This window comes from Harpia harpyja, unplaced genomic scaffold, assembly GCF_026419915.1.
Source record: "Harpia harpyja isolate bHarHar1 unplaced genomic scaffold, bHarHar1 primary haplotype scaffold_224, whole genome shotgun sequence".
Classification (NCBI taxonomy): Eukaryota; Metazoa; Chordata; class Aves; order Accipitriformes; family Accipitridae; genus Harpia; species Harpia harpyja.
The window spans coordinates 21,196-146,196 of NW_026293223.1; the positions used below are offsets into that span (position 1 = coordinate 21,196).

Consider the following 125,001-nt stretch of genomic DNA (forward strand, 5'->3'; position numbering starts at 1 on the left):
TTTGGACACACCGGGGCCAACCGTCAACCATCTGGCACGTGGTTCCCTTCTGGCATTGGATGTCACCGCAGGAGGTCGGGCTGTGGACACACCGTGGTTGGCCGTCGATCAACTTGCATGTGGTCTCCTGGGGACAGTGGACGTCATTGCAAGAAGGTTTCCTGAGGGATATCTTTGTTTGGACGCACCGCAGCCCACCATCAACCATCTGGCACGTGGTTCCCTTCTGGCATTGGATGTCACCGCAGGAGGGCAGGCTGTGGACACACCGTGGTTGGTCATCCATCATCTTGCACGTGGTCCCTTTGGGACACTGGATGTCACTACAAGAAGGTGGTCTTGAGGACGTCTTGGTTTGGACGCACCGGGGCCAACCATCGACCATCTGGCACGTGGTTCCCTTCTGGCATTGGACATCCTTACAGGAGGGTTGGTTGTGGACACACCGTGGTTGGCCGTCAATCAAGTTGCACGTGGTCACTTGGGGACAGTGGACGTCACGGCAGGATGGTTGGTTTTGGACACACTGTGGTTGGCCATTGATCATCTGGCACGTGGTCCGTTTGGGACACTGAACGTCCCTGCAAGACGGTCTCCTTGGGGACATCTTGATTTGGACACACCGGGGCCAACCGTCAACCATCTGGCACGTGGTTCCCTTCTGGCATTGGATGTCCTGGCAGGAGGGCGGGCTGTGGACACACCGTGGTTGGCCGTCGATCAACTTGCACGTGGTCTCCTGGGGACAGTGGACGTCATTGCAAGAAGGTTTCCTGACAGTTATCTTGGTTTGGACGCACCGGGGCCAACCGTCAACCATCTGGCACGTGGTTCCCTTCTGGCATTGGATGTCACTGCAGGACGGTTGGTTGTGGACACACCGTGGTTGGTCGTCCATCATCTTGCACGTGGTCCCTTTTGGACACTGGATGTCACTACAAGAAGGTGGTCTTGAGGACGTCTTGGTTTGGACACATCGTGGCCAACCGTCAACCATCTGGCACGTCGTCCCCTTCTGGCACTGGATGTCACGGCAGGACGGTTGGTTGTGGACACACCGTGGTTGGCCGTCCATCATCTTGCACGTGGTCCCTTGGGGACACCGTACGTTGGTGCAGAACGGTTGGCCGCTGGGCGTTTTTTTGGGGCTGGGACCGGAGTCAGAATATTTCCCGTTTCCCACCCAAATGGGAGGAGCGGATTGGTGGTGGGACGGCCCTCTCTGCACGCAACGGGGCCAACCACGCGCCATGAGGCATGCGGTTCCCTTCGGACACCGAAAATTGCCGCAGGAGGGCGGGTTGTGGATGCATTTGGGCCAACCGCCGATCATCTTGCACACGGTGCCGTGGGGACACCGGATGTCCCCGCAGGACGGCAGGGGACCGACGCATTTGGGCCACCCGTCCAACGTTTTGCACATCGTCCCCTTTCGGCAACGGATTTCTTCGCACGTCGGGGTTTTGTGGACGGGTTGCGAGCGGCTGGTCTTCGTTGGGCCGCACCAAGGCCACCCGTCGACCACGTGACACGCGGTTCCCTTCTGGCATTGGACGTCATCGCAGGAGGGCGGGTGGTGGACGCAACGCGGTTGGTCATCGATCGTCTCGCACGAGGTTCCTTTGGGACATCGGACATCCCGGCAAGGTTGTCTCGGGGACGTCTTAGTTTGGACGCACCGTGGCCAACCGTCGACCATGTGACACGTGGTTCCCTTCTGGCATTGGATGCTTTGACAGGAAGCTCGATTTTGGACACAGTGGGGCCACCCGTCCGTCACCTCGCACGTGGTCCCTTTGGGACAGTGGATGTCACCGCAAGAAGGTCGTCGCGAGGACGTCTTGGGTGGGACGCACCGGGGCCAACCGTCGGCCATCTTGCACGTGGACTCTTTGGGACAGGGATGATGGCGGCACGAGGGTGGCACGTGGAGAGCCGGAGGCGGTGGCGCTTCCCTCTGGAAGAGCTGCTTGCGCACGCATTTGGGCCAACCGTCCACCATCTTGCACCGGGTCCCCTTCGGGCAGCGAATAGCTCGGCAGGAGGGCGGGAGGTGGACGCATTTTGGCCAACCCCCCACCATCTCGCACCGCGTGCCCTCGCCGCAGCGCAAGCGGCGGCACGAGGGTGTGGGGACGCACTTGGGTCTGCCGGCCACCATCTCGCATCGCGTCGCTCCCTTGCAGGGGAAGCTCCGACACGAGGGCACGGGGACGCACTTGGGCCACCCGTCCACCATCTTGCATTGCGTCCCTGCGTCGCAACGGAAGTTGTTGCACGAAGGCAACGGGACGCATTTGGGCCGCCCGTCCACCATCTTGCACTGGGTTCCAGCTCCACAGCGGACGTTCTTGCATGAAGGCAGTGGGACGCATTTGGGCCGCTCGTCCACCATCTTGCATTGGGTTCCTTCTTCACAGTTGAAGTTCTTGCATGAAGGCAGTGGGACACATTTTGGCCAACCATCCATCATCTTGCATTGGGTTCCTTCTTCGCAACGGAAGTTCTTGCATGAAGGCAATGGGACGCATTTGGGCCACCCGTCGACCATCTTGCATTGTGTTCCTTCTTCGCAACGGACGTTCTCGCATGACGGCAGTGGGACGCACTTGGGCCACCCGTCCACCATCTTGCACCGGGTTCCTTCTTCACAGCGGACGTTCTTGCATGAAGGCAGTGGGACACACTTGGGCCACCCGTCCACCATCTTGCATTGTGTTCCTTCTTCACAACGGACGTTCTTGCATGACGGCAGTGGGACGCATTTTGGCCAACCATCCGCCATATTGCACCGGGTTCCTTCTTCACAGTGGACGTTCTTGCATGAAGGCAATGGAACACACTTGGGCCACCCGTCCACCATCTTGCACTGGGTTCCTTCTTCGCAACGGACGTTCTTGCATGACGGCAGTGGGACACATTTTGGCCAACCATCCACCATATTGCACCGGGTTCCTTCTTCACAGCGGACGTTCTTGCATGACGGCAATGGGACGCATTTGGGCCACCCGTCGACCATCTTGCATTGGGTTCCTTCTTCACAACGGACGTTCTCGCATGACGGCAGTGGGACGCACTTGGGCAACCCATCCACCATCTTGCACCGGGTTCCTTCTTCGCAACGGACATTCTTGCATGACGGCAGTGGGACACATTTCGGCCAACCATCCACCATCTTGCATTGGGTTCCTTCTTCACAACGGAAGTTCTTGCATGAAGGCAACGGGACACATTTTGGCCAACCATTCATCATCTTGCACCGGGTTCCTTCTTCGCAACGGACATTCTTGCATGACGGCAGTGGGACACACTTGGGCCACCCGTCCATCATCTTGCATTGGGTTCCTTCTTCGCAACGGACGTTCTTGCATGAAGGCAATGGGACACATTTTGGCCAACCATCCACCATCTTGCACTGGGTTCCTTCTTCACAACGGAAGTTCTTGCATGATGGCAACGGGACGCACTTGGGCAACCCATCCACCATCTTGCACTGGGTTCCAGCTTCACAGTGGAAGTTCTTGCATGAAGGCAGTGGGACACATTTCGGCCACCCGTCCACCATCTTGCATTGGGTTCCTTCTTCACAACGGAAGTTCTTGCATGAAGGCAACGGGACACATTTTGGCCAACCATTCATCATCTTGCACCGGGTTCCTTCTTCACAACGGAAGTTCTTGCATGATGGCAACGGGACGCACTTGGGCAACCCGTCCACCATCTTGCACTGGGTTCCTTCTTCGCAACGGACGTTCTTGCATGACGGCAATGGGACACATTTTGGCCAACCATCCACCATCTTGCACTGGGTTCCAGCTTCACAGCGGACGTTCTTGCATGACGGCAACGGGACGCATTTCGGCCACCCGTCCACCATCTTGCACTGGGTTCCTGCCTTGCAGTGGAAGTTCTTACATGAAGGCAGTGGGACACACTTGGGCCACCCGTCCACCATCTTGCATTGGGTTCCTTCTTCACAACGGACGTTCTTGCATGACGGCAACGGGACGCATTTTGGCCAACCATCCACCATCTTGCACCGGGTTCCTTCTTCACAGCGGTGATTTTTACATGAGGGCAAGGGAACGCATTTGGGGCCGGTGTCCGACATTTTGCACGTGCTCCCTGGTCCGCATCGCACCCCAAGGCAGAGCTTGGCTCTGCTGCGGGCTGGTGGATCGGCACCTGGGGAATAAAGCCCGGAGCTCGGTCAGCAACAGCCCAACCCCTTATCAGACAGCAGAGAATCCGCTGCTGGGTGGCACAGCTTCTTTTGTTGTCCAATAAAGCAGATTTCCCCCTTATTTTTGCTCTCCTCCCACTCAAACTAGCTCTTGCCTCCCTTGGGTCCATGCTCACGGAAGGATTTAAGGGTGGGGATTCTCCAGGGGCTCGTATAGGGGTTGAGCCCTCACTGCTGCCCATTCTAAAGGGAATTTGGGGCTGGAAATGCTCAGTTTGGGGTTGGAGATGGAAAGGGAGAAGTGGAATAAAAGGGTGCGTGGGTTTGGGGCTGGAAATGCCCAGTTTGGGGTTGGAGATGGAAAGGGAGAAGTGGAATAAAAGGGTGCGTGGGTTTGGGGCTGGAAATGCCCAGTTTGGGGTTGGAGATGGAAAGGGAGAAGTGGAATAAAAGGGTGCGTGGGTTTGGGGCTGGAAATGCCCAGTTTGGGGTTGGAGAAGGAAAGGGAGAAGTGGAATAAAAGGGTGCGTGGGTTTGGGGCTGGAAATGCCCAGTTTGGGGTTGGAGAAGGAAAGGGAGAAGTGGAATAAAAGGGTGCGTGGGTTTGGGGCTGGAAATGCCCACTTTGGGGTTGGAGATGGAAAGGAAGAGGTGGAAAAAAAGGGTGTGTGGATTTGGGGCTGGAAATGCCAAATTTGGGGTTGAAGATGGAAAGGGAGAAGTGGAATAAAAAGGTGCGTGGGTTTGGGGCTGGAAATGCCGGGTTTGGGGCTGGAAGTGCCAGATTTGGGGTTGGAGATGAGGTGAAACAGGGTGGGGAAGGAGGAGCTGGGTGGAAAGAGGGGCGGGGGGGGGTGGAATTTGGGTGGAGAAATGGGGATTTTGGCCAAATGGGACTCACCGCACTGGAGCACGAAGCAAACCCAGAGGAGGAGGAAGGTCCGAGGAGGCCCCATCTGCCCCACACGTTGGAGAGAGGACCGTGAGAAAGGGGGGTGGGGGGACCCAGGTGCCCAGGACCCATCCTGCCCCATAGACCCCACAGCAGGAGAGGGGACCCAGGTGTCTGGGACCCATCCTGCCCCATAGATCCCATAACCTCCCCCAGAATGGAAAGGGGACCCAGATGTCTGGGACCCACACTGACCCATAGACGCCAGAGCAGGAGAGGGGACCCAGGTGCCCAGGACCCATCCTGCCCCATAGACCCCGCAGCAGGAGAGGGGACCCAGGTGCCCAGGACCCATCCTGCCCCATAGACCCCATAGACCCCACAGCAGGAGAGGTGACCCAGGTGTCTGGGACCAATCCTGCCCCATAGACTCCACAGCAGGAGAGGGGACCCAGGTGCCCAGGACCCATCCTGCCCCATAGACCCCACAGCAGGAGAGGGGACCCAGGTGCCCAGGACCCATCCTGCCCCATAGACCCCACAGCAGGACACAGGACCCAGGTGTCTGGGACCCATCCTGCCCCATAGACCCCACAGCAGGGCAGGGGACCCAGGTGCCCAGGACCCATCCTGCCCCATAGACCCCATAGACCCCACAGCAGGAGAGGGGACCCAGGTGTCTGGGACCCATCCTGCCCCATAGACCCCATAGACTCCGCAGCAGGAGAGGGGACCCAGGTGTCCAGGACCAATCCTGCCCCATAGACCCCACAGCAGGACACAGGACCCAGGTGTCCGGGACCCATCCTGCCCCATAGATCCCATAACCCCCCCAGAACGGAAAGGGGACCCAGATATCCAGGACTCACCATGCCGGAGCCACGGGGCTGTGGCTCCTCCAAGGGCTCCGGCTTTTTGTAGGGGCCAATGGGGTGGCATCAACCAATGGCGTGCTGGCTCCGCCCCCCCCAAGTGCCGCCCCACTTGTCCCTATGGAGGGGGCGGGGCCTGAGGGCACCCTGGCCCCAGGACAGAGATAAGATCTGGGGCTGGACGGATCTGGGTCCGGGCTGGCGCCGGCGGGGGGGGGTCCTCGTTGGTCTCTCCTTCCATCCATCTGTCCATCCATCCATCTGTCCGTCCATCCATTCATCCATCCATATCTCCATCCAATAACGACCCCCCTCCGTCCATCTGTCCATCCACCCAACTGTCTAGATCTCCATCCAATGATCGATCCGTCTGTCCATCCGTATCTCCATCCAAAGATCCCTACGTTCATCCGTCCTTCTCTCCATCCACCCCTTCAGCTGTCCGTACCTCTGTCCATCCAATGCTTCTTCCATCCATCCCTTCGCCCATCCAATGAGCCCTCCGGCTGTCCCTCCTTCCACCCATCTGTCCCTCTGTCCATCCCGCTCTCCAATTCATTCCTCTGATGATCCCTCCATCCGTCTGTTCCTCCATCCAAACATCCCTCCGTCCCTCCACCTACTCCTCCGTCCATCCCTCCATCTGCCCCTCCTTCCCTCCATCCATCCAACCATCCTGATATCCATCCTTCCGTCCCTCCAACCATCCCGCTGTCCCTCCGACCATCCTGCCACCCATCCTTCCATCCAACTATCCCTCCACCCATCCTTCCATCCCTCTGACCATCCCTCCAACCATCCTTCCATCCCTCCATCCACCCAACCATCCCGCCATCCATCCTTCCATCCATCCCTCTGCCCATCCCTCCATCTCTCCAACCATCCTTCCATCCCTCCAACCATCCTTCCACCCCTCCAACCATCTAACCATCCCTCCATCTGCCCCTCCTTCCCTCCATCCATCCTGATATCCATCCTTTCATCCCTCCAACCATCCCATCATCCATCCCTCCACCCGTCCTTCCGTCCCTCCAACCATCCCACCATCCCTCCGACCATCCCTCCAACCAATGTGCCATCCATCCATCCATCCAACCATCCCGCCATCCATCCTTCCATCCCTCCAACCATCCCTCCACCCATCCTTCCATCCCTCCAACCATCCCGCCATCCATCCTTCCATCCCTCCAACCATCCCTCCACCCATCCTTCCATCCATCCATCCCTCCAACCATCCCGGCATCCATCTTTCCATCCCTCCATCCACCCAACCATCCCTCCACCCATCCTTCCATCCTTCCATCCATCCAACCATCCCTCTGCCCATCCCTCCATCTCTCCAACCATCCCTCCACCCATCCTTCCATCCCTCCAACCATCCTGCCATCCATCCTTCTATCCCTCCATCCACCCAACCATCCACCCAACCATCCCGCCATCCATCCCTCCCACCATCCCTCCAACCATCCTGCCATCCATCCAACCATCCATCCTTCCATCCAACCATCCCTCCACCCATCCTTCCATCCCTCCGACCATCCCTCCACCCATCCTTCCATCCCTCCAACCATCCCTCTGCCCATCCCTCCATCTCTCCAACCATCCCTCCACCCATCCTTCCATCCCTCCATCCAACCATCCTGCCATCCATCCTTCCATCCCGCCATCCACCCAACCATCCTGCCATCCATCCAACCATCCATCCTTCCATCCAACCATCCCTCCACCCATCCTTCCATCCCTCCAACCAACCATCCCACCATCCACCCAACCATCCCGCCATCCATCCCTCCCACCATGCCTCCCCCCATCCTTCCATCCATCCCTCTGCCCATCCCTCCATCCCTCCACCCATCCTTCCATCCCTCCAACCATCCGACCATCCCTTCCTCCATCCAACCATCCCTCCCTTCCTCCATCCCTCCCTCCATCCCTCAATTCCTCCACCCCATCCTCTGACCACCCCCCCCACCCCCCGCCACCCCCCCCCCCACCCCAAGGATCCGGGCAGGGCCTATTTGGGGACACCCGGGTCCCTCTGCTCTCCTGCGCCGGATAATTGGGGCTGCGACAAATCGGGAGCCTTTTGTTCTCCGGAACAATAGATTGGGGGGGGGCAAGGGGGGGGCACCCATGGACCCAGGCTGCCGGGGGAGGGGTGGGGTTGGGCAGAGCCCCATGGAGCACCCAGGGACCCAGGCATCTGGGGGGGGGGGCACACAACCGTCGAGGGGGGTGTTGACACCCCAAATGTCCCCAAGGACTCCCCCAAAGCCCCCCTCATCGCCTCCATGCCCCCCCCCCCCCCCCAACAGGGACCCAGGAGTCCAGTTGTGGGTCAGTCCCCTCCCTCGTCACCGTTAATTGCTAAGCAAATGAACAGGCGGCACTGGGGCATCACGGTCCGGAGAGCGGCTAACGAGGGGCCCTGGATGCCTGGGTGCCCCCCCCCCAGATGCCTGGGTGCCCCCCCCCCAGGTGCCTGGGTGCTCCCTTGGACACCTGGATCCCTCTTCTGATAGTCAGCTGGGGGTCTTGGGAGAGGAGGGGGGGGGGCCCTGGGCAAGTTTGGGAGGTCCCTGGGGTGGTTTTGGGGGTCCCAGAGGGGATTGAGGGGGGGTCCCTGGAGGAGTTTGGGGGTTTTGGGGGGGGCTCAGAGGGTCCCCAGGGAGGTTTTGGGGGCGTCCCTGGGGGGGTCTGGGGGTCCCTGGGGTGGTTGAGGGGTCCCTGGAGAGGTTTGGGGGGGGGGTGAGGGGGTCCGGGGGGGAGTTGGAGAGTCCCTAGGGAGGTTTGGGGGGGGGTTCTCTGGGGAGGATTTGGGGGTTGCCCTGGAGGGGTTTGGGGGTCTCAGGGGGGCTGAGAGGGTCCCCAGGGAGGTTTGGGGGGGGTCCCTGGGGGGTTTTAGGGGGTCCTGGGGGGGGGGGGTTCCCAGAGGGGATTGGGGGGATTCCCCTGGAGGAGTTTGGAAGTTTTGGGGGGGGGCTGAGAGGGTCCTCAGGGAGGTTTGGGGGGTCCCTGGGGGAGGTGGGGGGTCCCAGAGGGGATTGGGGGGATCCCCTGGAGGAGTTTGGGGGTTTCAGGGGGGCTGAGAGGGTCCTCAGGGAGGTGGGGGGGGTCCCTGGGGTGGTTTTGGGGTTCCCAGAGGGGATTAGGGGGGTCCCCTGGGGGAGTTTTGGGGGGGCTGAGAGGGTCCTCAGGGAGGTTTGGGGGGGTTCCTTGAGAGGTTGGGCAGTCTCCATGGAGGTTTGGGGGGCTCCCTGGGGGGTTTGGGGGGGTCCCTGGGGAGGATTTGGGGGTCTCTGGGGGGGTTTAGGGGTTCCCAGAGGGGATTGGGGGTTCTCCTGGAGGAGTTTGGGAGTTTTGGGGGGGCTGAAAGGGTCCTCAGGGAGGTTGGGGGATCCCTGGGGAGGTTTGGGGGGTCCCTGGGGGGGTTTAGGGGGTCCCTGGAGCAGTTTGGGGGGGGTCCCAGGGGGGATTTGGGGGGTCCCAGGGGGGATTTAAGGGGTCCTGGGGGGGGTTAGGTGGTCCCTGGGGGGGGTTGAGGGGTCCCTGGAGCAGTTTGGGGGGGTCCCTGAGGGGTTTGGGGGGTCCCTGGGATAGTTCTGGGCTATACCTGGAATGGTTTTTTTTTTTTTGGGGGGGTGGTCCCTGGCATGATTTGGGGGATCCTTGGAGCAGTTTGGGGGTCCCAGGGGGGTTTAGGGGGACCCCAGGGGTCCACAAGGGGGTAGGGGGTGGTTTTGGGGATCCCCCGGGTATTTTGGGGGCACCCCAGGGTGGGTTTTTTTGGGGGGGGGCAGAGAAAAGCCTCGGTCTTTTTTTTTGCCCTTTTTTTTTTTTTTTTTTCCCCTTGTGCCTTTATGTAGGAAGGAGTTGGGGACATGCGGCAAATCGGGGGAAAAAATGGGGATCTTGGGGGTCCGCTGTGAAGGAATCGCCCCCCCCCCCCCGATACCCCCATCCCACCGGGATCCTCCATCCCATATTTCCCCTCGATGTCCCAGTTCCCCAGGGATCCCCCCAAAATATTCCAGACCCCCCCCCGGATCCTCCATCCCTCTGGGATCCTCCCTGGCTCTTCCCATCTCCTTCCTGACCCCAAACCAGCCGGAAATCCCAATCCACAGAATTTTTGTGACTGGGAATCCCAATCCACGGAATATTTGTGACTGGGAATCCCAATCCACGGAATTTTTGTGATGACCTCAGCCGGAGATCTCCGTTCAAGGATTTTCCTCCTCCGAGGACGTTCCCGTCTCCCTCTGGACCCCGTCTCAGATGGAAACCAGTAGCCACGGATTTTCCTACTCCAGGTAGGTTGCACCTACTCCACCGTTGCACCCCGAGGAGCGTGCAACACCAACATTGCACCCCGAGGAGCGTGCAACACTGTATCTGCACCCTGAGGAACGTGCAACACCACTATTGCACCCCGAGGAGTGTGCAACACAACCATTGCACCCCGAGAAATGTGCAACACCAGCATTGCACCCTGAAAAGCGTGCAACACCACCATTGCACCCCGAGGAGCGTGTAACACCACTATTGCACCCCGAGGAGTGTGCAACACCACCACTGCACTCCAAGGAGCATGTAACACCATATCTGCACCCCTAGGAGTGTGCAACTACACCCTTGCACGCCGAGGAGTGTGTAACACCACTATTGCACCCCGAGGAGCGTGCAACACCGTATCTGCACCCTGAGGAGCGTGCAACACCACCATTGCACCCCAAGGAGCGTGCAACACCACCATTGCACGCCAAAGAGTGTGTAACACCATATCTGCACCCCAAGGAGCGTGCAACTACACCATTGCACCCTGAGAAGCGTGCAACACCACCATTGCACCCCGAGGAGCGTGTAACACCAACATTGCACCCCGAGGAGTGTGCAACTACACCATTGCACCCTGAGGAGCGTGCAACACTGTATCTGCACCCTGAGGAACGTGCAACACCACTATTACACCCCAAGGAGAGTGCAACTCCGAATCTGCACCCTGAGGAGCGTGCAACACCACCATTGCACGCCAAAGAGTGTGTAACACCACTATTGCACCCCGAGAAGCATGCAACACCACCATTGCACCCCGAGGAGCGTGCAACGCCGTATCTGCACCCTGAGGAACATACAACATCACAATTGCACCCAGAGGAGCGTGCAACACCACCATTGCACCCCGAGGAGTGTGTAACAACGCATCTGCACCCAGAGGAGTTTATAACACCACCATTGCACCCCACGGAGTGTGTAACATCACTATTGCACGCCAAGGAGCGTGTAACACCATATCTGCACCCCAAGGAGAGTGCAACTACACCATTGCACCCTGAGAAGCGTGCAACACCACCATTGCACCCTGAGGAGCGTGTAACAGCGTATCTTCACCCTGAGGAGTGTGCAACACCATCATTGCACCCCAAGGAGTGTGTAACACCACTATTGCACGCCAAGGAGCGTGCAACTACACCATTGCACCCTGAGAAGCGTGTGACACCACCATTGACCCCAAGGAGTGTGCAACACCGTATCTGCACCGCAAGGAGCGTGCAACACCACCATTGCACCCCGCGGAGCGTGCAACACCGTATCTGCACCCCGAGGAGTGTGCAACACCACCATTGCACCCCGAGCAGTGTGTAACAACATATCTGCACCCCAAGGAGCGTGCAACACCACCATTGAACCCTGAGGAGCGTGCAACACAACCATTGCACGCCAAGGAGCGTGTAACACCACTGTTGCACCCCGAGAAACGTGCAACACAACCATTGCACCCTGAGAAATGTGCAACACCACCATTGCACCCAGAGGAGCGTGCAACACCACCATTGCACCCCAACGAATGTGCAACACCACCATTGCACCCCGAGGAGCGTGCAACACCACCATTGCACCCCGAGGAGCGTGCAACACCGTATCTGCACCCTGAGGAGCGTGCAACACCACCATTGCACCCCAACGAATGTGCAACACCACCATTGCACCCCGAGGAGCGTGCAACACCACCATTGCACCCCGAGGAGCGTGCAACACCGTATCTGCACCCTGAGGAGCGTGCAACACCACCATTGCGCCCCGAGGAGCGTGCAACACCGTATCTGCACCCCGAGGAGCGTGCAACACCACCATTGCACGCCAAGGACGTGCCACCGCGAAGTGACGTGTGTCCCCCCCCAGATTTGGGGGTGACCTTGAGGGGGGGGAGGGCAGCACCCGCCTGGCGTCGAGGTTGTGGGTGCTCTGGCGGGTACATTAGCATATATTAGCATACCATGAGCATGTCTAGGGTGGGGCAGCAGGTGGCAGCAGCGACACGAACATGGGTGCAGGAGGACCCGGGTGGCCGGGACCCCCCCCCACGGGGACCCAGGCATCAGCCCCCCCCCCCCCCATCCCAGCACTTACCTCCCAGTAAGACCAGTACGACCCCCATGATGGCTGTAAAACAAGGGGGGGGTCCCCCCCCTTCACCTGGGTCCTCTTGCATGGAGGGGGGGGGTCTCCTTGGATAATTGGGTCCCCCCCCCGGACACGGGGGTCCCACCCATGACACCCAAGTGTCACCCCCTTGCATGGAGGGTCTCCCTGGACACCCAGGGATTATTCCTCCCCATTTTTGCATCTGCATCATTTTTAATTTTTGCACCGTTTGCATCAGGTTTAACTATTTCTCCCCATTTTTGCATTTGCACCAAGATTAATCATTGCATTGTGTGCATTTGCATCAGGTTTAATTATTTCTCCCCATTTTTGCATTTGCACGAAAATTAATCATTGCATTGTTTGCATTTGCATCAAGTTTAATTATTTCTCTCCTTTTTTTGTGTTTTCATCTGGTTTAATCACTGCACCGTTCGCTTTTGCACTTGGGCCTGGATATTCCTCCCTCCTTTTGCATCTGCACCATTTTTAATTATTGCACCGTTTGCATTTGCATCAGGTTTAATTATTTCTCCCCATGTTTGCACTTGCACTAAAATTAATCATTGCATTGTTTGCATTTGCAGCGAGTTCAATTATTTCTGGGGTTTTTTTGCGTTTTCATGGGGTTTAATCATCGCACCGTTTGCTTTTGCACTTGGGCCTGGATATTCCTCCCTCTTTTGCATCTGCATCATTTTTAATTTTTGCACCGTTTGCGTCAGGTTTAATTATTTCTCCCCATTTTTGCACTTGCACCAAGATTAATCATTACAGTATTTGCATTTGCAGCGAGTTTAATTATTTCTCTCCTTTTTTCTTGTTTTCATCGGGTTTAATCATCGCACCGTTTGCTTTTGCACTAGGACCTGGATATTCCTCCCTCTTTTGCATCTGCATCATTTTTAATTTTTGCACCGTTTGCATCAGGTTTAATTATTTCTCCCCATTTTTGCATTTGCACCAAGATTAATCATTGCATTGTGTGCATTTGCATCAGGTTTAATTATTTCTCCCCATTTTTGCACTTGCACCTAGATTAATCATTACATTATTTGCATTTGCATCGAGTTTAATTATTTTCTCTCCTTTTTTTGCATTTGCATCGGGTTTAATCATTGCACCGTTTGCTTTTGCACTTGGGCCTGGATATTCCTCCCTCTTTTGCATCTGCATCATTTTTAATTTTTGCACCATTTGCACCAGGTTTAATTATTCTCCCCCTCATTTTTGCATCCCTGCTCGGAGCTGTTGCATCACTCTCCCTCCCCACTTCTGCTTTTCCTCCACCTCATCCAGACGAATTTCAAACAACCCCCCCCAAAACCTGCCTCCATCCGGGTTCCTTTGCAGGTGAAAAGAACTAAAAAAACAACTAAAAATAGAAAACTTTGCTTTTCCCAGGCGAAGTGGCCACCAGATTGTGAAAGGTTGGGAGGGGATTAACCCCTGGGGAAGCCTTTTGCTCCTTGCAAAGTTTTGGTTTTTGCAGAGCAAGCCACGCATTGCACAGGGAAAAAATTGAAGTTTTTTGCAGAGCAAGCCATGCATTGCACGGGGAAAAAAATTAAGCTTTTTGCAGAGCAAGCCGTGCATTGCACAGGGGAAAAAATTGAAGTTTTTTGCAGAGCAAGCCACGCATTGCATGGGGAAAAAAAAGATTTTGCAGAGCAAGCCACACATTGCATAGGAAAAAATTGAAGTTTTTTGCAGAGCAAGCCATGCATTGCATGGGGAAAAAAAATTAAGCTTTTGCAGAGCAAGCCACGCATTGCATGGGGAAAAAAATTAAGTTTTTTGCAGAGCAAGCCATGCATTGCACAGGGGAAAAAAAATTAAGCTTTTGCAGAGCAAGCCATGCATTGCACGGGGAAAATAAACCCCTTGATATTTGCATGCTGCAGCTTCCCCCCCCCCTCGACTCCGTCGCCCGAAATTGCATCCGCCAACCGGCGCTGAGATTTTTGCAAAACCTTGCGACCGAATAAACCCTTGCATCGCTTTTCCGGCTTCTTCTTGCTCGCAACCGGAGCCCGGCCAACCGCAACAGCTCCGGTTGCAAAAGCAACCGGGAATCCCGCCAGCTCCTCTGGGGATTTCTGGGAAATTTGGGCCTCCCGCTGCCAAAGGCGGTTGCTCCTCCTTTGTTTTCTTAGTTATTTATTTTTTGCAACGGGGACGGCTGAGACGTGGCCAACACCTGATATTTCTGCTCCCCCCCCCCCCCGGCCCTTTCCAGAGGTAAATAAAAAGCAAAAAAAATCTCTGCTGCCCTCCGCCCCCTCCCCGGATCTTGCATAATTGCGGCTGCAAAAGGTCGGGAAAGTGGAAAGCCGGGGCGGCGTGACGGCATCTGGTTTGGGATTTCAACGCCGGTGGGTTTGGGTGGCGGCGTGAGCGGCTTTTGGGTCGCGATGCCCCTCGCCGTGGATTTCAAAGCGTGGAGCTTTGCATTGCGACGGGCCTGGCTTAGGATTGCAATTCCTGTTGCTTTGGTTTGCAGCGGGCTTTGCTTTGGGTTATAACAGGCCTTGTGCTGCATCGCAACGCTCCTCGCGTGGGATTGCGATGCCTGTTACTTCGGTTTGCAACGGGTCTTGCTTTGGATTGCAAGGGGTCTTGTTCTGGATTGCAACGGGTCTTGCTTTGGATTGCAATGGGTCTTGCTTTGGATTGCAACGGGCTTTGCTTTGGATTGCAACGGGTCTTGCTTTGGATTGCAACGGGTCTTGCTTTGGATTGCAATGGGTTTTGCTTTGGATTGCAATGGGTCTTGCTTTGGATTGCAATGGGTTTTGCTTTGGATTAAAACAGGCCTTGCATTGGATTGCAATGGGTCTTGTTCTGGATTGCAACGGGTCTTGCTTTGGATTGCAATGGGTCTTGCTTTGGATTAAAACAGGCCTTGCATTGGATTGCAATGGGTCTTGCTTTGGATTGCAATGGGTCTTGCTTTGGATTGCAATGGGTTTTGCTTTGGATTGCAACGGGTCTTGCTTTGGATTGCAATGGGTCTTGCTTTGGATTAAAACAGCCCTTGCATTGGATTGCAATGGGTCTTGCTTTGGATTGCAATGGGTCTTGCTTTGGATTGCAACGGGCTTTGCTTTGGATTGCAACGGGTCTTGCTTTGGATTGCAATGGGTTTTGCTTTGGATTAAAACAGGCCTTGCATTGGATTGCAATGGGTCTTGCTTTGGATTGCAACGGGCTTTGCTTTGGATTGCAATGGGTCTTGCTTTGGATTGCAATGGGTTTTGCTTTGGATTAAAACAGGCCTTGCATTGGATTGCAATGGGTCTTGCTTTGGATTGCAACGGGTCTTGCTTTGGATTGCAATGGGTCTTGTTCCAGATTGCAATGGGCTTTGCTTTGGATTGCAACGGGTGTTGCTTTGGATTGCAATGGGCTTTGCATTGGATTGCAATGGGCCTTGTTCTGGATTGCAACGGGTCTTGCTTTGGATTAAAACAGGCCTTGCATTGGATTGCAATGGGTCTTGGTTTGGATTGCAACGGGCTTTGCTTTGGATTGCAATGGGTCTTGCTTTGGATTAAAAGAGGCCTTGTTCTGGATTGCAACGGGCCTTGCTTTGGATTGCAATGCGTCTTGTTCCGGATTGCAATGGGCTTTGCTTTGGATTGCAACGGGTCTTGCTTTGAATTGCAATGGGCTTTGCTTTGGATTGCAACAGGCCTTGCTTTGGATTGCAATGGGTCTTGCTTTGGATTGCAACAGGTCTTGTTCTGGATTGCAGCGGGCTTTGCTTTGGATTGCAATGGGTCTTGCTTTGGATTGCAATGGGCCTTGTTCTGGATTGCAACAGGGCTTGTTCTGGGTTGCAATGGGCCTTGCATTGGATTGCAATGGGTCTTGCTTTGGATTGCAATGGGTCTTGCTTTGGATTGCAACAGGCCTTGCTTTGGATTGCAACGGGCTTTGCTTTTGGTTGCAACGGGCCTTTTTTCTGGATTGCAGCGGCACTGATTTGGGATTTAATGCACATTATTTTGTATTGCAGAGCAGCTCTTTTTGGATTGCAAAGCCTGTCGCTCTGGGTTGCAACGCACCACGCTTCGATTTGCAATGCAGCACGCTTCGGTTTGCAACGCACCTCGTTGAGGGTTGCAACCGGCCTTGCTTCACATTGCGGTGGGCCTCGCTTCGGATTTCCACCATCCCTAGACAACCTCGAAGCCGTGGGGCAGAAAGTTGCAAAAATCCCCCCGTCCCACTGGTGCATGATTTTTTCCGTGCATCTTTTTAGGGGCTGATCTCCCGGGGTCGCCTCCACCCATTTTTGGGGGGAAAAAAGGCAATTTCTTCATCCCCGGGGATTATTCTCCCAGGAAAATACCCTTTTCTAGGACAGAGACCACCTGGTCGCTCATAAGCGATGTCAGCGATAACATTTTTCCGGGAAAGTCGTCAAACTCGGACGTCTTGTAAATATTTGGGCTCAGAAATAACAAATTGAGTCCTGTGCCCGGGGAAGGCATCCAAAACCAGCAAGTGATTAATTCTGTTTAATTTGTGCTGGATTTTGCCTGATTTCGGGTGAATTTGGTGACCCCGGGGAAGATCGTTGGTGTTGGAAGGTTCCTCGGCAGGTTGCAAGAGGCCAAATTTCAGTGATTTATACCTTTTTTTTTTTTTTATTTGTTTTGGGTTTGTTAGAATTCTTTGGGGATAATTTATAAATGGGGCGGGATTTTATTTAATTGCTTTGGGCTTTTATTTAATTGCTTTGGGCTTTTGCTTTAATTGCTTTGGGATTTTATTGCTTTGAGATTTGGCTTTAATTGCTTTGGGATTTTGCGTTAGTTGCTTTGGGATTTTGCTTTAATTGCTTTGAGATTTTGCTTTAATTGCTTTGGGATTTCTTTTAATACCTTTGGGAATTTGCGTTGGTTGCTTTGGGATTTCTTTTAATTGCTTTGGGATTTTGCTTTAATTGCTTTGGGAATTTGCTTTAATTGCTCTGAGATTTTGCTTTAATTGCTTTGGGATTTCTTTTAATTCCTTTGGGATTTTGCTTTAATTGCTAGAACTCATTTGGGATAATTTGGAAATACTTTGGGGGTTTGCCACGATCGCTTTGGGATTTATTATAAGTGCTTTGAGATAACTTCTGACTTCTTTGGACTTACTTTATCATCACTTTGAGATGTTATAAATACTTTGGATTTTTTTATAAACATTCCAGGGGGGTTGTAATTGCTTTGGGATTTGTTATAATTGCTTTGCGATTTCTTTTAATTGCTTTGGGATTCATTTTAATTAATTGCAGGGGGGTTCTTTGACATTAATCCCTTCAGGATATTCCCCAGCTTTCTCCGGTTGGGTGGGATCACACAAACTCCCTCATTATTGTGGGTTTCTCACGGCAAGTGAAATACTCCAGAAGTCGAGCAGCTGCCGATGGCAGCGTTTTCCTGCTGACTTGATGACAGGAAAGTTTTCTGTGGAAATAGAATGACCTTGCATAGACTTTGCGGGAAACAGCTGGGTTGGTTTGGTTTGTTTTTTTTTTTTTTTTCTCTCTAATTTATGTTTCAAAAATGGAGGTATTGATATATTATATTAAAAAAAAACCTGCCCAGAAACAGGGACAGTGGATGCACAGGGATGTGTGCACGTGGCTGCCGTCAACTCGAGCAAATTTCTGCCTTCGACGAGCCCAAGAATTTACTTCTCGAGCAGGCAATTCTCGTTTCGTCCCAAATTGTTCGTTATTCTTTATTTGTTTTTAATTACTCAGCCTATTGCTATCGCCCTGTGTGCAGTACCGCAAGAGCTGGGGTTGTGTTTGTGTCACCTCCGAAAAGGTTCAGTTCCCACAGTAATTCAGCTGTACCCTCAAGTTGCAAATAATTTGGGGTATTTCACCACGGGAAATATGTTGGGGTGTTTCCTCGTGGAAAAATCACCATGTTTCACCGTGGGAGACGTGTTGGGTGGGTTGTTTGACTGTGGAAGCCACGTTGGGTTGTTTGACCATGGGAGACACGTCGGGTGACCTCTTTCCCCACGGGAAGACACGTTTCGCTGTGGGAAACCACACCGAGGTGTTTCCCCACCAACCGTGGAAACAGAGAAGACAATTCCCATTATTTTCCCCCCACCCCAGAATTTACAAAGCAAAAACCCCCCCCACAAACCCACGAGAAAAAACTTTGTAAAAAGGGTTTATTGAATTACCCAAGAGCAGGCAGTATTATACTGAAAACAGTCAAAGGGAATAGTGTTTTCTGGAGAAAAAAGGCTAGGATTTGGGTCTGTGGATCTCAATTTTATGTTTATTTCGGCTTGAGGTGTTTATCTCGCTTTCCTTCAGGCCACTCCGGAGCAGACGGGTCATCTCGGCTTTGCGCTCTACCTGAAGTAGATCAGGTCTTTAAAATACACCATTTTTTTCTCACCATTTGAGGCCAGATCAAGCGTTTGCCCTTTTTTTTTTGCAGGTATTTAAGGCCGTGCGACCTGGTGCTGTAGGCGCCCATCATAGCTCAGTGCCGGTTTTCCTCCTGCGCTTGCAGAAACTCAACCTGAGACGCCGGTTTGTGCTTCGAGAGGCACGAAAACCTCCGCAAAAATATTTACAAGAAGCGCGGGAACTGGTGTGCACGTGCGTGCGGAAATTGTCCTCTCGCATCAGTCCCCCGCGTGGTTTCGCCTACTGCATAGGGTAGACGGGGGCTTCCACTTCCATCCGCACGAGGTTGGAGGCGCGGCTGAAAAAAAAACGAAACGCGGGCAGCCGTCAGGGCCCCCCCTTGGAAGAGGAACCAACAGCCCTTCCTCACCCTCGTCATCGCAGAACGTTGCGTCTTCCCCAAAGGTGAGTTTTGCTCAGCGCGACCGTGGTTTTACGGGGCCGATCTTGTCCTCGGGTGTGGGATCGCGCTCAAAAAATTCCCAAGCCTGGCTACTGCCTTGCGGCGTTGTTGGCTTCGTCTTCCACGTCATGGGTGTCGCCAAAAATTTGCAGTTACCTCCCCACCCACCACCCTGTTGTTGCGACCTTGTCCGGTTTCGCTCGGGAGCATCCTCGTAGCCAGCAGCAGAGGGGAAGCAAGGGTTAAATGGTTGGGTTGGGGCACGTTTTGGGGTTCGGCGGTGGTGCGGAGGTGCCGTGCAGGACAGGCAGCGCGATGCGGCGGGGCTGGGGAAGGTGGTGGAGGGAGGGGGAGGCGGTGGGTGCGCAGGGGCGAGGTGTGCGGGCAAGCAAGCAGAAGGTGGAGATGGGATGGCCGTTGGGGAGATCTTCGTTGCCCTGTAGCGGTGGCTTTGGGGTTGCTCTGTGTTCAGTAAAACGGCTCTAAATTGGGCAAAATGGCTCTAAATTGGGCAAAATGGCTCTATATTGGTTCAGTAAAATGACTCTATAGTGGGCAAAATGGCTCTATATTGGTTCAGTAAAATGGCTCTATATTGGTTCAGTAAAATGGTTCTATAGTGGGCAAAATGGCTCTATAGTGGGCAAAAAGGCTCTATATTGGGCAAAATGGCTCTATATTGGTTCAGTAAAATGGCTCTATAGTGGGCAAAATGGCTCTATATTGGGAAAAAAGGCTCTATATTGGTTCAGTAAAATGGCTCTATAGTGGGCAAAAAGGCTCTATAGTGGGCAAAAAGGCTCTATATTGGTTCAGTAAAATGACTCTATAGTGGGCAAAAAGGCTCTATAGTGGGCAAAAAGGCTCTATATTGGTTCAGTAAAATGGCTCTATATTGGGCAAAATGGCTCTATAGTGGGCAATATGGCTCTATAGTGGGCAAAAAGGCTCTATAGTGGGCAAAATGGCTCTATATTGGTTCAGTAAAATGGCTCTATAGTGGGCAAAATGGCTCTATAGTGGGCAAAATGGCTCTATATTGGTTCAGTAAAATGGCTCTATAGTGGACAAAATGGCTCTATATTGGGCAAAATAGCTCTATATTTGGCAAAAAGGCTCTATACTGGGGAAGATCGCTCATTATTTGGCAAAATCACTATCTGTTCAACAAGAGCAACTTATATTCAGCACGATTGCTCTCCATTTGGCACGATGGCCCTATATTCAGCTGGATCACGCTATATTCGGCAAGATCGCACTGTATTAGGCAAGATCACCCTATATTTGGCAAAGTTGCCCTATATTCGGCAAAATGGCTCGGTATTTTGCAAGAAAGCCCTGTGTTCAGCAAGATTATTTTCTATTGGGCAAAATTACCCTATATTCAGCAAGACCATTCTATGCTCGGTGAAACCTATCTAAATTCAGCACTCACTCTATATTTGACTCTGCTTCTCATGGGGACAAACCCGAGCAGCTTAACGAAGTAGAAGGCATCCCATGAGGCACCAAAGAACTATTTTTTTTCAGCTTGATCTTGTCTCAGTTTTTCTTTCTACAAAGAAAACTTCCCTGGGCATCGTGATTTTGGTCGAGAGCCGTTTTGTACAGGATGGCTGCCATCGAAGCTAAGGCATCGGGTGTCTACTCTTCACACGCGTCTAAGTCTGGCCCATGCTGGGGCGCCAGAAACCCCCAATTATTCAGGTAATTAATTAGGGAGGGTCGAACAAACTAAGCCTTATCCAATCACGGGGCTGCAGGAGCATTTGTAGTGTGAGATGTGACAGCAAAGAAGGACAAGAGTCACTTACCGGAATAATTTCCTTGGGTTTGTGTGTGTCAGTCGCTGTGGATGAAACCAAAGAAGATGGAGAAGTCCTTTCCGCATGCCGCCTAGCCCAACCCGTTGATGCCCCACGGAGCTTGTTCCCTACCCTCTTGCTTGCCCAGGCTTAAAAAAAAAATATCAGCCCATGGTTTGGGGGGGGTGGGTCTTTTGGGGTCACTCACCATCCCGCGAAATCCCTGGCTTTCCAGGCATCAACAACCTCTGCGATGTTCCTCACGGTCCGGCCATCAGGCAGCTTCAGGTCATCGCTGGGGTCGCCGTTGAAGTTGCCGCAGGGAGCGCAGAGCCGGTTGACCAAGGCGGCCCCTACGGTCACCGTCACCTCCCCGCTGGGGCTGAAGAGCACATCCATCCCTGACGTATGGGAGACGGTGATGTTCCCTGCCACCGCGCTCAAGGAAATGGCTTTGGACACCGCGGTTGGGAGGCGGGTGAAAAGACCATTCACCTGCAGCGAGGCAAACCGCCAGAAACGGGTTAAAAAAAAAAAAAAAATCCAAGACCGCCCCGTAAAAATAGTACGGCACAAGGATACCATTGGGTTGAACGCCTAAGAGCCACTAAGGGAAGAGGAGATAAATCCCACCCCGATTCCACGCCTTAATTTAATTACTCAACTCGCTCATCCGCAAGGGTTGCCCGCGCCCTGCCCCGACTTACCCACACCTCCATGTTGTTATTCACAGTGATGAAAGCTTCGCGGAAGAAGACGAAGACGGCCACGGCAGCCGGGATGCTGTCGTCCCGGCACTCGCTGACGTCCACCACCACCTTGAACCAGTTGGGCGACTGCTCGTCGCAAAGGGCGGTGACTTTGTAGGTGCCGCTGGCGAGGAGCCTTCCGCCGGCGCCGTCAAACGTGGTCAAGGAGGCCCCCGGCGAGACCCGGCACTGGCCTTCCCGCTTGACGCACCGCTGTGCCCCGTCCCGCGTGGCACAGACCTCGTCCGGCGGACACCGTATGTCCTCGCAAACAAGTCCCTGGGAGAGGTGGCAATTGCATTTCTTGGAGCAGTTGCTGGAGATGATGGTCTCGCCCGCCTGGAAAGGAAAGGCTCAGAGGTTAATCCACACGGACGCCGTCTCCAAATTTGGGGAGGAATTTCCCACCTTCAGGCGGGGAAGAAATCCCAGAGAGAGGAAGAAAAACCATGAGGTGGAATTTGTGAAACTCAGTGGACTAATTGTCCTTTTTCCCCCGGTCCAGCAGAGCAAAATACGCATTTTAGGATGTTATTAATTGCATTATTTTAGACGTGTGTCCTTAAAACGAAGTGGCAACCCACCTCGTTGAAGGTCGAGTCCCAAAGCCAGTTGCATCGACTGAATGGGACAACCTCATCAAAGATGGAATCCCCAAATCCAGTGCATCATCTAGATGGGACAACCAACCTCACCAAAGAATTCCCCAAACCTGTTGCATCGTCTAGATGGGACAGCCTACCTCACTGAAGATTGAGACCCAAAGTGAGTTGCGTCAACTCAATGGGACGACCCAACTCATCAAAGATTGAGGCCACAAACCAGTTCCATCATCTAGTCAGGACAACCCACCTCATTAGAAGACCGAATTGCCAAACCGGTTGCATCACCCAGACGGGACAACCCGCCCCACATTCCTTCCTCAACCCGATTTCCACCAAAACCGCCGACGCCAAGCCTCGATGGTCAACCTTACCTTGAAATACCGTCCCTGGTGCGTGCAGCCGCACTGCTCCAGGGACACGCAGGCTTCTCCATCGAAGAGGTAACCGTCATCGCACTGGCAGCCCTCAAAGCACGTCCAGCTACACGGGGCTGGCACGGATAGGCTGGCGCAGGTGAAGTCGCAGGTACGGGTGCAGAGCTCATAGTGACTATGCGGTGGGCAGGAGAGGGCTGGGAAAAAAAAAAAAAAAGAGAGAATTACCATTATTTCCACCCCCAAAAAATTATGACCATTTTTCCCGGACCCAGTGGAGCATCCCCATGGCTGACCAATGGTCTTGGGCATCTCTGATGGCTCCAAAAGATGTTAAGCCAATTGAATCCCGCTTTTAACATCCAAGTTAAAGCATTTGTGTAGCACTAAGCACCTCGAGGCAAAGTAGAGGGATGTCCATCTCGAACTCATTGGACGCAAATATTGATGTTTTGGAGGCGGGAAGCTGGAATTTCTTTCTTCCAGGGTGTTTTGGGTGGGAAATAGGTGATTGAAGCCCCAAATTGAGCTTTTGGGGGGGAGGTTTAAAAATAAATGACGGATTTTGACAGATTTTGGGGGGGAGTTAAGCAAAAAGCAGCCTTGCGTGATATTACACAGGTCATTCGTACGTTGCCTTGGTCCAGACAGCGAAGGCGAGTTTGCCTCAAAAGCAGGAAAAAAAAAGCCACGCTTGCAAAATTGGGGGATTTTTTCTGGGGGAAAACGTGACTTTGGAGGAAAACAGGAGCTGAAGTGGCTCCACGGAGGTATTCCGGAGCACTTACGGCAAAAAGCGGTCGTTCTCCACCCGCCGATCTCGGCCCCGGCGGCTTGGCAAGCGGCGACGTAGGCTTGGAGGCTGTGGCACAGGACGTCACGAGCGCCGTTGGCGGCACAGACGTCGTGGACGCAGTGGTTGAAATACTCCACCGGGCTCACCCGTGGGTGACACGGCCCGAAAGGTCCCGCCGGATCCCGGATGAGCCCGCAGGAGTCGCCGGCGCCGTAGGGAGCGGCGTCGGCGGCGTCGCACGCGGGGCAAGCCTTGCCGTCGCAGCCGTCGCTACACGCTCCGTCCTTCACCGGCACCTTCCAGGAGGTGATGAATTCCTCGGAGCTCTGCGCCAGCGACCCGCCGGGCAACTGGAAGTCGTCACCGGGGTCCCCGTTGTAGTTGCCGCCCAGTCCGCACACGCGACCCCGGTAGGAGTCGGGGATGGTGACGAGGAGGTAGGTGGCCACGTTGTAGAGGAGCCGGAGGCCGGCGGCGGACTGGAGGACGACGTTGTTCCCTTCTTGGCCAATCCGTAGCTTCTTGTCCTCCGTCACCAGCGGCAGCGTGTAGCGCTCCCCGTCCACCTGGGACGCGCACGTAGGATGGGGAGGGGTTTGCACGCACGCGTGCAACCGGGGGATTTGGCGTGCACGCACGCGCCAGGGGATGTTGCACCGACGGGCAGGGACGTCGCAACTTCTGGATCGGGGGATTTTGCACGCAGGCACCGGGGGGGGGGATTTTGCACGCAGGCACCGGGCGATTTTGCACGCACCGAAGGATTTTGCACACGTGTGTGCACCGAGGGACAGGGACATCCTGACTTATTGGAGTGGGGGAATTTTACACGCACCAGGAGATTTTGCATGCGCGCGGGATTTTGCACGGATGAGCGCGCCGAGGGGTTTTTGCGTGCAGGTGCGCACCGAGGGATTTTGCACGGACGAGCGCGCCGAGGGGTTTTGGCGTGCAGGTGCGCACCGAGGGATTTTGCACGGACGAGCGCGCCGAGGGGTTTTGGCGTGCAGGTGCGCACCGAGGGATTTTGCACGGATGAGCGCGCCGAGGGGTTTTTGCATGCAGGTGCGCACCGAGGGATTTTGCACGCGCTCGCGCACCCACGAGGTGCGCGAGACCCTCCCAACTTACCGTCACCTCCCACTTCTGTCCCCTCTCCATGCTGACCGTGTACCCGTGGATGGAGATGACCACCTTCTTCATCAGGGCCACGTTACCCCGGCCGCCCACGTCGTTCTCCAGCAACACCGAGAAGTTCGTCAGCCGCCGCTCCGGCTTGCAGAGCCGCGCCAGGACGTAGGTGCAGGAGCCCTGGAGGTCGAAGGCTCGCCCGTCGAACGTCACGTAGTGTGGGTCACCAGACACCACCAGCCGCCCGTAGCCGGCGGGGTAACACCCCAGCACCCCGTCCTCTACTCGACACTCCTCGTGGGCGCTGCAGAAGACCTCCTCGCACTCCACCACCCCGTTGGCTTTGCAACGGCATCTCTCCCGGCACGAGGCGTAGAATTCCTCGCCCTTCTTGTAGTAGCGCTCCCGGTGCTCGCAGCCGCACTCGCCCGCCGGCACGCATTCGTCGCCGCTGAGGACGAAGCCCTCGTCGCAGAAGCAGCCTTCGGTGCACGGCGTCGGCGCGCAGCCCTCGGGGACGGCTCGGACCCGACACGTGGCTGGGCAGCTGCTCCCGCAGAGCTCGTAGTGCGAATGAGGGGGGCAGGAGGGGCCTGCGAGAAGCAGAGGAGAAAATATGAAGCCCCGGCTTGGATTTGCGGCTGAAAGCGTCAGGGTGAGTATTTCCATCATTGCGCTGAAGTTTGGGGGGGGCAGATGCAAGCGAGTCCTTGGTGGTGGAGCATCGATATCACGCTGGAGGGTGATGGGGATTTATTTTGCATTCCCCTTCCTTGCATTAATGAAATACGTGGCGGGCGATGGGGATTTATTTTGCATTCCCCTTCCTTGCATTAATAAAATACGTGGCGGGTGATGGGGATTTATTTTGCCTTCCCTTTCCTTGCATTAATAAAATACATGGAGGGCAACAAGGATTTATTTTGCATTCCCTTCCTTGCATTAATAAAATACATGAAGGACAATGGGGATTTATTTTGCATTCCTCTTCCTTGCATTAATGAAATACGTGGCGGGTGATGGGGATTTATTTTGCATTCCCCTTCCTTGCATTAATAAAATATGTGGAGGGCAACAGGGATTTATTTTGCATTCCCCTTCCTTGCATTAATAAAATACGTGGCAGGCGATGGGGATTTATTTTGCATTCCCCTTCCTTGCATTAATAAAATACGTGGCGGGCGATGGGGATTTCTTTTTCATTCCCCTTCCTTGCATTAATAAAATACGTGGAGGGCAACGGGGATTTATTTTGCATTCCCCTTCCTTGCATTAATGAAATACGTGGCAGGCAATAGGGATTTATTTTGCATTCCCTTTCCTTGCACGAAGGAGGAGCGCGGAGGGAAATACTGATTTATTTTGCTCTATTGCATGAAGGAGGAACAAATTTTGCTTTGGAGATGAGTTGGAGGAAATTTTCCCGCGTCCGTATTTGCATCTAAATTCATTCATCATTTGGCCTCGGGGCTGTAGAGGGAGAGGATAAAATAATTTTTCTGGAAGGAATGGTTGAAAATGGGGCAGATAAATCCTATTCTTTCATCAGCCCAAAGCCTAGGGTGCAAATCCGAACAAATCTTGAGTGGTTGAGCATCAATATCGCTCCGAAGAGCGATGGGGACTGATTTTGCATTCCCCTTCCTTGCATCAAGGAAGAATCTGGAAGGCAATGGGGATTTATTTCGCACCGTTGCATGAAGGAAGGAATTAATTTTGCTTTGGAAGCAAGTTGGAGAGGATTTCCCCACATCCGTATTTGCACGTTAACTCATCGTTTGGCCTTGGAGCTGGGGAGGGAGAGGATAAGCTAATTGCATCGCAAGGCGATGTTGGAAAAAGGGCAAATAAACCCAATTTTGGAAGCGTTTTGTGTTTCCATTGGCTCTAAGCAAAGCCAAGAGCGGGCGCTTGGGCTCGAAACCTTATTTTTATGGCCAAGCATGTGTGTGTGTGTGGGGGGAATCCCCTTCTGGCCCCGGCTCACCGCAGAAGGACGGCGTCCTCCACTGCTCCACGTCGATGCCACGGCTCTGGCATTCCGTCACGTAGGCGGCGATGGCTTTGCACAACGTGTCCCGGTGGCCTTTGTAGTGGCAGGCATCGAAGGCGCAATCCTCAAGGAACGGCGTGGGGTCGATGGCGTGGTGGCAAGCCCGGAAGGGCCCCCCAGCTCTGGCGATGACCCCACAATAGCCGTCGCCGCGGTAGAGCCGTTTCTGTTTCTCGTCGCACACCGGGCAATCCCCCACGCAACCGGCCGAGCAGCCGGGGACGTCTCCCACCTTCCAGCTATCGGCCAACTGGATTTCATCCGCGGCCCGTTTACCGTCCCGGGTGACGAAGTCGTCGTCGGCGTCGCGGTTGGCGTTGCCGCAGAGGCCGCAGACGGCGCCGGCGTAGTCGTCGGGGAGGATGACGCGGGCGTAGCTGTACCAGTCAAAGCTCACCCGCAAGCCGAAGGCGGTGCGGACGAAGCCGTGGACGCCGCTGTGGTAGAGCTCGAACTGGTCCTTCTGGGTGAACGGGAGCTCCACGAAGGCGCCGTTGACCTGGAGAAGGTGGAGAGGTCGGCGGTGGCACCGGTTAGCAAACGGCTCGCGCGACCCGCTCGAGTTTGGGGCGGGGTTTTTTTTTTTTTTTTGCAAAAAAAGATTTCCGTGCAAATGCAAATCGGTTGAGATGCGAGTGGGTTTTTTTTTGCAAAACCCTTCGCACGGGGGGAATTTCCGGGCAAATTCGAATCGGTCAAGTTTGGGGTGGTTTTGGTAAACACTTTGCGTGGGGAGAATTTCTGGACAAAATGCAAATTGCTTGAGATTTGGGTGTTTCTGCAAAACCCAGGAAGGATTTCCAGGCAAATGCAAATTACTCAAGATTTGGGTGTTTCTGTAAAAACTATGCAAATCCCTTGAGATTTGGGCGTTTTTGCAAACCCCTTTGCACGGGGAGGATTTCTGGGCAAATTCAAATCAGTCGAGTTTGGGGTGTTTTCGGTCAACACTTTAGATGAGGAGAACTTCCATAAAAAATGCAAATCTCTTGAGATTCAGGTGTTTCTGCAAAAACCTTTCGCATGAAGAGGATTTCCAGGCATAGGGTTCTATATTAAGTGGAAAATATTATCGTTCAGCGAGAGAAATAGTGGAAAAGTTGTAGCTAACCCTTTTGTGCAACACTTTGGCTAAAACGAGGCGAGAATTGGACCTTTCCCAAATTAATTGAGTCAGTTTGCAGCTGTCAGGAAGAAAGGAAATCTAAACTCAGAAAGCCTCGTGGGAGCAAAAAAAGGAAGCCGAAGACGTCAAGCAAAGTGGATGCTTTTGAATGTGGAAGTATTTTTGCTATTATTCATGGATATTTTTCACTCGCTTAGTCTGCCAGAGTGAAAACTGGCTGTTTCCAGGACACCATAAACAAATTGTAGGGGTTTTTTTCTTTTCTTTTTTTTTTGTATGAACTTCTTTAAGTGTTTAAAAATAAGGTGTTTAAATCCAACCTAGCTCCTCAGGGCTCCCTCTGGAGACGGCAGACAGAAACCGATGCTTCCACAGTGGTGCGCATGAGGAAAAAAAGGGCGATTCGGGGGGAAAACATAGCAAATAAGCAGTTTAGATGCAAGCTGCACGAGGTCCTCATCGGACACCTACCTTGACCTTGCGCGGATGCTCCTGGCTCATGCTGATGACGTTGCCGTAGACCTCCAACGTGACGGCTTTGGTGAAGGACACGGCTTTGCTGCCCCGGTTGTTGTTCTCCACCTTGACGGTGAAGGGGACCAGTTTGGGGTCCTGAGCGCAGAGGGCCGCGAACTGGTAGACGCACGTCCCTTGGAAATCGTATTTCAACCCGTCGAAGGTCGTGTAGTGAGGATCGCCCGTCCCGATGCAGGTAAAATACTGGTTCGCCTGGCATTTGGGGACGCCGTCGACCGTGACGCATTTCTCATGGGCCTTGCACCCAGCCTTCTTGCAAGCCACCTTCCCCCCTGCCTCGCATCGGCACCGGCTCTGGCAGCTCCCGTCCTCCCAAAATTCCTCCCGGACCTTGTAGGAGCGACCGTTGTGGAAACAACCGCAGGTCTCCGCTGGGACACATGAGTCATTGTGGAGGACGAAGCCCTCGTTGCACTGGCAGCTGGCCGTGCACGGCTCGCTGCAGGACGCGGGGGCTTTGGGGTCGGTGCAGGTGGCAGGGCACGCCGTCCCGCAGGCTTCGAAGTGGCTGTTTTTGGGGCATCTCTGAGCTGTGGGGATGAGAAGAAGGTCTCGAAAAAAAAGGGCAACGCAAGGGATGAGCTAAGCACTTTCCTTAGAGGGACATCAGGCTCCTACGTCGGCTCGGTTGATGCCCGCAAGTGATTCAGAGTCCCCGAGATATCCCATGGGCGTGGCCCTCAGGAACCTGCCCCCCCGTAATTCTGTGCGTTACGGACATCTGAAGTCAGATAAGGTGCGTTTTGGGGTGGTTTGGCATGAAAAGAGCAACACAACCCTTCCCCAATGCTGGCAATGTTGGTTGACGCCTACAAGCATCAACTTGGTGGGCTGGGCAGCAGCTCTCAGGCACCCGTGGCCAGATCCCTGTGTGGATCCCCTTCTTTCTCCCCCAAAATGCTTAGGGACCCCCCCCCCCCATCTGAACTCACCACAGCCTGCTGTGTCCTGCAGCGTCTCCTGGTCTTCACAATCATCCCGGCAGGAGGGATCTCGCCAGCTCTCAGCCCAATCCTCCACACTGGAAGCCTGAGTGCCACCAGAAAGCGTCATCTCGTCCTCTGAGTCCTCGTTGAAGTTGCCGCAGAGTCCACAGGTGCCCCCAAAATAACTGCTGGGCACCGCCACCATTATGGCCCAGTCTTCGTCGTAGGTCACCTGCAGCCCAAAATCCGTTTGCAGGATGGTCCGACCCTCGTTTTGGGAGATCTGGATCCTCCCCGCTTCCAGGGTGGCTGGTAGGCTGGTGGGTTTGTTGTTGACCTTGGGGGAAAGGAGAAAAAGAAGGGTTCAATCTCATCGGGGGGTGGCTTTGCTAAGAGGTCACAACCCCAAAAAAACATCTAGATACAGTCAGAAAAAGAAATTTCTTTCAGGAAGAAGCAATTATCAGCATAAACCAGCAATTTTGCCCCGCGTCCTGTAGATACGCAATAAGCTTTAGCGGGAAAAGATCAAAACCCAAATGCGCCATGGGAAAACCCTCTCCTTCAAATTCTGAGCTTAAAATCTCGTTTATGTTAAGACCACTGAACTCTACAGCTGGGAGAAACCTCGTCTAACCTTGTAAAACAGACTTACAGCTCGCTTAGACTCCCTTTTTGTGGTAGATCTCCATGGCTAGTGGACCCCATGGATAAATCCAGGCTTACAGCAGAGTTGCACCCTTAAAATTGCCTTTTTCTTGAAGCTAACCAAAAAGCAAGCACGCTTTAATTAAAGACACCTCGAGCCAGGTGCAAAGCACCCTCTCCTTTGCCACGTCTTGATTTGTAATGCAAAATTTCCCAATACTCCGTGGTTTCGGTGGTTCTCCTCCTTTTTTGGTTTCAACCTCGCCCGCCACGATGTTTTATCCGCTTCCACTTGGCACAAAAGGCTTTCTCCAGAATAACGCCGCCACGGCCTGGAAAAACCCACCTGGATTTTACCTCCCTCTCCTATGTGGATGGAGATATTGTAGGAGTACACGTAGATGTTGGTCAACCACTCCTTAAAATCGCCTTCGCTCTTCTTCTCCTCCACGACGAAAGGCACCAGGGTGGGATCGTTGCCGCAATACTTGGCAATGGTGTAGGTGCAACCGCCTCGGACGTCCACGGTCATCCCGTCGAAGGTGTGGTATTCCAGGGACTGCGACCCCATGCAGGTTCCCATGTAGTCGTGCACGCACACGGCCTCCCCCTTCTCCATCTTGCACGTCTCCTTCACGCGGCATTGGACGAGCTGGCAGGGATCTGGAAGAAATCACACGCGATTATTTGGGGGGAGGACTTCGCTGCCAGATGGGGCCTCGGGGACAGCGCAAGCATCGCCGTCACCGAAGACGGTCAACCAGCACCTCCAGTTCTCTACTATATTAAAGCTGGGATTTAGCCCGGGTGGGTTTAGTCACCTTAAGCTTAGACTTGAACACGTGGGTTGATCGCTTGAGGCTCCTTTCATTGATTCTTTAATTACAGATGATTGATTTACAGATTATTTATAGATTAAAATTTATCCCGGGTGGGTTTAGCCACCTTAAGCTTAGACTTGAACATGTGGGTTGATCGCTTGAGGCTCCTTTCATTGATTGTTTAATTACAGATGATTGATTTACAGATTAAAATTTATCCCGGGTGGGTTTATCCACCTTAAGCTGAGACTTGAACATGTGGGTTGATCGCTTGAGGCTCCTTTCATTGATTCTTTAATTACAGATGATTGATTTACAGATTATTTATAGATTAAAATTTATCCCGGGTGGGTTTAGCCACCTTAAGCTTAGACTTGAACATGTGGGTTGATCGCTTGAGGCTCCTTTCATTGATTCTTTAATTACAGATGATTGATTTACAGATTAAAATTTATCCCGGGTGGATTTAGCCACCTTAAGCTTAGACTTGAACATGTGGGTTGATTGCTTGAGGCTCCTTTCATTGATTGTTTAATTACAGATGATTGATTTATAGATTAAAATCTATCCGAGGTGGGTTTATCCACCTTAAGCTGAGACTTGAACATGTGGGTTGATCGCTTGAGGCTCCTTTCATTGATTCTTTAATTACAGATGATTGATTTACAGATTAAAATTTATCCCGGGTGGATTTAGCCACCTTAAGCTTAGACTTGAACATGTGGGTTGATCACTTGAGGCTCCTTTCATTGATTGTTTAATTACAGATGATTGATTTACAGATTATTTATAGATTAAAATTTATCCCGGGTGGGTTTAGCCACCTTAAGCTTAGACTTGAACATCTGGGCTGATCGCTTGAGGCTCCTTTCATTGATTGTCTAATTACAGATGATTGATTTACAGATTAAAATTTATTTAATTTAATTATAGATTATTTCCTCATAGGTTATTGATAGATGCTATATTTATAGAAGTAATATCCTCTCCTAAAACGGGCCAAAGCCATGTTGGATTAATTACGCCCTTTTAGACCTGCCTATCCCTGTACTACAAGACAAAACCTTGAGTTTCAGCTCAAACCAGCTAATTTTAGATACTTTTGAAGATGCGAGCTCCGCGTTTATCAGCTATGGGGATGGAAAGGGGATTTTACAGACACCCGGCTTGGAGGACTAAATTTTGACTCCTAAAAAAGCGTGAGTTTGCCTCGCATTGCAACCACGCTTTCGGGAGGGGGCAGCAGGGAAGCAAAAAGGGGGTTAAGGGGGCTGGAGGTGGCCATGGGACACTCACCACTGTCGCAAACAGCCGCCGACCCGTAGGCTTTTTGCTCCCGGATCCCTACGCTGAGCAACCCAAAGGGAGACGTCTTGTGCTCCACCGTATGGACGGCAAATTGACTGCCCAAACTCTGCCCGGCCCAGGAGTAATCGGTGCCCGGGACAGGTTTCCACGCGACGTTTCTCAATGGCATTTTGTTGAGCATCGTTCCAGACGTCTCTGAGGTCTTGGCGATCAGCAGGGCGTAATTATCGTAACCCTCCAGGGCAAAGATTTTATAGGAGTGGCAGTAGCTGGAGACATCTGGGATGGTCATAAAAAACGGGTCGTAAGAGATGGCATCTTTATTACCTCCGTCGGCAAAAAAAATGACCTGGATGCCAGCGTTGGCAGAGAGGTACAAGGTATTTAAGGCTTGGAGTCCATAGAGCGTTGACCGGCTGGGCCGTAGCTCCCGAACGGACTTGGTCACCCCGTGTTGAGACTCCACGCGCGTCGGCTGGGAGGTGGAGACGTAGATGATATCAGACTGAGTCTCGAAAGGCAACGGCGGCACGATGAAGGTGGTGCCCCAGCTGGAAACAGGCTGGAGCTGCTCCACCAAATGGTCGCAGTGGGCGAACCTGGCCAAGCAAGTGTGGCCAGTGAAGACGGCTACGGGTTTTTGGGCAACGATCCTTGTGCCGGACATATCGGATGGGCTTTGGAGCTGGGCTGCTTGGAAGGGCTCCAGTCTGATGGGGAGCACTGAGCCCCGGGGGTAAGACCGGCCTTGGTAGGTCACCGCGGCTTTGAGGTGTACGTCAACCGCGGTGGGCTCATCCCAGGCGGCCACCACGAACTCGCCGTAGCGGTCAGTGCCCACGTTGGGTGTCACAACGTGGTACTCTGTGCCCCAGTTGTGCACCGGGTATATCACGGCCGAGTCAACCGAGGTGGGTTTCTCATTGACCATCACCAAGGAGATGGCGTTGTTGGCCCTCACCACCACGGTGTTGTCAAAGGTTTTACTTCCCACCATCTCCGCTTGAGGTGGGATCTTCACCAGGATGGTTTGGCCTGTGGTCGCCTGCACCGTCATCCTCAAGCCTGGCTTCTTCATGGAGATGGTTACAGACGTGAAGGGCGAATAACCTGTGATGAGCAGCTTGAAGTCGCTGTTGAGGGTCTGCTGCAAACCGTTTTGCATGAAGGCCACCACAAAGTCTTCCCCCAGGTGATGTGGAGCCGACGCAGCGACGCTGAGCAAGTAAAAAACACCTAGAAAAGCCCGAGGAAGAGGAGAGTTTGCCATCAGTGCCTTCATCATCCATAAAGTCGGATTTGGCAACCCTAGCTGGGGACCAAGACTCAAGTTGGGCTTGAGGTGGCACCCGATTTAATCTTGGTGGATAAGGAACAGCGATGTGGTGGGCTATTGATTTGACGGAATATTATTTTGGAGAAATAACCACTTAAATTAACATTGATTTGATGGACTCTTGATTTGAGGGACTATTGACTTGATGGGATATTATTTTGGAGAAATAACCATTTTAATTAACATTGATTTGATGGACTCTTGATTTGATGGACTCTTGATTTGAGGGACTATTGATTTGACGGGATATTATTTTGGAGAAATAACCATTTTAATTAACATTGATTTGATGGACTCTTGATTTGATGGACTCTTGATTTGAGGGACTATTGATTTGATGGACTCTTGATTTGAGGGACTATTGATTTGATGGGATATTATTTTGGAGAAATAACCATTTTAATTAACATTGATTTGATGGGCTATTGATTTGACGGACTGTTGATTTGATGGCTTATCAAGTTGGAGAAATAAGGTCTGTCAATGTGAACAAATATTGAATTGAAGAAATTATTTTGAAGGAGTATCGATCGAGAGGACTATCAATTTGAAGACATGATGCTGAAGGACCATGGCTGGTGCTGGATTGCAACCAGGGAGAAAATTGCCTTATTTTCAACCAATCCGCCCCAAAATTTGTCTTGGGTGGGGTCTTTGCCTCTTGGTTTCCCCTCTACGTGTCACGGGGTGGGGGGGATTTTGTCTCTTCTTAATCATTGCACGGGAGGGGGGTGCGAAATATGGCCTCTTGGACTGGAAAAATCTTATTTTGAGGCAATTCACGTTTTGGGGGGGGGAATTTTACAGGTTATGCTGCATTTCTCTGTCCTGTTTGAACTCACCCCATAACACGACGGTCCAGACCCGCAGCGGCACGTCAACTTTTCCCCGGCCCGGGTTGCCATCCATGGCTGCATGAAGGTAAGAAAAAGATCACATTCTCTGTTTTTTTTTTAAATTGCATTTCTGTTTGCCCATGGCCCAAAATTCTGAGGTTTATTGCGCTTGCACGTCCCAAAATTTAACATTTTATTCCATTCGAATTCGCATGCATCCCCCAAAATCTGTGGGTTTTGCCCTTGCACTCATCCACAAAATAAGTTTTATTGCACTTGCCCCAAAATTCTAGTTTTTCCACTCACACACACCCCCAAAAATCTGGGTTTTTTTCACTCATACTCATCCCCAAAGTCATTATTTTATTGCACTTACACCTGTCCCAAAATCTGCTTTTTTGGGGGGCATTTACACGTGCCCTCCCCCCCATCCAAGGACCGCCCCCCCCCCAATCACTTCACATCTCCATGGAAACCGACCCAGGACGATAGATTTGGGTCCTCACAAATTTTTACAAAATTCAACTCCCCTCTGAGCATATTTGCTTTTTCCCCCTTTCCTCCCTCTTTTTTACCTATTTCCCCATTCCCCCCCCTTTTTTCCCCTCTTTTCCTTTTTACCCTTTCCTCTCTTTTTCTTTTTTCCCCTTTCCTCCTTTTTTCCATTTTCCCTTTCCCCCCCTTTTCCCCTATTTCACTTATTTTGCCCCATTTTTCCCTTTTCTCTCTTTCCCCCAATCCCCTCTTTTTCTCCTTTTCCTCCTTTTTCCTTTTCCCATTCTTTCCCTTTTTCCCCTATTTCCCTTGTTTATTTTGCCCCATTCTTTCCCTTTTCCCCCTATTTCCCTTGTTTATTTTGCCCCATTTTTTTCCTTTTCTCTCTTTCCCCCCAATCCCTTCTTTTTCTCCTTTTCCTCCTTTTTCCTTTTCCCATTCTTCCCCTTTTTCCCTATTTCCCTTGGGGCTTTTTGCCCCATTTTCCCCTTTTCTCTCCCCCCCCCCCCCAAATCCCCTCTTTTTTCTCTTTTTCCTCCTTTTTCCTTTTCCCTTTCTTCCCCCTTTTTCCCTTTCCTCCCCTTTTTCCCTTCTCTCCCCCTTCCTCCCCCTTTCCCCCCCCCCAGATCCCCCCAGAAATGGTCAAATTCAGCTACTACCATGAAAAAACCCAAGGCTGGGGGGATATTTGAGGAATGTCCAGACTTACTTTCACACGTCAGGCTCTTTTCTGGAAAGAAATATATTTATTTTTATATATATTTAACCTTACCTGCCTCTGGTTTTTATCTGGGCCCCAAAATCTCCGTTTTTGTCCTCAAATCCTCGATGCAAATGCCAAGAGCAATGCCAGGGCAGGCGACTGCTGCTTCTCCCTTTATAATTTTTTGCAGAAAAGGGGAAAAAAAAAAGACAAATACAGACGACCCCAGGGGACTGACCCACCCAGCGCTTTGACATCATTTTTGGCGAGAAAAAAAGGTGAAAATGGGGAGGAAAACATTGTTTTGATTAAAGCCGGGCCAGGGGTTGATGCAAATGGCAAAAAAGGTCTGAATTACTAAATAGGGATTTTTTTTTTTTTTTTTTTGCCGGTGTGGTTGAAATTGCCCCAAAATTACAAGCGGGGGCGAGGGGTACGAAAGGGTGGGGATATTTTTCTGCAGAAACAGGGTGCGATAATGGGCCAAAAAAGGCAAAAAAAAGGCACTAGAGGGGGAGGAGGGAGGTTTTTTTTCAAAAAAAGTCCCTTTTGGGGGATGACGAATAGGGCCAGGGTGGGGGGGGGGTGAAGTTGTGTGTTGTGTGTGTGTTGTCGTGTCGGAGCGTGTTGCGGGTGCAACATTTTGGGGGTGTTTGTGTCGAGTTGCGTGTTGTGTCGTGTCGGAGCGTGTTGCGGGTACGTTTTTGGGGGTGTTTGTGTCGAGTTGTGTGTTGTGTCGTGTCGGAGCGTGTTGCGGGTGCAACATTTTGGGGGTGTTTGTGCCAAGTCGTGTGTGTTGTGTCACGTAAGGGCATGGGGGGGGGTGTTGTGTGTTTGTGTGTTGTGCACATGTGTGCACCCCTCGTGTGTGTTGAATGTTGTGTTGCACGCACGTGTTGTGTTGGACACGTGTTGCGTGGTATGCAAATGTGTGGTGTGTTGTGTTGGACACGTGTTGCGTGGTATGCAAATGTGTGTTGTGCACCCGTGGTCACGCGTAGCGAGTGTCGTGTTGTGTTGCACGTGTGTGTTGTGCACATTGCGTGCCCACCTAGTGAGTGTTGTGTTGTGTCGCACACATATGTTGTGCACGCGGTCACGCCTGGTGTGCCCTCCTAGTCTGTGTTGACGTGTTGTGTTGCACGTGTGTTGGGTGTAGTGCACGTATGTGCACGCTTAGTGTGTGTCGTGTTGTGTTGCACACGTGTTGTGTTGCACACGTGTTGTGTGGTGTGCAAATGTGTGTTGTGCACATGCACACACCTAGTGTGCGTAGTGTTGTGGTGTTGCACGCATGTGTTGCGTGTAGTGCACACGCGTGCACGCTTCGTGCGCGTTGATGGGCGTGTTGCCCGCACGTGTTGCGTGTAGTGCACGCGTGCGTTGACGTGCAAAGGTGTGTCATGCACATTAGCGTGTAGCGTGTTGTGTGCACGCGTGTTCTGCTGTGCACGCTAGCGTGTTGTGGGTGCCCCAAGTGTCGTGCGCAGCGTGCACATGTCGTGTGCGTGTGCATTGTGCAAAAACACTTTCTCTTTAGGGAAAAAATTCCCCTTTACGGAAAAAATTCCTCTTTAGGGAAAAAATCCCAAATTTGTGGGGTTTTAGGTGATTTTTTTTCCTGTAAAATTTGTATTTTTCGCCAAAATTAGTCACTTGGGCTCTTGGTGCAATCCTGACCTCACGTCCCTGCAGGAAAATGCCCATAAATGGGAGAAAAAATCCAGGATTATTACAAATAAAATGAGCCCAGAGCATTTGGAAATAATTTTTTGGCATTGTCTGCAAAAGAGGGAGAAAAAAATCATAAATGCATGACATCATAGAGTACAAGAAATTATTAAGAAGTTGTGCACGGAGCACAAAAAAAATCATGCACACCGGCAAAAAACATATTTCATGCACACAGAGTGCAGAAAATCATAAATCTGTGCTCGTAGAGGGCAAAAAATGATAAATTTATGCACACAGAAGGCAAAAATTATACAGTTGTGCACACAGAGGGAAAAAAAAATCATAAATTCGTGCAAGCAGAAAGCAAAACTTCATAAATCTTACAGCTAGAATTAAAAAAATCATAAATTCACACAGAGAGAGGGGCAAAAAACCGTAAATATATGCACAGAGAGTGAAAACAGTAATAAATTCATCCACAGAGGGCAATAAATCATAGATTCGTGCACACAGACATAAAAAAATCATAAATGCACGGAGAGACGTAAAAAAATCATAAATTTGTGCCCATAGAGCGGCAAAAAAAATCACAAATCCATGAAGAGGCGGGCAAAAAAAATCATAAATTTATGCCCATAGAGCGCAAAAAAAATCACAAATTCATGAAGAGACGGGCAAAGAAAATCACAAATTTATGCCTGCAGAGGGCAAAAAGTCATAAAAGCGTGCGTGATGTAAAAAAAAAAAAAAATCATAAATTTATGGACACAGAGGGCAATAAATTGTTAATTGGTGCATACAGACACCCCCCCCCCCATATATTTGTGTATGAAAAAGGCGAAAAATCATAAATTCATGCACATAGAGTGCAAAAAAAAAAAATTAATGCACAAAGAGGCCAAAAAAAAAGACAAATTCATGCACACCTAGTCCAAAACCCCCTCAAAGCACACGGCCACACGTGAGAAATGAAGACGACGCAGGAGCTGCCATGTCTCAGCTGCAATTTTATTGCTCCTGTAGAGGTTGATGCGTCCCGCTGGGCGACCTCGTCCTCCGCGTGTGACGGGGGGATGATGGGGCCGGGGACAATGGGGACGGTCCTTCCGCCGCAGACGCTTTGATTTATCTGTGGGGAGAAACCAAGAACTCAAGAGGAGGAACCGCTTTTCCAAGCCATTCTCAAATTCTCCCCTTTTTTTCTAGGTTTCCACCCCAAAACCCCAACCTACAACCAGCAGTTGTTGCTGTTGGCGACCTTGGGCGCCTCCGTGGGGACACCCGTCACCTTAAAGTCGTCTACTTGGAAGACCCAACGCCCTGGGACGTTGACGTTGGAGGTCTTGGTGATGTTGATGATGGCATCGGTCTGGGAGCCAGGGATGTTGTAGAAATTGGTTTCATCTCCGCTGTTGAAGCCGGCCTGGAAAAGGGGTCAAAATGGAGGATTCAGAGGGTTAACCCCACCCAAGGAATTAATGGCATGGGACAACCTCTTACTGTTGGCGGTGGTGGCCCCAAAAAATGTTACGGGCCAACCTCCGATCTTCAGGGAACCTGGTGGTGGCCCCCCAAAACGTTAGGGGCCAACCTCTGATCTTCAACATCGTCGTCACCAAAAAGTGTTGGGGCCAACCTCCGATCTTCGGCGAACCTGATGTCATCCCCAAAACCACGACAGGCCCACCTCCTACCTCCGGCAAACCTGGCATTGTCCTCCCAAAAATGTTACGGGCCGATCTCTGACCTTCGTCATCTTTGTCCCCAGAAGACGGTATGGGACAACCTCCTACTATGAGTGAACCTGGTGTTTTCCCCCCAAAATATTGTGGCTCACCATCCTAGCATCGACGTTGTTGTCCCCCAAAATGGTAGAGGACAACTTCCAGTCTTGGATGAACTTGGTGGTGTCCCCCAAAACCATTATGGGCCAACCTATCTTCGGTATCGTCTTCTACCAAAAAAATTATGGGCCAAAGTCCTACCTTCAGTGGTTTTTTTCCCCAAAAACGTGGTGGGGCAAAGTGCTTCCTTCAGCAAATCTGGTGTTATCTCAAAAAAACCATTACTGGTCAACGTCCTCCCCCCATTCCTCAACTCGTCCCTTTTCCCTCTGCTTTTCCTTCAACCCCACGTACGTGGGCCGCGGTGCCTCCGAGACCTGTGTCGGGGTCACCGTCACTTGCTGCCCCGGTAGTCCACTGGATATCCCAATAATTGAGGATGATGAAGGACGTCTTGGTGTTGGTGGTCAGGACGGCTTGGAAGGTGTTGCCCTGCAAAAAGGAAGGAGGAGATGCCACCGTCAGCGGTGGGATGAGCAGGTAGGGATGGGATTTAACCCTGAGGGCTGCACGCGGGTGTAGACTCTTTGCCCGGAGCTGTGCAAGGAAGCTATCTTGGCGGGGTATGGCCCAATCGGGTTGGTTTTTTGGTGTCTACCTTCAGACGAGTACTTTTGGTGCTCTACCACAGGCTCTTTCTCTGCACGAGGCGGCCAGAGGAACAGTGTAGTGGAAAAACTGGCTTTCAACGCAGAAAAAAAAAAGTGAATTATTTGGGGAGTGAAGGTTTGGATGTGATATCTGGATGACTAAGGATAGTTGGGGAGCTCCATGGGGTTTTGTGTACCCACGCAGGGCTGGCAGGTAGGACAGAGGGACCGGAGGATACACGCTTACCTCAAAAGTCATGAAGGCACATGAATGGGTGGCAAGGACCAATGGCTGGGTCGTGAAGGCCAACGAATGGGTCGTGAAGGCCAGGAACGGAACGTGAAGGCCAAGAAAGAGGTCTTGAAGGCCATCAAATGGATTGTAAAGCCGACAAATGGGTCATGAGACAGACAAATAGGTTGCGAAGGCCAACGAGTGAGTCGCGAAGGCCAACGAGTGGGTCGCGAAGGCCAACGAGTGGGTCGTGAAGGCCAACGAGTGGGTCGCGAAGGCCAACGAATGGGTCGTGAAGGCCAGGAACGGAACATGAAGGCCAAGAAAGAGGTCTTGAAGGCCATCAAATGGATTGTAAAGCCGACAAATGGGTCATGAGACCAACAAATAGGTTGCGAAGGCCAACGAGTGAGTCGCGAAGGCCAACGAGTGGGTCGCGAAGCCCAATGAGTGGGTCGTGAAGGCCAACGAGTGGGTCGCGAAGGCCAACGAGTGGGTCGCGAAGGCCAATGAGTGGGTTGCGAAGGCCAACGAGTGGGTTGCGACGGCCAACGAGTGGGTCGCGAAGCCCAATGAGTGGGTCGTGAAGGCCAACGAGTGGGTCGTGAAGCCCAGTGAGTGGGTCGCGAAGCCCAATGAGTGGGTCGCAAAGCCCAATGAGTGGGTCGCGAAGCCCAATGAGTGGGTCGCGAAGGCCAACAAGTGGGTCGCGAAGCCCAATGAGTGGGTCGCGAAGCCCAATGAGTGGGTCGCGAAGGCCAAATGGGTCGCGAAGCCCAATGAGTGGGTCGCGAAGGCCAACAAGTGGGTCGTGAAGCCCAATGAGTGGGTCGCGAAGGCCAACAAGTGGGTCACAAAGGCCAACGAGTGGGTCACGAAGGCCAACGAGTGGGTCGCGAAGCCCAATGAGTGGGTCGCAAAGGCCAACAAGTGGGTCGCGAAGGCCAACGAGTGGGTCGCGAAGGCCAACGAATGGAATGTAAGGCCAACAACTGGGTCATAAGGACAAGAAGTGGGTCATGAGAGCCAATGAGCAGGTCGTAAGGCCAACACATGGGTTGCGAGAGCGAACGGATGGGTGGCGAAGGCCAACCAGTTGAGCACCTGCAGCAGAGCTCTGGTTTCGGCTTGTCTAGATCTTCAGTCACCGAACCGATGACGGATTTGAGGCCATGATTCGCTTGGCTCTCCGAAACGCGCCCGCCTGCGGCCACGTGCTCGTCTCTGCACCGAGTCGGGGTGGGATTAACTAATTTTTCATGCGTGTGACCTTATCTGGCCATCAAGTCATGACCGTGGACCTTACCTTATTGGTGGTAGAGCCGTAGTAGGCCACGTGGTCCCAGGTGGCCACGAAAGCCCACGTGGCGGTGTAAGGGATCTTGGGGAAGTATTGGTTGATGTCCTTGGTGACGCGTGCCAGCAGCGTGGGGTCAGTGGTCTCTCGGTAGAAGACATCCCCTCCCCTCACGTTGTCCACGTCCCCCCAGTACGGGGCCACGAAGGTGCGTCCATCAGCCAGGGGGAAGGGGTCGGGGGTGTATTGGTTGACCCGGGTGTCGAAGGAAATCACACCGTTGTTGTTCACCTGCAAAAGACACCGGGTCAAGCCCAGGGTGGCGGCAACCTATGTTGGAAGTCTGTCGCGGGGTCAACACCTTGGCTTGGTTGTGGTACCCTGGAGATGGACACCGGACCCAGATGTGGTCTTACCGCTGACTTCTGCATCTCTACCACCATATTGGAGGTGTTTAGGTCATTATTGCATCTACAGCTCTGTCAAAACGAGGGGAGGGGTGGGATGTAACACCCTCAAGTTGGCCATGGACCTCCCAACCACTGCTCCAGAAGGGTGTTGTTCTCCTCCCGAGACCCACCAACCATACGAGGATGCTTTGATGCACCAGAAAAAAAAAAACAAAACAACCCTTGCATTAAGGCAACCACGTCAACCCCATGAATGGGTAGATTTTTGTTGAGGGGCAAGTGACAAAACGGACTGGAAAAGGGAGCAAAAAAAACCCAAAAGGGGAGCGGAATCGGAAAATGGAGAGACACGCAAGGAAGAAGCGGAATTTTGGCTCACGTACGTAAAGGGTTCGGTACTCTTTGCCGTAGAAGGTGAAGGGCACGGCGAGGGAGATCTTCTTCGATGACCCATCATCAAGTTTGGGGTTCTTCTGGTCATGCTGCTCCAGACCGTAGGGGTAGAGCAGGGATGCTGCAGGAAGGCAGAGGCTGAGGTATTGGGGGACACCCCCCCCCCAACCTCATGCATTTTGGGGTGAAGCCTGCCAGATTTGGGATTCCTGATTTTAAATGGGACCACTTTGCTTCAGATTACCTAAAAATGGCGTTGACTTCTCTTGGGTGTCCAACGGTTGGGGTGACAGCGGGGCTGAAGGGAATTGCCCCATGGGAATTGCATGGGGTACACCCAGATTTGAGGGCAAACGGGGCAAAAATAGAACGTTTGATTTTTCATATACCCACGACGTAGCCACGAGGAAGCTCTGCTCCCTTCTCGCTTCCCGAACTGAACGACGCCATTTTGGGTGGAAATACCATGTATTAATGCAAGAACCCGCACCCCAAATACCCACCTTTTTCTTGCACCGGTTGGACGTTCATCACAGCTCCTGGAAAAGAGACGAGACGCGGAATATTAACCCAGGAACAACCATCACCCGTGAGTTTTCCATCTAGCAGCATCCTCAGAAAAAAACTGTATTTTTTTTTTTTTCAAACCTACCTAATGTCAGGAGCAGGAAAGCGACAGAGGGCTTCATCCCAGCTCTTGCAAAATTGTCAAAATTCTGTAAAAATTAAAAAAAAAAAAACAAACCCACCCAACAAACTGATGAAACAGCCCAACGATGCTCCGGAGGTGAAAGGGTTCTCATTAAAATACCAGCCGACCTCTTTTCACGGCATTTTTGCCCCATGACGTGCTGGAGTTGAATTATTTTGACCATTTTTTAAAGAACTGCATGCCTAGAAAAGTTTTTGTTTTCATTGCTGACCGAAAGTTGGGAAAAAAATCAGATTTCCTGAGTGTATTTTAACCCTTTACTCGTCCCATTTTGCCTCAACCTGGGGACCGAACCCAGGGGTCCTGCCTATGGGAATCACCCCTCGGAGCAAAGCTAGGCATAAATTGGAGGGGGTTTGGTGAAAAAAAAATAAAAAAAAACAACCTAGGTGTTTTCCTGGCTGGAAAAAGAGAAACTGAGGCAGGATGGAGGATGCACGAGGCGATTTGATGAGCACCCACGTGTGCATTTTGTGGAACGAACTCGGGATCTGGAGCAGGACAATCCTTTGCACTGAATCGGGGGCTTTTTTCAGGAGCATTTCTGCTCGATTTGTGCAATTTTTAAGGCATTTGAAGGGAGAGCGACTGCTCGAATCCGTGCATTTTAAGCGATTTCAAGCGAGAGGATTGAAGGGAGCGATGGCTGCTCGCAGTGGGAATAAAATCTCTTACCTCGATATCTCGCCGCGTCCTGATTTCCCTGGGAAAAGGTGGGAAGAGGGAAAAAAGAGACACCGACACGAGCTCAGCCACCGAGAAATGGGTTTTCTGTCGCATCCTGCCCCTTCTTTTAACACGCAGCCCTCCTGCCCGCCCTCCACCACGAAAAAAAACCCACCCCGTAAACACGGCGGAATCCGCCAACTTTCTGCCTATCAAAGCAAAGCGGATCCGTAATCCCCCGAGGTCTCCGAAAAAGCAGATTTCGGGCCACGGGAGACGTTTGGCTCCTCCTGATGTTTTTTTTTTTTTTTCGAATCCCAGATAAGGTTTTGGCAAGGAGACGCGCAGTTCTCAGGAATTGCCATAAGGGAGATTTCTGATTAATCTCTGAAAAAAAAACCCCAAACCAGTTTCCCCCTCGCTCCCCCTGGGTCACTGGGCAAAATGTGTTGCGGGTGCATCGTTTGCGGGGGGGGTGATGAAATTTTGGGGGGATCTCAGAGGTGGGGGGGAAGAGTGAAAGGCTCGGAAGGGTGCTGGGGTGCAGCTGGGGCCGGCGTGCGGCAGGATTTATTCGTCTGAAGACATTTGCAACAGCAAAGAAATATTCAATAATATTAGCAGGGGTGGCTGTGGGTCTTGCACCCATTGCAATGTCTCCTGTGGGTGCTGCACCCGTTGCAATGTGTCCTGTGGGTCCTGCACCCATTGCAACGTCTCCTGTGGGTCCTGCACCCATTGCAATGGGTCCTGCACCCATTGCAACATCCCCTGTGGGTCCTGCACCCATTGCAACATCTCGTATGGATCCTGCACCCATTGCAACGTCCCCTGTGGGTCCTGCACCCATCGCAATGTCTCCTGTGGGTCCTGCAGCCATTGCAACATCTGGTCTGGATCCTGCACACATCGCAACGTCCCTTGTGGGTCCTGCACCCATTGCAATGTGTCCTGCACCCATTGCAACGTCCCCTGTGGGTCCTGCACCCATCGCAATGTCTCCCATGGGTCCTGCACCCATTGCAACATCTCCTGTGGGTCCTGCACCCATTGCAACGTCCCCTGTGGGTCCTGCACCCATTGCAACATCTCGTATGGATCCTGCACCCATCGCAACATCCCCTGTGGGTCCTGCACCCATCGCAATGTCTCCTGTGGGTCCTGCACCCATCGCAATGTCTCCTGTGGGTCCTGCACCCATTGCAACATCTCGTATGGATCCTGCACCCATCGCAACATCCCCTGTGGGTCCTGCATCCATTGCAACATCTCGTCTGGATCCTGCACCCATCGCAACGTCCCTTGTGGGTCCTGCACCCGTTGCAATGTGTCCTGCACCCATCGCAATGTCTCCTGTGGGTCTTGCACCCATTGCAACATCTCGTCTGGATCCTGCACCCATTGCAATGTGTCCTGCACCCATTGCAACATCCCCTGTGGGTCCTGCACCCGTTGCAATGTCTCCTGTGGGTCTTGCACCCATTGCAACATCTCGTATGGATCCTGCACCCATTGCAACGTCCCCTGTGGGTCCTGCACCCATCGCAATGTCTCCTGTGGGTCCTGCAGCCATTGCAACATCTGGTCTGGATCCTGCACACATCGCAACGTCCCTTGTGGGTCCTGCACCCATTGCAATGTGTCCTGCACCCATTGCAACGTCCCCTGTGGGTCCTGCACCCATCGCAATGTCTCCCATGGGTCCTGCACCCATTGCAACATCTCGTCTGGATCCTGCACCCATTGCAATGTCTCCTTTGGGTCCTGCACCCATTGCAACATCCCCTGTGCGTCCCGCACCCCTTGCAACATCTCGTATGGATCCTGCACCCATTGCAACATCCCCTGTGGGTCCTGCACCCATCGCAATGTCTCCCATGGGTCCTGCACCCATTGCAACATCTTGTCTGGATCCTGCACCCATCGCAACGTCCCTTGTGGGTCCTGCACCCATTGCAATGTCCCCTGTGGGTCCTGCACCCATTGCAACATCTCATATGGATCCTGCACCCATTGCAACATCCCCTGTGGGTCCTGCACCCATTGCAACATCTCGTCTGGATCCTGCACCCATCGCAATGTCCCTTGTGGGTCCTGCACCCGTTGCAATGTGTCCTGCACCCATTGCAACATCTCGTATGGATCCTGCACCCATTGCAATGTCTCCTGTGGGTCCTGCACCCATTGCAACATCTCGTCTGGATCCTGCACCCATCACAACATCCCCTGTGGGTCCTGCACCCGTTGCAATGTGTCCTGCACCCATCGCAATGTCTCCTGTGGGTCTTGCACCCATTGCAACATCTCATCTGGATCCTGCACCCATTGCAACATCTCCTGTGGGTCCTGCACCCATCGCAATGTCTCCTGTGGGTCCTGCACCCATTGCAACATCTCGTATGGATCCTGCACCCATCGCAACGTCCCTTGTGGGTCCTGCACCCGTTGCAATGTGTCCTGCACCCATCAGAATGTGTCCTGTGGGTCCTGCACCCATTGCAACATCTCGTAAGGATCCTGCACCCATCGCAACGTCCCTTGTGGCTCCTGCACCCGTCCCAACATCCCCCATGGCTCCTGCACCCATCGCAACGTCCTCCAGCAGCCTTTTTGCAAGGAAAACGTCGCAGGCGAAGGAAACCAGCTGCACGTTTTCAAGTCCTGGCTCCCCGAATTGCACCAGAATCTCCAATTCTCAGGAACTCCGGGGCAGTTTCGTAACCCGACCTCCTTGGGTCGTGCCAAGACTCGGCAGCCCCTACCCCATCCCCCTTCCACGAGATTTTTGCCGAATCAGCTGAAATCAGCCCAAATCAGCCCTTTTCGGAGCCAATTCCTTCTCCTGCTGCTCTCAGGGGGAGCTCCGCGAGGAGATTCTCAGGAAAACACAGCTAAGCCCCGTCTGGTTATAAAAAGGGAGAGTTTGGGACCAACCCTGCACTTTTTTTCTTCATCCATCCTCACGTGTCCATGGGCTTCGGGGAGAGGAACGAGAGACGCTGATCGGAGCCTGCCGGTAAGTGATGTGGGGTTGGGAAGGGTTTTCCTTTCCTTTTTTTTTTGTTTTTTTTGTTTTCCTCGCATTTTGCCTCGTCCTTTCGGGCGTGAGCCCAGGTATGTCCCATCTGAGCAAAACAAGGTGTCGGTGATGCCTTCACCCACCACGCGGGAGTCCCAGGTGGGTTAAATTGACTATAAAATTATTTTTAAAAGGGTTTTTTCTCCTTCCCAAGCCCGGAGAGAGATGGTTTAGACGAAACCCGTGTTGTAAATCCCCACTGGGTGCAACAAATTGGGTGAGGAACCCAACAGAAGTTGAGCGCTGGGTGGGGATCAGCAGCTCTGAGAACGTCCGGAAAGTGGCTAGAAGGGTTATCCGTGCTATTTGGCCCCGTTTCGACCCAAATTTTGGCTTTTTCGGGGGGAGATTTCGTCCTCGGGAAGTTTTGTGGAAGGTTACTGGGAGGGTTTGATGGGAAGGGTGGGGTCTTGGAGGTGGCATCAGGGAGGGGTTGAGGGAATGTTGGGTTGGGTGCGGTGGAAAGGGGACAACTGGGGTGTCATTGGGTTGGGGGGGCGTCAAGCGGGATTTGACCCCAAGCGAGTCACGCGAGGTTGCCGTCGGGTGGAAAAAGTCTTTTTGGGCCAATTTTGGGTCAAGTGGGCAACTCTGGAGATGCCAGGCTCCCCTTTGGGCTCCTCGTCCCTGCGTGGTTTTTTTTTTTTCCCACCCACCCCTCTTCAAAAAAAAAGTACATTTTCATTTTTGGGGTGGTTTTGTTGGTTTTTTTTTTTTTTTCAGCGATGGCGATGGGCAGGATGTGGCGGCTCCCGGCTTGGCTGGCTCTTTTCTGTGGTGAGCAACAACCCAACCCTATTCCCCTCAAAAAAAAAAAAAAACAAACCACAAACCACAAAAAAAACTTAATTTCCTGGGTTTGGCGGGTATTTTAGGGCTTTCTACTGCAGGTTTCTGCAGCAAAAAGTCTTTATTCCCTTTTTTGGGAGGGGGGCAGAAAATTTCCCTTATTCCCTCATTTTCCCCCAGCAGAAAGATTTTATTACCTCTTTGCCTCTTCACCAAAAATCTCTCATCCCCTGTTTTGGGTTTTTTTTTCACGAAGAAATCCTTCTCACCAGCTTTTTTTTTTTTTTTATAGCAAAGAGCCCTTATCACCGGCTTTTTTTTTTTTTTTAATAGCAAAGAGCCCTTATCACCCTTTTTTTTTCCCCAAGGGAAAAAAAAAAGGGTGATAAGGGGGAAAAAAAAAAAGCGCCCTTATTTCCTCATTTTTTAAAGAAAAAACCCACTTGTTCTCTGTTTGTTTGGGGGGTTTTTTGAGGTTAAAAAAAAAATTATTACCTGTTTGGGTGTTTTTTTCCAGAAAAAAAATGCCTTATACACTCAGGCTTTCTTTTAGAGGGGGAAAAAGCTCTTATCGCCTCTCTCTCTCTTTTTTTTTTTTTTTTTTTTTAGGAAAAAGCCTTTTATTTGTTCTTATTTTAAGAAAAAAGACGTTATTGACCTGGTTTTTGTTTGGTTTGGTTTTTTTTTTCCCTCGGGGAAAAAAAGCCCTTATCTGATTTGGGCTTTTTGGCCACAAAAATGTCTTTATTCCCTGTTTCTTTCAGAAAAAAAAGCCCTTACTCCCTCTCCCCCCACCTAAAATAATTATTACCTGTTTTCTTTCACCCAAATGCCCCTATTACCAGTTCTTTTTCACCAAAAAGCCCTTATTACCTTCTTTTTTTTTTTTTTTTTTTCAGGAAAAAAACCACTTATCACAATTTCCTTACAGGAAAAAAGCCCCTTATTACCTTTTTTGGGGGCAGAAAAAAAATTCTATTTTTTCATCAACCTCCACTCTCACCTCTTTGTTTTTCAGCAAAAACCCCTTTTTAGCTCTTTTTCTTTCAGAAAAACAACCTGATTTATTTTTTCTTCCAGCAAAAAAGCCCTTTTTACCCATTTTTATTTCTAGCCAAACCTCATTATTCCCTGTTTTTCAACAAAGTGCCCTTATTCCCTGTTTTCTTTAAGGAAAAAAAGTGCTCAAATTAGCTGTTTTTACCAAAACAGCCCTTATTACCTGTTTTTTTTTTTTCAGAAAAAACCCTTATCACCTGCTTTTTCTTTTTCTTTTTTTTTTTTAATCAAAGAGCCCTTATCACCTTTTTTCCCCAGCAGAAACCCTAATTTCCTTTTTTTTCCACCCAAAACTCCATGTTACCTATTTGGTTTTGAGCATAACGTTCTTATTCCCAGGTTTGGGAATATTTTTTGGTTTAAAAAAGAAACCAAACCAATACTTCTCACCAGTTCATGATACAAAATGCCAATATTCCCTGTTGTTTGGGTTGATTTTTTTAATTATTATGAAATAAATAAGCCCATATTACCTGTTTGGTTTGTAGATTTTTTTTTCCTTAAGAAAAGAAGGAAAAAAAAAGCTCTTTTTAACCTGTTTTGCGTTATGGGTTCTTTTCAGGAAAAAGCCCTTAGTCCCTCTTTTTTTTTTTATCGCATTAAAAAACCTGTAATACCTGGGGTTTGGTTTGCGGTATTAGGGTTTTTTTCCCCCAGAAAAAAACCCCAAAACCACCTTATTACCTGTTTTATCGGAGAAAAAATAAAAAAAAAAAGCCCCCATCACGTCTTCTTTTTTCACCCCCCCAAAATCCTAACCTGTTTCTCACCAAAACCCTTTTATCTGTTTGTTTTTTTTTTTTCCATTCAGAAAAAAGCCCTTATTATCTGTATTTTTTCAGAAAAAAATCCTTATTTTTTTTTTTTTTAGGAAACAGCCACACACCTGGCTGTGTTTTTCATAAAAAAAAAATTTAATTTTTTTTTAAAAGCCCTTATTACCTTCTTTTATTGGTTTTGTTTGCTTTTTTAAAGAAAAAACCTTACTGCCTGGGAGTTTTTCATCAAAAAGCCCTTAAAACCTGTTTTGTTTTCACCAGAAATCCCTTATTAGTAATTTTCTTTTCGGAAAAAGCCCATATTCCCCATTCTTTTTCAGCAAAAGACTCTTATTTTTATTTCCCTCAGCAACAAAAGCCCTTACTACCTGTTTTTTAGGAATTTTTACTGCAAGTTTCTACAGCAAAAAACCGTTTATTTCCAGTGGAGTTTTTTCAGGATTTTCCACTGCAATTTCTGCATCCAAAAAAACCCTTTTCCGCCCCTTTTTTTACCCCTGGAACTTTCTGCAGGTTTCTTCTGCAAAATGCCCTTTTTCCTGATTTTTATTTTTTGGGCCTTTCTATTGTTATTTCTGCAATAAAACGCCTTTATTATATGCTTAAAAACCCACACACACGCACAAAAAAAAAACCCAAAACCCAAACCTCACACTTTCTATCACAATTTCTGCAGCAAAACACTTTTATTCCCCATTTTTATTTTTCAAGACTTTCTAACTGTACGTTTCTGCAAGGAAAAAAATCAACCCTTATTCCCTAATTTCTAATTTTCGGAAATTTCCGTTGCAATTTCTGCAGCAACATTTATTTCTTCAGAACTTTCTACTGTGCGTTCCTGTGGCAAAAAAAATGTTATTCCCTATTTTTTAATTTTTTTTTTTCAGAACGTTCTACGGCAGGTTTTTTCAGCCCCAACCCCCTCATTCCTTGTTTTTTGCAGAACTTCCTATTGCATGTTTCCAAAAAAAACCCCAAGCAGCCCTATTTCTTGATTTGGGTTGGTTTTTTTTGGCCGAAATTTCTCCTATAATTTCTGCAGCCAAAAAACCCACCCCACCCCAACCCCTCTTTTCCCTTCTTTTCCCAGGTCTTTCCACCGCCACTTTCCGTGGCAAGGAATTCTTCACTGCCTTCCCGCAGAACAACGATGAAAGCATCTACCCCGACCTCCAGCTCGTCTTCACGGCTTACTTCACCTCCACCAAGGTGACGGTGACGGCGCACGGTGGCACCTTCACCCACGCCGTCACCCTCGGCAAAGCCGAAAAGGTTTCCGTCCGCATCCCCAGCAACATGGAGATCGTCGGCACCCAGATTTCGGATAAAGTCATCTCCGTTCAGTCCACCGAGGAGATCTCCGTGGTCTCTGTCAACGCCAAAAAGCACACCGTGGGTGCCGCCACCGTCTTGCCCGTAGAGAAGTTGGGCGACCAATACTACCTGGTGACGCCGGAGGACACCAGGGTGGACGGCGTGAAGGAGTTTGTTGTGGTGGCTGGGAAGACTTCGGCCCGAGTTTCCATCGACGTCAAAGGCCAGTTTTATTACAACGAGAGGAATTACTCCCCTGGGTCCACCCTCCGCATCTTCTTGCACCCCTACCACAGCTTCCAACTGCAAAGCAGCTACGATTTGTCCGGCACCAAGATCACGTCGGACAACGCCGTCGCGGTCCTCAGCGGACACAGCTGCGTGAAGGTTCACACCGCCTGCGATTACGTCGTTGAGCAGCTTCTGCCGGTCGCCGCGTGGGGGAAACTCTACGTCGTCCCCCCCGACCCCTTGCAGAAGAACGTGGACTTCGTCTACGTTGTGGCGGCTGAGGAAGCCTCCATCACCTACAACACGGGTACTTCGGTCGCCACCAAGGACATCGCGGCCGGGGAGGTCCAGAAGTTCAACGTTAACCAAAATTTGTTTCTTTATGTGAGTGCTTCGGCTCCAATTCAGGTGGTTTTCTTCTTCACCGGTGCCCATAACGGCTTGATTGGGCAAGACCCCTTCCTACTCAACATCCCACCCGTCTCCACCTACTGCCCATCCTACCGGGTCAGCAGCTTGGACGACTACGAGAACCACGTGGTCCTCATCGCCCGTAACGCCGACGCCAAGGCCGTCACCCTCAACCAGAAGACGGACAGTACCATCTCCTGGCAAGCGATTCCCGGCACGGACTTCTCCTGGGCCACCGTCACCACGAGCGGGCCGGGAGAAATCCAGAGCGCCGAGCACCGGTGGGCACCCCTTGGGCTCCTGGTCTTCGGCTTCCAGAATTACGCCGGTTATGGCTTCGCTGGTCTTTGCGCCGCGAGTAAGTAGGGCCAACGCGTGGTTGCGTCTTGCTGACGGCTGGGTCTTCTCCGTGGTGGCCATCCGTGGGGGTTTTTTTTCTCTTTTTCTGCAGCTTCTGCTCCACATTCCTGTGAAGATGAGGGCTGCGAGAACTATGAGATAGTGGACGGGGGACCCAGGTACACCCAAGAATCTTCCTCGACCTGCTGGGCCACCGGCGATCCCCACTACCAAACCTTTGATGGGAAAGCCTTTGATTTCATGGGCACGTGCACCTACACCTTGACCAAGACCTGTGATTCGGATCCGACCCTGCCTGTCTTCAGCGTCGAGGCCAGAAACCAACAGAGGGGTAACCCAAAAGTCTCCTACATCGACTCCGTGACCATCTGTGTCTATGACATTACCATCACCGTGGTCAGGTCTGAGAATGGGATCGTGAGGGTAGGCAAGAAAAATAATTATCGAATCCAAAGCAATGTTTATGGTATTTCACTGGGATAATGTATTTAACGACGATCTTAAGGGTCTTTCCCAACCTAAACGATTCTACGACTTGTCACGCATGAGTCGATGACGCTACTGCGTGGTCACCTCTTGCAAGAAGACGCCTCGAAGCTCAAAAAAACTCAATTTTTTTGCCCCATGTTTGATGCTGTTTGTTTTTCACCTTTTTTTTCTTTTCTCCTCCAGGTGAACAACCATCGCTCCCATCTCCCCATCTCCCTCGCCCAAGGGAAACTTCACCTGCAGCAGAAGGGCAAGTCCGTGCTGATTAAAACTGACTTCAAGCTGAAGATCCTCTACAACTGGGATGACCACGTGGTGGTGAAGCTCCCCAGCACGCTCTTCGGCAAAGTGTGCGGGCTGTGCGGCAACAGCAACGGCAAAGCCTTCGACGACGCCCTCATGCCCGACGGCAACCTGGCGCAGAACCCCGTGGAGCTGGGCCAGAGCTGGAAGGTGCCCAAGAGCCATCGCTGCTGGGACAGCTGTAGCGGAGACTGCAGACGTTGCCGACGGGACGAAGAGGCAAAGTACATCGGGGAGACGTCGTGTGGGTTGCTCACCCAACGCTCGGGGCCGTTCGCGCGCTGCCACGCCGTCATCAGCCCCGACGTCTACCGGAAAAACTGCATCTACGACCTCTGCATGAACGACGGGCTCCACATGAAGCTGTGCCAAGCCCTCAAAGCCTACGCGGATGACTGCCAGGAGGAGGGAATCACCGTTTCTGGCTGGAGGACGCTGGCACATTGTCGTGAGTAGCTCTTGGGTGGCAGAAAAATCTTCCCCCTGGGTGGGCAGGGCGCTGCGACCTTAATTAAGGTGGGTGTGATTAAGGGGGGATGGGAATGAGCAGAAAACAGGCAAAAAAGGGAAATTACATCGTCGGGGGGGGTGGTTTCGCCTTAGCGCTCTTGAGCTGTCAAGCAAGGTGGGGCCAGGTCATTTTGAATCAGGCTGCACAAAGCTGGGCCTGAAAGGGCTCGGGGTTCCAAGCATCGCGGATTCATGGGAAAAGGTTATTGCAGCAAGTCCAAGCAGAAAGCCCAGGAAATCCATGAAGACTCCAGAAAGTCTATGTAGAAAGTCTGTGTAGAAACTCCAGAAAGTCCAAGTCCCAAAACTCCGTGCAGAAAGTCCGTGCAGACTCCCAAAAGTCTCTGCTGAAAGACCGGAAAGGCCATTCAGAAGGTCCAGAATGTCCTTTGAGACTCCCCAAAGTCTCTGCTGAAAGTCCATGCGGGCTCCAGAAGCATGACCATGTCAGGGAGTCTCCATGGAGACTCCCTGAAATCCATGCAGAAGGTCCAGAAAGCGATGGTGACCCCCAAAAGTCCCACTAGATAGGCCAGTAAGTCCAAGTCCCAAAAGTCTCTGCAGAAAAACCATTCAGAAGGTACAGAGAGGCCATGGAGACTCCCAAAAGTCTCTGCTGAAAGTCCAGGGAGTCCATGCAGGCTTCAGAAAGTCTGTGCAGAAAGTCCAAGTGCAGAAAGTCCAAGTCCCGAAAGTCCAAGTCCCAAAAGTCCAAGTCCCAAAAGTCCCTGCAGAAAGTCCATAAAGTCCATGGGGACTCCCAAAAGTCCAGGTAGATAGTCCAGGGAGTCCATGCAGGCTTCGGAAAGTCTGTGCAGAGAGTCCAAGTCCCGAAAGTCCAAGTCCTGAAAGTCCAATCCCGAAAGTCCAAGTCCCGAAAGTCCAAGTCCCAAAAGTCCATGCAGAAAGTCCATAAAGTCCATGGGGACTCCCAAAAGTCCAGGTAGATAGTCCAGGGAGTCCATGCAGGCTTTGGAAAGTCTGTGCAGAAAGTCCAAGTGCAGAAAGTCCAGGTCCCGAAAGTCCAAGTCCCAAAAGTCCAAGTCCCAAAAGTCCCTGCAGAAAGTCCAGGTCCCGAAAGTCCAAGTCCCAAAAGTCCAAGTCCCAAAAGTCCCTGCAGAAAGTCCATAAAGTCCATGGGGACTCCCAAAAGTCCAGGTAGATAGTCCAGGGAGTCCATGCAGGCTTCGGAAAGTCTGTGCAGAGAGTCCAAGTCCCGAAAGTCCAAGTCCTGAAAGTCCAATCCCGAAAGTCCAAGTCCCGAAAGTCCAAGTCCCAAAAGTCCCTGCAGAAAGTCCAGAAAGTCCATGGGGACTCCCAAAAGTCCAGGTAGATAGTCCAGGGAGTCCATGCAGGCTTCGGAAAGTCTGTGCAGAAAGTCCAAGTCCCGAAAGTCCAAGTCCCGAAAGTCCAAGTCCCAAAAGTCCCTGCAGAAAGTCCATAAAGTCCATGGGGACTCCCAAAAGTCCAGGTAGATAGTCCAGGGAGTCCATGCAGGCTTCGGAAAGTCTGTGCAGAGAGTCCAAGTCCCGAAAGTCCAAGTCCTGAAAGTCCAATCCCGAAAGTCCAAGTCCCGAAAGTCCAAGTCCCAAAAGTCCCTGCAGAAAGTCCAGGTCCCGAAAGTCCAAGTCCCAAAAGTCCAAGTCCCAAAAGTCCCTGCAGAAAGTCCAGGAAGTCCATGGGGACTCCCAAAAGTCCAGGTAGATAGTCCAGGGAGTCCATGCAGACCTCGGAAAGTCCGTGCGGAAGATCCAGAAAGTCCCCGACGACTCTACAAAGTACATGTAAAACTCCAGAAAGCCCACGCAGGTTTTCTTAGCGCTCAGCTGCACCTTCTTACGGCCGAGGAACGTTATCTCCACCGCGACCACGGTGTCCTGTCCCTTCGACAGCTCTCTCCTGCCCGAAGAACAGCAACTCCACCGCGTGCGGCACCGCCTGCCCCGCCACCTGCAACGCCGGCGCGATGCCCGCCGACTGCGCCGCCTCCGCCTGCGTGGAGACCTGCGAGTGCCAGGAGGGCTTCGTGTTTGACGCCGACGAGTGCATCCCCCGAGGCGAGTGCGGCTGCGTCTTCGAAGGTCTCCTCCACGGCCTCCACGAAGAGTTTTGGGGCGACAGCACCTGCACCAAGCGCTGCATCTGCGATGCGAAATCCCGGAGGGCCGTGTGCCGTTCGGCCAGCTGCCGTGCCGAGGAAGAGTGCCGGGTGGAGGACGGCGTTCAGGATTGCTATCCCAAGAGATACGGGACCTGCGCGGCGACCGGTGCCACCCACTACGAGAGCTTCGATGGTGGGAAGTTCATCTTCCAGGGTACGTGCATGTACCAGTTCGCTGGGTTGTGCCAGAAGAACCAAGGTTTGGTGGACTTCCAGGTGCTGGTGCAGAACGGCCGCCAGGACAACGAACTTCTGTCCTCCATCGCTCTCGTGGTGGTCAAAGTCTACGGCAAAACCATTGCGATCAGCCAGGAACACCCCGGCAAAATCACGGTGAGTTTAGGAAATGTTTCTTTATCTAATCGCCACGTTCTTCACTTTCTGCTCCTCACCCCAACCTCCTTGTCTCATTTCTTTTCTTCGCTTTCTGCTCCTCACCCCAACCTCCTTGTCTCATTTCTTCTCTTCCACCCTCACTCCTCTGTTTTTTTGTCTGTATCGGGTAATGCTGAATATTTTTCTCCAACTACGCCGCCGAGATCCAGAGCTACCAGGTCTGTTTCCCCCACGTTAATCAAGATGAGATTTAATCACCGAAATAGAAGGATCTCCACCCGTAAGCAGGAGATTGGTGCGTGATATGAGCCGTGGAGCCTCAGGCAGCGTTCACGTCAAAGCTGGTGGGCAGCTGTGCTTGGCGCAGATGTTTCAATCTGAAAAATCTTCGTCTACATAATTTGGGTGGAGCCCAAACGGCAGGTGGCGTGAAAAGACAATTTGCCTTTACTGTTGGATACCAAATTTGGGGGTTTTGGGTTTTTTTTTTTTGCTTTTGTCCTCAGATCAACGACCGGTTGGTCAACCTACCGTATTACCAGAGAGATAGGAAGATCTCCGCCTACAGAGATGGGCAGGAAGCGGTGGTAGAGACAGACTTTGGCCTCGCTGTCACCTACGACTGGCAAAGCCGCGTCACCGTGTCGGTGCCCAGCACTTACGCAAACACCCTGTGCGGCCTCTGCGGGAACTACAACGGGAAGGCGGGTGACGAGATGATGACGAAGGACGGCCAAGTGACGTCAAACCCCGACGCCTTTGGGCGCAGCTGGAAGGCGACCGACGTCCCAGGTTGCGTGGAGCTGTCGAAGGTGGAATGTCCTACCATGGCGGCGGCTCTGCAGCGCCAGGAGGTCTCGAAGTTGGGTTGTGGGATCATTCCGCAAGTGGACGGACCCTTCGTAGCTTGCCACGCTCGCGTAGATGCCAACAAATACTTCCAAAACTGCGTGCACGATTTTTGCCTCTTTCCGCACCAAGAAGCTGCGATATGCCGGATCATCGCCCGTTATGCCGCTGCCTGCCAGGCTGCCGGCGTGATCATCGGGAAGTGGAGGACAGACGATTTCTGCAGTAAGTTGGGCTAATTGGAGGGGTTTCTGCTTCGGGGGGGGGGTCACGAGCATCAAAGGGAACCCCAAGCCCGGGCCAAACCCATGTGGGGATGAAGCAGAGGTGGGAATCGTCTCGCTCAGTGGTGCTTTATCCCACCCGAAGTCTAGGTTGGTTGCATCGTCTCTGTTTACAGCCAATGCCCAGAAACCCTTCCAGGGATCAAGACGGCTACGGCGGGTCGAATAATTTAGCCCCAATAAGCACCAATTCCTTCGCATCGACTAAAAACGAGGGGGAGGGCTGATTGTCTGGATAGCTTAGAGGGCAAAACACAGGAGATGCACCGAAAATATCTAAATTAGGGGAGAGGGACCCGCCCGGGAAGTCGATTGGGGACCCAGCGTGGAAGCGATTCTGTCGCTTGAGGGAATGTCCTTGTTTCCTCGACGATAATGGGGAGAACTAGGTGATTTTGGGGCTAAAATCCCCACCTCCAAAGGGTTGAAATGTCCCTTATGGACACCCCTTCCCTCGTCATGCCCACAATGAGGAAGAGATGAGATTTAACGGTGAAGCGATTGGGTAAAACAAGATCTACATCTGGTCAACCTCATGACCAGGCACGCCGGTGTCCCTAATTGCAGGGAAATTGCAGGACCTGGCCTGCAATTTCCTCGCTCCTAACGAATCTCCTTGTCTCGTGGCAGGTATTTCGTGTCCTGCGAACAGCCACTACGAGATCTGCTCCCAGACCTGCAGGCAGACCTGCAGCAGCATCTACACCCCGGCGAAGTGCTCAGAGCGGTGCAGGGAGGGCTGCGTGTGCAACGACGGCTTTGTGCTCAGCGGTGACCAGTGCGTCCCCATTTCCCAGTGCGGGTGCCTCCATCGGGGCTTCTACTACAAGGCGGAGGAGACCTTCTTCCCCACCAAGCAGGAGAAATGTCAGTGCCAGGCTGGCGGCGGCGTCAACTGCCAAGAAGTTCCTTGCCCTGGAGACAGCGAAGGCAAACTCATCGACGGCGTCTTCCAATGCCAACCCGCCACGCCCAGGGTCTGCGTAGCCACCGGTGACCGCAACTATCTCTCCTTCGACGGGCTGGCTTTCAACATCTCGGGCACCTGCTCCTACGTCCTCACGAAGACCTGCGGCGGTGACAACGTCAAACCATTCGTTGTGAAAATCGAGAAGGACGGCCGGCAGAAGAGGAAGGTCTCCGGCATCCAAGCGTTGTCCGTTGAAGTCTACGGGCTCACGTTGACCTTGACACGAGGCAAGAAGGGAGATGTCATGGTAAGGCGGTACTTGGTCATCCCTCTCTTTCCGGGCCCAAACATGCCGGTGACAAAGTCTATGGGCTCATGTTGACTTTGCCATGAGGCAAGAGGGACACAGTCCCCGCCCACGCGGGGCGGTCCACCTCTTTTAGGGTACGAACGTGCTGACGTCAAAGTCTATGGGCTCGTGTTGACCTTGACACGAGGCGAGCGGGGAGCCGTCACAGTTAAGTCTGTGCTTTGTGCTCCATCTCGTTTTGGGGGCCAACATTTTGGTGGCAACGTCTACGGGCTCGTGTTGACCTTGGTGTGAGGCAACAAGGGACCTGTCACGGTGGATCGTGAAGCACAGCCGTACCTCTTTTTGGTTGCACGCGTGTCGGTGTCAAAGTCTCCAGGCTCACGTTGACTCTGGCGTGAAGCAAGAGCTGCACCCTCACAGTAAGGCCATGTTTTGTGGGCCACCTTTTTTGGGGTGCGAGCAGGGGAGCCCCCCAAAAATTCGTTTTCCTTGATGGAGGGAAGATCTCACCCCTATCTCCAAGACAAAGCCGGGCTCATCCCCACTTTGCCTTCCAGTTCCAAAGTGGGAGCCGTAAATTCATTAAAAGGTTGGTTGGAAGGTGTTCCCCCCAATGTTTTTTGCTCCTACCTCCGTAGTCTTCTCCTTGTAGCATCCTTGAGGCTCACTGGAGGATTTCTCTCTCTCGGTCCCAGGTGGACTCCATACTCCACCACCTCCCGGCCATCCTGAGCAAGGGACGGGTCCGGGTGCACCAACACGGGACGGGCGTCCTGCTTCAGACTGACTTCGGCCTCGTCGTAGGCTATGACCTCCACCACCACGTGACGGCCACAGTCCCGCAGAGCTACCAGGGCCACCTTTGCGGGCTCTGTGGCAACTACAACGGGCAACAAGAGGACGATTTCCGCCTCCCCGGTGGCCAACAGGCCGCCGACGCGGTGGTCTTCGGTTCTGCCTGGAAAACTTCCGACGCGTCTTGCAGCGATGACTGCCCCAAGGACAAGTGCCCCGTCTGCACGGAGGAGAAGAAGGTAGTCCTCCAGAAACCCAACTACTGCGGCATCCTCACGTTACCGAAGGGTCCCTTCGACTCCTGCCGCAACCTCGTCGAGCCAGACCTATATTTCCAAGCCTGCCTCCACGATCTTTGCCTCACCGGAGGGGACACCCGTGTCCTCTGCCAGAGCATCCAGAGCTACGCCGCTGCTTGCCAAGACGCCGGTGGCGTCATCGCGGCTTGGAGAAGACCGTCCTTCTGCCGTAAGTGGGGGCGTCGCGGGTGGGAAACGTCCTCCGTGGCCGGGAAGTCACATCTTGTTGGGATTAATGGAAAAATAGGGGGGCTTTGTAATTTATTTCTAAGGGACGCTGGGGTCGGGTGTCTGTGCTGACCACCCTCGATGCGTGGGGTGACGGAAATGGCGCTGTTGGGTTGGGAGCCCAGGGTGGGGAGGATGATGACGGCATGAAAATCGTTGCACCCGGGAAAAGCCAATGCAAGGGGGGGGGGTGCGTTTTCGTTGACGCTGGGGATAAATGAGAAAAGCCGACGCGAGCGCCAACCGGGTGTGTTTTCATCCACGGTTCGGGCAAGCAGGAGAAACCAACGTAAGGGCCAACCGGGTGGATTTTCATCGGCATTTTGGGCAAGTGGGAAAAGCCAACAGAAGCACCAAACCGGCGCATTTTTTTGTTGGTATGGGGTGCAAAGCCAACGCAAGCGCCAACGGGGGTGAACTTTCATTGACGCCGGGGGCAAACGGGAAAAGCCAAGAAAAATTCACTTCGGTCGTGCTCGTGTTGGCTTTTCCCACTTGTCCCCAACGCCAAGCGCCAACGGGTTGCGTTTTCACCAGCGCTGGGGCTCTGCCATCTCCTTGGGGTGCGTCCCCCCTGCTCTTCCACCCAACGGTCAATCTTGGGACGATCATCCTTCTCCTTCTAGCCCTCAGCTGCCCGGCCAACAGCAACTACTCCCTCTGCACCAACCTCTGCGTCAACAGTTGCACGGGGCTCGTGGATTCTTCTAAATGCCCCAAAACCTGTGTCGAAGGCTGCCACTGCAATAAAGGGTTCATCTTTGATGGGCACGGCTGCGTTCCCGAGGACAAATGTGGATGCTTTGTGGATGGGAAATATTATAAGGTAGTAATAGTCCCGAGTTTGGGGGGGGGGGGGGCGGGGGATTTTTTTTTAACATTTTCCTCCCGCCTGCGTTGCAGCACGTTGCTCCAAAGGCGATGTGCGCACGGCCCAAAGCACCTTGCAGGAAAAAAAAAAAAAAACACCAACCCTCAAAATCTTCCATCTGCCAAGCGATTCTGTGGTTTCACGTGAAGAAAATTGGGGCATTTCCAGCTCTTTTATCACTTGGCATAAAGGTGCTAGCACAGATGTGGATGCCCAGAGAGTAGCAATGCTTTCCACACCTGAAGGCGCTAAATAATAATATATTTTTCCTTCAGAGGAGGTGGAACAGGGCAAAGGGATTTTTTTTTCCCCTGAATTTTTTTTCTTGCAACAAAAGGGATCAATTCCTCAGCAATTCTGCATTTCGCAAAGCTGCTTATTCTCGCCGGTAGACCTCAAGATATTATTTTTTTCCCCCCTTCTGCATATTTTTATGCATTTCTGTGTAACGCAGTTTGCTTTTCTAATCATGACGCTTTGCAACCTCTCGCCCTGCAGCCCCACGAGTCGGTCTTGAAGGATAACTGCCAGCAGCGTTGCACGTGTGTCCCCGGCAAGGGCTTGACTTGCAGCAGCCACAGCTGCACCGATGATGAAACCTGTGAAATCCGGGATGGGATCTTGGGTTGCATCAATCAAAGTAAGGAAAAATGGAGTTGCTTGAGTTAAAAAAAAAAAGGGGGGGGCGGATCTTCGAGCCGGAGTAGATCCTGGGGCCGGTCTGGATGTTTAATTTAGAGGTGCAGGGTGAGGTGCAAACCTTACAGCAAGGGGAGACGGAGGCTACAGAGCCCGTCTCCCACCCTAAGAGGGTCAGGGATGCGATGGGAGAATTTTGGAGGCGCAAAATGCTTCAGAAAAGCCACCCCTTGGCTTTGTGTTCGCTCCCGTGTCCTGTTTTAACCACTCACCTTGCTCTTGAAGGATGGGTGCAATCTTGGGTGAGGATGAACCCAATCTCGACGCTTTTTTCCACGAACGGGGGGCGGAAAAGACAACTGAAAAGGGGAAATTTGGGTTTGGCGATGGATCGTTGTGCTCTGATTTACATCTCGGAGGTGCCAATCTCCTGCCAAAGCCCAAGGGGGGGGCAGAGGACGCTTGGTGGGACCTCAACACTGGTGAAGACGCTTGGTTTGCATGGTGACGTGGGATGTCCTCCTCACCGGGACTTCTCCCATGGTTTCTTCTCCTTCCAGACCCCTGCAAAGCCCTTCGGTGCCGGCCCAAGGAGAGGTGCAAGTTGAAGGGTGGCCAAGCCAAGTGCGTCCCAGCCCTGGTTGCCAGCTGCTGGGCTTGGGGGGACCCCCACTACCACACCTTCGACGGGCTCGATTTCGACTTCCAAGGCACTTGCACCTACACCATAGCCGAATCCTGCGGGAACGACACCGGACTGGTGCCCTTCAAGGTGGAAGGCAAGAACGACATCCGTGGTGGGGTGAAATCTATCTCCTACGTGAGCTTGGCCAACGTCAAGGTCTACGGCCAACACGTCTCCATCCACCTGAGGGAAGTGGGCAAAGTCAGGGTGAGTTGGCCTAAAATGGAGGGGAAATTGGCTTTTCCCCACCTCTTTTTTCATCCATCGCTTCCCCACCTCCTTTTCCGTCCATCTCCTCCACCGCGTTCAACCCCCTTTCCTGCTCCGTCAGAGCCACCGTTCTTTTTGGCTAAATTGATCAAACCGCAACGTGGGTTTTTGGAATGTTGGGCTATGCCGGGAATACGCTGCCTCGCATGGGGCGACCTGAGCTGGTTTTCTGCCCCTTGGGGAAGCCAAAACCACCAAAAGTGGCTGCAGTAGCTCTCCAAGAAACCTCAAAGCGGGTGGAACGCCCCCCCCCCCGGGAGGTTTGCGGTGGCAGCCGGCGCCTGCGAGTCGGGTGAGGCAAAAGCGAAGCCCGACGAAGGCAGCGATGTCCTGAAACTGGAGGATTTTGGGGGCACAGAGCATCTCGGCAGCCCCTGACGAGGTCGGCTCCAAGTTTTGGATCTTGCCAGGAGGCCACGGACCTCGCGGCGGGCGTTCGCTCGCTGCAGCGGGTGGTTGCGCGCCGCGGCGGGGCAATCGCATGCCGCAGCGAGGCGGTTGCAACCCCCCCCAAGCCCCCGCCGGTGCGTGAGCCGCGTTGACGTCTGGTTCCCCCCACCCGCAGGTGAACGGCGTGGTGACGCTGCTCCCGGTAAGCCTGGAAGATGGCAAGGTGCAGGTCTTCCAGAGCGGGCTCAGAGCCGTGCTGGAGACAGATTTTGGGCTCCGGGTAACGTACGACTGGAACTGGCATCTGCTTCTCGACCTCCCCAGCAGCTACTACAAACACACTTGCGGTCTCTGCGGCAATTTCAACCTCAAGCCCGAGGACGACGTCCCCGAGAGCGGCAGCGACCTCAACGCCTTGGTGGCCTGGGCCGGAGGCTGGAAAGTCCTCGACGACGACGACCCGTTTTGTTGGGATTATTGCGAAGGCACCTGCCCGGTGTGCGAGGAGGAGAAAAAAGAGCTGTACGGGGGCAACCAGTACTGCGGTCTCATCAAAAAAAGCTTCCAGGGGCCCTTCAAGGCTTGTCACAACGTCGTCAAGCCCCGGGAGTTCTACCGCAACTGCCTCTACGACGTGTGCATGAGCAACGGGGCAAAAAAAATCCTCTGCCAGGTGCTGGAGGCTTATGCGTCCACCTGCAAGAAGCACGGAGCCGTCGTGCATGACTGGAGGACGCCGTCGGGCTGCCGTAAGCAACGGGCTTCCTCCTCGCTCGATGTGGTTTTGCAAAGAAGGGGAATGTCTTGCAGGGGATGATGCATGCAAAGCACTCGGCGTTATTTGCACAGGGGGAATATCCAGCTCCGGGATGTTGCATGCAAAATAATCGATGCATTTGCACGGGGGTGGTATCCAGCCCCGGGATGTTGCACGCAAAGTACTCGGTGCATTAACACGGTGCGATATCCACCCCCCCGGAATGTTGCACGCAAAGGGCTTGATGCATTTATATGGCGCAATATCCAGGCCTGGCCACGTTGCATGCAAAATACTTGATTCATTTGCAGGGGTGAATATCCACACCTGGCTACGTTGCATGCAAAACACTCGGTGCATTCACACAAGAGGTTATCCAGCCTTGAATCCATGCAAATATCCATGCAAATCACTCTGTGCATGAGCACAGGGGGACATCCACCCCGGGATGGTGCATGCAAGCGCTCAGCGCATTTGCTTGGTGTCAAATCTAGGCGGGACGTTGCATGCAAGGCGCTCTCCGCAAAAGCACGGTGCGACATCCATCCCCGGGATATTGCATGCAACGTGCACGGCACATTCACACGGCGCAATATCCGTCCCCGGGACGTTGCACGCGAAGCGCTCGGTGCGTCCGCGCGGCGCGACGTCCGTCCCCGGCACGTTGCACGCGAAGCGCTCGGTGCGTCCGCGCGGCGCGACGTCCGTCCCCGGCACGTTGCGTGCGAAGCGCTCGTCGCATGAACTCTCTGCAATACCCACGTGATGCTGCTGCATCGTCCCCGCCTCTGATTGCTCCATTTCCTCCCCCCCCGCAGCGTTACCCTGCCCCAAAAACAGCCACTATGAAGCCTGTGGCAACGCCTGCCCGGCCACGTGCGCCAACCAGGACGCGCCCGCCACTTGCAGCCAACCCTGCGTGGAAACCTGCGCCTGCAACGAGGGCTACGTCCTCAGCGGCGGCCAATGCGTGGCGGTGGCCAGCTGCGGCTGCACCCACGACGGTCGTTACTACCGTCCCGGCGAAGAGTTTTGGGCCGACGAGACCTGCAAGTCTCGGTGCAGGTGTGACGCCGATTTGGGCATGGTGGTGTGCAAGGAAGCCGGTTGCAAGTCGGGCGAGAGGTGTGCCGTGGTGAAGGGCGTGCGGCAGTGCGTGGCCAAGAGCCGCTCCGTCTGCGTGGCCACCGGCGACCCCCATTACACCACCTTCGACGGGCGCCGCTATGATTTCATGGGCACCTGCGTCTACCGGTTGGCCGGCCTCTGCTCTGACGACCCCACCCTCGTCCCCTTCACCGTCACCGTGGAGAATAACAACCGGGGCAGCCGCGTGGTCTCCTACACCAAGGAGGTCACCTTGACGGTCTACAACATGACCCTCAGCCTCAGCCAGGCGCACCCCAAGAAGCTCAAGGTAGGGGAGAACGAGGCGCCGGTGAGTTCCAAGGTCATCGCGTGGCATCTGGGTGGGCTGCAAGGTCCTCGTGTGGTGTTTAGGGGGGTCGCGAGCTCATCGCGTGACGGTGGGTTTGGTTGCGAGGTTGAGGGATGGTGTCCCGTTGGGTTGCAAACTCATTGCGTGGCATTTGCGTGGGTTGCAAGGTCCTCGCGTGACATTTGGTTGGGTTGCAGGCTCCTCGCGTGACATTTGGATGGGTTGCAAGGTCCTCGTGTGACATTTGGTTGGGTTGCAAGGTCCTTGCGTGACATTTGCATGGGTTGCAGGGTCTTTGCGTGACATTTGGATCGGTTGCAGGGTCCTTGCGTGACATTTGGTTGGGTTGCAAGGTCCTTGCGTGATATTCGGATGGGTTGCAGGGTCTTTGCGTGACATTTGGCTGGGTTGAAGGGTCCTTGCGTGACATTTGGATGGGTTGCAAGGTCCTTGCATGATATTTGGTTGGGTTGCAGGGTCCTTGCGTGACATTTGGTTGGGTTCCAAGGTCCTTGCGTGATATTTGGATGGGTTGCAAGGTCCTTGCATGATATTTGGTTGGGGTTGCAAGGTCCTTGCGTGACATTTGGATGGGTTGCAGGCTCCTCGCGTGACATTTGGTTGGGTTGCAGGCTCCTTGCATGACATTTGCATGGGTTGCAGGGCTCTTGCATGACATTTGGATCAGTTGCAAGGTCCTTGCATCACATTTGGTTGAGTTGCAGGCTCCTTGCATGACATTTGGTTGGGTTGCAGGGTCCTTGCGTGACATTTGGATGGGTTGCAAGGTCCTTGCATGATATTCGGATGGGTTGCAAGGTCCTTGCATGACATTTGGATCGGTTGCAGGCTGCTTGTGTGACATTTGGTTGGGTTGCGGGGTCCTTATGTGATATTTGGATGGGTTGCAAGGTTCTTGCGTGACATTTGGTTGGGTTGCAGGGTCCTTGCGTGACATTTGGATCAGTTGCAAGGTCCTTGCATCACATTTGGTTGAGTTGCAGGCTCCTTGCATGACATTTGGTTGGGTTGCAAACTCATTGCATGGAGTCTGGGGGGGTTGCAAGCTTGTTGTGTGGTGTTCAGGTGGGCTGCAAGCTCATTGCATGAAGCCTGCTTGGTTTGCAAGGTCATTGCTTGGCACCTGGGTGGATTTCAAGGTTGTATGGCATACCGTTGAGTTGCAAGCTCATTGCGTGGTGTTTTGGTGGGCTTCAAAGTCGTTGCGTGGTGTCGTGGTGGGCTTCAAAGTCGTTGCGTGGTGTCTTGGTGGGCTCCAAAGTCATTGCGTGGTGTCTTGGCGGGCTTCAAAGTTTTTGCATGGCGTTATGCAACCCATGTTGCCCTTCCAGGTCAACGGGATCCTGGTGGATCTGCCCTTCAGCCACGGCAACAAGCTCCACGTCTACCTCAGTGGCTTCCACGGCTTCATCAAAACCGACTTTGACGTCATCGTCACCTTCGACTGGTACAGCTACGCCAGGGTCATCCTCCCCAACACCTACTCGGAGGCCGTCTGCGGCCTCTGCGGCAACGCCAATGGCGACCCCGAGGACGACTTCACTTTGGCCAACGGGCGGCCGGCTACGGACGAAATCCAATTTGCCGACTCCTGGAAAGTGGCCGACGTCCCCGGTTGCTGGGCCGGTTGCACCAAGGATTGCAAATTTTGCACCGAAGCGGAGAAACGCGCCTACCGGGGCAACAAACACTGCGGGTTCCTGATTAAGAAGGACGGACCCTTCGGCGCCTGCCACAGCGCCATCGACCCGGCTCCCTACTTTGACGATTGTCTCTTCGACACTTGCCTCTACAAGGGGCATCAGGAAACCGTCTGCAGCTCCATCAGCGCCTACGTCACCGCCTGCCAGAGCCAGGGCATCCGCATCAAGCCGTGGCGCACTGCCGCCTTCTGCAGTACGTGGGGCTCGGGGCAGGGGGGATCTCCTGGGGGTTGCACGCACAAAAGTGCCTGGGGTCGCATGCGTGAAGGCGGTTGGGTTTGCTTGATGCTTTTTTGCTTGCGCGAAGGAGCTTGGGGTCGTCCAACACTTTTTTCCTTGTGCAAAGGTGCTTGGGGTTGCATGCACGAAGGCGGTTGGGTTTGCCCGACGCTTTTTTGCTTGCACTAAGGGTTTGGGGTCGCACGCATGAAGGCGGTTGGGTTTGTCCGATGCTTTTTTGCTTGCGCAAAGGAGCTGGGGGTCGTCCAACGCTTTTTTCCTTGTGCAAAATTGCTTGGGGTCACATGCACGAAGGCGGTTGAGTTTGCCCAACACTTTTTTGCTTGTGCAAAGGAGCTGAGGGTCATCCAGCGCCTTTTTCCTTGTGCAAAGGTGCTTGGGGTCGCACGCGCGAAGATGGTTGGGTTTGCCCAACGCTTTTTTGCTTGCACAAAGAGTTTGGGGTCGCACGCACGAAGGTGGTTGGGTTTGCCCAACGCTTTTTTCCTTGTGCAAAGGTGCTTGGGGTCGCACGCACGAAGGCGGTTGCGTTTGCCCGACACTTTTTTCCTTGTGCAAAGGTGCTTGGGGTCCCACGCACGAAGGCGGTTGGGTTTGTCTGATGCTTTTTTGCTTGTGCAAAGGAGCTTGGGGTCGTCCAAGGCTTTTTTCCTTGTGCAAAGGTGCTGGGGGTCGCACGCATGAAGGCGGTTGGGTTTGCCCGACGCTTTTTTGCTTGTGCAAAGGAGCTTGGGGTCGTCCAACACCTTTTTCCTTGTGCAAAGGTGCTGGGGGTCGCACGCACGAAGGCGGTTGGTTTTGCCCAACGCTTTTTTGCTTGCACTAAGGGTTTGGGGTCGCACGCACGAAGGCGGTTGCGTTTGCCCGACACTTTTTTGCTTGTGCAAAGGAGTTTGGGGTCACCTGATGCTTTTTTCCTTGTGCAAAGGGTTTGGGGTCGCACGCACGAAGGCGGTTGGGTTTGCATGCATGAAGGCTGTCTGGTTTGCACGGAGTTTTTTGCGTCTTGCCTGCATGAATCATTTGGGGCTTGCAAGCAAAAAGCCGGGTTTGGATGAAGGGTTTGCATGCACGGAGGCTTTCTATTTTGCACGAGGGGCTTTAGGGCTTCCGTGCCCAAAGGTTTTGGAGCTCTGCAAACACCAGCCCTGCTGATTTCCCACCCACCCCTCCCACAGGCCCCACCTGCCCCCCGAACCAACACTACGAACTCTGCGGCGCAGCCTGCCCGGCCACGTGCCGCGGCCAGACGGAAGCGGAAGAATGCAAAGAAGCCAAGTTCTGCGCCGAAGGCTGCTTCTGCAACGAAGGTTTCCTCCTGAGCGGCGACCGTTGCGTCCCCTTGGCCCAGTGCGGTTGCTTGCACGAAGGGCGCTACTACAAAACGGGCGACGAATTTTTCGCCTGCCCTCGTTGCAGCGAGCGTTGCGTTTGCCAAAAAACCGGGACGGTGGAGTGCCGGCCGGCGGGTTGCGCCGCGGGCGAAGCGTGCACGGTGCGGGACGGGGTGCGGGGTTGTTACCCCGAGGCGTGCGGGCGCTGCGAGGTGCTGGGTGCCGTTTCGTACAGAACTTTCGACGGGCGACTGCTGCGTTTCGCCGGCACCTGCACCTACACGTTGGCGACGGCCGAGGATGCCGATCCCGAGCGTCCGCTGGTGCCGTTCACGGTGGAGGTGGAGAAGGAGAGCGGGAAGGAAGGAGCGACGTTGATCCGCCGGCTGGCGGTCACCGTGCGCGGAGTCACCGTCAGCATGAGCAGGGGCACCAAGTGGGAGGTGGCGGTGAGTCGGGGGGTTTTGGGGTGTCAGAGATGCTTCGGGGGGCAAAAACTGCTGCGGGTTGCAAGCCCTGTTTCGGGGTGCAAGCCCTATTCTGGGGTGCAAGCCCTACTTTGGGTTGCAAGCCCTATTTTGGGGCTCAATTCCTATTTTGGGGTGCAATCCCTATTTTGGGGTGCAATCCCTATTTTGCGTTCCAAGCCCTATTTGAGTTGCAATCCCTGTTTTGGGGTTGCAAGCCCTGTTTTGGGGTGCAATCCCTATTTTGAATTGCAATCCCTATTTTGGGGTGCAATCCCTATTTTGGGTTGTAAGCCCTATTTTGAGGTGCAATCCCTATTTTGGGTTGCAATCCCTATTTTGGGGTGCAATCCCTATTTTGGGATGCAATCCTTATTTTGGGTTACAATCCCTATTTTGGGGTGCAATCCCTATTTTGGGGTGCAAGCCCTGTTTTGGGGTGCAATCCCTATTTTGCGTTGCAAGCCCTGTTTCGTGTTGCAATCCCTATTTTGGGGTGCAATCCCTATTTGGGTTGCAAGCCCCGTTTTGTTGTGCAATCCCTTTTTCGTGGTGCAATCCCTTTTTCGGGGTGCAATCCCTATTTTGGGATGCAATCCTTATTTTGGGTTACAATCCCTATTTTGGGGTGCAATCCCTATTTTGGGGTGCAAGCCCTGTTTTGGGGTGCAATCCCTATTTTGCGTTGCAAGCCCTGTTTCGTGTTGCAATCCCTATTTTGGGGTGCAATCCCTATTTTGGGTGGCAAGCCCTGTTTTGAGTTGCAAGCCCTGTTTCGTTTTGCAATTCCTATTTTGAGCTGCAATCCCTATTTTTGGCTGCAATTCCTATTTTGTGGTGCAATCCCTATTTTGGATTGCAATCTCTATTTTCGGTTGCAATCCCTATTTTGGGGTGCAATCCCTATTTTGGGTTGCAATCCCTATTTTGGGATGCAATCCTTATTTTGGGTTACAATCCCTATTTTGGGGTGCAATCCCTATTTTGGGTTGCAAGCCCTGATTCGTGTTGCAATCCCCATTTTGGGGTGCAAACTCCACTTTGGGTTGCAATCCCTATTTTGGGGTGCAATCCCTATTTTGGGGTGCAAGCCCCGTTTTGGGGTGCAATCCCTATTTCATGGTGCAATCCCTATTTTGGGGTGCAATCCCCATTTTGAGTTGCAAGCCCTGTTTTGGGGTGCAATCCCTATTTTGGGTTGCAAGCCCTGTTTCGTGTTGTAATCCTTATTTTGGGTTGCAATCCCTATTTTGTGTTGCAATCCCTGTTTTGGGGTGCAATCCCTATTTTGGGTTGCAAGCCCTGTTTCGTATTGCAATCCCTATTTTGGGGTGCAATCCCTATTTTGGGTTGCAATCCCTATTTTGAATTGCAATCCCTATTTTGGGGTGCAATCCCTATTTTGTGTTGCAATCCCTATTTTGGGTTGCAATCCCTATTTTGAATTGCAATCCCTAATTTGGGGTGCAAGCCCTGTTTCGTGTTGCAATCCCCATTTCGGGTTGCAATCCCCATTTTCTGTTGCAATCCCTATTTCGGGTTGCAATCCCTATTTTGGGGCTCAATCCCTCTTTTGGGCCGCCAACTCCGCTTTGGGGGATGCGCACCCCGCCTTGCTCACCTTTGCTTTGCTTTGCTTTTTTTTTGCTTTTCCTTCCCCGCAGGTGGACGGCGAGCGGCACCTCCTGCCCCTGACGCTGCCCGGGGGGACGGTCACGGTGTCCCAGGAGGGCACCCACCGGGTGCTGCGGGTGCCGGGCGGTCCCAAATTCCTCTACGACGGCGACTCCTACGCGCTGCTCACCCTCCCCGACACCTACCGCCGCCGCACCGAGGGTCTTTGCGGCAACTTCGACGGCGACGCCGACGACGAACCCGCCGCCCCCCAGGAGCTGGGTGCCGCTTGGGGCACCCTCACCCCCTCCTGCACCCACGGGACCCCCCCTCCCACCTGCCCTTCCACCGATCCGGGACCTTGCGGGGTGCTGGCGGAGAAGACGGGACCTTTCGCTGGGTGCCACGGGGTGGTGGCCCCCCAAGAGCACGTGGCTGGGTGCACGCGAGAGCGGTGCGGTCGCTTGGGCGCAGGAGCGCTGTGTCGCAGCTTGCAAGCCTACGCCGCGGCGTGCCAAGCCGCCGGCGGGCAGCTGCAAGAGTGGCGGACGGCTGCCAACTGCCGTGAGTCGCCAAACGATGGGTGCTGGGGTCGGGGTGGGGGGGAGAAGGGGTGCTGCGCGCGGCCGGCGCGGGTTTCTGCGAGGGAGGGAGCGGTTGCACGCGGCGGGTGTTGATTTGCAAAGGTGGCGAGAAGGAAAGAGGTCGCCCGCAGTAGCGTTTCTGCAAGAGCGCAGCGGTTGCACTCATCTGCTCTGTAGTTTTGCAAAGGTTGCAAGAAGGAAAGCGGTTGCGTGCACGAAGGTTTGCGTTTCTGCAAGAGTGCAGCAGTTGCGTGCACCTGCTTGCTAGTTTTGCAAAGGTTGCAAGAAGGAAAGCAGTTGCGTGCACCAGGGTTTGCGTTTCTGCAAAAGTGCAGCGGTTGCATGCACCTGCTTGCTAGTTTTGCAAAGGTTGCAAGAAGGAAAGGGGTTGAATGCACGAGGGTTTCATTTCTGCAAAAGTGCAGCAGTTACACTCATCTGCTCTGTAGTTTTGCAAAGGTTGCAAGAAGGAAAGCGGTTGCGTGCACAAAGGTTTGCGTTTCTGCAAAAGTGCAGCGGTTGCATGCACCTCCTTGCTAGTTTTGCAAAGGTTTCAAGAAGGAAAGCGGTTGAATGCACCAGGGTTTGCATTTCTGCAAGAGTGCAGCAGTTGCGTGCACCTGCTTGCTAGTTTTGCAAAGGTTGCAAGAAGGAAAGTGGTTGCATGCACCAGGGTTTCATTTCTGCAAGGAGGGAAGTGGTTGCATGCACCAGGGTTTGCATTTCTGCAAGAGTGCAGCGGTTGCGTGCACCTGCTTGCTAGTTTTGCAAAGGTTGCAAGAAGGAAAGCGGTTGCGTGCACCAGGGTTTGCGTTTCTGCAAAAGTGCAGCGGTTGCATGCACCTGCTCTCTGGTTTTGCAAAGGTTGCAAGAAGGAGAGCAGTTGCATGCACCAGGGTTTCATTTCTGCAAAAGTGCAGCAGTTACACTCATCTGCTCTGTAGTTTTGCAAAGGTTGCAAGAAGGAAAGTGGTTGCGTGCACGAAGGTTTGCGTTTCTGCAAAAGTGCAGCGGTTGCATGCACCTGCTCTCTGGTTTTGCAAAGGTTGCAAGAAGGAAAGCGGTTGCATGCACCAGGGTTTGCATTTCGGCAAGGAGGGAAGTGGTTGCATGCACCAGGGTTTGCATCTCTGCAAGAGTGCGGCGGTTGCATGCACCTGCTCTCTGGTTTTGCAAAGGTTGCAAGAAGGAAAGCGGTTGCATGCACCAGGGTTTGCATTTCTGCAAGGGGGAAGCAGTTGCACGCAGCTGCTCTTCGTTCTGCAAAGCCTGCAGCAAGAAAAGCGGTTGCAGGCTGCGGCGGCTTTATTTTGCAAGGGGAAAGGAGTTGCACGCAGCGATTTTTAAATTTCTGCGAGGGGAAGAGTTGCACGCAGCGGTTGTTTAGTTCTGCAGATTTTGGCAAGGGGGGAAGGCGGTTGCATGCTGAATTTGGTTTTATTTTGGAGGGTTTTTTTGCAAGAGGAAAGCCAGCTGCACCGGTTCAGGGAGGGGGGGGTGATTTTTTTGCTGGGGGAAGTGGTTTACGTGCAGCACCCGCCTTTGTGCAATATTTACTTTTGCAACGACTGCTGCAAAGTAGTTTGTTTTTTTTTTTTTTTCCTTGGAAAAGGAGAAAAGAAATCGCAAAGAGTAAAGTCGTCGCTTTTCTTTTTGCTTTTCCCCCCTCCCAGCCCTCTCCTGCCCTCCCAACAGCCACTACGAGCTCTGCACCCGCAGCTGCGACCACACCTGCACCAGCATCTCGGCCAGCACCCAGTGCACCCAGAAATGCTTCGAGGGCTGCCAGTGCAACGAGGGCTTCTTCTTCAACGGGGACGAGTGCGTCCCCGCAGATTCCTGCGGGTGCCTGTACCGCGGCCGCTACTTCGAGGTGGGTGCTGCCGGGGAGGCTTGCGCCCTTGCAAGAGGAGCGTTGCGCCCTTGCGCATCCCATGGGTGCTTGCACCCTTGCAAGGGGAGCGTTGCACCCTTGCAGGGAGAGCATTGCACCCTTGCACACTCCATGGGTGCTTGCACCCCTGCAAGGGGAGCGTTGCATCCTTGCACACCCCATGGGTGCTTGCACCCTTGCAAGGAGAGCGTTGCACCCTTGCAAGGGGAGCGTTGCGCCCTTGCACACTCCATGGGTGCTTGCACCCTTGCAAGGAGAGCGTTGCACCCTTCCAAGGGGAGCGTTGCACGCTTGCACACCCCATGGGTGCTTGCACCCTTGCAAGGAGAGTGTTGCACCCTTGCAAGGTGAGTGTTGCACCCTCACAAGGGGAGCGTTGCACCCTTGCACACTCCATGGGTGCTTGCACCCCTGCAAGGAGAGCGTTGCACCCTTGCACACTCCATGGGTGATTGCACCCTCGCAAGGGGAGTGTTGCACCCTTGCAAGGGGAGCGTTGCAGCCTTGCGCACCCCATGGGTGCTTGCACCCTTGCAAGGGGAGCGTTGCACCCTTGCACACTCCATGGGTGCTTGCACCCTCGCAAGGGGAGCGTTGCACCCTTGCAAGGTGAGTGTTGCACCCTCACAAGGGGAGCGTTGCACCCTTGCACACTCCATGGGTGCTTGCACCCCTGCAAGGAGAGCGTTGCACCCTTGCACACCCCATCGGTGCCTGCACCCTTGCAAGGAGAGTGTTGCACCCTTCCAAGGGGAGCGTTGCGCCCTTGCAGGGAGAGCATTGCACCCTTGCACACTCCATGGGTGATTGCACCCTCGCAAGGGGAGTGTTGCATCCTTGCAAGGGGAGTGTTGCACCCTTGCACACCCCATGGGTGCTTGCACCCTTGCAAGGAGAGCGTTGCACCCTTGCAAGGAGAGCGTTGCACCCTTGCAAGGGGAGCATTGTGCCCTTGCACACCCCATGGGTGCTTGCACCCTCACAAGGAGAGTGTTGCACCCTTGCAAGGGGAGCGTTGCAGCCTTGCGCACCCCATGGGTGCTTGCACCCTTGCAAGGGGAGCGTTGCAGCCTTGCAGGGAGAGCGTTGCACCCTTGCACACTCCATGGGTGCTTGCACCCTTGCCAGGAGAGCGTTGCACCCTTGCAAGGGGAGCGTTGCGCCCTTGCACACCCCATGGGTGCTTGCACCCTCACAAGGAGAGCGTTGCACCCTTGCAAGGGGAGCATTGCGGCCTTGCGTGTCCCACGCATGTCTCCAACTCCGCAAGACACCCGTCGCATGCAACTTTTTTTTTTTTTTTTTCCTTCTTGCAACCGCTGCAAGGGGAAACCTCCTGCGTGCAGCCGTGCTTTTCTTTTCCCAATCCTTGCGAGGGAAAACCCAGTTGCACGCCGCATTCCTCTGCACCTTTGCGCTCGTCGCAAGGACGACACGGCTTGCGCGCCGCCTTTCTTTGCCTTCTGCAACCCTTGCAGGGAGAAAACCGCTTGCACGCCGCATTCCCCCCCCTGCCCCGTTTTTCCAATCTTCCCAAGGGGAAAACCCATCGAACGCCGTATTTTTATTGACCCTCCCGTCTTGCAGATCACCGAGACCGTCCTCTCCGCCGACTGCAGCCAGAGCTGCACTTGCCGGGCTGCGGGCGGCATGCAATGCCAACCGGCCGGCTGCCCCTTCGGCCAAACCTGCGGCCTCAAAGATGGTGTCCGAGGTTGCGTGGAGCAACCGGGGCGATGCACCTTGGCCCCCGCCGCCCGTTTCGTCTCCTTCGACGGAGCGACCGGCACCGCCACAGCCCCCGGCGTCTACGTGATGGTCTCCCCGTGTGATTCTCGCCGCCCTACGTGGTTCCGGCTCTTGGCTGACGTTGGGGAGGACAGGGACCGACCGGCCGTGGTGGCCCTTCACCTCTTCAGCCCTCAGGCTTTCCTCACCGTCAAGAGGGACAAGAAGGTCTGGGTAGGTTGTCCCCACGCCGCTGCCACCCGAAAAGTCCCGCCTTGCCCTTAATTGTAGCCAAAATCCGCGGTTTTTCCACCAATAGCCATCGCTGTCGTGCAAGGGAAGCACCTCCATGGGCTGTCCTCCATCCCACCGTCATCAGATGTCCCCGCGTTGGCCCATCCCTTCGTTTTGACCCAAACTGCTCTTTTTCCACCCGTTTCACGCGAGGGAAGCCCTCACGTGTCGTCCTTCATCCTGCCGTCATCTCGAAATCTCCGTGCAACTGCCCAACCCTTTGTTTTGATTAAAATTGCCCTTTTTCCCACCACTTTAATGCACGATAAGGCCATGCAGGTGCCGTCCTTCATCCCAACATCATCACCAGCTGTCCCCGCGTTGACCATCCCTTCGTTTTGACCCAAAAATTGCCTCCCCCCCCCCAATTTCTCGCCAAGGAAGCACCCCCGTGTGCTGCTCTTCATGCCACCATCATCACGAGGTGGCCACGCGTTGACCCTCTCCTTCATTTTGACCCCAACAACCTTTTTCCCAGCAGTTTCGTGCGAGTGGGGCACCCGTGGGTGTTGTCCGCCATCCCACCATCATCAAGAGACGTCCGTGCGTCTGCTCGGCTCTTTATATTGACCCAAATTGCCTTTTTTCCCCAGTAATTTAATGGAAAAAAAGCACCCGTGGGTGCCCTCCTTCACCCCAGACCCTTCTCCCAGCCCCACGGAGGGAACCCCGGTCTCCGAGCCCCCCACCCCACCTCCCACCCCCCGCCCCCCAGCAGGAACGAACCCCACGAGATCAACCTTCACTATCTCCATCCCACATACCCCCCTTCCCAGGGCGCTTGGCACCATCTCTCCGTACCTAAAATGGAGGGATTTCACCCCATTTTGGGCCCCACCGCTCTGGAGAAGATCGGTGGCGGTGGAGCGATGACCTGTTTCCCGGCTTTTTCACCCCAATTGACGTTTATGTCAACGTTGGGTCGCATGGAGCCATGTTCTCCCTATCGGCATCTTCTCCAGGTCAAAGGGGTCCCGGCCACCCTCCCTGTGAAGGTCTCCGGCACGTTGACCGTCACGGAGAGCCGAGGCAGCATCTGGATCATCCAAGATCCCGAATTCACCATCGGCCTCAGTCCTGCCGGGGAGGTGACGGTGAAGGTGGCCCAGGAGCTGAGCAAACACCTCTGCGGGATCTGCGGTAACTACGACGGGAACGCGGCCAACGACCTCCGAGGGCCCGACGGGAAATTGGTGGCGAATATGGTGGCGGTTGCCAAGGCCTGGAGAGCGCCCGACTTCAGCCACGTGAGTGTCCCCAGGAGGTGACGACATCGGTCTTGGGTGATATTTGTCATCTTTCGTGTCCTAGCTCGGTCGTTGGTTGTGTCCCTGTGGGCCTTGGTGCCACCGTCGTGAAGAAACGTCCACCAGTTGGTCCCATCCCTTTGTATTAACCAAAATTGCTTTTTTTTCCCACCGAATTAATCCAAGGGGAGCGTTGTCCTTCATCCCGCCGTCACCAAGAGATCTTCATCCATCAGCCCACCCCTTCAGATTAACCAAAATTGCTTTTTTTCCCACCGAATTAATCCAAGGGGAGCGTTGTCCTTCATCCCGCCGTCACCAAGACATCTTCATCCATCAGCCCATCCCTTCAGATTAACCAAAATTGCTTTTTTTCCCACCGAATTAATCCAAGGGGAGCGTTGTCCTTCATCCCGCCGTCACCAAGAGATCTTCATCCATCAGCCCATCCCTTCAGATTAACCAAAATTGCCTTTTTTCCACCTGTTTCATGCAAGAGAAGCCCCCCCAGGTGCCACCCTTCATCCCACCGTCATCATGAGGTCTCCATCTATTGGCCCATCTCTTTGTTTTAACCAAAATTGCCTTTTCCCCACCAATTTCATCCAAGAAAAACCCCCCACATTTGTTGTCTTCATCAAGAGACGGCCGTGCCTTGCCCCCTCTTTCCATTTTGACCAAAATCATCCTTTTTTCCACTAGTTTCGTGCAAGAAGAGCACCCACGTGCGTTGTCCTTCATCTCACCATCATCGTTCTTTCGGATTAACCCAAAATTACTTTTTTCCACCAGTTTCACGCAAGGGAAGCCCCTTCGGCTGCCGTCTTCATCCCGCTGTCACCAAGAGCTCTTCAAATATTGTCCTATTTCTTAATCTTAACCAAAATCACTGTTTTTTTCCACCAATTTCATACAAGAGAACCCCCTCCCAACTACCATCCTTCATATTAACCAAAATAGTCCTTTTTCCGCACAAATCAGGCCCAAAATGGTCTGCAAGGAACCGATGGGTTCATTGTTGGATCCTGTCATCATGGGAGAGGAAAAAAGGGGGGGGAAGAGCCCCAAAAAAGGAGAAAGAGCCCCAAAAAGAGGGAAAGAGCCCCCCAAAAGAGGGAAAAAGCGCCAAAAGAGGGGAAAAGAGCCCCAAAACAGGGAGAAAAAGCCCCCCAAAAGAGGAAAAGAGCCCCCCAAAAGAGGGAAAGAGCCCCAAAAAGGAGGAAAAGAGCCCCAAAAGAGGGAGAAAAAGCCCGAAAAAAGAGGAAAGAGCCCCCCAAAAGAGGGAAAGAGCCCCCAAAGAGGGGAAAGAACCCCCAAAAAGAGGAAAAGAGCCCCAAGAGGGGGAAAGAGCTGCAGAAAAGAGGGAAAGACCCCCCAAAAAGAGGAAAAGAGCCCCCCCAAAAAGGGAAAGAGCCCCCCAAAAGAGGGAAAGAGCCCCCCAAAAGAGGAAAAGAGCCCCCCCAAAAAGGGAAAGAGCCCCCCAAAAGAGGGAAAGAGCCCCAAAAGAGGGGAAAGAGCCCCCCAAAAGAGGAAAAGAGCCCCCCAAAAGAGGGAAAGAGCCCCAAAAAGGAGGAAAAGAGCCCCAAAAGAGGGAGAAAAAGCCCGAAAAAAGAGGAAAGAGCCCCAAAAGAGGGGAAAGAGCCCCCCAAAAGAGGGGAAAGAACCCCCAAAAAGAGGAAAAGAGCCCCAAGAGGGGGAAAGAGCCACAGAAAAGAGGGAAAGACCCCCCAAAAAGAGGAAAAGAGCCCCCCCAAAAGGGAAAGAGCCCCCCAAAAGAGGGAAAGAGCCCCAAAAGAGGGGAAAGAGCCCCCTAAAAGAGGAAAAGAGCCCCCCAAAAGGAGGGAAAGAGCCCCAAAAAGGAGGAAAAGAGCCCCCCAAAAGGGAGAAAAAGCCTGAAAAAAGAGGAAAGAGCCCCAAAAGAGGCGAAAGAGCCCCCCAAAAGAGGAAAAGAGCCCCAAAAAAGGAAAAGACCCCCAAAAGAGAGGAAAAGAACCCCCCAAAAGAGGGAAAGAGCCCCAAAAGAGGGAGAAAGAGCCCCCAAAAGAGGGACAGATCCCCAAAAGACGGGGAAAAATCCCCCAAAATGAGGATTAACTATTTTTTATCTAATTTTTTTTTCCCCCCCCCCCCCAGTAACACAAAAAAATGACATTTAACCGCCTGGAACCGGGCCGCCACGCCTCGGCGCTGAGGTCATCACAGCAAAACCGGAAGCATATACGAAAAAAGGGATTTTTTTTTTTTTTTTTCCCCCACCCCCCCCACCCCCAAATTTGATGGGTGCCCCCCCCCCCCAAAAAAAAAAATAAACCCCCCTGGGCGAAGCTGCGGCTGGGTTCCGTTTGCAAGAAAAATCACCCAAATTCAGAGAAAAATCAAAAGCGGGGAAAGGCGTTACGGGGAAGTTTGGGTGCCGGGGGGGGGGACGGGGGGGGGGTCTTGGGTGCCTGGGTGCCCTGGGGGGGGGAATGGGGTGTTTCCCGGATATTTGGGTGCTCTGCCAGCCCCGTCCTGCCCCAGGCGGTTCTTGGCCCCCCCTGACCCGTTTCAGTCAATATTTCCCGTCACGGGCCCGGATGCCCGGGTCCCCTCGGGGGGGGGGGTGGGGGGGGGGCACCCGGATCCCTGGGTGCTCTTGGGGGGGGCACCCGGATGCTTGGGTGCTCTTGGGTGCCCCCCCCCAGGTGCTTGGGTGCTCTTGGGGGGGGACCTAGATACCTGGGTCCTCTTGGGGGGGGGCATCTGGATGCTTGGGTGCTCTTGGGGGGGGGCACCCAGATGTTTGGGTGCTCGGGGGGGGGCACCCGGATCCCTGGGTCCTCTTGGGGGGGGCATCTGGATGCTTGGGTGCTCTTGGGGGGGGGCACCCAGATGTTTGGGTGCTCTGGGGGGGGGCATCCAGATCCCTGGGTCCTCTTGGGGGGGGGCATCTGGATGCTTGGGTGCTCCTGGGGGGGGCACCCAGATGTTTGGGTGCTCGGGGGGGGGCACCTGGATCCCTGGGTCCTCTTGGGGGGGGGCATCTGGATGCTTGGGTGCTCTTGGGGGGGGCACCCAGATGTTTGGGTGCTCTGGGGGGGGGCACCCAGATCCCTGGGTCCTCTTGGGGGGGGCACCCAGATGTTTGGGTGCTCTGGGGGGGGCACCCAGATCCCTGGGTCCTCTTGGGGGGGGCACCCAGATGTTTGGGTGCTCTGGGGGGGGGCACCCGGATCCCTGGGTCACTTTTTTTGGGGGGGGGGGGAGACCTCTGGGGAGGTTGGGGTAGGGAGATGCTGCTGGACACGTGGCTCCCCTCCCCAGTGTCCCCAGTCTTTCCCAGTACATCCCAGTCCCGCCCTTCCAGTCTCCTCCAGTTTGTCCCAATCCTGTCCGGTGTGCCCCACCCAGTGTACCCAGTTCCTCCCAGTGCATGCCAGTCCCCCACACTGTCTCGCCCAGTATCCCCCCCAGTGTTGCAAAGCCCCCCCAGTTTGCCCCAGTCGCCTCCAATACATCCCAGTCCTGCTCAGTGTCCCTCCCAGCGTTCCCAGTCCCCCCCAGCATGTCCCAGTCCCCCCCTGTATCCCCCCCAGTGTTGCAAAGTGTCCCAGTCCCCCCAGTGCCTCCTAATACATCCCAGTCCCACTCAGTGTCCCTCCCAGTGTTCCCAGTCCCCCTCCCAGTGTGCCCCCATGTCCCCCCCAGTGTTGCAAATCCCCCCCAGTTTGTTCTAGTCCCCCCCGGTGCCTCCCAATACATCCCAGTCCCACTCAGCATCCCTCCCAGTGTTCCCAGTCCCCCCCAGCATGTCCCAGTCCCCCCCAGTGTCCCCCCCCCATATCCCCCCCAGTGTTGCAAATTGTCCCAGTCCCCCCAGTGCCTCCTAATACATCCCAGTCCCACTCAGGGTCCCTCCCAGTGTTCCCAGTCCCCCCCCAGCATGTCCCAGTCCTCACCGCAGTGTGCCCCCCAGTATCCCCCCCAGTGTTGCAAATCCCCCCAGTTTGCCCCAGTCGCCTCCAATGCATCCCAATACATCCCAGTCCCACTCAGTGTCCCTCCCAGTGTTCCCAGTCCCCCCCCCCAGTGTGCCCCCATGTCCCCCCCAGTGTTGCAAATCCCCCCCAGTTTGTTCTAGTCCCCCCCAGTGCCTCCCAATACATCCCAGTCCCACTCAGTGTCCCTCCCAGTGTTCCCAGTCCCCCCCCAGTGTGCCCCCCATATTCCCCCCCAGTGTTGCAAATCCCCCCCAGTTTGCCCCAGTCGCCTCCAATGCATCCCAATACATCCCAGTCCCACTCAGTGTCCCTCCCAGTGTTCCCAGTCCCCCTCCCAGTGTGCCCCCATGTCCCCCCCAGTGTTGCAAATCCCCCCCAGTTTGTTCTAGTCCGCCCCGGTGCCTCCCAATACATCCCAGTCCCACTCAGCATCCCTCCCAGTGTTCCCAGTCCCCCCCCAGTGTGCCCCCATATCCCCCCCAGTGTTGCAAATCCCCCCCAGTTTGCCCCAGTCGCCTCCAATGCATCCCAATACATCCCAGTCCCACTCAGCATCCCTCCCAGTGTTCCCAGTCCCCCCCCAGCATGTCCCAGTCCCCCCCCAGTGTGCCCCCCATATTCCCCCCAGTGTTGCAAATCCCCCCCAGTTTGCCCCAGTCGCCTCCAATGCATCCCAACACATCCCAGTCCCACTCAGCGTCCCTCCCAGCCTTCCCAGTCCCCCCCAGCATGTCCCAGCCCCCCCCCCCAACATGTCCCAGTCCCCCCCAGTGTCCCCCCACAGGGACACAGTCCATCCCAGTCCCCCCCAGTGGCGGTGTGGGTAGAGACGGAAGCGCCCAGGGCCCTGGGAGGTGCCACCTGGGGGGTGTCCCCATCGTGTCCCCCCCCCCCCGGGCCTGTTCCCAGCCCTGTCCCCTCCCTGGGGATAAAATGGCTCCGGCCACGCTGCCGGCACTGACCAGCACCGACCAGCACCGACCAGCACCATGGGACACTGGTGAGTGTGGGGACGTGGGGACGTGGGGGGGGATGTGGGGGGACACGGGGACGTTGGGGACGTGGGGGATATTGGGGGACACGGGGATATGGGGGGAAATTGGGGGACATGGGGACAGATTGGGGGACATGAGGGGACACAGGGACATGGGGGACATTGGGGACATGGGGGACATTGGGATATGGGGGACATTGGGGATATGGGGGGACATGGGGGACGTGGGGACACATTGGGGGACATGGGGACGCTGAGGACATGGGGGACATTGGGGGACATGGGGATATGGGGGGACATGGGGACACATTGGGGGACATGGGGACATTGAGGACATGGGGATATGGGGGGACATTGGGGACATGAGGGGACATTGGGGGACATTGAGGACATGGGGATATGGGGGGGCATTGGGGGACATCGGGGACACGGGGGACATTGAGGACATGGGGGGACACAGGGACATGGGGGACGTTGAAGACTTGGGGGACATTGGGGGACATGGGGATATGGGGGGACATGGGGAACATGAGGGGACATTGGGGACACGGGGGACATTGGGGGACATGGGGATATGGTGGGGACATTGGGGGACGTGAGGGGACACAGGGACATGGGGGACGTTGAAGACATGGGGGACATTGGGGACATGGGGGACATGGGGATATGGGGGGACATGGGGGGACGTGGAGGGGACTGGGGGACATTGGGGACATGAGAGGACACAGGGACATGAGGGGACATTGAGGACATGGAGGACATTGGGATATGGGGGGACATTGGGGATTGGGGGGACATTGGGACACATTGGGGGACATGGGGACACTGAGGACTTGGGGGACATTGGGGGATATGGGGATATGGGGGGACATGGGGGACATTGGGGACATGGGGGACATTGGGATATGGGGGGACATTGGGGATATGGGGGGACATGGGGGACGTGGGGACACACTGGGGGACATGGGGACGCTGAGGACATGGGGGACATTGGGGGATATGGGGACATGGGGGGACATGGGGACACATTGGGGGACATTGAGGACATGGGGATATAGGGGGACACTGGGGGACATCGGGGACATTGGGGACACATTGGGGGACATTGAGGACATGGGGGACATTGAGGACATGGGGGACATGGGGGGACACAGGGACATGGGGGACGTTGAAGACATGGGGGACATTGGGGGACATGGGGATATGGGGGGACATGGGGGACATTGGGGACATGGGGGACATTGGGATATGGGGGGACATTGGGGATATGGGGGGATGTGGAGGGGACTGGGGGACATTGGGGACACGGGGGACATTGGGGACATTGGGGGATATGGGGACATGGGGGACATTGAGGGACATGGGGATATGGGGGGACATGGGGGGACGTGGAGGGGACTGGGGGACATTGGGGACATGAGGGGACACAGGGACATGAGGGGACATTGAGGACATGGGGGACATTGAGGGACACGGGGACACGGGGGACATGAGGGGACACAGGGACATGGGGGACATTGAGGACGTGGGGATATGGGGGGACATGAGGGGACTGGGGGACATGGGGGGACACGGGACATTGGGGACATTGGGGACACGGGGGACACGGGGGGACACGGGGACTTGGGGGACATTGAGGGACACGGGGATATGGGGGGACATTGGGGGACACTGGGGGACATTGGGGGACACTGGGACGTGGGGGACCTCTGGACACATGGTGGGGCACGGGGACATGTGGAGAGGGACACGCAAGGGACATGTGAGGGACACGGAGAGGGACACCCCCAGGACGTGCGCGTGGGGACAGGGACACGCAGGGGACACGCAGAGGGGCGCGCGTGGGGACGGGTGGGGGACGTGGAGAGGGACACGTGCGTGGGGACACCCAGGGGACACGCTTGCGTGGGGACAGGGACACGGATGTGACACGCGTGGGGACATCCATGCACGGGGAAAGAGGGACGTGGGGAGGGAGGTGGGCGTGGGGACAGGGACACCATGGGACATGTGCATGGGGACAGGGACATCCACGGGGACAGGGACACCCGTGGGGACAGGGACACCCATGGGACATGTGTACATGGGGACAAGGACACCCATGGGGACAGGGACACCATGGGACATGTACATGGGGACAAGGACACCCATGGGACATGTACATGGGCACAGGGACACCATGGGACGTGTACATGGGGACAGGGACACCATGGGGACAAGGACACCCATGGGGACAGGGACATCCATGGGACATGTACTTGGGGACAAGGACATCATGGGGACAAGGACATCCATGGGGACAGGACACCATGGGGACAAGGACACCATGGGACATGTGCATGGGGACAAGGACACCCATGGGGACAGGGACACGTGTGCATGGGAGCAAGGACATCCATGGGGACAGGGACACCCATGGGCACAGGGACACCATGGGACGTGTACATGGGGACAAGGACACCCATGGGGACAGGGACACCATGGGGACAAGGACACCCGTGGGACATGTACTTGGGGACAGGGACACCCACGGGGACAGGGACACCATGGGGACAGGGACACCCATGGGACATGTACATGGGGACAAGGACACCCATGGGGACAAGGACACCCGTGGGACATGTACTTGGGGACAAGGACATCATGGGGACAAGGACATCCATGGGGACAGGGACACCCGTGGGACATGTGCATGGGGACAAGGACACCCGTGGGGACAGGGACACCCATGAATTGTCTGCAGGGGCCAGGGCACGGGACGTCTGGAGGGGACACGGGGGACACGTGTGTCTGGGGACAGGGAGGGACGGACGGACAGAGGGAGTGGGAAGATGGAGGGGTGAAGGACGGCCGGAGAGGTGGGTGGATGGACGGACGGATGGATGGATGGATGAAGGACAGACGGACACGTGGATGGATGGATGGATGGATGGACGGATGAAGGACAGACGGATATGGGGATGAATGGATGGATGGATGAAGGACAGATGGACGGATGAAGGACGGATGGATGGATGAAGGATGGACGGACACGTGGATGGATGGATGAAGGACAGATGGACGGATGAAGGATGGATGAAGGATGGACGGACACATGGATGAATGGACGGATGGATGGATAAAGGATGGATGGATGGATGAAGGACAGACGGATGGATGAAGGATGGACGGATGGATGAAGGACAGATGAAGGATGGATGAAGGACGGACGGACATGTGGACGGATGGATGAAGGACAGACGGATGGATGAAGGATGGATGAAGGACAGACGGACACGTGGATGGATGAAGGACAGATGGACGGATGAAGGATGGATGAAGGATGGACGGACACATGGATGAATGGACGGATGGATGGATAAAGGATGGATGGATGGATGAAGGACAGATGGACATGTGGATGGATGGATGAAGGACAGACGGATGGATGAAGGATGGACGGATGGATGAAGGACAGATGAAGGATGGATGAAGGACGGACGGACATGTGGACGGATGGATGAAGGACAGACGGACACGTGGACGGATGAAGGACAGATGGACGGATGAAGGACGGATGGATGAAGGACAGACACATGGATGGATGGATGGATAAAGGATGGATGGATGGATGAAGGACAGATGAAGGATGGATGAAGGACGGACGGACATGTGGACGGATGGATGAAGGACAGACGGATGGATGAAGGATGGATGAAGGACAGACGGACACGTGGATGGATGAAGGACAGATGGACGGATGAAGGATGGATGAAGGACGGACGGACACATGGATGAATGGACGGATGGATGGATAAAGGATGGATGGATGAAGGACAGATGGACACGTGGATGGATGGATGAAGGACAGACGGATGGATGAAGGATGGACGGATGGATGAAGGACAGATGAAGGATGGATGAAGGACGGACGGACATGTGGACGGATGGATGAAGGACAGACGGACACGTGGATGAATGAAGGACAGATGGACGGATGAAGGATGGGTGGATGGATGAAGGACAGACGGACACGTGGATGGATGGATGAAGGATGGATGAAGGATGGACGGACACATGGATGAATGGACGGATGGATGGATAAAGGATGGACGGATGGACGAAGGACAGATGGACGGATGAAGGATGGGTGGATGAAGGACAGACGGACACATGGATGGATGGAGGGACGGATGGATGGATAAAGGATGGACGGATGGAGGAAGGACAGACGGACACGTGGATGGATGGAGGAAGGACAGATGGACGGATGAAGGATGGGTGGATGGATGAAGGACGGACGGACACGTGGATGAAGGGACGGATGGATGAAGGACGGATGGACGGATGAAGGACGGATGAAGGACAGACGGACACGCGGATGAAGGGACGGATGGGGGAAGGCTGGACGGACAGACGGGGATGGATGACGGACAGACGAAGGCGGGACGAGCGCCCTTCTCACTCTGCCCCCCCCTCGTTCCTCCAGGCTTTGGCAGATGAAGGCTCCCTCCCTCCTCCTCCTCCTCCTCGGCCACGTGGAGCAGTGGGGACCCCTGGGGACGTGGGGGGCACCCATGGGACCTTCAGGTCAGTGGGGACGCCTGGGTGGGGGGGGGACGCCTGGTGACATGCCGGGGGGGGGCACCCGTGGGACCCCCGGGGTGACTGGGGACACTGGGGACCCCCGGGTGACTGGGGACACCGGGTGGGACCCTCGGGTGAGGGGGGACAAAGGGGGGTGCTTGGGGGGACTGGGGGGGGGGCACCCATAGTTTGGGGTCCCAGACCCATTTTGGGGGTTCCCAGACCCATACTGGGAGGTCCCAGGCCCACACCAGGAGGTCCCAGACCCATACTGGGAGGTCCTAGATCATCCCAAGGGGTCCCAGACCCATACTGGGAGGTCCCAGGATGACACTGGGAGGTCCCAGACCCACACCAGGAGGTCCCAGACCCATACTGGGAGGTCCCAGGGTGACACTGGGGTCCTAGCTCATCCCAAGGGGGTCCCAGACCCATACTGGGAGGTCTCAGACCCACACCAGGAGGTCCCAGACCCATACTGGGAGGTTGCAGGGTGATACTGGGGGTCCTAGATTATCCCAAGGGGTCCCAGACCCATACTGGGAGGTCCCAGGGTGACATTGGGGGTTCTAGATCATCTCAAGAGGTCCCAGACCCATACTGGGAGGTCCCAGGCCCACACCAGGAGGTCCCAGAACCATACTGGGAGGTCCCAGGGTGACACTGAGAGGTCCCAGGCCCAAACCAGGAGGTCCCAGAACCATACTGGGAGGTTGCAGGGTGATACTGGGGGTCCTAGATTATCCCAAGGGGTCCCAGACCCATACTGGGAGGTCCCAGGCCCACACCAGGAGGTCCCAGACCCATACTGGGAGGTCCTAGATCATCCCAAGGGGTCCCAGACCCATACTGGGAGGTCCCAGGGTGACACTGGGGGTTCTAGATCATCTCAAGAGGTCCCAGACCCATACTGGGATGGGTCCCAGACCCACACCAGGAGGTCCCAGACCCATACTGGGAGGTCCTAGATCATCCCAAGGGGTCCCAGATCCATACTGGGGAGGTCCCAGGGTGACACTGGGAGGTCCCAGACCCACACCAGGAGGTCCCAGACCCATACTGGGAGGTCCCAGGATGACACTGGAGGTCCCATGCCCATGCTGAAAGGTTGCCACCGGGGGTTCTGGCCCACCAGTGGGGTCCCAGTCCCCCGGCGTGGGGGGTTCCCAGTCCTCACCGTGGGTCCCCTCGCAGGTCGGGTGCTGTACCCCTTCGGATTGGAGGTCGGGGACGAGGCCACGCCCCCCGAAGATGACGGGATGAGCCCCGAGATCTTCCTCTGGGAGAACTTCTCCTTCTACGGCCAACGGCACCGCTCGCTCTACGTGGGTGCCGGAGGGGCGGGGCACCGCGGGTTGGGGTGCTACCGGTTGGGGACACCCGGGTTGGGGACATCATGGTTGGGACACCATGGGTTGGGGACATCATGGGTTTGGGGGACACCATGGGTTTGGGGACACCATGGTTGGGGACACCATGAGTTTGGGGACACCATGGGTTTGGGGACACCATGGTTGGGGACATTATGGTTGGGACACCATGGGTTGGGGACATCATGGGTTTGGGGACACCATGGTTGGGGACATTATGGTTGGGACACCATGGGTTGGGGACATCATGGGTTTGGGGACACCATGGTTGGGGACACCATGGTTGGGACACCATGGGCTGGGGACATCATGGGCTGGGGACATCATGGGTTGGGGACACCATGAGTTTGGGGACACCATGGTTGGGGACATCATGAGTTTGGGGACACCATGGTTGGGGACACCATGGGTTGGGGACACCATGAGTTTGGGGACACTGTGGTTGGGGACACCAAGAGTTGGGGACACCATGGTTGGGGACACCATGAATTGGGGACACCATGGTTGGGGACATCATGGGTTGGGGACACCATGGGTTGGAGACACCATGGTTGGGGACACCATGGGTTTGGGGGACATCATGGGTTTGGGGACACCGTGGTTGGGGACACCATGGGTTTGCGGACATCATGGGTTTGGGGACACCGTGGGTTGGGGACACCATGGGTCGGGGACACCATGAGTTTGGGGACACCATGGGTTGGAGACACCAAGGGTTGGGGACACCATGAGTTTGGTGACACCATGGGTTTGGGGACACCATGGTTGGGGACATCAAGGGTTGGGGACACCATGAGTTTGGGGACACCATGGTTGGGGACACCATTGGTTGGGGACACCATGAGTTTGGGGACACCATGAGTTTGGTGACAGTGTGGTTGGGACACCATGGGTTGGAGACACCAAGGGTTGGGGACACCATGGTTGAAGGCCACCACGGTTGGGGCCACCACGGTTGGTGCCACCATGGTCGAGGGCCACCACAGGAGACGGGCGTTGTCCTCACGGGGTGACGCTTGCTTCCTATAGGTGAACAACAACGGGGGTGGTGTCCTTCGGAATAGCGGTCCCCGAATTCACCCCCCAACCCTTCCCGTTGCCCGGTCCCCGCCCCTTCGTGGCCCCATACTGGGCCGACGTGGACACCGGACTGGGAGGAAACGTCTACTACCGACAAAGCCGGGAGCCGGAGCTTCTGGCCCGCCTCTCCCGCGATCTGGCCAATGCCGTGGAGCCATCCGAGCCGCCTCCCAAACCCACGTGGGCCTTCGTGGCCACCTGGTACCGCGTCTCCTTCTTCGGAGCCGCCTCCACCAAGGTGAGACGTTGGGGACGTCGAGGTTGTTGACCGTCTCGGACGGCAACGGTGGTGGCCTCCCATCGCCGTGTCGCGGTCAACCGTCTTGAACGTCAACCGTCTTGAACGTCAACGGTGGTGGCCTCCCATCGCCATGTCACTGTTGACCGTCTCAAACGTCAACGGTGGTGGCCTCCCATTGCCGTGTCACCGTCGACCATCTCAAACGTCAACGGTGGTGGCCTCCCATCGCCATGTCACTGTTGACCGTCTCGAACGTCAACGGTGGTGGCCTCCCATCGCCATGTCACCGTTGACCGTCTCGAACGGCAACGGTGGTGGCCTCCCATCGCCGTGTCACCGTTGACCGTCTCGAACGTCAACGGTGGTGGCCTCCCATCACCGTGTTGCCGTTGACCGTCTCGAACGGCAACGGTGGTGGCCTCCCATTGCCATGTCACGGTCGACTGTCTCAAACGTCAACGGTGGTGGCCTCCCATCGCCGTGTCACCATTGACCGTCTCAAACGTCAACGGTGGTGGCCTCCCATCGCCGTGTCGCCATTGACGGTCTCAAACGTCAATGGTGGTGGCCTCCCATCACCGTGTCGCGGTCGACTGTCTCGAACGTTGACCGTCTCGAACGTCAACCGTCTCGAACGTCAACGGTGGTGGCCTCCCATCGCCGTGTCGCCGTTGACCATCTCGAACGGCAATGGTGGTGGCCTCCCATCACCGTGTCACCGTTGACCGTCTCGAACGGCAACGGTGGTGGCCTCCCATCGCTGTGTCGTGGTCAACCATCTCGAACGGCAACGGTGGTGGCCTCCCATCGCTGTGTCACTGTTGACCGTCTCAAACGTCAACGGTGGTGGCCTCCCATCGCCGTGTCACCGTTGACCATCTCGAACGTCAACGGTGGTGGCCTCCCATTGCTGTGTCGCCGTTGACCGTCTCGAACGTTGACCGTCTCGAACGTCAACCGTCTCAAACATCAACGGTGGTGGCCTCCCATCGCCGTGTCACCGTTGACCATCTCGAACGTCAACGGTGGTGGCCTCCCATCGCCGTGTCGCCGTTGACCGTCTCGAACGTCAACCGTCTCGAACGTCAACGGTGGCGGCCTCCCATCGCCGTGTCACCTATTCGGGGACGGGGACACGGCGGGATGTGGGGGTGGGCTACAAGGACGCGGGGACACGGGGCTGGAGAAGGGGACACGGGGTGGGGACACAGAGACGGCGGAGAGGGACGCGGGGGACGACACGGAGACGGACCTAGAAGGTGACCGCGGGGCGGGACACGGGGATGGCGACGGAGAGCCGGGGATTCCGGTGCCGCCGGTGCCGCCGGTGACGTCCCTTCTTCGGCCTCGCCGCAGGTGAACACCTTCCAGGCCGTGCTGGCCACCGACGGGGCCACCTCCTTCATCATCCTCAACTACGGCGACATCCAATGGACAACCGGCATCTCCAACGGCGGCGACGCCCACACCGGCCTGGGGGGAATCCCGGCGCAGGTGGGTGGCGGGGACGGAGGGGACACCGGGGTCCCCATCGCGGGACCGGGGGTCGCCCGCCTGGGGGGGGGGGGGAGGAGGGCAGGAGGCCGGGGCGGAGGAAAGGGGATTTGGGGCGGAGTTAGGGGGGTTGGGGGTGGAGTTAAGGGGTTTGGGCGGAGTTAAGGGGATTTGGGGTGGAATTGAGGGGGTTTGGGGTGAGATTGAGGGGATTTGGGGTGGAATTAGGGGGGTTGGGGGGGAGTTAAGGGGATTGGGGCGGAGTTAAGGGGAATTGGGGCGGAGTTAAGGGGGTTGGGGCGGAGTTAAGGGGATTTGGGGCGGAGTTAAGGGGATTGGGGCAGAGTTAAGGGGATCGGGGGTGAAATTAAGGGGATTGGGGGTGGAGTTAAGGGGTTTGGGCAGAGTTAAGGGGATTTGGGGTGGAATTAAGGGATTGGGGTGAGATTAAGGGGATTTGGGGTGGAATTAAGGGATTGGGGTGAGATTAAGGGGATTTGGGGTGGAATTAAGGGAATTTGGGGTGAGATTAAGGGGATTTGGGGTGGAATTAAGGGATTGGGGTGGAGTTAAGGGGATTTGGGGTGGAATTAAGGGAATTTGGGGTGAGATTAAGGGGATTTGGGGCAGAGTTAAGGGGATTGGGGCGGAGTTAAGGGGAATTGGGGCGGAGTTAAGGGGATCAGGGGTGAAATTAAGGGGATTTGCAGTGAAGTTAAGGGGTTTGGGCAGAGTTAAGGGGATTTGGGGTGGAATTAAGGGAATTTGGGGTGAGATTAAGGGAATTTGGGGTGAGTTTAAGGGGATTTGGGGTGGAATTAGGGGATTTGGGGTGGAGTTAAGGGGATTGGGGCAGAACTGAAGGCAATTTGGCCAGAGTTAAGGGGATTTGGGGTGGAATTGAGGGAATTTGGGGTGAGATTAAGGGGATTTGGGGTGTAATTGAGGGAATTTGGGGTGAGATTAAGGGGATTTGGGGTGGAATTAAGGGAATTTGGGGTGAGATTAAGGGGATTGGGGTGGAATTAAGGGAATTTGGGGTAGAATTAGGGGGTTTGGGCAGAGTTAAGGGGATTGGGGGCAGAGTTAATGGGATCAGGGAAGGATTAATGGGATTTGGGGTGGAATTAAGGGGATTTGGGCAGAGTTAAGGGGATTTGGGGTGGAATTAAGGGGATGTGGGGTGGAATTAAGGGAACTTCGGGTGAAATTAAGGGGATTTGGGGTGGAATTAGGGGATGTGGGGTGGAATTAAGGGAACTTCGGGTGAAATTAAGGGGATTTGGGTGGAATTAAGGGGATGTGGGGTGGAGTTAGGGGGTTTGGGTGGAATTAAGGGGATTGGGGGCAGAGTTAAGGGGATCAGGGAAGGATTAAGGGGATTTGGGGTGGAATTAAGGGGATTTAGGCAATTAAGGGGATTTGAGGTGGAGTTAAGGGGATTTGGGGCAGAATTGAGGGGATTTGGGGCAGAGTTAAGGTGATTTGGGGTGAAATTAAGGGGATTTGGGGTGAGATTAAGGGGATTTGGGGTGGAGTTAAGGGGACTGGGGCACAATTGAGGGGATTTGGGGCAGAGTTAAGGTTATTTTGGGTGGAATTAAGGGGATTTGGGGTGGAATTAGGGGGTTTGGGCAGAATTAAGGGGATTTGGGGTGGAGTTAAGGGGATTTGGGGCAGAACTGAGGGTGATTTGGGCAGAGTTAAGGGGATTTGGGGTGGAATTGAGGGGATTTGGGGCAGAGTTAAGGGGCTTGGGGAAGGATTAAGGGGATTTGGGGTGGAATTGAGGGAATTTGGGGTGGAATTGAGGGGATTTGGGGTGGAATTGAGGGGATTTGGGGCAGAGTTAAGGGGATCGGGGAAGGATTAAGGGGATTTGGGGTGGAATTAAGGGAATTTGGGGTGGAAGTGAGCGAATTTGGGGTGGAATTGAGGGGATTTGGGGCGGAATTGAGGGGATTTGGGGCAGAGTTAAGGGGATCGGGGAAGGATTAAGGGGATTTGGGGTGGAATTAAGGGAATTTGGGGTGGAATTAAGGGAATTTGGGGCAGAACCATGCTTCCTCCCCCCCCGATGTCCCTGTCCCTCCCCCTCCGGCCCCATCCTACCCCCCCCCCACCCACCGTGTCCCCCCCCCCCCACGACCCCAGGCCGGCTTCAACAGCGGGGACGGCGTGCACTACTACAACATCCCGGGCTCGCGCTCGCCGGCCGTGTTGCGCATCGGCCGCAAAAGCAACGTGGGGATTTTGGGGCGCTGGATCTTCCGCGTGGACCAGTTCACGGCCACCGAGGGACCCCCCCTGGAGACCCCCGGCACCCCTTCGCCCCCCCCCCCCAACCTCGCCAACTCCCACCCCACCCGCGACCACCGAGGAGAAGACGTACCTCTGCGGGTGGTGAGTGGGTGACCCGCGTGTCTGGGTCCTCGCGGGGGGGGGGGGGGGCACCCAGATATGGGGGTCCCCGAGGGTGGGGGGACACCTGGGTCCCTCGAGGGGTCGGGGAAGGGAGGGGGCAGTTGGGGTCCCCTAAAATCCCTCCTTTCCCCCCCCCCCAGAAGAAGGACACGCCCGCCCGGAAGACGCGTACCCGTGAAAACACCAATAAAGACTTGCCGAGCAGCGCGTGCGTGTGCGTGCACACGCGTGTGCAAACCGTGCACGCCGGGACACGCGTCTCGCACAGGCGGCACCCACATCACGCGACAGCCGGTGGCACCAGCACCCACCCTGCATTAAAACCAGTGACACCAGCACCCACCCCGCATCCCAACCAGTGACACCAGCACCCACCCCGCATCCCAACCAGTGACACCAGCACCCACCCCGCATCCCAACCAGTGACACCAGCACCCACCCCGCATCCCAACCAGTGACACCAGCACCCACACCACGCTACCAGTGACACCAGCACCCACCCCGCATCCCAACCAGTGACACCAGCACCCACACCACGCTACCAGTGACACCAGCACCCACCCCGCATCCCAACCAGTGACACCAGCACCCACATCACGCTACCAGTGACACCAGCACCCACCCCGCATCCCAACCAGTGATCCCAGCACCCACCCTGCATTAAAACCAGTGACACCAGCACCCACCCCACGCTACCAGTGACACCAGCACCCACCCCACATCACAACCAGTGACACTAGTACCCACCCTGCATTAAAACCAGTGATACCAGCACCCACACCACACTACCAGTGACACCAGTACCCACTCCGCATCCCAACCAGTGACACCAGCACCCACCCCGCATCCCAACCAGTGATCCCAGCACCCACACCACACTACCAGTGACACCAGCACCCACCCCGCATCCCAACCAGCGACACCAGTACCCACCCCGCATCCCAACCAGTGACACCAGCACCCACCCTGCATCCCAACCAGTGACACCAGCACCCACATCACGCTACCAGTGACACCAGCACCCACCCCGCATCCCAACCAGTGACACCAGCACCCACACCACGCTACCAGTGACACCAGCACCCACCCCGCATCCCAACCAGTGACACCAGCACCCACCCCGCATCCCAACCAGTGACACCAGCACCCTATGGGGGGGGTGGGGGGGTGGGAGGGGTCGGACACCCCGTGGCCTGTGTCCCTGGGTGGGGGGGGGTGTAACGGGGGGGTGTCACTGGGAGACCCCACGGTCAGGAATGTGTCCCCCCCCCCCACCCAAAAGTTCACCCACCCAGGCGTCCGGGTGTCCCCACTGTGACCCCACAGTGGGTGGGGGGGGGGTGGCACCGGCTTCAATGGGACCCTTGTGGGGTGACAGCCGGGGGGGTCAAGGGGGGGGTCAAGGGGGGCACCCAAGTGTCCGGGTGTGGGTGGGAGAACAAGGAGCCATTCAGTCCCTCCGGGTGGGGGAAGGGACCTGGGTGGGGGGGTGGGGGGGGGGGGGGGACGCAGCTCTCGTTGAGCACCCTGGGGGCACCCAGGCGGCCGGGGAGGGGGGCTGGGAATGTTGGGGGGGTCGAGGGGTCTGTGGGGGCACCCAAGGGTCTGGGGGGGGGGGTCAAGGGGTCCGTGGGGGGACCCGGGAATATGGGTGGGGGGGTCAAAGGGTCCGTGGGGACACCCAAGGGTCTGGGGGGGGTTCAAGGGGTCCAAGGGGGCACCCAGAAACCTGGGGGGGGGGGTCAAGGGGTCCGTGGGGGGGCTCAGAAATTTGGGTGGGGGGGGTCAAGGGGTCTGTGGGGGCACCCAAGGGTCCAGGGGAGGGTCAAGGGGTCCGTGGGGGGACCCGGGAATATGGGTGGGGGGTCGAGGGGTCCGTGGGGGCACCCAAGGGTCTGTGGGGGGGGGGTCAAGGGGTCCGTGGGGGACCCGGGAATATGGGTGGGGGGGGTCGAGGGGTCCGTGGGGTCACCCAAGGGTCTGGGGGGGGTTCAAGGGGTCCAAGGGGGGACCCAGAAACCTGGGGGGGGGGGGGTCAAGGGGTCTATGGGGGCACCCAAGGGTGCGGGTGGGGGGTCAAATGGTCCGTGGGGGGACTCAGAAATTTGGGTGGGGGGGTCAAGGGGTCCGTGGGGGGTCCCAGAAACCTGGGTGGGGGGTCAAGGGGTCTATGGGGGCACCCAAGGGTCTGGGGGGGGGGGGTCAAGGCGTCCATGGGGGGACCCGGGAATATGGGTGGGGGGTCGAGGGGTCCGTGGGGTCACCCAAGGGTCTGTGTGGGGGGGGTCAAGGGGTCCGTGGGGGGGCTCAGAAATTTGGGTGGGGGGGTCGAGGGTTCCGTGGGGGCACCCAAGGGTCTGTGGGGGGGGGGTCAAGGGGTCCGTGGGGGGACCCGGGAATATGGGTGGGGGGGTCAAAGGGTCCGTGGGGACACCCAAGGGTGCGGGTGGGGGGGTCAAAGGGTCCGTGGGGGGACTCAGAAATTTGGGTGGGGGGGTCAAGGGGTCCGTGGGGGGTCCCAGAAACCTGGGTGGGGGGTCAAGGGGTCTATGGGGGCACCCAAGGGTCTGGGGGGGGGGGTCAAGGCGTCCATGGGGGACCCGGGAATATGGGTGGGGGGGTCGAGGGGTCCGTGGGGTCACCCAAGGGTCTGTGTGGGGGGGGGTCAAGGGGTCCGTGGGGGTCACCCAGAAAGCTGGGGGGGGGGTCAAGGGGTCCGTGGGGGGGCTCAGAAATTTGGGTGGGGGGTCGAGGGGTCCGTGGGGGCACCCAAGGGTCCGGGGGGGGGCACCCAGGCGAGGGGACGGGTGACAGCACCTCACCCCCCCCCCCCCCCCCCCCCAGTGAGCCAGGGTGGGGGTGACTCTTGCCACCTATGGTCCCGCCCCCCCCAGGTGTAGCCCCGCCCCCCCAGGTGTAGCCCCCGCCCCCTCCGGTGTGGCCCCGCCCCCTCCTAGGTGTGTTCTTCCCCTGTTTTGCCGTGGTGGGAAGGTGAGTAGGGACACCCAGGACACAGGGGGCCCTTGGGTGGGGGGGGGTCCCTTGGGTGGGGGGGGTCCTTTGGGGGGGGGGGTGGGTCCCTTGGGTGGGGGGGGGTCCCCGGGGGGGGTCTCCCACCCACGTGGGTCCCCCCTTGCAAAGGCAAGACCCTCGAATTGAGTAGAGGGCACCCAAGTCTCCGGGGGGTGTGTCCCCCCCACCCACCCAAAAAAAAGGACCCACGTGACCAGGGCACCCATGTCCCCCCCCCCTCAGGGTGTCACTAGGTGCCCAGGACCCCCCCCCCCCCCCCCGAAGGGATCCCAGCGTTCCAGTTCTCCCAGTAACGCCCCACTCAGGAATCCGCCGTGACTCACCCCTCCCCTCCTCCCACCCCCCGCACTGGGTTTACTGGGAGCGTGGGGGGGAGGGGGGGGGCGCACCCTCACCCCCACCCTACACCTCCCCCCCCCCCCCCCGGATGTCTGGGGGTCCTCAGGAATGCTCCCCCCCCCCAGGGTTCAAAGGTCACAAGATGGCGTGGGACAACCTGAGGGTTGTGGTGCTGCTGGCAGGTACTGGGAGGAACTGGGGGGGGGACTGGGAGGGAGCTGGGGGGAATTGGGGGGGACTGGTAGGGAGCTGGGGGGAATTGGGGGGAACTAGGAGGGAACTGGGGGAATTGGGGGGGACTGGGAGGGAACTGGGAGGGAACGGAGGGGAATTGGGGGGGAACTGGGAGGGAATTGGGGGGAACCGGGGGGAATTGGGGGGAACTAGGAGGGAACTGGGGGGAATTGGGGGGGACTGGGAGGGAGCTGGGGGGTAATGGAGGGGAACTGGGAGGGAATTGGGGGGAACTGGGGGAACTAGGAGGGAACTGGGGGGAACTGGGGGATCTGGGAGGGAATTGCGGGAGCTGGGAGGGAACTGGGGGGAATTGGGGGGAACTGGGAGGGAACTGGGGGGGTAATGGAGGGGAACTGGGAGGGAATTGGGGGGAACTGGGGGGAATTGGGGGGAACTAGGAGGGAACTGGAGGTAACGGAGGGGAATTGTGGGGAACTGGGAGGGAATTGGCGGGAACTAGGAGGGAACTGGGGGAATTGGGGGGGACTGGGAGGGAATTGGGAGGTAATGGAGGGGAACTGGGAGGGAGCTGGGGGGGTAATGGAGGGGAACTGGGAGGGAATTGGGGGGGAACTGGGGGAACTAGGAGGGAACTGGGGGGGAACTGGGGGATCTGGGAGGGAATTGCGGGAGCTGGGAGGGAACTGGGGGGAATTGGGGGGAACTGGGAGGGAACTGGGGGGGTAATGGAGGGGAACTGGGAGGGAATTGGGGGGAACTGGGGGGAATTGGGGGGAACTAGGAGGGAACTGGGGGGAATTGGGGGGGACTGGGAGGGAACTGGGAGGTAATGGAGGGGAATTGGGGGGAACTGGGAGGGAACTGGGGGGAACCGGGGGGAATTGGGGGGAACTAGGAGGGAACTGGGGGGAATTGGGGGGGACTGGGAGGGAATTGGGAGGTAATGGAGGGGAACTGGGAGGGAGCTGGGGGGGGTAATGGAGGGGAACTGGGAGGGAATTGGGGGGAACTGGGGGAACTAGGAGGGAACTGGGGGGAACTAGGAGAGAACTGGGGGGGAACTGGGGGATCCGGGAGGGAATTGCGTGAGCTGGGAGGGAACTGGGGGGAATTGGGGGGAACTGGGAGGGAACTGGGGGGGGTAATGGAGGGGAACTGGGAGGGAATTGGGGGGAACTGGGGGAACTAGGAGGGAACTGGGGGATCCGGGAGGGAATTGCGGGAGCTGGGAGGGAACTGGGGGGAACTGGGAGGGAACTGGGGGGTAACGGAGGGGAACTGGGAGGGAATTGGGGGGAACTGGGGGAACTAGGAGGGAACTGGGGGGAATTGGGGGGAACTAGGAGGGAACTGGGGGATCCGGGAGGGAATTGCAGGAGCTGGGAGGGAACTGGGGGGAATTGGGGGGAACTGGGAGGGAACTGGGGGGGTAACGGAGGGGAACTGGGAGGGAATTGGGGGGAACTGGGGGAACTAGGAGGGAACTGGGGGATCCGGGAGGGAATTGCGGCAGCTGGGAGGGAACTGGGAGGGAACTGGGGGGTAACTGGGGAGAACTGGGGTAAGTGGGAGGGAATTGGGAGGGAACCGGGCATAACTGGGGGGAACTGGGAGGCAACTGCGGGAGCTGGGAAGGAATTGGGGGGGGAGCTGGGGGGAACTGGGAGGGAACTGGGGGGTAATTGGGGGGAACTGGGAAAAACTGGGAGGGAACTGGGGGCAACTTGGAGAGAACTGCGAGGCGGAACTGGGCAGAACTGGGAAAATTGGGAGGGAACTGTGGGAAACTGAGGTTAATTTAAGGGGTAACTGGGGGAAACTGGGAGGGAATTGGGGGGGAACTGGGAAGAAATTGGGGGGGAATTAGGGGAACTGGGAGGGAACTGGAGGTTACCGGGGCAGAACCGGGGGAACTGGGAGGGAACTGGGGAAACTGAGAGGAACTGGGGGGCACTGGGTCAGCTGAGTCTCCCCAGCTGGTTTTTGCTCTCCCCCCCAGTTTTGTCCCTGGCGAGAGGGAACCCTCTCACCCCCGGTGAGTGACTGGGACAAACTGGGACAAACTGGGAGGGGGGAGGGCCTGTACTGGGAATGGGAGGGAGTTGGACTGGAATGGAGGGGTCATACTGGGAGGGGGGGGGGTCATACTGGATGGGGAGGCGTCATACTGGGTGGGGGGGGTCATACGGGGAGTGGGGGGGCCATACTGGGAGCAGGGCCATACTGGGAGCAGGGGAGCCATACTGGGAGCAGGGCGGCCATACTGGGAGTGGGGGGGCCATACTGGGAGTGGGGGAGCCATACTGGTTGTGGGGAGGAGCCACGCTGGGAATGAGAGCTATTCATACTGGGAGTGAGGGGGTGTACTGGGAGTAGCGGGAGGTCATACTGGGAATGGGAGGGGGCGATACTGGGATACGGGGCGGGTCCATACTGGTGTCTGCCCCCCCCCCGGGGGGGGGACCCAGGTGTCCGTGTTCCTCTGACTCCTCCCCTCCCCACCAGATGCCACCAGTCCCTTCCAGTATGGTGAGTGGGATGCGGGTGACGGGGGTGTCCCCAAAAGGGGTGTCCCCAAGGGGGGGGGGGGGGACAGGGGTGTCCCCAAGGGGGGGGTGACAAGTTTGTCCCCAAGGGGGGGGGGACAGGGGTGTCCCCAAAAGGGTGACAGGGGTGTCCCCAAGGGGGGGGGACAGGGGTGTCCCCAAAAGGGTGACACGGTTGTCCCCAGGGGGGTGGCAGGGGTGTCCCCAAGGCGGGGGGGGGTGACAGGGGTGTCCCCAAGGGGGGGGTGACAGCGATGCGTCGTGTGTCCCCCCCCCCAGACTGGCACCGCCTGCGCGTGGCGGGGCTGGCGGTGGCCGCCGTCCTCTGTGTCATCGGCATCATCGTCCTCCTCAGTGAGTGTCACCTGGGGGGGGGCCCTGTGTCACCTGGGGGGGGTCCCTGTGTCACTTGGGGGGTCCCTGTGTCATTTGGGGGGGTCCCTGTGTCATTTGGGGGTCCCCGTGTCACCTGGGGGGGGGGCCGTGTCACTTGGGGGGGTCCCTGTGTCATCTGGGGGGGGGTCCCTGAGTCATTTGCGTGTCCTAGTGTCACTTGGGGGGGTCCCCGTGTCACTTGGGGGGGTCCCTGTGTCATTTGGGGGGGTCCCTGTGTCACCTGGGGGGGGTCCCTGTGTCATTTGGGGCGTCCCTGTGTCACCTGGGGGGTCCCCATGTCACTTGGGGGGGTCCCCGTGTCATTTGGGGGGGTCCCTGTGTCAGCTGGGGGGGGTTCCTATGTCACCTGGGGGTCCTTGTGTCACTTGGGGGGGTCCCCGTGTCACCTGGGGGGGTCCCTGTGTCACCTGGGGGGGGTCCCTGTGTCACTTGGGGGGGTCCCTTTGTCATTTGGGGGTCCCTGTGTCACCTGGGGGGTCCCCGTGTCACTTGGGGGGTCCTTGTGTCACTTGGGGGGGTCCCCGTGTCACTTGGGGGGGTCCCTTTGTCATTTGGGGGTCCCTGTGTCACTTGGGGGGTCCCTGTGTCACCTGGGGGGGGGCCCTGTGTCATTTGGGGGGGTCCCTGTGTCAGCTGGGGGGGGTTCCTATGTCACCTGGGGGGTCCCCGTGTCACCTGGGGGGGGTCCCTGTGTCACCTGGGGGGGTCCCTGTGTCATTTGGGGGGTCCCCGTGTCACTTGGGTGGGTCCCCATGTCACCTGGGGGGGGTCCCTGTGTCACTTGGGGGGTCCCCGTGTCACCTGGGGGGATCCCCGTGTCACCGGCGGGGGTCCCCAGGGATGTCCCCCGAGGGGGGGTGACATGCGTGTCCCCCCCCCCAGCACCCGTCACCTCTTGTGTCCCCTTCCAGGTGGGAAGTGCAAGTGCCGGAGCAAAGCCAGGTGGGACACGGGGGGGGGACACTGGGGACACGGGGGGGTCATTGGGGACACGGGGGGGACATTGGGGACATGGGGGGGGGACATGGGAGGACACGGGGGGACATGGAGGACTTGGGGACATGGGGGGACATTGGGGACACGGGGGGACACGGAGGACTTGGGCACACAGGGGGACATACGGACATGGGGGGGGACAAAAGGGGGGGGGGACATTGGGGACATCGGCGTGTCACGGCCCCCTTTGACCCCTCCCGCAGCCACCGCCGTCCCCCTCCGGAGATGTCCCACCTCGTCGGTCCCGGTAAGTCCCCTCCCTGCCACCCTGGGGCCACCCATGGGGCCGGGGGGGGGGCACCCATGGGTGCAGGGGGGGGCACCCATGGGGTCCGGACACCCCCTGACACTCCCCCCCCCAATCTCTTTGCAGGAGCCACCAGCACGTGTTGAGGTGTCCCCACGTGTCCCCAACCCCGGGGGGGACCCCGGCATGCCGGTGACACGCGGAGGAGGGGGGGGAGGGAGGAGCGGGTTTATTTGGGGGTGGACCCCCCCAAAAAATCCAAGAAAAGGGGAAATTAATAAAAAAAAAAATATTAAAAAAGGTAAATTTGGTTATTGGGGAGGGAGGGTGCCCTGTGGTGGCATCAGGGGGGACGAGGAGGGGACAAGGGGCCGATGGTGGCACTGGGGGGGGGGGGGTGGCACTTGGAGGTGAGAGGGTGGCGTGGGGTCGACGGTGGCCTTGGGGACGTCGGGTGGATGGTGGCACCAGGAGGGGACAAGGTGACATTGGGTTGATGGTGACATTGGGTTGATGGTGGCACCAGCAGGGGACAAGATGACATGGGTGTGATGGTGACATCGGGTTGATTGTGGCCTTGGGGACATCGGGTAGATGGTGGCACCAGGAGGGGACAAGGTGATGTGGGGACAAGGTGACATTGGGTTGATGGTGGCCTTGGTGACGTCGGGCAGATGGTGGCACCAGCAGGTGACAAGGTAACGTGGGGTCAATGGTGGCATCGGGTAGATGGTGGCACCAGGAGGGGACAAGGTGACGTGGGGGTGATGGTGACATCAGGTTGATGGTGGCCTTGGGGACGTCGGGCAGATGGTGGCACCAGCGGGGGACAAGGTGACGTGGGGGTGATGGTGACATCAGGTTGATGGTGGCCTTGGGGACGTCGGGCAGATGGTGGCACCAGCGGGGGACAAGGTGACGTGGGGGTGATGGTGACATCGGGTTGATGGTGGCCTTGGTGACGTCGAGTAGATGGTGGCACCGGGAGGGGACAAGGTGACATGGAGGCAATGGTGACATTGGGCTGATGGTGGCACCAGGAGGGGACAAGGTGACGTGGGGGCAATGGTGACATCAGGTTGATGGTGGCCTTGGGGACGTCGGGTAGATGGTGGCACCAGGAGGGGACAAGGTGATTTGGGGACAATGGTGACATCGGGTTGATGGTGGCCTTGGGCAGATGGTGGCACCAGGAGGTGACAAGGTGATGTGGGGGTGATGGTGGCATTGGGTTGATGGTGGCCTTGGGGACATCGGGTGGATGGTGGCACCAGGAGGTGACAAGGTGACGTGGGGGCGATGGTGACATCGGGTTGTTGGTGGCCTTGGGTTGATGGTGGCACCAGGAGGGGACAAGGTGATTTGGGGGCAATGGTGACATCGGGTTGATGGTGGCCTTGGGTAGATGGTGGCACCAGGAGGTGACAAGCTGACGTGGGGACAATGGTGACATCGGGTTGATGGTGGCACCAGGAGGTGACAAGGTGACGTGGGGCCGATGGTGACACTGGGGACAGGGCTGGCATGGGGCTAATGGTGATGCTGGGGACAACGTTGGCTGGATGGGGACACTGGGAAGGGACAGGAGCGACGGGAGTTGTTGGGGACAATCTGGTGACACCAGCAGGGGACAAGCCGCCGTGGCAGCCGACATCCCCCCCTCCACAGCGACACGGTGGCCAGCGTCCCCAGGTCCACGGTGGCCAACAACCCGTGTCCCTCGGGCACGGAGGTCCGCAGCGACGTGGTGGTTGATGTCCCCAACGGAGTGACAGTCGATGTCCCCACATCCTTGGGCCGCCCCGATCCACGCCGGCACGACGTCCCCGCGTCCTTCGAGGCCCCGGCTCCACCGCGACGTGCCGCTTGGGCGTCAACTCAAGAGCCCAAGTCGACGGTGACGTGCCGGTAGATCTGGGTGGCCCCTTTGAAACTGGAGGCCACCAGAAAATGACGATGACCGAGGGACAGAGGGGCGAAGGCACGGGGCGTGGCGGCCAAAAGCTCCTGGGTGGGTTCAAGATGGCCGCCGGCACCCAGGCGGTAGACGCGGCTGGGGGCGTAGTCGTTGCCCAAGATCACGTAGCGTTGTCCGGCCAACGCCAACGGTTGGAAGACCATCGAACCCCGCGCCGGCACCTGCTGCACCTCCCGGAACATGGAACCTTCCCAACGCATCACCTGGACGCAAAGAACCATGGGAAGGGTTGGCGTGGGGGGGCGGGCAGGACAGGAAGGTGAAGGTTGGGGGGTGGCCATGATGGGAAGGGTTGGGTTGGGTGGTGGGCGTCTTGAAGAGAGTTGGTTGGGTTGTAGTCATCGTGGAAAGGGTTGGGTTGGGTGGTGGACGTCTTCAAAAGGGTTGGTTGGGTTGTGATCATGATGGGAAGGGTTGGGTTGGGTGGTGGACGTCTTGAAGAGGGTTGGTTGGGTTGTAGTCATCGTGGGAAGGGTTGGGTTGGGTGGTAGACATCTTGAAAAGCTTTGGTTGGGTTGTGATCATGGTGGGAAGGGTTGGGTTGGGTGGTGGGTGTCTTCAAAAGGGTTGGTTGGGTTGTGATCGTGGTGGGAAGGGTTGGGTTGGGTGGTGGACGTCTTCAAAAGGGTTGGTTGGGTTGCGATCATGATGGGAAGGGTTGGGTTGGGTGGCGGGTGTCTTGAAGAGGGTTGGTTGGGTTGTGATCATCATGGGAAGGGTTGGGTTGGGTGGTAGACGTCTTGAAAAGCTTTGGTTGTGTTGTGATCATGGTGGGAAGGGTTGGGTTGGGTGGTGGACATCTTCAAAAGGGTTGGTTGGGTTGCGATCATCGTGGGAAGGGTTGGGTTGGGTGGTGGGTGTCTTGGAAGGGGTTGGTTGGGTTCGATCATGATGGGAAGGGTTGGGTTGGGTGGTGGACGTCTTCAAAAGGGTTGGTTGGGTTGCGATCATCATGTGAAGGGTTGGGTTGGGTGGTGGACGTCTTCAAAGGGTTGGTTGGGTTGTGATCATGATGGGAAGGGTTGGGTTGGGTGGTGGGTGTCTTGAAAAGGGTTGGTTGGGTTGTAGTCATCATGGGAAGGGTTGGGTTGGGTGGTGGGTGTCTTCAAAAGGGTTGGTTGGGTTGTGATCGTGGTGGGAAGGGTTGGGTTGGGTGGTGGACGTCTTCAAAAGGGTTGGTTGGGTTGCGATCATGATGGGAAGGGTTGGGTTGGGTGGCGGGTGTCTTGAAGAGGGTTGGTTGGGTTGTGATCATCATGGGAAGGGTTGGGTTGGGTGGTAGACGTCTTGAAAAGCTTTGGTTGTGTTGTGATCATGGTGGGAAGGGTTGGGTTGGGTGGTGGACATCTTCAAAAGGGTTGGTTGGGTTGCGATCATCGTGGGAAGGGTTGGGTTGGGTGGTGGGTGTCTTGGAAGGGGTTGGTTGGGTTCGATCATGATGGGAAGGGTTGGGTTGGGTGGTGGACGTCTTCAAAAGGGTTGGTTGGGTTGCGATCATCATGTGAAGGGTTGGGTTGGGTGGTGGGTGTCTTGAAGAGGCTTGGTTGGGTTGCGATCATGATGGGAAGGGTTGGGTTGGGTGGTGGGTGTCTTGAAAAACGTTGGTTGGGTTGTAGTCATCATGGGAAGGGTTGGGTTGGGTGGTGGACGTCTTGAAAAGGGTTGGTTGGGTTGTAGTCATCGTGGGAAGGGTTGGGTTGGGTGGTGGGTGTCTTGGAAGGGGTTGGTTGGGTTCGATCATGATGGGAAGGGTTGGGTTGGGTGGTGGACGTCTTGAAGAGGGTTGGTTGGGTTGTGATCATGGTGGAACGGGTTGGGTTGGGTGGTGGGAGTCTTCAAGAGGGTTGGTTGGGTTGTAGTCATCATGGGAAGGGTTGGGTTGGGTGGCGGACGTCTTGAAGAGGGTTGGTTGGGTTGTAGTCATGATGGGAAGGGTTGGGTTGGGTGGTAGATGTCTTGAAAAGCTTTGGTTGGGTTGCGATCATGGTGGGAAGGGTTGGGTTGGGTGGTGGGCGTCTTGAAAGGCGTTGGTTGGGTTGTAGTCATCGTGGGAAGGGTTGGGTTGGGTGGTGGGTGTCTTGGAAAGGGTTGGTTGGGTTCGATCATGGTGGGAAGGGTTGGGTTGGGTGGTGGACGTCTTCAAAAGGGTTGGTTGGGTTGGGTGGTGGGAGTCTTCAAGAGGGTTGGTTGGGTTGTAGTCATCATGGGAAGGGTTGGGTTGGGTGGTGGACGTCTTCAAAAGGGTTGGTTGGGTTGCGATCATCATGGGAAGGGTTGGGTTGGGTGGTGGGTGTCTTGGAAGGGGTTGGTTGGGTTCGATCATGGTGGGAAGGGTTGGGTTGGGTGGTGGACGTCTTCAAAAGGGTTGGTTGGGTTGTAGTCATGATGGGAAGGGTTGGGTTGGGTGGCGGTGACCCCCATGGACCCACGATGCTGGTGGCCCCCCATGACCACGTGATGACGATGGACCCCAACAGTCACGTGATGGTGGTGGCCCCCCGTGACCACGTGACGGTGAGAGACCCCCAACGAACGTGCGACGACCCCCACGGACCCGTGAGCCTGGTGGCCCCCCCGTGACCACGGGATGCCGCCAGACCCGCCCCGCCCGGGCCCCGCCCCTCACCTTGGCGTCGCCCAGGAACCGGGTCAAGCAGAGGAAGACGTGACCCCACAGCCGGAAGTGCTTGGCGGCGTAGACGTCGGGGACGTGGGGGATGTCGGTGTGGGGGGCGAAGACCCCCCCGCTCCACCGGTAGACCAAGGGTCTCCGCGTGCCGCTGCAGACCACCAACGCCGGTCGACCGCCCAACTCCAAAAATTCCAGGTGGGTGTCCCGGTGCCACGGCCGGAGAGCTTGGTGGGGGTAAAATCCTCGCCCCCCCCAACGGAAGAGGGTGCTGGTGCCACCCTTGGAGCTATCGGCCACGCCCAGGTACCAGTGACCTCCCAGCCGGGCGCTGGCCACCGCGTGGGGACGTCGTAAACGACCGTTGCCCAACGCCTGCAACCGGACGAAACGACCGCCGGGACCGCCGGCTCGGCGCCAGACGGCCGAACCGCCGCCCAGTTGGGCCACCACCACAACCAAGGCCCCCCCCAGCTGCAGGGGGTGGCAGGCCACCGGTGACGAGCCTGTGGGGACAAGGACGGGGGGGGACGCGTTAGGGAAGGGGCATTTGGGGGGGGGGGCGGCATTTGGGGAGGTTCCTCAGAACATTTTGAGGTTCCTCAGACCATTTTGAGGTTCCTCAGACCATTTTTTGAGGTTCCTCAGAACATTTTGAGGTTCCTCAGACCATATTTGAGGTTCCTCAGACCATTTTGACGTTCCTCAGACCATATTTGAGGTTCCTCAGACCATTTTGAGGTTCCTCAGACCATTTTTTGAGGTTCCTCAGACCATTTTGAGGTTCCTCAGACCATATTTGAGGTTCCTCAGACCATTTTGACGTTCCTCAGACCATATTTGAGGTTCCTCAGACCATTTTTTGAGGTTCCTCAGAACATTTTGAGGTTCCTCAGACCATATTTGAGGTTCCTCAGACCATTTTGAGGTTCCTCAGACCATTTTTTGAGGTTCCTCAGACCATTTTGAGGTTCCTCAGAACATTTTGATGTTCCTCAGACCATATTTGAGGTTCCTCAGACCATTTTGAGGTTCCTCAGACCATTTTTGGGATCTTCCAGGGCATATTTTGAGGTTCCTCAGAACATTTTGGGGGTCCTCCAAGCCATTTTGACGTTCCTCAGACCATTTTTTGAGGTTCCTCAGACCATTTTGGAGGTTCCTCAGAACATTTTGGGGGTTCTTCACTCCATTTTGGGGTGATAGCATGGGTTTTGAGTTCCCAAGGGCATTTTTGAGGACCTCCAGGCCATTTTTTGAGGTTCCTCAGACCATTTTGAGGTTCCTCAGACCATTTTTGGAGGTTCCTCAGACCATTTTGAGGTTCCTCAGACCACTTTGAGGTTCCTCAGACCATTTTGAGGTTCCTCAGAACATTTTGAGGTTCCTCAGACCATTTTTTGAGGTTCCTCAGAACATTTTGAGGTTCCTCAGATCATTTTGACGTTCCTCAGGGTCATTTTTTGAGGTTCCTCAGACCATTTTTTGAGGTTCCTCAGACCATTTTGGAGGTTCCTCAGAACATTTTGGGGGTTCTTCACTCCATTTTGGGGTGATAGCATGGGTTTTGAGTTCCCAAGGGCATTTTTGAGGACCTCCAGGCCATTTTTTGAGGTTCCTCAGACCATTTTTGAGGTTCCTCAGAACATTTTGAGGTTCCTCAGACCATTTTGGAGGTTCCTCAGAACATTTTGACGTTCCTCAGACCATATTTGAGGTTCCTCAGACCATTTTGACGTTCCTCAGACCATATTTGAGGTTCCTCAGACCATTTTGAGGTTCCTCAGACCATTTTTTGAGGTTCCTCAGACCATTTTGAGGTTCCTCAGACCATTTTGATGTTCCTCAGACCATATTTGAGGTTCCTCAGACCATTTTGAGGTTCCTCAGACCATTTTTGGGATCTTCCAGGGCATATTTTGAGGTTCCTCAGAACATTTTGGGGGTCCTCCAAGCCATTTTGACGTTCCTCAGACCATTTTTTGAGGTTCCTCAGACCATTTTGGAGGTTCCTCAGAACATTTTGGAGGTTCCTCAGAACATTTTGAGGTTCCTCAGACCATTTTGAGGTTCCTCAGACCATTTTGGGGGTTCTCCAGGCCATTTTTGGGGTGATAACATGGGTTTTGAGTCCCCAAGGGCACTTTTGAGGACCTCTGGGCCATTTTTTGAGGTTCCTCAGAACATTTTTGAGGTTCCTCAGACCATTTTGGGGGTCCTCCAGGCCATTTTTGGGGTGATAACATGGGTTTTGAGTCCCCAAGGGCATTTTTGAGGACCTCCGGGCTATTTTTTGAGGTTCCTCAGAACATTTACCCCCATCCCTGGCCATTTTGGAGGTTCCTCAGCCCATTTTGGAGGTTCCTCAGACCATTTTGGGGGTTCTCCAGGTCATTTTTGAGGTTCCTCAGACCAGTTTGGGGGTCCTCCAGGCCATTTTTGGGGTGATAACATGGGTTTTGAGTCCCCAAGGGCATTTTTGAGGACCTCCGGGCTATTTTTTGAGGTTCCTCAGCCCATTTTTGAGGTTCCTCAGCCCATTTTTGAAGTCTTTCAGCTCCTTTCTGGCCCCCTCCCTGACCGTTTTTGGACTCCCTCCCAAATCTTTTTAGGGGTGTCTCCATACCGGGGGGGGCGTGTTTTGGGGGGTACGGGGACTCACCGTTGATGATGGTGGGGGCCCGGAAGCGCCCGGCCAACTGGTCCCACTCCAAGAGGGCGCAGGCGCCGGCGAAGGGTTGGGCCAGGGCCACCCCTGGGTGCCCCCCCAGGGCGAAGGGCTCGGCCGCCAGCGAGGAGAAGGGCAACGACTGGAAGGGGCGCAGCTCTGTGGGGGGGACACCCCCCCCCCCCGGCCCCCCATCAGCTCCCGGATGCCTGGGGGTGTCGTGTCCCCCCCCCCCCATGACACCCCCACCCACCCACCCACACGTGCACACAGGGCGGGGGACCCAGGTGAGCGGGACTGGGTGGGGGGACCCAGATATTCGGGATGGGGGGGGCACCCAGATATTTGGGGTTGGGGGGGGTCCAGGTGTCTGGGACTGGGGGGGCACCCAGATATTTGGGACTGGGGGGCACCCAAGTGTCTGGGACTGGGGGGGCACCCAGATATTTGGGGTTGGGGGGATCCAGATGTCTAGGACTGGGGGGGGGGGGACCCAGATATTCGGGATGGGGGGGCACCCAGATGTCTGGGACTGGGGGGGCACCCAGATATTTGGGGTTGGGGGGGATCCAGATATTCGTGATGGGGGGGCACCCAGATGTCTGGGACTGGGGGGGCACCCAGATATTCGGGGTTGGGGGGATCCAGGTGTCTGAGACTGGGGGGGCACCCAGATATTTGGGACTGGGGGGGCACCCAGATATTTGGGATGGGGGGGGACCCAGATATTCGGGATGGGGGTGCACCCAAGTGTCCAGGATGGGGGGGACCCAGGCGTTTGGGACTGGGGGGGGACACCTAGATATTCGGAACTGGGGAGGGGGGGGCACCCAGATCTTTGGGATGGGAGTGGCACCCAGCTCTTCGGGGGGGGGGGGCACCCCGACACCCCGACCCGCGGGCCGTACCGGAGACGAGGCAGTGGAAGTCGCGGGCTTGAAGCTGGGCCAGGGGGGTCCCTTGGCGGTGGGGGGGTCCCCGGCAGCGCCCCAATTCTCCGGGGGGGGGCACGCTGCCCAACCAGCTGATCAGCCAGCGCAGGCGACAGTCGCACTGGAAGGGGTTCCCCCGCAGGTCCCTGTGTCCCCCCCCCCACCCCAGCACCCTCAGTTGGGTGCCTGGGGGGTCCCCCCCCCACCCCAGCACCCTCAGTTGGGTGCCTGGTGTCCCCCCCCCCCCACCCCAGCACCCTCAGTTGGGTGCCTGGTGTCCCCCCCCCCACCCCAGCACCCTCAGTTGGGTGCCTGGGGTCCCCCCCCCCACCCCAGCACCCTCAGTTGGGTGCCTGGGGTTCCCCCCCCCCCGCTGTGGCTCTCTCCAGTTCCTCCCAGTAACGTCCTAGGGGCTCCCAGTAAAGGCTTGTGCCCGCTGCGGTGTCACCCATGTCCCCCCGTGCCCCCCAATGTCCCCCCATGTCCCCAAGTCCTCCATGTCCCCAATGTCCCCCCACGTCCCCACGTTCTCCATGTCCCAAATGTCCCCAAGTCCTTCATGACCCCAATGTCCCCCCATGTCCCCAAGTCCTCCATGTCCCCCCATGTCCCCCCACATCCATATGTCCCCCCATGTCCCCATGTTCTCCATGTCACCCATGCCCCCAATGTCCCCCCATGTCCCCCTGTGTCCCCATGTCCCCCCAATGTCCCCCCAAGTCCTCCATGTCCCCCCGTTCTCCATGTCCCAAATGTCCCCAAGTCCTTCATGACCCCAATGTCCCCCCATGTCCCCCCATGTCCCCATGTCCCCAATGTCCCCCCATCGCCCCAAGTCCTCCATGTCCCCCTGTTCTCCATGTCCCAAATGTCCCCAAGTCCTTCATGACCCCAATGTCCCCCCATGTCCCCCTGTGTCCCCATGTCCCCCCAATGTCCCTCCATGTCCCCAATGTCCCCAATGTCCCCAAGTCCTCCATGTCCCCCTGTGTCCCCATGTCCCCAATGTCCCCCCATTGCCCCAAGTCCTCCATGTCTCCCCATTCTCCACGTCCCCCATGTCCCTGTGTCCCCCCATGTCCTCAATGTCCCCCATGTCCCCATGTCCCCCTGTGTCCCCATGTCCCCCCAATGTCCCCCCATGTCCCCATGTCCCCATGTCCCCCATGTCCCCACGTCCCCACGTCCCTCCACGTCCCCACATCCCCGCGTCCCCCCCATGTCCCCAAGTCCCCTCATCCCCTACGTCCCCCCCCCATCCCTCCGTGTCCCTTGTCCCCCCCTGCCACCCCCCCGTGTCACCCACAGCTGGGTCAACGTCTCCAGCCCCTGGAAGAGACCCCGGGGCAGCGTCTCCAGGCGGTTGTTGGCCAGGCTCCTGCGGGGACACGGGGACACGGGGACACGGGGACATGGGGACACGGGGACACGGGGGAGGGGGGGTCCCATGGGGGTCCCCCAGGCTGTCCCCAGCGTCCCCGAGGTGTCCCAGTGTCTCCCCAGCTGTCCCCAGTATGGCAAAGGTGGCCCCGGTGGCCCCGAGGTGTCTCTAGGGGTGGCCCCAAGGTGGCCCCAGGGTGTCCCCAGTGTCCCCAAGGGCATCCCCAGTGTCCCCAGTGTGTCTCAGTGTGTCCCCAGTGTCCCCAGGGGCATCCCCAGTGTCCCCAGTGTGTCCCAGTGTGTCCCCAGTGTCCCCAGGGGCATCCCCAGTGTCCCCAGTGTGTCCCAGTGTGTCCCCAGTGTCCCCAGGGGCATCCCCAGTGTCCCCAGTGTGTCCCAGTGTGTCCCCAGTGTCCCCAGGGGCATCCCCAGTGTCCCCAGTGTGTCCCAGTGTGTCCCCAGTGTCCCCAGGGGCATCCCCAGTGTCCCCAGTGTCCCCCAGGGTGTTCCCAGTGTCCCCAAGGGCATCCCCAGTGTCCCCAGTGTGTCCCAGTGTGTTCCCAGTGTCCCCAAGGGCATCCCCAGTGTCCCGAGGGTGTCCCCAGTGAGTCCCAGGTGTTCCCAGTGTCCCCAAGAGCATCCCTAGTGTCCCCAGTGTGTCCCCAGTGTCCCCAAGGGCATCCCCAGTGTCCCCAGTGTGTCCCAGTGTGTCCCCAGTGTCCCCAAGGGCATTCCCAGTGTCCCCAGCGTGTCCCCAGCATGTCCCCAGGCTGTCCCCAGCATCCCCGAGGTGTCCCAGTGTCTCCCCAGCTGTCCCCAGTATGGCAAAGGTGGCCCCGAGGTGTCCCTAGGGATGGCCCTGGGGTGGCCCCAAGGTGGCCCCAGTGTGTCCCAGTGTGTCCCCAGTGCATCCCCAGTGTCCCCAAGGGCATCCCCAGTGTCCCCAATGTGCCCCCAGTGTCCTCAAGGGCATCCCCAGTGTCCCCAGTGTGTCCCAGTGTGCCCCCAGTGTGTTCCCAGTGTCCCCAAGGGCATCCCCAGTGTCCCCAGTGTGTCCCAGTGTGTCCCCACTGTCCCCAAGGACATCCCCAGTGTCCCCAGTGTGTCCCTAGGGTGTTCCCAGTGTGTCCCCACTGCCCCCAAGGGCATCCCCAGTGTCCCCAGTGTGTCCCAGTGTGTCCCCAGTGTCCCCAAGGGCATCCCCAGTGTCCCCCCAGTGTGTTCCCAGTGTCCCCAAGGGCATCCCCAGTGTCCCCAGTGTGTCCCAGTGTGTTCCCAGTGTCCCCAAGGGCATCCCCAGTGTCCCCAGCATGTCCCCAGGCTGTCCCCAGCATCCCCAAGGTGTCCCAGTGTGTCCCCAGCTGTCCCCAGTATGGCAAAGGTGGCCCATCGTGTCCCCGAGGTGTCCCCAGTGTGTCCCAGTGTGTCCCCAGTGTCCCCAAGGGCATCCCCAGTGTCCCCAGTGTGTCCCAGTGTGTCCCAGTGTGTCCCCAGTGTGTTCCCAGTGTCCCCAAGGGCATCCCCAGTGTCCCCAGTGTGTCCCAGTGTGTCCCCAGTGTCCCCAAGGGCATCCCCAGTGTCCCCAGTGTGTCCCAGTGTGTCCCCAGTGTGTTCCCAGTGTCCCCAAGGGCATCCCCAGTGTCCCCAGTGTGTCCCAGTGTGTCCCCAGTGTCCCCAAGGGCATCCCCAGTGTCCCCAGTGTGTCCCAGTGTGTCCCCAGTGTCCCCAAGGGCATCCCCAGTGTCTCCAGTGTGTCCCTAGGATGTCCCCAGTGTGTCCCCAGTGTCCCCAGTGTGTCCCAGTGCGTCCCAGTGTGTCCCAGTGTGTCCCCAGTGTCCCCAAGGGCCTTCCCAGTGTGTCCCAGTGTGTCCCAGTGTGTCCCCAGTGTCCCCAAGGGCCTTCCCAGTGCGTCCCAGTGCATCCCAGTGTGTCCCAGTGTGTCCCCAGAGTCCCCAAGGGCATCCCCAGTGTCCCCAGTGTGTCCCAGTGTGCCGCCAGTGTGTCCCCAAGGGCATCCCCAGTGTCCCCGGTGTGTCCCAGTGTGTCCCCAGTGTCCCCAAGGGCATCCCCAGTGTCCCCAGTGTGTCCCCAGTGTCCCCAGTGTGTCCCAGTGTGTCCCCAGTGTGTCCCCAGTGTCCCCCAGTGTGTCCCAGTGTGTCCCCAGTGTCCCCAAGGGCATCCCCAGTGTCCCCAGTGTGTCCCCAAGGGCATCCCCAGTGTCCCCAGAGTCCCCAAGGGCCTTCCCAGTGCGTCCCAGTGCGTCCCAGTGCGTCCCAGTGTCACTCACAGGTAGAGCAGCCCCCGGAGCCCCCGCAGCGCCGTGGGGGCGATCGTCCCCACCTCATTGTCCTCAATGAACCTGGGGACACCAGCGCCGCTGCCGCCCCCAGTATCCCCCCAGTACAGCCCAGTCCCTCCCCAGTTTCCCCCCAGTACCTCCCATGCCCTCCCCAGGCTCCCCTGGTGTCTCCCAGTATACACCGGTGCCCGCTGGTGGGCCTCCCAGGGCCTCCCACTAAATCCCAGTGGCCCTCAGTGCCTCCCAGTACATGCCAGTGTCCCTTCCAGTGCCACCCCAGTAAATCCCAGTGGCCCTCAGTGCCTCCCAGTATACTCCAGTGCCCGCTGGTGGCCCTCCCAGGGCCTCCCAGTAAATCCCAGTGGCCCCCAGTGGCCCTCAGTGCCTCCCAGTACATGCCAGTGTCCATTCCAGTGCCCCCCAGTAAATCCCAGTGGCCCTCAGTGCCTCCCAGTATACTCCAGTGCCTGCTGGTGGCCCTCCCAGTCCATGCCAGTGTCCCTTCCAGGGCCTCCCAGTAAATCCCAGTGGCCCCCAGTGCCTCCCAGTATACACCAGTGTCCCTTCCAGTGTCCCCCAGTAAATCCCAGTAGCCCTCAGTGCCTCCCAGTATACCCCAGTGTCTATTCCAGTGCCCCCCAGTAAATCCCAGTGGCCCTCAGTGCCTCCCAGTACACCCCAGTGTCCATTCCAGTGCCCCCCAGTAAATCCCAGTGGCCCTCAGTGCCTCCCAGTATACTCCAGTGCCCGCTGGTGGCCCTCCCAGGGCCTCCCAGTAAATCCCAGTGGCCCTCAGTGCCTCCCAGTACACCCCAGTGTCCATTCCAGTGCCCCCCAGTAAATCCCAGTGGCCCTCAGTGCCTCCCAGTATACTCCAGTGCCCACTGGTGGCCCTCCCAGGACCTCCCAGTAAATCCCAGTGGCCCCCAGTGGCCCTCAGTGCCTCCCAGTACACGCCAGTGTCCCTTCCGGTGTCCCCCATTAAATCCCAGTGGCCCTCAGTGCCTCCCAGTACACCCCAGTGTCCATTCCAGTGCCCCCCAGTAAATCCCAGTGGCCCTCAGTGCCTCCCAGTATACTCCAGTGCCTGCTGGTGGCCCTCCCAGGGCCTCCCAGTAAATCCCAGTGGCCCTCAGTGCCTCCCAGTACACCCCAGTGTCCATTCCAGTGCCCCCCAGTAAATCCCAGTGGCCCTCAGTGCCTCCCAGTATACTCCAGTGCCTGCTGGTGGCCCTCCCAGGGCCTCCCAGTAAATCCCAGTGGCCCTCAGTGCCTCCCAGTACACCCCAGTGTCCATTCCAGTGCCCCCCAGTAAATCCCAGTGGCCCTCAGTGCCTCCCAGTATACTCCAGTGCCTGCTGGTGGCCCTCCCAGGACCTCCCAGTAAATCCCAGTGGCCCCCAGTGGCCCTCAGTGCCTCCCAGTACACGCCAGTGTCCCTTCTGGTGTCCCCCATTAAATCCCAGTGGCCCTCAGTGCCTCCCAGTACACCCCAGTGTCCATTCCAGTGCCCCCCAGTAAATCCCAGTGGCCCTCAGTGCCTCCCAGTATACTCCAGTGCCTGCTGGTGGCCCTCCCAGGGCCTCCCAGTAAATCCCAGTGGCCCCCAGTGCCTCCCAGTACACCCCAGTGTCCCTTCCAGTGCCACCCCAGTAAATCCCAGTGGCCCTCAGTGCCTCCCAGTATACTCCAGTGCCCGCTGGTGGCCCTCCCAGGGCCTCCCAGTAAATCCCAGTGGCCCCCAGTGGCCCTCAGTGCCTCCCAGTACATGCCAGTGTCCATTCCAGTGCCCCCCAGTAAATCCCAGTGGCCCTCAGTGCCTCCCAGTATACGCCAGTGTCCCTTCCAGTGTCCCCCAGTAAATCCCAGTGGCCCTCAGTGCCTCCCAGTATACTCCAGTGCCCGCTGGTGGCCCTCCCAGTACATGCCAGTGTCACTTCCAGTGTCCCCCACTAAATCCCAGTGGCCCTCAGTGCCTCCCAGTATACGCCAGTGTCCCTTCCAGTGTCTCCCAGTAAATCCCAGTGGCCCTCAGTGCCTCCCAGTACACCCCAGTGTCTATTCCAGTGCCCCCCAGTAAATCCCAGTGGCCCTCAGTGCCTCCCAGTACACCCCAGTGTCCATTCCAGTGCCCCCCAGTATATCCCAGTGGCCCTCAGTGCCTCCCAGTACACCCCAGTGTCCATTCCAGTGCCCCCCATTAAATCCCAGTGGCCCTCAGTGCCTCCCAGTACACCCCAGTGTCTATTCCAGTGCCCCCCAGTAAATCCCAGTGGCCCTCAGTGCCTCCCAGTACACCCCAGTGTCACTTCCAGTGTCCCCCACTAAATCCCAGTGGCCCTCAGTGCCTCCCAGTATACGCCAGTGTCCCTTCCAGCATCCCCCAGTAAATCCCAGTGGCCCTCAGTGCCTCCCAGTATACGCCAGTGTCCCTTCCAGCGTCCCCCAGTAAATCCCAGTGGCCCTCAGTGCCTCCCAGTATACGCCAGTGTCCCTTCCAGTGTCTCCCAGTAAATCCCAGTGGCCCTCAGTGCCTCCCAGTATACTCCAGTGCCCGCTGGTGGCCCTCCCAGTACATGCCAGTGTCAATTCCAGTGCCCCCCAGTAAAACCCAGTGGCCCTCAGTGCCTCCCAGTACATGCCAGTGTCCCTTCCAGTGCCCCCCAGTAAATCCCAGTGGCCCTCAGTGCCTCCCAGTACATGCCAGTGTCCCTTCTGGTGCCCCCCAGTCCCAGTGACCCCTCATCCCCCACCCAGTTTTTCCCAGTACAGCCCAGTGTCCCCTCCAATCGCTCCCTAGTGCCTCCCAGCCCCCCCACCAGTGCCTTCCAGTACATCCCAGTGCCTCCCAGTACAGCCCAGCGTCCCCCAGTGTCCCCTGCAGTCCCTCCCTAGTGCCTCCCAGTCCCTCCCAGTAAAGCCCAGTGCCCTCTCAGTCCCTCCCCAGTGCCTCCTAGTCCTCTCCCAGCGCCTCCCAATACAGCCCAGTGCCTCCCAGTGCCCACCACTCCCTTCCCAGTGCCTCCCAGTCCCTTCCAGGTGCCCGTCCAGTCCTCTCCCAGTACAGCCCAGTGCCCCCCAGTCTCCTCCCAATAAAGCCCAGTGCCTCCCAGTGCCCACCCAGTCTCTCCCCAGTGTCTCCCAGTACAGCCCAGTGCCCTTCCTGGTCCCTCCCAGTGGCCCCCCTTGCCTCTCAGTCCCTTCCCAGTGCCTCCCAGTACAGCCCAGTGCCCCCACAGTCCCTCCCTAGTGCCTCCCAGTGCCTCCCAGTCCCTCTCAGTCCCCTCCCGGTGCCTCCCAGTCCCCTCCCAGTGCCTCCCAGTCCCCTCTCAGTGCTTCCCAGTCCCCTCCCAGTGCCTCTCAGTCCCCTCCCAGTCCCCTCCCAGTGCCTCCTAGTGCCTCCCAGTCCCCTCCCAGTGCCTCCCAGTGCCTCCCAGTCCCCTCCCAGTGCCTCCCGGTCCCCTCCCAGTGCCTCCCAGTGCCTCCCAGTGCTTCCCAGTCCCCTCTCAGTCCCCTCCCAGTCCCCTCCCAGTGCCTCCTAGTGCCTCCCAGTCCCCTCCCAGTGCCTCCCAGTCCCCTCCCAGTCCCCTCCCAGTCCCCTCCCAGTGCTTCCCAGTCCCCTCCCAGTCCCCTCCCAGTCCCCTCCCAGTGCCTCCCAGTCCCCTCCCAGTCCCCTCCCAGTGCCTCCTAGTGCCTCCCAGTCCCCTCCCAGTGCCTCCCAGTGCCTCCCAGTCCCCTCCCAGTGCCTCCCGGTCCCCTCCCAGTGCCTCCCAGTGCCTCCCAGTGCTTCCCAGTCCCCTCTCAGTCCCCTCCCAGTCCCCTCCCAGTGCCTCCTAGTGCCTCCCAGTCCCCTCCCAATGCCTCCCAGTCCCCTCCCAGTGCTTCCCAGTGCCTCCCAGTCCCCTCCCAGTCCCCTCCCAGTGCTTCCCAGTGCCTCCCAGTCCCCTCCCAGTCCCCTCCCAGTCCCCTCCCAGTGCCTCCCAGTCCCCTCCCAGTGCTTCCCAGTGCCTCCCAGTCCCCTCCCAGTCCCCTCCCAGTGCTTCCCAGTGCCTCCCAGTCCCCTCCCAGTCCCCTCCCAGTCCCCTCCCAGTGCCTCCCAGTACTACTCACAAGTATTCCAGCAGCGCCAGCCCGGCAAAGGCCCCATCCCCGATGGTCCCCAGGCGCCCAGCAGTGACCAACCTGGGGGGACACCCCACCGCCACCCCTGGGGACACCCTGGAGCATCTCGGGGGACTTCGGGGACACCTCGGGGACCCCCCGGGGACCTTGGGGACACCGTGGGGACCTGAAGGACGCCCTTGGAGCCACCATCGGGGGGCGTGGGGACACCACGGGGACCTCGGGGACACCGTGGGGACACCATGGGGACACCATGGGGACCTCGGGGACGCGTTGGGAATGGCGTGGGGACCTTGGGGACACCATGGTGACCTTGGGGACAGCGTGGGGACACCATGGGGACATGGTGGGGACACCATGGGGACCTCAGGGACGCGTTGGGGATGGCATGGGGACCTTGGGGACATGGTGGGGACCTTGGGACACGGTGGGGACCTTGGGGACACATTGGGGACACCATGGGGACCTTGGGGACACCATGGGGACACTGATGGGACAGGGTGGGGACCTTGGGGACACGGTAGGGATGGCGTGGGGACCTTGGGGACACCATGGGGACACCATGGGGACCTCAGGAATGCACTGGGGGTGGCATGGGGACCTTGGGGACACCATGGGGACCTCGGGGACATGGTGGGGACACCATGGGGACCTTGGGGACAGCATGGGGACAGCATGGGGACCTCAGGAATGCACTGGGGGTGGCATGGGGACCTTGGGGACACCATGGGGACACCATGAGGACCTTGGGGACATGGTGGGGACATGGTGGGGACACCATGGGGACCTTGGGGACACCATGGGGACACATTGGAGATGGCAGGGGGACCTTGGGGACACCATGGGGACACCATGGGGACACCATGGGGACCTTGGGGACACTGATGGGACAGGGTGGGGACCTTGGGGACACGGTGGGGATGGCGTGGGGACCTTGGGGACACCATGGGGACCTTGGGGACACGTTGGGGACACCATGGAGACACCATGGGGACCTCGGGGACATGGTGGGGACACCATGGGGACCTTGGGGACACGTTGGAGATGGCAGGGGGACCTTGGGGACACCATGGGGACACTGATGGGACAGGGTGGGGACCCTGGGGACACGGTAGGGATGGCGTGGTGACCTTGGGGACACCATGGGGACCTCGGGGACATGGTGGGGACACCATGGGGACCTTGGGGACACGTTGGAGATGGCAGGGGGACCTTGGGGACACCATGGGGACACCATGGGGACCTTGGGGACACTGATGGGACAGGGTGGGGACCTTGGGGACATGTTGGGGACCTTACAGCAGCTGCAGGGCCGGGGTGTCACGGAAGCTGCCCTCGCCCAGGAACATCGATGTGCCACCGCACCAGGGACCTGCAAACGGGACCAAACTGGGCCAAACTGGGCCAGGCTGGGGGAAAACAGGTGTCGAACTGGGCTAAACTGGGACAAAAAGAGTTCTGAACTGGGCTAAACCGGGAGAGAGCAGGACCAAATTGGGCTAAACTAGGACAAAATGTCCCCAAACTGGGACAAAATGTTCCCGAACTGGGCTAAACTGGACCAAACCAGGACCAAACTGGGCCAGATCAGCCCTGAACTGGGCTAAACTGGACCAAACCAGGACCAAACTGGGCCAGATCAGCCCTGAACTGGGCTAAACTGGACCAAACCAGGACCAAACTGGGCCAGATCAGCCCTGAACTGGGCTAAACTGGACTAAACCAGGACCAAACTGGGCCAGATCAGCCCTGAACTGGGCTAAACTGGACTAAACCAGGACCAAACTGGGCCAGATCAGCCCTGAACTGGGCTAAACTGGACCAAACCAGGACCAAAACTGGGCCAGATCAGCCCTGAACTGGGCTAAACTGGACTAAACCAGGACCAAACTGGGCCAGATCAGCCCTGAACTGGGCGAAACGAGAGCTAAACTGGGCCAAGCTGGGCCAAACCAGTGACAGACTGGGACAGACCAGGGCCAAACCAGTCCTGAGCTAGTCTAAACTGGGAGAAACGAGAGCTAAACTGGGATGAACTGGGCCAAACCAGTGCCAGACTCAGACAAACTGGACCAAACTGGGCCAAATCAGCCCTGAACTGGGCTAAACTGGGGGAAATGAGAGCTAAACTGGGCCAAACCAGTGACAGACTGGGACAGACCAGGGCCAAGCTGGGCCAAACCAGTCCTGAGCTAGTCTAAACTGGGAGAAACGAGAGCTAAACTGGGATGAACTGGGCCAAACCAGTGCCAGACTCAGACAAACTGGGCCAAACCAAGACCAAACTGGGCCAGATCAGCCCTGAACTGGGCTAAACTGGGGGAAACGAGAGCTAAACTGGGCCAAGCTGGGCCAAACCAGTGACAGACTGGGACAGACCAGGGCCAAGCTGGGCCAAACCAGTCCTGAGCTAGTCTAAACTGGGAGAAACGAGAGCTAAACTGGGATGAACTGGGCCAAACCAGTGCCAGACTCAGACAAACTGGACAAAACCAAGACTAAACTGGGCCAAATCAGCCCTGAACTGGGCTAAACTGGGCCAAACTAGTGATAGACCAGGCCAAACCTGTCCTGAACTGGGAGAAACCAGGGCTAAACTGGGCGAGACCAGGATCAAACTGGTCCAAACCCATCCTGAACTGGTCTAAACTGGGAAGAAGCGGGGCAAAACTGAGCTACACTGTGCCAATGCAGTCCTAAACTGGGATAAACCAGGGCTAAACCAGGGCTAAACCAGTACCAAACTGGGAGAAACCAGCCCAAACCACTCCTAAACTGGGAGAAACCAGGGCTAAACCAGTCCCAAACTGGGCTAAACTGGGAGAAACCAGGGCTAAACCAGTACCAAACTGGGAGAAACCAGCCCAAACCACTCCTAAACTGGGAGAAACCAGGGCTAAACCAGTCCCGAACTGGGCTAAACTGGGAGAAACCAGGGCTAAACCAGTACCAAACTGGGAGAAACCAGCCCAAACCACTCCTAAACTGGGAGAAACCAGGGCTAAACCAGTCCCGAACTGGGCTAAACTGGGAAAAAACCAGCCCCATACTCCCCCCCCCAACCCCTCCCCCCCCCCCCCCCCCCCCGTCCCAGTCCCACCCCCGCACTGGTCCCAGTCCCTTCCCGCGCAGGAGGAGGGGGGCGGGGCTTCCCGGGATGACGTCAGGGGTGCCCACGGCGGGGGGCGGGGCTTCTGGGGGGGGGAATCCCATGGGGTGGGGGGGGTCCTGAGGGGGGGGGGCGCGAGGTGGGGGGGGGTCCCCATGGGGGGGGTCCCACGGAGGGGTCCCACGGGGGGGGTCCCAAGGGTGGGGGGGGTCCCATGGGTGGGGGGGGGGTCCCATGGGTGGGGGGGGGGGTCCCATAGGGGGGGGTTGCGAGTGGGGGGGGGGCCCCGGGGGGGGGGGGGTCCCATGACTTTCCCAGGCAATGGGGGGGGGGGGTTCAGTCCCATGGGGTGGGGGGGGGTCCCGAGTGGGTGGGGGGGGGTCCCCAAGGTGGGGGGGGGGGTGATGGGTGGGGGGGGGTCACTCACAGCGTAGCCAGGCGGGGGGGCAGCCCCCGGGGCAGCCCGGCCCCCCCCCGGCAAAGAGCCCCCTCTCGGTCACAGTCGCACCCCCCCGGACAGTTTTTGCCCCCCCGGCATCCCCCCCCCCCAAAAAAAAAAACTGCCCCCCCCTCCCGGAATAACCCCCCCAGTTCCCCCCAGTCCCCCCAGTAAGAGAAGGAACAGGAGCGGGGGGGCCCCGCACCCCCCCCACACCTCCATGGGCACCCCCTCCCCTTCCTAAATGCCCCCCCCTTTAAATCTGCCCCCCCCTCAAATCTGCCCCCCCCAAATTGCCCCCCCTCAAATCTGCCCCCCCAAATCTGCCCCCCCTCCCAAATCTGCCCCCCCTCAAATCTGCCCCCCCAAATCTACTCCCCCAAATACCCCCCTAAAACTGACCCCCCCCAAAAAACCCCTACAACTGCCCCCCCCAAATTTGCCCCCCCAAATTTGCCCCCCCCAAACTGCCCCCCCAAATCAACCCCCCCAAATCTACCCCCCTCCCAATCTACCCCCCCAAATACCCCCCTAAACCTGACCCCCCCCAAAAAAACCCTACAACTGCCCCCCCAAATTTCCCCCAAATTAACCCCCCAAATTTGCCCCGCCCAAAACTGCCCCCCCAAAAACTGCCCCCCAAATTTGCCCCCCCTAAATTTGCCCCCCCAAACTGCCCCCCCCCCCAAAAAATCAGCCCCCCCCCCCCAAATTTCCAATCTCGGCTGCGGCGCTCCCGATCGTAGCGGAGGGGTGGGCGGGCGGGGTGGGCGGGGCCTGAGGGCTTGGCCCCGCCCCCTTTGGCCCGCCTGGCCCCGCCCCCCCGGGACAAAGGCGCCGCTGTGGGTCCCTGGCGCGAGCCAAGGGAGGGGACAGAGGGGACCTTGTGCTGGGGTGGCACTGGGGGGTTACTGGGAGGCACTGGTGAGGTAGTGGGAGGAAGTGGAGGAAGTAGGGGGGTCGCTAGGGGGGACTGGGAGGCGCTGGGGGGGACTGGGAGTTGCTGGGGGGTATGGGAGAGGCGCTGGGGAGGCACTGGGGGGTTACTGGGAGGCACTGGGAGGTACTGGGGAGGTAGTGGGGGCTCTGGGGGGTTCCTGGGGGGGTACTGGGAGTTACTGGGAGGTTTGTGGGATGTGCTGGGGAGGCACTGGGGGGTTACTGGGAGGTACTGGTGAGGTAGTGGGAGGAAGTGGGGGGCTCTGGGGGGTTCCTGGAGGGGGTACTGGGAGGCACTGGTGAGGTAGTGGGAGGAAGTGGGGGGTTCTAGGGGGTTCCTGGGGGGCACTGGGATTTCCTGGGGGCACTGGGAGTTACTGGGTGTATGGGAGAGGCGCTGGGGAGGCACTGGGGAATTACTGGGAGGCACTGGTGAGGTAGTGGGAGGAAGTGGGAGGAAGTAGGGGGTCGCTAGGGGGGACTGGGAGTTGCTGGGGGGGACTGGGAGTTGCTGGGGGGTATGGGAGAGGCGCTGGGGGGGCACTGGGGGCTTACTGGGAGGCACTGGGAGGTACTGGGGAGGTAGTGGGGGCTCTGGGAGGTTCCTGGGGGGGTACTGGAGTTACTGGGAGGTATGTGGGATGTGCTGGGGAAGCACTGGGGGGTTACTGGTGGGTACGTGGGATGTGCTGGGGAAGCACTGGGGGGTTACTGGGAGGTACTGGTGAGGTAGTGGGAGGAAGTGGGGGGTTCTAGGGGGGTTCCTGGGGGGCACTGGGAGTTCCTGGGGGGGACTGGGAGTCCTGGGGGGTATGGGAGAGGCGCTGGGGAGGCACTGGGGAGGCACTGGGGAGTTACTGGGAGGCAGTGGGGGAGTACCTAGGGGGTACTGGGGTTTCCCAGGGGGACTGGGAGTTGCTGGGGGGTATGGGAGAGGCACTGGGGAGGCACTGGGAGTTACTGGGAGGCACTGGTGAGGTAGTGGGAGGAGGTGGGGGGCTCTAGGGGGGTTACTGGAATTCCTGGGAGTTCCTGGGCGGGTACTGGGAGTTGCTGGGGGGTATGTGAGAGGCGCTGGGGAGGCACTGGGGGGTTACTGGGAGGCACTGGTGAGGTAGTGGGAAGAAGGGGGGGGTTCTAGGGGGGTTCCTGGGGGCACTGGGAGTTACTGGGGTTATGGAGAGGCGCTGGGGTGGCACTGGGGAGTTACTGGGAGGCACTGGTGAGGTAGTGGGAGGAAGTGGGGGGCTCTGGGGGGTTCCTGGGGGGTACTGGGAGTTACTGGGAGGTATGTGGGATGTGCTGGGGAAGTACTGGGGGGTCACTGGAGACACTGGGAGGCACTGGTGAGGTAGTGGGAGGCTCTGTGGGTTTCTGGGGGGGATACTGGGATTACTGGGGAGGCACTGGGGTTACTGGGGACACACTGGGGTGTACTGGGGGGGCACTGGGGTTACTGGGGGGGCACTGGGCTAAGTGGGGGTTACCGTGGGGTTACTGGGGACGCACTGGGGGGTTACTGGGGCAACACTGGGGTTACTGGGGGGGCACTGGGGTTACTGGGGACACACTGGGGGCACTGGGGTTACCGGGGGGACACTGGGCTTACTGGGGGTTACCGGGGGGGCACTGGGCTTCCTGGGGGTTACTGGGAGGGGGACACTGGAGCTCCTGGCAAGCACTGGGGCTTACTGGGAAGCTGCAGGGAGGAACTGGGAGTCTCTGGAGGTCACAGGGACACACCGGGGGGGGGGGTGGGGGGGGGGGGACACCAGTGTTACTGGGGCAGTACTGGAATTTCTGGCCCGTTCCTGGCCTTACTGGGAGGGGGGGTGTTACTGGGGAGTGGGGGGGCGTTACTGGGGGGGGCGTTACTGGGCTTACTGGCCTGTTACTGCCTGTTACTGGGAGGGGACCCAGGCGCAGCCGCGTGCCGCCCGGGTGACGCCGCCGGATATTTTGGGGACGGGTAAAAATAACTGGGTGGGGGGGGGGGGGGTGAGGGTGGGGGGCACCCAGGACTTCGGTGACATCCCAGTTCCGGAGGGACCCAGGTACTGGGAACGGGGTGGGGGGTACTGGGAGTTACTGGGAGTTACTGGGAGGGGGGGTTTTGCTTCCCCCTTTCCCTGGTGCTGTCCCTGGGGGGGGGGGTAGGTGGGGGGGGGGTAGGTGGGGGGGGGGGGGGGGGGATGTGACGCTTTGGCCCAGTTGCTTGCTCCAGTAAGCCCCAGTTAGAGCTCCAGTGCTTACTGGTAATTCCCAGTGAGCGTCCCCAGTAATTGTAGTGCCCCACTGGGACCCCCCAGTGACTTTACCAGTAGGTCCCAGTTGCTCCCTGCACCCCCCCCAGTTGCTCCCTGCACCCCCCCCAGTAGCTCCCTGCACCCCCCCAGTAACATCCTGCACCCCCCAGTAACATCCTGCACCCCCCCCAGTAACTCCCAGTGCCCCCCAGTAACCCCAGTGTCCCCCCAGTAACCCCAGCGTCCCCCCAGTAACCCCAGCACCCCCCCTGTAATCCCAGCGCCCCCCCCCACGATCCCTGGTGACTCCACCAGTAAGCCGCCAGTAGCTCCCAGTTCCTCCCTGCACCTCCCAGTAAGCCCCAGTGCTCACCAGTAGGTCCCAGTGCCCCCCCGGTACCGCCCCGGCAACACCGGTGCCCCCCCAGTACCCCCCCAGTAACCCCAGTGCCCCCCCCAATCCCTGGTGACTCCACCAGTAGGCTGCCAGTAGCTCCCAGTTCCTCCCCATTAAGCCCCAGTGCTCACCAGTAAAATCCCAGTGCCCCCCCAGTACCTCCTTAGCAACACCAGTGCTCCCCCAGTACCTCCCCCAGTAACACCAGTGCCCCCCCCCACGATCCTCGTAACTCCACCAGTAGCTCCCGGTTCCTCCCTGCACCTCCCCAGTAAGCCCAGTGCTCACCAGTAGCTCCCAGTGCCCCCCCAGTAACCCCCCAGTGCCCCCCCCAGTATCCCTACTGCCTCCCCAGTAACCCCCAGTGACTCCACCAGTAAGCCACCAGTAGCTCCAGTTCCTCCCTGCACCTCCCCAGTAAGCCCCAATGCTCACCAGTAACTCCCAGTGACCCCCCCAGTAAGCCTCCAGCAACCCCAGTGCCCCACCGCAACCCCCAGTGACTCCACCAGTAAGCCACCAGCAGCTCCCAGTTCCTCTCTGCGGCTCTCCGGTAACCCCCAGTTACACCCCAGTGCTCACCAGTAACTCCCAGTACCTCCCAGTGCCCCCTCCAGTAACCCCCAGTGCCCCCCCCATGCCCGGCTCCCTTGGCAAGGGTGGGGGAGGGCGTCCCGTGGGCAAACAGCGGGGGAGGGGCCAAGGTCCACGTCTCCAGGGCAACGGCCGTTGCCCTCGATTTGCCCAATTTTGCCCGATTTTGCCCAATTTTGCCCAATTTCACCCATTTTGCCCCGATTTTGCCCAATTTTGCCCAATTTCACCCATTTTGCCCCAATTTTCCTTCCTTTGGCCCAATTTGGCCCACTTTGGCCCACTTTGGCCCGGTTTTTCCTACTTTTACCCCCATTTTGTCCAATTTTGCCCATTTTGCCCCATTTTTCCCCCCTTTTGCCTGCTTCTCACCCCGTTTTGCCCACTTTTGCTCCAATTTTCCCTACTTTCGCCCAGCTTTGCCCAATTTCACCCAGTTTTGCCCTATTTTTCCCTGCTCTTGCCCAATTTTGCCTGCTTTTGCCCATTTTTACCCAATTTGTCCCATTTTGGCTCAGTTTTTCCCGATTTTGCCTGGGTTTGTCCAATTTCACCCATTTTGGCCCCATTTTTTTCCTATTTTTGCCCACTTTATCCAATTTGCCCAATTTTCACCCAGTTTTGCCCCATTCGGCCCCATTTTCCCTACAATGCCCAATTTTGCCGGTTTCTGCCCAGAATTGCCCAAATTGGCCAATTTTTGCCCAATTTTTCCTGTTTTAGCCTGCTTTTGCCTTCCTTTTGCTCAATTTTGCCCAATTTTACCCAGTTTTGCCCACTTTCGCTCACTTTTGCCTGGTTTTGCCCAATTTTGCCTATTTTTTGCCCCCTTTCACCGTGTTTTGCCCAATTCTTGCCCTTTTTTGCCCAATTTTGCATACTTTACCCCAGTTTTTGCCTGCTTTTGCTGTTTTTACCCACTTTTACCCAATTTGACCCACTTTGGCCCAGTTTTCCCTACTTTTGCCCAATTTTGCTGGTTTCTGCCCAGAATTGCCCAATTTGGCCCATTTTTACCCAATTTTTCCTGTTTCAGCCTGCTTTTGCCTAATTTTGCCCAATTTTGCCCACTTTCACTCACTTTTGCCCAATTTGGCCCATTTTTACCCAATCTTCCCTGTTTCAGCCTGCTTTTGCCCAATTTTGCCCAATTTTGCCCAATTTTGCCCAATTTTGCCCCAATTTTGCCTACTTTCACTCACTTTTGCCAATTTGGCCCATTTTTACCCAATTTTCCTGTTTCATCAGCCTGCTTTTGCCTAATTTTGCCCAATTTTGCCTACTTTCACTCACTTTGCCCCATTTGTCCATTTTTGCCCAATTTTGTCCTGGTTTTGCCCGCTTTTGCCTCCTTACACTCACTTTTGCCCAATTCGACCCACTCTTACCTGACTTTGCCCAATTTTGCCTGGTTTTTCCCCATTTGGCACAGTTTTCCCCATTTTTGCCCCCTTTTGCCTTTTTTTACCCACTTCTACCCAATTTGACCCAGTTTCCCTACTTTTGCCCGTTTCTGCCCAGAATAGCCCAATTTGGCCCATTTTTACCCAGTTTTGCCTATTTTTTGCCCATTTTCACCTTCTTTCACCCAGTTTGGCCCAATTCGACCACTCTTGCCCATTTTTGCCTGTTTCTTGCCCAATTTTGCCTGCTTTTTTCCAATTTGGCCCAATTTTGCCTACTTTTGCCCAATTTTGCCCTTTTTTACCCGGTTTTGCCCAGTTTTGCCCCGTTTTTCCTCCTGTTGCCCGATTTTGCCCGTTTTCGCCCAGTTTTGCCCCGTTTTCAGCACTTTGGGCCCCTTCGGAGGCCGGACACGAGGCGACGCACGCGTGTGATGTCACACGGGTGTGATGTCCCACGCGGCAGTGGGCGTGCGTGTGACGTCACCGGGGGTGTGATGTCACACGGGGGGGGGGGGCGCACGCTTATGATGTCACGTGGGGGCTGCACGTGGCGGGGTGTGAGGTCACACCAGGGGCTGCACGCACGTGTGATGTCACACGAGGCCATTCCCACGCGTGTGATGTCACACGAGGCCTTTCCACACGCGTGTGATGTCACATGAGGCCATTCCCACGCGTGTGATGTCACACGAGGCCATTCCCACATGCGTGTGATGTCACATGAGGCCTTTCCCACACGTGTGATGTCACACGAGGTCTTTCCCACGTGTATGACATCACACGAGGCCTTTCCCACACGTGTGATGTCACACGAGGCCTTTCCCACATGTATGACATCACACAAGGCCTTTCCCACATGTGTGATGTCACACAAGGCCTTTCCCACACGTGTGATGTCACATGAGGTGTTTCCCACACACGTGTGACATCACACGAGGCCTTTCCCAATGCGTGACGTCACACGAGTCCCTTCCCATGTGTGTGATGTCACACGAGGCCTTT

At 56.4% G+C, this 125,001-nt stretch overlaps 7 protein-coding genes and 1 long non-coding RNA gene across 12 annotated transcripts; 4 read left to right on the plus strand and 4 right to left on the minus strand.

Annotated features, from left to right (window-relative positions):
* Positions 1 to 18,545: 18,545 nt before the first annotated feature.
* Positions 18,546 to 35,817, minus strand: LOC128138276 (IgGFc-binding protein-like). Of its 2 annotated transcripts, XM_052779570.1 has the most exons (14): positions 35,531 to 35,817; positions 34,270 to 34,338; positions 32,080 to 33,327; positions 30,309 to 30,625; positions 29,321 to 29,651; positions 28,323 to 28,918; positions 26,660 to 27,224; positions 24,673 to 25,265; positions 23,534 to 24,107; positions 22,743 to 22,942; positions 21,725 to 22,105; positions 21,226 to 21,512; positions 21,027 to 21,061; positions 18,546 to 19,107 (listed from the first exon to the last, which is right to left on the minus strand). In XM_052779570.1, exons 2-13 carry the CDS (start codon positions 34,334 to 34,336, stop codon positions 21,055 to 21,057), a joined length of 5,166 nt encoding a protein of 1,721 aa, XP_052635530.1. In that variant the 5' UTR covers positions 34,337 to 34,338; positions 35,531 to 35,817; the 3' UTR covers positions 18,546 to 19,107; positions 21,027 to 21,054. The 2 variants fall into 2 exon arrangements, with proteins under 2 accessions (XP_052635530.1, XP_052635529.1); XM_052779569.1 differs by lacking the exon at positions 21,027 to 21,061.
* On the plus strand, positions 20,747 to 38,544 carry LOC128138278 (uncharacterized). Of its 3 annotated transcripts, none has more exons than XR_008233981.1 (3): positions 20,747 to 20,919; positions 34,235 to 34,348; positions 38,342 to 38,544. It is a non-coding gene; the product is annotated as an uncharacterized LOC128138278 (long non-coding RNA). The 3 variants fall into 3 exon arrangements; XR_008233982.1 differs by lacking the exon at positions 20,747 to 20,919 and adding an exon at positions 25,246 to 25,327; XR_008233980.1 differs by lacking the exon at positions 20,747 to 20,919 and adding an exon at positions 33,321 to 33,454.
* Positions 38,130 to 43,446, minus strand: LOC128138277 (alpha-tectorin-like). The gene is made up of 8 exons (XM_052779571.1): positions 43,292 to 43,446; positions 42,557 to 42,620; positions 42,408 to 42,443; positions 41,895 to 42,025; positions 41,111 to 41,392; positions 39,274 to 39,411; positions 38,368 to 38,558; positions 38,130 to 38,264 (listed from the first exon to the last, which is right to left on the minus strand). Exons 1-8 carry the CDS (start codon positions 43,394 to 43,396, stop codon positions 38,261 to 38,263), a joined length of 951 nt encoding a protein of 316 aa, XP_052635531.1. The 5' UTR covers positions 43,397 to 43,446; the 3' UTR covers positions 38,130 to 38,260.
* Positions 43,447 to 45,868: 2,422 nt separating this feature from the next.
* On the plus strand, positions 45,869 to 77,212 carry LOC128138280 (IgGFc-binding protein-like). 2 transcript variants are annotated; one of them, XM_052779575.1, is made up of 21 exons: positions 45,869 to 46,298; positions 47,085 to 47,138; positions 50,079 to 51,302; positions 51,396 to 51,727; positions 51,977 to 52,544; positions 54,499 to 55,100; positions 55,610 to 56,177; positions 56,867 to 57,453; positions 58,155 to 58,722; positions 59,408 to 59,607; positions 60,151 to 60,292; positions 60,852 to 61,183; positions 61,812 to 62,385; positions 63,212 to 63,810; positions 65,184 to 65,748; positions 66,974 to 67,578; positions 69,261 to 69,774; positions 71,468 to 71,667; positions 73,276 to 73,650; positions 74,673 to 74,957; positions 77,091 to 77,212. In XM_052779575.1, exons 2-21 carry the CDS (start codon positions 47,087 to 47,089, stop codon positions 77,091 to 77,093), a joined length of 8,895 nt encoding a protein of 2,964 aa, XP_052635535.1. In that variant the 5' UTR covers positions 45,869 to 46,298; positions 47,085 to 47,086; the 3' UTR covers positions 77,094 to 77,212. The 2 variants fall into 2 exon arrangements, with proteins under 2 accessions (XP_052635535.1, XP_052635534.1); XM_052779574.1 differs by lacking the exon at positions 77,091 to 77,212 and having other exon boundaries at positions 74,673 to 75,194.
* A 7,189-nt stretch (positions 77,213 to 84,401) lies between these two features.
* LOC128138274 (sushi, nidogen and EGF-like domain-containing protein 1) lies at positions 84,402 to 91,468 on the plus strand. Its single transcript, XM_052779567.1, is given in 7 exon segments — positions 84,402 to 84,500; positions 85,692 to 85,822; positions 86,897 to 86,908; positions 86,910 to 87,185; positions 88,545 to 88,682; positions 90,837 to 91,085; positions 91,247 to 91,468. Coding segments are annotated over 7 exon segments (1,119 nt in total). The 5' UTR covers positions 84,402 to 84,409.
* Positions 91,469 to 94,561: 3,093 nt separating this feature from the next.
* LOC128138282 (FXYD domain-containing ion transport regulator 3-like) lies at positions 94,562 to 99,134 on the plus strand. The gene is made up of 7 exons (XM_052779577.1): positions 94,562 to 94,660; positions 96,676 to 96,711; positions 97,182 to 97,205; positions 97,502 to 97,576; positions 98,530 to 98,560; positions 98,818 to 98,861; positions 98,988 to 99,134. Exons 1-7 carry the CDS (start codon positions 94,567 to 94,569, stop codon positions 99,005 to 99,007), a joined length of 324 nt encoding a protein of 107 aa, XP_052635537.1. The 5' UTR covers positions 94,562 to 94,566; the 3' UTR covers positions 99,008 to 99,134.
* Positions 99,135 to 99,204: 70 nt separating this feature from the next.
* LOC128138275 (putative protein FAM47C) lies at positions 99,205 to 100,649 on the minus strand. Its single transcript, XM_052779568.1, has 4 exons — positions 99,880 to 100,649; positions 99,615 to 99,815; positions 99,466 to 99,551; positions 99,205 to 99,244 (listed from the first exon to the last, which is right to left on the minus strand). Exons 1-4 carry the CDS (start codon positions 100,513 to 100,515, stop codon positions 99,205 to 99,207), a joined length of 963 nt encoding a protein of 320 aa, XP_052635528.1. The 5' UTR covers positions 100,516 to 100,649.
* Positions 100,650 to 100,699: 50 nt separating this feature from the next.
* On the minus strand, positions 100,700 to 118,505 carry LOC128138281 (leucine-rich repeat LGI family member 4-like). The gene is made up of 9 exons (XM_052779576.1): positions 118,406 to 118,505; positions 116,169 to 116,241; positions 114,858 to 114,929; positions 110,736 to 110,807; positions 108,375 to 108,446; positions 107,045 to 107,214; positions 106,131 to 106,295; positions 103,466 to 103,974; positions 100,700 to 101,042 (listed from the first exon to the last, which is right to left on the minus strand). The coding sequence occupies exons 2-9, from the start codon at positions 116,216 to 116,218 to the stop codon at positions 100,740 to 100,742; spliced, it is 1,413 nt and encodes a 470-aa protein (XP_052635536.1). The 5' UTR covers positions 116,219 to 116,241; positions 118,406 to 118,505; the 3' UTR covers positions 100,700 to 100,739.
* Between the last annotated feature and the right edge of the window lie 6,496 nt (positions 118,506 to 125,001).

Bases quoted from the DNA above. Each gene is read 5' to 3' on its own strand.
- LOC128138276 (XM_052779569.1), bottom strand. From the start codon at position 34,336: ATGGATGGCAACCCGGGCCGGGGAAAAGTTGACGTGCCGCTGCGGGTC. The intron at 22,106-22,742 runs GTAAGGTTGACC...TTTCCTTTCCAG, and splicing joins ACCAGGGACGGTATTTCAAG to GCGGGCGAGACCATCATCTC. The intron at 19,108-21,225 runs GTGAGTGACCCC...TTTTTTTTTCAG, and splicing joins GCCAGGGATTTCGCGGGATG to CCGCGCCTCCAACCTCGTGC.
- LOC128138277 (XM_052779571.1), bottom strand. From the start codon at position 43,396: ATGCGACAGAAAACCCATTTCTCGGTGGCTGAGCTCGTGTCGGTGTCT. The intron at 41,393-41,894 runs GTACGTGAGCCA...TGTCTTTTGCAG, and splicing joins AAGAGTACCGAACCCTTTAC to GTGAACAACAACGGTGTGAT. The intron at 39,412-41,110 runs GTAAGGTCCACG...TCCTTTTTGCAG, and splicing joins ACGGCTCTACCACCAATAAG to GGCAACACCTTCCAAGCCGT.
- LOC128138280 (XM_052779574.1), top strand. From the start codon at position 47,087: ATGGCGATGGGCAGGATGTGGCGGCTCCCGGCTTGGCTGGCTCTTTTC. The intron at 59,608-60,150 runs GTAGTAATAGTC...CTCGCCCTGCAG, and splicing joins TGGATGGGAAATATTATAAG to CCCCACGAGTCGGTCTTGAA. The intron at 63,811-65,183 runs GTAGGGGAGAAC...TTGCCCTTCCAG, and splicing joins CGCACCCCAAGAAGCTCAAG to GTCAACGGGATCCTGGTGGA.
- LOC128138282 (XM_052779577.1), top strand. From the start codon at position 94,567: ATGTCTGGGGGTCCTCAGGAATGCTCCCCCCCCCCAGGGTTCAAAGGT. The intron at 98,561-98,817 runs GTGGGACACGGG...CCCCTCCCGCAG, and splicing joins AAGTGCCGGAGCAAAGCCAG to CCACCGCCGTCCCCCTCCGG. The intron at 98,862-98,987 runs GTAAGTCCCCTC...ATCTCTTTGCAG, and splicing joins GTCCCACCTCGTCGGTCCCG to GAGCCACCAGCACGTGTTGA.
- LOC128138275 (XM_052779568.1), bottom strand. From the start codon at position 100,515: ATGTCGGCTGCCACGGCGGCTTGTCCCCTGCTGGTGTCACCAGATTGT. The intron at 99,816-99,879 runs GTCACCATTGCC...GACGTCACCAAG, and splicing joins GGTGCCACCATCAGCCCAAT to GCCACCATCAACCCGATGTC. The intron at 99,552-99,614 runs CTTGTCCCCTCC...TTACCTTGTCAC, and splicing joins CACCATCACCCCCACGTCAC to CTGCTGGTGCCACCATCTGC.
- LOC128138281 (XM_052779576.1), bottom strand. From the start codon at position 116,218: ATGTTCCTGGGCGAGGGCAGCTTCCGTGACACCCCGGCCCTGCAGCTG. The intron at 110,808-114,857 runs GTGAGTAGTACT...TGGTGTCCCCAG, and splicing joins CTGGCGCTGCTGGAATACTT to GTTCATTGAGGACAATGAGG. The intron at 103,975-106,130 runs GTGAGTCCCCGT...TTGTCCCCACAG, and splicing joins GGCCCCCACCATCATCAACG to GCTCGTCACCGGTGGCCTGC.